The sequence below is a fragment of the Brassica napus genome, chromosome A1 (assembly GCF_020379485.1).
Source record: "Brassica napus cultivar Da-Ae chromosome A1, Da-Ae, whole genome shotgun sequence".
NCBI classification, from domain to species: Eukaryota; Viridiplantae; Streptophyta; class Magnoliopsida; order Brassicales; family Brassicaceae; genus Brassica; species Brassica napus.
In genome coordinates, this window is record NC_063434.1 from 21,663,220 (window position 1) to 21,805,130 (window position 141,911).

Consider the following 141,911-nt stretch of genomic DNA (forward strand, 5'->3'; position numbering starts at 1 on the left):
CGACAGGAGCAATGTATGTGATGGACCTGCCTCGTCAGTTCTTCATGATTCGTTTTGAGAAGGAGAGTGAGTATTTGGCGGCACTGACAGGAGGCCCATGGAGAGTGTTTGGGAGCTATCTTATGGTAAGAGCTTGGTCGCCGGAGTTTGATCCATTAAAAGATGATATTGTTACAACTCCGGTCTGGATCAGACTAACCAATATCCCAGTGAATTTTTATCATCGATCGATTCTTATGGGAATTGCGGAAGGGTTGGGCAAGCCAATACGGGTGGATCTGACTACTTTGAATTTTGAAAGAGCTAGATTTGCGAAAGTTTGTGTTGAAGTCAATCTTGCAAAGCCTTTGAAAGGGACAGTTTTAATTAATGGAGAAAGGTACTTTGTGGCCTATGAAGGTCTATCTGAAATCTGCTCAAAGTGTGGCATCTACGGACATATGGTTCATGGATGCCCAAAGACCATTGCGGAAAGAGTGGCTAATCAGATAGCCCAAACGGAGACGCCAACTTTGGCTCAATCTACTCAGCGACAAAATCCTCTAGAGCAAGGTGATGGTTTCACTCAGGCAAGAGGTCCGAGACGTGGCACGCAAACTCAACCTCGAACTGCAAATGTCACGACTCGTGATTTGACGGTGGAGGCGAGTCGCAATAACAGAGGGACCATTGCGCTTGCGAATAAATTTGGAAGCTTAGAGATGGTCACGAGTACGGGTGCATTAGGGGAGGATGCAGTTAATGGTGAAGAAAATAAGGCGAACCATGATATGAACATCCAGAATAAGAAGGGAAAGGGAGTCTTGCATGGGAAGGAAACTCTAATATTTGGCGGTAATACGAGTGCAGCAACGAGTTCGAAGGTGGGGGCCAAAGTGAAAGGTAGGGGTGGGCATTTTACCCGAAATCCGAAGTGGCACCCGAATCCGATCCGAAAAACCCGAACCGAAATCCGAACCGAAGTAGCAAAATATCCGAACGGGTATTGAATTAGGAGAGATTGGATATCCGAACCCGAACGGGTAATATCCGAACCCGAATGGATATCCGAAAATAACCGAACATATGATAATTAACCTTATATTTATAGTTTACATCTTTCATTTTATATAAAATATTTATATTGATACTACACATACTTTAAATTCATATGATATACATACAATTACGTAGAAGATGATTTGTTATTCGCTTAAAATGCATGTCAAACTTTTTATTTCAATAATTAACAAAAAGTTACATCCAAAATTTAAAAACAATAACCAAATTAATGTCTTTTTAGTTTGAAAATATTATGTCCAAATCTATTAACCATGCAATCTATTAAAAATAAAAAATAGTTAAGTGAAAAGTTATATATTTAAATACAAGAAATTTGAGAAATGAAAATTTTCATTTTTTTTTCTTCAAAATCTAAATATCCGAACCCGATCCGAAATAACCGAAACCGAACTTAAAATACCCGAACCCGACCCGAAGTACAGAAATACCCGAACGGGTTCTACACCTCTATACCGAAATACCCGAAAATCCGAAATACCCGATCCGAACCCGAACGGGTACCCGAACGCCCACCTTTCACTGAAAGGGGCGGGGAATAAAAAAGTGATGGGGGAAGGAAGAGGCAGGGAGAAAAAGCTGAACAATAGACCGGTCCGGGGTTTGGTGTTTGGGCCAACGAAGGGAGAAGTTAGTCTATCTGAGTCGGGGAAGCGTTTAAGAGTGGAGAGTACTGATGTAGGGAGATTGGGGGGTAGTTTTCGGCGATAGAGGGGAGGAAGCTCAGATCACGTCTCGATTGCAGTTGCGGGATGAAGAACTGGAGAATCCAATGGGGAGTATTATCAGTGAGACAGAGCAGCAAGAGACTGATATACTGAGTAACCCGCAGGGGGATGAGAGGGTATTGTCCCTCGCATGACAGGGTGCCCCGGTAATTCGTTTGGATCTAATCATATTAAAGATGATAAATTGCTTATTCTGGAATTGCTGGGGGGCTAATAAACCCAATTTCAGACGTTCGATTCGATACATTTTGAAGAAGTATAATACTGATTGTCTTGCGTTATTTGAGACTCACGCGGATGGTGATATGGCAATGAGAATCTGCCGAAACTTGGGGTTTGATAACTCGTTTTGTGTTGATGCTACGGTTCAGAGTGGAGGTATTTGGTTACTATGGAGAGATCAAGCTGGAGTGCTCACGATTTTGGAATCATCAGAGCAGTTTATTCACGCTAGGATGATGATGGGGACAGAGGTCATTCACCTCATTGCAGTTTATGCTGCGCCAACTGTTAGCCGGCGGAGTGGACTTTGGGGACAGTTAAAAAGGGTGCTGGAAAGTATAGATGAGCCGGTGTTGGTGGGAGGCGATTTTAATACTATTTTAAGACTTGATGAAAGAACTGGAGGTAATGGTAGACTTTCACCAGATTCGCTAGCCTTTGGAGAATGGATTAATGATCTAGCCATGGTGGATATGGGGTTCAGAGGAAACACATTCACATGGAGAAGAGGGAAGGATACGCAAAATTTTGTAGCTAAGCGCTTGGATAGGGTGCTGTGTAATGCTCAAACGAGGGTGAGATGGCAGGAGGCGGTGGTCTCTCATCTTCCTTTCTTAGAATCTGATCACGCACCAATCTATGTGCAACTTGCGCCGGAACAAAGAGGTAACCCAAGGAGAAGGCCATTTAGATTTGAAGCGGCATGGGTTAAACATGAAGGGTTCAAAGAGTTATTACTTGCCTCCTGGAATGGGGAGATGAGTACTCCGGAAGCACTGGCTCTCTTGAAAGTAAAACTCAAAAAATGGAACAAAGAGGTATTTGGGGATGTGAACAGGAGAAAAGATAGAATACTTGGGGAGATCACAACGGTTCAGGAGGAGCTAGAGAAAAATCCGAATGATAATCTACTAGTAAAGGAAGCGGCTCTACTAAAGGACTTGGAGGTGGTTCTGGAACAGGAAGAAGTTCTTTGGTATCAGAAGTCGCGTGATAAATGGATAGCCTTTGGGGATAGGAACATAAAGTATTACCATACGAGTACTATAGTGCGTCGGAAGAGGAACAGAATTGAGATGTTAAAGGATGAAAATGGACGTTGGATAGACCAGCCAGAAGAGTTGGAGATGCTAGCTATTTCCTATTATAAGAGACTGTACTCTACGGATGATATCAATCTTCATACGGATAGGCTACCGCAACAAGGTTTCACTGAGTTCACTCGAGAGGAAATGGAGCTGTTGAATAAGCCGTTCTCGGCACTGGACGTAGAGGAGTCAGCTCGCTCTATGGGCAAGTTTAAAGCCCCGGGGCCAGATGGTTTCCAACCGGGCTTCTACCAAGATTCATGGGATGTGGTGGGAGAGTCAGTAACCCGGTTTGGGTTAGAGTTCTTTCAGTCAGGGGTTCTTCCGGAAGGAATGAATGACGCAATGGTGGTACTTATACCAAAGGTTCTTAAACCTGAGAGAATTATGCTGTTCAGACCCATCAGCTTATGTAATGTACTATTCAAGATAGTAACAAAAGCGATGGTATTGAGGTTGAAGAAACTCATGCCGAAGTTGATAGGTCCATCGCAAGCCAGCTTCATACCGGGTAGACTGAGTACTGATAATATTGTCGTGGTTCAGGAAGCTGTGCACTCAATGAGGAGGAAGAAAGGGCGTAAAGGTTGGATGCTTCTCAAATTAGACCTCGAGAAAGCCTATGACCGGATCAGATGGGATTTCCTTGAGGAAACACTTTATGCGGCAAAGCTACCACAGATATGGGTTACATGGATTATGGGATGTGTCAATAACCCTGGTATGAGTTTATTGTGGAATGGAGAAAGGACAGAATCGTTTACGCCCCAGCGTGGACTCCGACAAGGCGACTCTCTGTCACCATACCTTTTTGTTCTATGCATGGAGAGACTGTGTCATCAAATTGGATTATCTGTGGCCAATAAGGAATGGAAACCGATCAGATTATCAAAGGGGTGGACCAGAGTTATCACATATATGTTTTGCGGACGATCTGATCTTGTTTGCAGAAGCTTCTATTTCACAGATTCGGATAATACGCAAAGTGCTGGAGAGATTTTGCGAGGCCTCGGGACAGAAAGTGAGTCTGGAGAAATCGCTAATATTCTTTTCTGAGAATATCCACCGAGACTTAGCTAACTCAATCAGTAATGAGAGTGGTATCAAAGGCACGAAGGAGTTGGGTAAGTATTTAGGCATGCCGGTACTGCAGAAGAGGATTAACAAGGAAACATTTGGGGAAGTAATTGAGAAGGTCTCTTCTAAACTTGCTGGATGGAAGAGGAGATTTCTAAGTCTGGCGGGGAGGATAACCCTAACGAAATCTGTTTTGTCTTCGATCCCGGTTCATACGATGAGCTTTATAGCCCTTCCAACATCGACCTTGGACCAGATTGATAAGATCGCAAGGTCCTTTATATGGGGGAGCAGTGAGGGAAATCGTAAACAACATTTGGTTTCATGGGAGAGCGTTTGCAAACCAAAGAGAGAGGGTGGGCTCGGTATACGATCAGCAAAAGAGATGATTGTTGCGTTACTAGCAAAACTTGGGTGGAGACTTTTGAATTCTCAAGATGGCTTATGGGTGAGGATTTTGCGCAATAAGTTTAGAGTGGGCGATCTATATGATCCAACATGGCTGGTAGGTAAAGGGGTATGGTCACCGTCTTGGAGGAGCTTGACCTTGGGAATTCGAGAGGTGGTTGTACCAGGTGCGAGCTGGGTTCTGGGGGATGGACGTAAGGTCCGCTTCTGGAAAGATAAGTGGCTGTTAAATGAGCCCCTATTACAGTCAAGTATGGTAGAGATTCCGGTGGAGATGGTGGAGGCAAAAGTTCGGGATTTATGGCAAAGTGGAACTAGTTGGTTAACTCAAGCTCTTGAGCCGTATATGCCATTACAGATGCGACTGAGGTTGGCTTCAATGGTGGTAGATGATATTACTGGGGCTTGTGATAGAATGTCATGGAGTGAGAACAAAGATGGAGCTTTCTCTGTAAAATCCGCGTACGCTTTCTTGACTAGGGATGTTAGCCAGCGACCGAACATGGAAGCTTTATATAAAAGAATATGGAGTGTTGGTGCACCGGAACGAGTTCGAGTATTCTTATGGTTGGTGTCTCGGCAAGTAATCATGACAAGTATGGAACGTAAACGCAGGCACTTGTGCGACAATGGAGTGTGTCAACTATGCAAAAACGGGGATGAAACGATTCTTCATGTTCTCAGAGATTGCTCGGCTGCTGCAGGGTTATGGGTGAAGATTGTACCCTTGAGTAAAAGGCAACGCTTTTTTAACCTTCCTCTTCTAGAATGGTTATATGAGAATCTCATAAAAGACACATCCAATAATGAAGACCCTTGGGCAATTCTTTTTGCACTAACTGTGTGGTGGTGTTGGAAGTGGAGATGTGGCTATGTGTTTGGTGAAACAGGGAAATGTCGAGATAGAGTGAAATTTGTGAAAGACAAGGCTCATGAAGTGGTATTGGCGAATAAGAAATTGAAACATCACTTGGCCGTGGGAGTTCGAGTGGAGAAGCGAATATCATGGATTCGACCTGCAAATAGCTGGTGCAAGATGAATACAGATGGAGCTTCCAGAGGGAACCCTGGTTTGGCGACTGCAGGAGGAGTTCTAAGGGATGAGTATGGCGAGTTGAAAGGGGGTTTTGCGGTGAACATTGGGATTTGCTCGGCATCCTTGGCAGAACTGTGGGGAGTGTATTATGGCTTGTGCATTGCGTGGGATTGCGGCATTAGAAGGTTGGAGGTGGAGGTTGATTCGGCGAGTGTGGCGGATTTTCTACGGACAGGGATACATGATTCTCATCCCCTGTCATTCCTAGTACGTTTGTGTTATGGCTTCATATCAAGAGACTGGCTAGTCAAGTTTTCTCATGTGTATAGGGAGGCTAATCATCTTGCAGATGGATTAGCGACCTATGCGTTCTCTTTACCATTTGGTTTGAACTATTTTGAGACTATTCCGGAAGTTGTTGCTCCGATTTTGTTGGAGGACTTGAGCGGGGTTTCTAGACCTCGCCATGTTTACGTGTAGTTGTTTGAGTTTGAATAAAAAGTAGGAGACTAATGTCTCCTGCAGTCTACCAAAAAAAAACAATCAGTTTGGGAATCACATTATGTCTTTTCATGGCTTTTTCTTCTTCTTTACCTCTTGCTCAGGAATTTAAATCCTCCCTGTCTTCCCTCGTACATCATCTTGATCAACATTCCTCAACTGTAGGACGAATACAGTCGTGTCTGAAATGTTAGAATTTGTACTAAAGTTTGATATCTATGAATAATAATTTTTGTTTGTTTAGAAAAAAAAAATTATTTGCGTATAACTTATAAAATTTATTAATTATTTGTGAGATATTAAAAATTAAGTTCATTATTAAAATAATATTATCTTGGAAATTTTAAATTTACTATTATTTCTATACAATTTAGAATTGAGGCAGGTTTATTTTTTAGGTTAATTGAGGATAAATATAGTGATTTTGATTTTAAATCTAATTTTTTTATAGCTATTGAATATCAAAATTTATTATTTTATTTTATGAATATAGCTTTATAAATATATGGATGTATATATACACTCCCAAAAAATATATGTATCTAATTTTGAAAAAGTTGCCTTCTATATTTCTATATAATTTTACACTGCTAATTAATCCATTTCTTATTTCACACCACTTGATTCTAATTATTTTAAAAGTAAGAATCTGAGAGATGTTAATCAAAAAGAATCTGAGAGATGTTAGATTATAGTTAAAAATAGCTATTTTATAACTTTCTACAAAGTTTACACTACAATTTTATAAAAACATATGCGCGTGTTGTCGTTGACTTCGAAATTTTATTTTTATTTAACAAAATTCGGTGTATATTTAAAATTTTGGTTAATGGAGATATACATTTCAATTTGCTTTCAAGCGACCACCGATCGTGTACAAGGGTACGGTGCATGTATTGATGGCTTCGCGGATCAACCCGCAGCGTTGATTCAAAAACTCGACCCACGTAATCTGCAAAAAACTTTTATATCCGCCAAAACCCGTGGATAAATAATAATTATTTTAATTATATAATAATTATTTTAAAAATATTTTAAAAATATATTTATACTAAAATCATACAATATTTATGCTATTTTATATATTTTTACGAAAAGTTTTTTTTTAAAATAAAAAATCTTGTTTTTTAATTTACGGGTTGGCGATTATCCACGACTCAAATTCGGCTGACTCACACCCGTCCGCTTAAAATATTTTCAATCCATACCCGCATCCATGATTCAAAATTTTCAAATTGTTTGACCCGCATCTGTCCCGCAGCGGGTCAAACGGGACGGAACCTGCGGGCAGTGATTAAAATTCCCAACTCTATGTGCATGCATATCAAAATTTGTAATAAAAATAGAGTCGTTCTTGGCGTATAGAGAGGAATTTAGCAATGTCTCAAACAACTTAATACATAAATATATAAGGGATTTTTTTTTGAACATTCATATACAAGGGATTTGAGAAGGTTTTGTTTTGGTAAAAGATTTGAGAAGATTTGTCCCAACTCCCAGTATTAGTTCATTACTAAATATTATATAATAGTAACAAAAAATGTATATTATTAAAAAAAAATTGTAAAAAAATATGTATATTAATTAATGACGAACATCTTAACTCCTTCATTGTCGTTAGGGATTAATTTTTCACTTAAAAGAATAAGTTAAACTATTTCTACGATATCGCGGGATAATATCATATAAATATTTGGTACGTAAGTTTTGTATTTATTTAAAATTTATGATAATTTTGATAAGTTAAATTTCTTGATAAAAAATCGATAGAGAACTTGTGATTGGTTGATAATGGAAGAACACCATTAAATTTTGTTACATTATATTAATCATCTTAACATATGCATTTGATAATTATAAAAAAATTAAGAAAGAAAAACTACAATATATGAGTTGTGATATATTTGTAGTATCTATGTCAAAATTCAGAAAATAATAAGTTTGAAAAGATTTTACTATATTAAAGATTGGATCAAGTAAAATATTTAGAATTCTATCCTTATCATTGTTTTTTACTTATTTAATAAAATTCAAATAATATAATAAATTTATATTGATGACTCATTAGTCAAAATGATATGAACATGACAAATAAGCAAAATTATCTAAAATCATGAAGAACATGACATATATGCAATTACTTCAATCAAAATCATATGAACATGACAAATAAACAAAATTGTCTAAATTTATGGTAGGGGTGGGCGTTCGGGTATCCGTTCGGGTTCGGGTCGGATATTTCGGTATAGAGGTGTAGAACTCGTTTGGGTATTTCTGTACTTCGGGTCGGGTTCGGATATTTTTAGTTCGGATTCAGTTATTTTGGATCGGGTTCGAATATTTAGATTTTGAAAAAACAAAATTAAATTTTCATTTTTCAAATTTCTTGTATTTAAAAAAACATAACTTTCACATAACTAATTTTCTTATTTTTAATATATTAAATGGTTAATAGATTTGGATATAACATTTTGAAACTAAAAATACATTAATTTGGTTATTTTTTAAAATTTTGGATGTAACTTTTTGTTAATTTTTGAAATAAAAAATTTAACATGCATTTTAAGTGAGTAGCAAATCATTTTCTCCGTAATTGTATGTATATCATCTGAACTTAAAATATGTGTAGTATCAATATAAATATTTTATGTAAAATGAGAAATGTAAACTAGAAATATAAGGTTAATTATACATATGTTCGGTTATTTTCGGATATCCATTCAGGTTCGAATATTATCCGTTCGGGTCCGGATATCCAATCTCACCTAATTCAATACCCGTTCGGATATTCTGCTACTTCGATTTGGATTCGGTTCGGCTTTTTCGGATCGGGTTCGGATACCACTTCGGATATCGGGTAAAGTGCCCACCCCTAATTTATGGAGAAGATGACAAAAAATCAAATTTATTTCTTAATAATAGTATAGATAACTAAGCATATCTGCTTGTTTGTGTGCACAAAATTATTTGATGAGCCTTATTCTTAAAGGATTTTCATAGAGAGTTTCTCAAAAAAGTTTTTCAATATTTTAAAATCAAAACCAATAGAAAAGGAAAAGAAGAAGAGAGAATTGGTGAAATAACCAAAACAGAAAAACAAAATTAAATTTTTAGAGAGAATGTAGAGTGAAATAGGAAGAGAAATAATGGGAATTAACTGGGGCTTCTAACTCTAGTGGCAAAGAGCTTACAACTGTGAGTACTGCCACCTGGGTTCGAATCCCGGCCACTAGAGAATTAACATTTCGGCATCGCCAAGGACAGAGGACCGACACGTGGCAACACGTGACTAGTCTGGATCACTTCTGTAGGACCAGGATACTTCTGTATAATTCAAAAAAAATAAGAAATAATGGGAATTTGGTTATTTTCTTATTTGCTTTGTTTTCTTTGTTGGTTATAGGGTGCTATTTCCCAGTGGAAAAATAAGTATCATTTGAAAAACTTAAGAAAACCATAAAACATTTATAACTCTTCTATTGGTTCAGTTTTTATTTGAAAAAAAAACAAAAAAAAACTATATATTGGAATACTAATATTTTTGAGAATATTAGAAAGTTATTTCATGGATTGATATGCTCTTGATCAGCATAACTGCATTGTTCTATATCTTTTTGCTGTTCTTTTTCGTTTGGTTTCAATGGTACAAAACATATAAAACTGAAAAAGAGTCCATAGCGGTAGGTTTAAATTATAGATAATGTATAAGCATAATGTGGAAGGTAGAGACAGCTAACTGAACAAAAGCTTAGTTAAATTCTAAACTCAAATATGGATCAGTCAATATCATTTAAAAGTTGGTAGGTAAAAAAAAAAAGAATACCAAATAATCATCATTTTAACATTTTGGGCTATTCTCCTACTCTGTTATAACTTAAAAACTAATTCTTTTTGCCTAAATGTGTAGTGATAATTACAAGAACATAAGAATATTAACCCTAAAAGTGAGGAAGGGACGTGTTCTTATCCGCCATTGTTTTTACTTCAATTATTCACAACTTTTTTTTTTGAAACTAATTATTGTACAACTTTCACGTATGAAATAAACGACAGTTAAACATCAAATATGAAGCTTTATCGAGATACGAGACAAAAATGTGTATCTTCATATCTTAATACTCTTTTCTCTAAGATTCTCTTTGCTGCAGGAAAATTAACAAAACAAAACTATCTCGATAAATATTAGCGTATAAAAAACATTCATAAGTAGAAAGAGTCCACTGGGATGAGCCCTTTAAAGAAAAAAACGACAAGTTACACTGCAAAAACATCTCATCTTCTTGACGTCGAAACTGTCGTTTGATGAAGCCCACAAGTGGTTTAGTGAGTTACTCGGACTCTTTATGCTTTTTGGAAGCAGACCCTTCTTCCTTATTCTTCTTCTTCTTCAGCTTACCCTCTCTTCGCTCTCTCTTCACTCCCTTCGATTTATCCGGCAATGGAGTTTTTCCAACCTGAAAACAAATAGATTGAAACAATCAGTTTGTGTATCTGCAATGCACATTATGTGTGTTTCATGTGCTTTCTTTCTGTTCTTTACCTCTTGCTCAGGAATAAAAATCCTCCCTCTCTTCCCTAGTACATCATCTTGATCCACATTCTTCACCTGTACAAGAAACAAAGATTGTTTCACTTGGTTGTTCATTTCTACCAAATTTTAAGGCAATATTAATTGTACCTTCTTCTTGGGCTTATCTTTAGATGATTTCATAGCTTCTTTCCTTAGGCCTTCGTTGGGAAGACGATTACGGCGGATAACCAGGTCCATGGATGGACCTACTTCAACAAGCTCTATTCTAGGCACGATGGACCCTGACTTTTTTAGCTTAATAGCGCAGTGAGTAAGGAAAACCTTAGTTGGTGATATCGCTGAGCATATGTAAGCACGGTCTAATCCAGTAAGGTTTAGATTATCGACGACCTGCAGACAAAACAATTCAACTTCTTTCAGGTTCTGTGATAAGCAAAATACACAATCAAGAAAATACAAATAATTCACCTCGCCACGGAAGAGATCAGTGAGGACTTCTTTAAGCTGCTTCAGCTCTGGTACATTCTCAAAACCTTCTCCGGTAAAGCAAATGAAAGGCTTTGATCCTTCATGAGGTGCTATCTTCTTGTCGTAGGAAAACGATAGCAGAGATTTAAAGTTGTCAATCCCAACTTCTATGAGATCATAGACATGGTGATCGTACATTCTTCCGAGCACAAGATTGTCAGGTCGTTTCTTTGTGTGAGAGCCATACTGCAACATAGCATAGCATCCACCAAACCAATGGTAAGACTCAAACTAAGTTTGCAATTCATAGATAGACAAGATGACCATCTATGATAATTACAGAATCAAAATCTAATGCAGAGACATATCATTTGCCAAAGTTAGCCAATAACAGAACAAGCTTATATTGTGCTAATTTACACCATAAGAAACGTTCATTAAGACTAACAAGACAGCAGCAGGAAGCCTTATAATGAACCAAGAACACAGGATAGAACATATTAATGTACAATAATCAAGAAACAATATGAAATGTTGAATACAATTCAATAGTTACAGCCACAAAACAAAGCTGAAACAGCTTACCGCGAAAATGCTACAATCAGTTTTTTGAGAGAAGAACTCCAAAGAGGTTTCACCACCACTCTCAAAGGGTCTAATATTCTCATTCCTCCTCGAGTACTTAATGGCTCCTCCCTTCTTCAAACGGTACAGCTCCATCAGCACAGAGCTAAGCGTAGCGCTCGTCTTCGTTCCATGAAGTATCAATGTCTTCTTCCCATTTTCTACCTGCACACAACCAATCACATACAAAGTTAATAACTTTCAAGCGATTCTTCACAAATTCTCAATAGATAGCAACACAAGAATCAAAACCCATGATTCAATTCTCTTTTGTGTAATGAGATCGAAGAAGACTTACCAGCTTCGGAGCTCGCTTCTCGAGTACACGCTTCGCTTTGTGGGTCTTGGGAGTTCGTATTTCCATCATGACTGGTAATTTTCCGGCGACTTTCCAACAAAGCGACGGCTCCGAGAAGAAAGGGGGAGGAAGAGGTTTTTCGATAAGAGCCTCTAGGGTTTTAAGTTCTAGCAACTTATATAGAATTGTAATCTAGCCCCTATGATTTTATATGTATTTTAATTTAGTCCAAGTCCTTTGTTTTATACATTTGAGACCCAAAAGTTCCAGTAGGTCGACGATGGGTTCAAATAAAGAATTGACGGCCCATGAAACTTTTAGGCAATTCATATTTGGACATAGCAAAAGTATGCATATCACGGCCCAAATTATCCGCACATGTTGCAATGCACCGCTTGGGTTAAGCCGTTAAAGGACAGATATGTAACAAAGGAAATGAATCCCTGATTGCACTGCGGCACATATAATTCACGTACTACGGACGACTTCCGTTTTTCCAACGGACCACGGACCACGGCTATAACAAAAAGCCAAACATTATGAGCTCCCAAACATTTATCCTTCTTTTATCTCTAGCTTTGTTGTACATACCCATAAGCTGTGAAATTCGTAATTATATTACTGTGTTTTAAGTAAGTTGAGATTTGTATACATTACATATCTCTGTTATACTTATGAATGAGAATGGTTGATTCTAGTGTTAAGATTTGAATTGCAGCACACATTTTCTGCTCTCCGTATGAAGCTTTGGCAAGACTATTGGGTATTGTTTTATTTTGGTTTTGTTTTCGATTTTTTTATAAAGTTTACGGTATGTTTTGACAACAATGGGGGAGATATATTTGATATTTAAAATATGAGAAATATATAAAATTGACTGAAGCTATTGCTTAAACCATTAATTATGTTAAACATCAACTCTTATATCATAACAACGTAGATTATTACTTGGCTTTCATGTCAAGAATTAAAATTAGAGACAAAAATATTATCATATATAGAAAACATTTATTTTATGACAAGAAAACATCAGATATACTGAAAAAAAAAACAACTTGGAAATTAGTCGTAGATGTATCTCATGGTAGTAGTGGCAGATGTGTACCCACCATCAATAACCAGGTTATGTCCGGTAATGAATCTTGACGATTCTTCACTTGCAAGAAACAAAGCTGCTTGAGCCACATCCTCCACAGTACCAGCCCTTCCGGTCAGTAAACTTCCTTTCTCAGCCACAGTCTTTGTGACCTCAGCCGCATCGATTCTGTCGTTGTGAAGATACGTACGATACGCGTTGACCAAGATCTCAGTAGGAACTCCATGCGGAGAGATGCTGTTCACACGGATACCGTGAGAGCCAAGTTCGCATGCCGTTGTCTTCACGAGTCCGTTAATTGCTCCTTTTGAAAGCGTATACGCGTGACCTCCTAGTCCTCCCATTACTCCTGATGAACTTGATGTGCATATTATCGACCCTCCTCCTCCTTTTGCGTTTTTAGATGCATCAAAACTAAATTTAGCTGTCTGATGATTAAAAAAATTAAGCTGCACAATATTGTTTAACCGATCGGAATGATACCGATCAAAACACATAAGTAGAAAACTATAAACAGTAATTTATAAAAGAAAAATAACAAATATAAAACTGTAACACCCGGACAGCCATGATCTCTTCCGTGCCCGGTGCGTTATCTTGGAAGGTTAGAAAATTTTGTTTACTAACCTAACCTTGTAATCACTATGTGATAGACTGATAGTTTCTCTTTATTTTAGCCTTAGGTATCAGAATTGACTTCCCTATAGGTTGTTCATTTCTAAATTGTTCTATCTCAAACACGTTTAATATTGAAGATTTTTTTGGACAAACAACTAAAATGCCACTTTACTAACATAGCAAGCAAAAAAAACATAGTAAGCAAATCAACTTAAAGGTATTTTTTAAAAAAAATTGGTCAATATTTTCTAAGAAGACAAATCCAAATCAAAACCGAAAAAAATACTTTAAAACAAAATACTCACCTTAAAACCGAAAAGATTTGTATATATTACATATCTTTGTTATACTTATTTGATTCTAGTGTTAAGATTTTAATTGCAGCACACTTAAAAATAAAATAAAATAAAAATCCGAAATGATTGATGATATTCAGTACTTAGCTCTTAAGACGTGCTAAATTGCCAAATCTGATTGGACACCAAACTCAAATACTCACCTTTGATCATGGCCTTAGCTGCATGTTTGATGCCAAGCAAGACACCATTCACATTGACTGAAACAAGTTTGTTTACCATCTTAATGTCCATCTCCATGACGCTACCCTCGTTCACAGCCATTCCAGCATTGTTGAACATCACGTCCAGCCTCCCTTTCCGTCTCATGGCTAGCTCCACTGCTGCCTCCACATCAGCCTCCTTCGATACATCGCAATGCACGTAGCACCCACCAATGGATTCTGCCATACGGACGCCTTCTTCATCCAGTATATCCGCGACTATGACATATGCGCCATTCTCTGTAAACAGCCTCGCCGTGGCAGCTCCGATCCCTCTTGCTCCTCCGGTTATTATGGCTACCTTATTGTTTAATGTTTTGTTTAAGTTTGCCATTAATTCCAGTTATTTTTGGAGAGGTTTGGTATTAGACTTTGTTCTTATACCACTTGTTTTATGTTTCTTGTTTTAGACATGCTCTTTAACTTTCCAGTCAACTACTTTTCTTTCTTTCACTTGTTAGTTCACTCATCTTCTTTGCGTTAAGGCAAGTTTGATGAATATTAAAAACAAAAACAAAGAGTGAGAAATTTCATATGGATTTTGGTTGATTATATAACACAACGTTATAACTTATAATATAATTCTCGAACTTTTGTATATCCAACTCGAATTGTACAATAAAGTTTTGTAAGATTAAGAGGTGAATATCAAGTCTCTCTCCACTTTTCTATAAATACGATCTCTTTGCTTTGACAAAATATATTACACAGCAGCACTTACTTATACATATCAGTAAATATAAATAAATATATATATATATATATATATATATATATGATAATGTATATGGTTGTGTTATCTTCTGCTTTTAGTTCATCGTATAGGCTATGGCTTTCATGAAACAGTTAAACCTTACAGAATCCTTTCCATGTTTTTTTATCAAGTTGTTAAAGGAGAAAGAAAAAAATAAACATATGATGCTTAGTTTGAGATTTACAAGTTTCCTCCAAAAGGTATGATCTTGGTGGGGTCTTCACACTTGAGGGTGGGCAAGCGATTCTTGCTTCCCTGTTTTATAGAGAGAGAGACAGAGAGGAAGATGCAAGTAAGAGTTATTAACATGAACCGGTCTTGTTCCTCCACAACACTTTACTTTTCATCCCACGAGTTCTGGTCACTCAAATATTCCTTTACTATTTGCCCCAGACAGACAAAGTAAAGAATCTCTAATTTAGATTCACCAAAGACAGCTCAAGCACAGAAGACCCCACAAGATATCATAGACATTAAGTTTACATGTGAGTTGAGAAATAGGAGAGAAGGCATATACCTTGTAAAGACTTTTCGAGGTCCTGTAATTGCCTGATGAAACCGGCGTTAGGATTTGCCACAGGTCTAATGCTCTGAACATGCTGCAATGCTTGGGTTAAAGTCATTCCGTGTTTCTTCATGAGGTAAGCAACAACTATAGTGACACTACACGGAGCAAAACATTCAGGGAACAGAGTGCCACTAAACAAAACAAGGTGCATTCCAAATATCAAAAAAAAAAAAAAATATCAGAAACCTGCGTGACTTTCCAACAAAGCAATGGACAAGAACGCTACCACCTTGCTTCTTGGCTTCATCAATGAAATGGATACACTCATCGAAGTATGCTTCCAAATTAGTGTCTTCCTTATCCACAACTATCACATATACAAAGCAAGAGATTCCATCTCAAAAGGAAGGCAAGAAAGACATATATTATGGCTTCGAATGTTTATAACCGTCTGCCCCGCACCGCAGTTAACACTAACAAAAATCTCTATATATACCATATATCTATACGTTTTTATAACTGATAAAACTGCACCGCAGTTGAACTGCTTGTCTCGCACCGCTTAAACCGCAGTCACCATTCGGAGCCTAAGTATAACAAGGTGAAACCTTTAATACCTGGAACAACCTTGTAGACAAAATCGCCAGGGTGGGCAGGTCTCAAGGAGCTAGCTACGGTTAAGATATGTGTAACGTTGCAAGACTTCAAAGCGTTCTTGTTGGAAGCTGCTGCAAAGGATCCGAGATAGAGACCCTAGAAAAAAGATTAATGAATCAATTGGTTCCACACAAAAAAAACAAAGGGATGGATGATTGTTTTGAGGTGGAACCTGTTGGATAAGGGAAGGGACATTGTCTTGTCTATAGACACGAGCAACTTTGATAAGACGAACAAGCTCTTGTATCCGATTCTTCACATAGGTTTCGTTATCCATTGCTGGCGAAGATGATGATCCTTTGTCCCTAGAACTCCTGGAAAGGGAAATGGAATTGAATCATTTAGCTCAGCGAATTGGGTACGACGTGATTCGAAATTAGAAGAATTGAATCTAAAATCAAAAAGTTGAATCTATGTGTCATGATCCCTTGAGATAAACGATTGCAACTATGGAGATCGAATCGCATTAACATGAATTCGATAACATAATTGATAAGATCTTACATTGTAGAAAGAAGGGGGTGGATTAGCCAAAGAGGAGAAGAAAACAAATCTGAGAAAAATGGTGACTCAGAGATTACTAATGGGGAAGTTTGCAACTGCATGGTGAGTTATTTTCACTCTAGGACACTTTTCATCTTTTTAATACATTCTAAGTCACTTCTTGCTACTGAGGTAGTTTTTGTGACTAAAAACCAAAACTAAGTTTACTTTTCTAACTAAATGGTCCCACAAACATAAAATCAGTTTTGAAACAACGGGAGATGCGACAGTAAAAATGAAAAAGACGAAACCGTTGCTCGACGCAAGAAGAGCTTCGGTCTCGACAAGAGCGGAACCGCTACAGTTGAGTTGAAGGTGATAATGCGTCGGCGGATGGTTTACGGCGAGCCGCGGTGGTGATTTTGAAATATTTGGAAAAAATGGATTCATCAAAATATCACTTTTTAGTTTGAAATCGATTATTTGCAAATATATTTACGAAATTGCAACCAAAACAACATGAAAACACACAAAAATTAGGTGATTTAGGAAGAAACCATGGTTGACGGCCGTCCAATACTTGCAGAAACCTAAAATCTCAGATTTGTTGTTTTTGAGGTCAAAAACGTGTATCTATAACCTGATTTAGAGTTCTATAAAAAGATGGTAGCAATGGTGGCTACGCTGGGAAAAAAATTAGGTCAATGAAGAAGAAGATCACATAATTACGATTATACCCTTTACTTTATAAAATAAATTAAAACAATGCACTAATGCGTATTGAACCTGTTACTCATGTAATATAATAAGAGATCATTAACCACTGAGCCGCTGAAACTTTTTGTTTAACTGTGCATTGTTAAATCTTTTAATTGAGAACCAGAAATTTTAATATTAGCTTAAATTTAATTGATCCCAGACTTTCCAATATGCAACTTAGCCCATGTTTTGATGGAGAACTAGCGTTTTTGAAACATGAGGTCCCTCAATTTTTGCATCATTTCATTTTTGATCATAACTTCCAAATTTGCATTTTATCCCATGTGATATGCAATACACAAACAAATGCTATGTATACACTTAAATTAATTTTAAAATGATCTAAATGAACTCAAACAAGATACTCAAATGAACTGGTGTACTTATATAAATGCACTCAAATCAAATATCATATTTGTACAATGTACAAACGAATCGGTGTACATGTAAATTTTTGTAACATAGTTGTACACGTGGACAACGAAATATATGTGTACACAATAATGAAGAATATTTTGGTTTCAGCTTTTTAGAAATTAAAAAAAAAACAGACAAAAAGGAAAACTAGAAGGAAAACTCGTTTACATATATAAATGCACTCAAATCAGATATTATATTGTGCAATGTACAAACGAATCAGTGTACATGTAAATTTTTGTAAAACAGTTGTACATGTGGACAACGAAATATATGTGTACACAATGATAAAGAATGTTTTGACCTTTTTTTTGTCAGCTTTTTTCGAAATTAAAAACAAAAACAGACAAAAAGAAAAACTAGAAGTTTGTTAGGTTAACATGAAAATGTGATTTTATGATACATTGTTTTAATAATTTAGAGTGTACACATGTAAATATATACACATGTACACATATAGTTTTTGTACACATGATAAACTTGTACACATGTTTATCTTGATTATAATGACTCTCTAATAATTTTTTAGAGTGACATAATTTATTATAATATTTAAATCATAACATTTATGATTTTTACTCGAACCGGTAGCTTCATTGCCAAAAAGTCTCAAAAAATTTTTAATTCAATTTTTTAAAAACAAAAATCTCAAATTCCTAAGCCATCTCATACTAATTACAAAATGTGATATCTTGCATCCATTTTTAGCTATGAATTAGTAGAAATCTGTGATTAATCTGAGAACACTCAGAAATTAGTTTTAAATTTTTATTGATATTTGTATGAATTGTTTCGTATATTAATAGTCCACGCTTAAGACACAATATAGTTAACCGTGGCCCAATGGTTATAGCAGGGATTAGCAACCCACCTTCGAATCCCCAGACGCCCAGTCTTGTCATTTTTTGTGTATTTTTCATTAATGGCAAAATTGTAACTAACTCATCTTCTACCCTTCGTTTTAGGTTTCTGCAAGTATTGGACGGCCGTCAACCATGGTTTCTTCCTAAATCACCTAATTTTTGTGTGTTTTCATGTTGTTTTGGTTGCAATTTCGTAAATATATTTGTAAATAATTGATTTCAAACTAAAAAGTGATATTTTGATAATCCATTTTTTCCAAATATGTCAAAATCACCTCCGCGGCTCGCCGTAAACCTTCCGCCGGCGCATTATCACCTTCAACTCAACTGTAGCGGTTCCGCTCGTGTCGAGACCGAAGCTCTTCTTGCGTCGAGCAACGATTGCGTCTTTTTCATTTTTACTGTCGCGTCTCCCGTTGTTTCAAAACTGATTTTATGTTTGTGGGGCCATTTAGTTAGAAAAGTAAACTTAGTTTTGGTTTTTAGTCACAAAAACTACCTCAGTAGCAAGAAGTGACTTAGAATGTAATAAAAAGATGAAAAGTGTCCTAGAGTGAAAATAACTCCTGCATGGTTCTCTCCAGCTTTTTGGACAAGGAGAGGGACGATGCGTCCCAAAGGGGATATAAAGTGTAAATTATTTGTTCTTCAAGGACCTAGTTATATGTAATTTGCTTTTTTTTTTTATATCAAATAATGATGTTTGAGTTGAGTTATTTTTTTGTTTACAATACTCACTTGGTTTTAATAAATGACGTTTAAATATTTTTATGTTTCAAAGTTATATGACGTTGTTAATTTTTAATGTACCATTTAATAAACAAATTATTCTACAATTTATTCCTTTATTGGTTAAATTGTATTTATATAGATATTTAGCAATGTTTTTGTTTAAAATATATAAAATTAAATATTTTTTTAATTTGTACGCAGAGAGCCACAGACTTTAAAACCAAGTAACCAACTAACACTACACGAAAACATGAAGATAATACGAAATAGGTTCCACATAAGCATAAAAATTGTGTTACTTTTGAATTAAAGTGCAGTTGTATAAATGAATTAGTAAGTATATATAATTCTTTTTATATTAATAAATAAAATATAATTGATTATTTACTTTAAAAGTAGTGTTAATATAAATTGAACTTATTATTCAAAATAATAGATTAGTTGTTTAGTTCATTAATTTTAGGTTAGGGTATATATTTAATAATAATTAAGTTAAATAAAAATAAAAATAATAAAAAATCTAGTTAAATGTAATGGTCCAACGTAAACTATTTATAAGTGGATAAAAAAATAGAACTCTAAATTAATATTAATATATTAGATATATACAATAACTGATGAACAAGTAATTTCTAAGTACAAGTATAATATTTTATAAGATTTATCTTTTATAATGTTCATCTATATCTAACATTTTTGGAAGGCTTATTCATGCTAATACAAACTTTTAAATAATTTAAAGAAATTACGAAAATAATTAATTAAAACTTATTTATTAATCCATCTGATAATTTCTTATTTCCTTTCGTCAAATGAGATTTCTTATTACGGGCGGCTAGAAAAAGACTGAGAGTCTGACTGGTTCAAACGCAGCGGTTGCAGTTGCGGCTGCGGACGTTTGCGGTTGCGGGTGGTTGCGGTTTCTAGCGGTTTTAAGAGATTTGTACGACTGGTTCTGCGGTTAGAAATTGGTGCGTTTGCGGGATACTTATGACTGGTTAACTACCAAATACAGCAGCGGTTAAATAATAAATTAACAATATTTACATTTTATATAATTATAAAAATATCAAAAATCATAATATTATAAGAAATATGTAAATTATATTTTCAAAGTTATAGTTTTAAATTTTTAAAATTATATAAAATATTTATCTTTTAAAATTTTATAATATTAATTAAAATATAATAGATATATTTTTTATATTTTTATAATTTCATTTTAAAAAATTTATTGAATATTTTTATTTTTGTATTTATATGGTTTTAAAAAAAAAAAAAAATTATCCTCCCGCAACCGCCCGCAACCGCAAACGCTAGCTGGAACCAGCTTTTGATTTTAAGAGGTTTGGAGCGATTTGAAGCGATTTGTAGTGGTTTGTATAATTGTTTCGAAACGCTGTCAACCGCTACCAACCGTAAAAACTGCGTTTGCGGGTGGTAGCGGGGAAACCAGTCAAGCTCTGAGAAGAACATAAAACCGAAGATATAAACAATAATGCCAAGACGGCCTTACATCTCAATTACATTAAAGGCTAAGCAATGACACCTTGGATAACAAAGAACACAATCCGTGATCGGTGCCACAACTAGTCCGGAAACGCTGAGCCTTTAAAGTGTACTGAGAGCAAATCATTTGTAAAGCAACACTTTTAATCCAAATAAGAGCTTCATGCGAGAGAAGGCATGATATTGTGGGAGACTGCGATAAAGAGCAAGAGACTGATCCGAACGTCAAGATAGCAGTAAAACAAAGACAAGAAAGATATCTTAAAGGAGAAGATAGACTTTTAAAAATGAAATTGACTTGTAACCAATGTTATGCGAAGACGATTTGATCAAATACTTAACCCTATAAACTGTTCAAATCATAGAGAAACTAAAAACCAGATAATCAAAAGTAATTAACTTATTCACACCCAAATCACAGAGATCAACGAGTTAGCAAGCCCAGAGTCTTCAAAACTCGTCTCAGATCCGTAATAAAGACTCCTGTACTCCCCGGGAACCGCCTCAATCAGCTTGAAAGACCTCTCCCTCCTCTCCGATTCATCCATCAACGAGTAGCAAAACGACCAGAGAAGCTGAACAGACTCTGATCTGAGGAAGTTCCTCTGCACTTTTCTCCCGTCCGGTAACCGAACGCAGAGCCTGCACAGAACGCTCCGATCCGAGTCGCTTTTCGGCTCTTCGGTCAATTCCGGGAACCCGATCACCGAGTTCGGAGATAGACATGTTGGACTCTCGCCGTCGGGGAAGTTCTTTGGGCGTTTGGGATCCACGAAGGGAGATAGGTTCTCTAGTAATGATTGGCACTCGAGCACCGCGAATAGTCTTTTCGCCATCGATCGAAATCGATCGCCAAAAAAACCTAATTTTATCTTTCTCAGGTGCTCGGGGGGAAGAAGCAGGAGCCTTCTTGTTTGCGATTGCAGCTTTATATACAGTGGCGTGGAGATAGAGAACGCCGTTACCCTTTTTTTTTCCTTGTAAATAAATTTACAGATTTTTTAGTCAACAAAATGAATTTATGGATATTCGACTCTCTTTTCTTTCTTTTTTATTTATTTTCCCTTTGTTGTGCAAGTACTTTTTTAATTCCACAAACTATAAAAATTTACTAAAATTTATATTGCTTGTAAATTGAGCTTTGGTTCTCCAAAAATGTTAACTTGTGTAGGAGTCTTTCTTAGCTCTACAACGTTTTTTTTATGATTTTTATTTATTCTGTTTGAAGTTTATTCATTATAAAATACTAGGAAGATTATAAGATAAGATTTGATGATGGAATATAAAGAGTCCGAAGATCCCTAAACATCCGAAAACAAAGTCCTAAACACAGGGAAAGCATAGCCCTAACCAAGGGTAAACTATAAGTTACAAAAAAAAAAAGATCAATCCAATTCTGAGACATTCGGCAAATGAAGAACTAATAACAAAACCCACAAAGCAAGGATAAATGGTTTGTTTATTTACTGGAGGTAAAATATAATATTAGCTTATCGGTTGTTTTCTTTTACAAATTTATAATTGCGAAAACAGCACATGTTCACGATAAATAAATAAAAAAGTAAATTTTGAAATATAAGAAACTGATAGGATTTATATAGTTTTTAAAAAAGATATTCGCTCTATAAGTAGTTGACAATCAAGCTTACTAAAACTCAGCTTGTAACTCCAATAAAAAATGGGTTTCTCTCATCTTCATTTTCTTTTGCTTTGGAGCCGGACGTCATGCTCATACCTAAAGATTCGAACTGCTCTGATTGTAATTTGACATAGATTTGGCCACAATCAGTTTATAACCAAAACCACTAAAAGTTCAAAATTAAAATCCACCTAGTAACTAACTTCTAAATGGAAGGATCAATTAAATTTTATAAGGTATTAACTACTCTCACTTGTAAGCAATGTGGGACGACCAACGGAAACGAAATATATAAATCTAAACTCTAAAGATATTATGAGGTACCATATTTTTTAGAGCATCTTTAGTGTATTAATAGATCATGATCTGAGCACGGATTTTATTTTAAATTGATTAATCAAATTTTATAAATTAATTTAATGTTATTTATTGTTAAGAGATATTTTAGTTGTAGAATATTTATTTATGTGGCTTAATTAACATTATTATAATTATTTTGTGTAATTTATCTTACCAATAATTAATTTATACTATAATCAGTTTAAATTTGTTGTTAATAATTAGTGTTAAAATTTTATCTTTAGAAAATATATATTTTGAAAATTTTCGTAATATTTGCTATTATATTTATTTTACAATGTGATTATTTTCAATGTATAATGTTTATATATATATTATGTAATAGCTATTAATGAATTATTATGTTACATATATAAATTATATGTATTTTTATTATATTGTAGATTAGTGCATACAAAATAGGGGAATTGCCACAAATAAAATACCACACTCACGGTACTATTTTTCATGTTTACACTTATCACTTTTACCCTATGTTACATGGAAACGGAAACGGATACGTGGAAGCGGAAGCGTAAAGAAACGCAGAAGCGAAATTTTTTAAAATGTTAGGAAGTGGATACGTGTTGGAAGCGTATATCCATATATAAATATATATATATAGATATGTAAATTTTAAAAAAAAATTAGGACTAAAAATTATATGATTTTAATTTGAAATAAAACATTTATTCATTTATAATAATTTTGAAATGATTTTATATTAAAACTGTAAAAATACACATTAATTAAGTTTACAAAAAATATTATATTAATTATTTTTAATACTTCATAAATAATTGATACAATATGTTTCAATATGTGCTATATCTTTAATAAAAAATCTCAATGCATAAAGATAATTTATAGTATTATTTTTGATATTTGTATATTTATAACTCAATATTCATTACTATTATTTTTTTTATATTTTATATAGATTAAAACTATGGTTTTATATTTTATTGATATACATTGTATTTTTTTTAAAACGGAAGCGTGATTCCAAAACGGAATCGTAAGCTTCCAACAGATTTTTAAAGAGAATATTTTAGAAACGTTTTGGAAGCGAGATTCCGCAAGCTTCCACAAGGTTCCGATTCCGATTCCGGTTCCGAAGCGGGAAGCGGACGTCCGATGAAGCTTCCATGCAACGTAGCAGTTTTACCATCATTTTTAATGAAGGGTAAAATACACTTATACTCTAGGATTAACTAATCTAGACTTAGGGTTTATAATTGAGGGGTATGGTATGATTTTTAGAATGTGAAATTTAGGATTCTAATAAATATATAAATAAATACTTAAAAAAAATAAAAATAAAAAAATAGTTTCAAACATAATTTTCGACTTTCAAAAAGAAATTTTGAAAAATAAATAAAATAAAAATTATATAAAAGTTCAAATTTGAAAAAGTATAATTCGAAAACATAAAAAAAATTATTTTTTTATTTATTTAAATAATGATTTATTATATATATATATAGATAACAAAGGTATAAGAGTCTTTTGCCGTTGGAGCAAACTCAAACTCTATTATAGAGTTACTCTATTATAGAGTTACTCTATTTTAGAGTAAAAAATAGAGTAAGCCATTGGAGATGGTCTTAATGAATAATGTATTTTTGAAAATGTTCATTTAGTGATGGTAAAGATAAAAAGTGGTACCATGAAAGTGGTAAACATAAAAATTTCCCTACAAAATAAGATGTTGCGGACATATAGAAATATGAATACTGTTGTGTGTTCATATATATCATATTAATTACACTTCATATAAATATTCTTATGCTCCATATATTTCAATTATAGCATAAAATTAAGATTTTTAATTGAATAAAATCTATGTAAAGTTTATTCATTTAGCTATATAATATTCTATAGCTTTTTTCTTATACATTTTAGTGAAATTCTTTTGATTTGTTTGAAAAGAATTGACCTAGCAAAAACATATATGAATATAATTAGGGATTTGTCCCAGTGAAATTTGTTAATTATCTATTTCTAAATTGAATCACATTATCTAATAGTTTTTCACCGGGAACAACAAATAAATATAAGTATAATACTTTTGTGTTTTCATATGTTTCTGTCTGACCTGCATGACCATAAGGATTATTTGTTGTTCCAATCGTATAAATGTTTCATTAGACTTCTAAAACACGGAAATATCTTTTAATAATATAATTTAAGAAATTAAAATGTTTTAAAATCTTTTTAATGTATTTTAATATAATTAGATTATTTTTATTTATTAAATATAGATTTGCATAAGATATTATTTAAATTAAATTTAGTTATTTCAGCTCTGTGCGTTATGAATTCTTAATAAAAATTTGTAATGTATTTGATTAATTGTATGGTATATTTTGATAATTTTTAATTATAAAATTTACTTGATGTCAATTTATTGCATTTTATGTATATATGGTATTTAATTTAATATGAAATTTTATTTAAATTTAAGTGAATGTAATTGCTTATATATAATAATATAAATAAAATAATCCCTTGTTTTAACTGATTTGATATTGATTGAAATTAGTTTTGTAAAATCTAAACCTGTTTTGTTTTTACTTTTTCATAAATTATTTGAATGTTTTATAATTTGAAAAAAACTGATAAAAATTATTGAAAATATGAGACCTAAAGTTTTATATTTTATTTGAGACAAGATTAATTAATTGTTTTGTTCGGAAAAATAAATAGTAGTATAGTATTGTTTCCATAATTACTTTATAATAGATAGGTCTATTTAATTTAAATTTTTACAAAAATGGTTGGATTGAAAGAATGTTTCTGTTTTAATAACATATAGTTTATTATTCTTATTATTTTATTTTTTTGTAAACTGGCTTTCATTAATACTAAGAAAAATAAAAAAGATACAAACCCAATGGGATAGTGTTTTGAAAGGCAAATGCCAGTACATCCCATACAGAGAAATAAAACCTAAAATCTCACATTGGAACTCATATATTGTTGTGAAGCCCAAGGGCCCAAGTTGAATATGCAGAGGAAAAAGATTCCCCGTCATCAGTTTGCAAAGAGGAGGATGGTGGAGCGATATTTCACGATGAAGAGGATGAAGCAGGAGTATCAATCCATCGTTGGAACATAGCAGAGGAGAGATTGGGATTTGAGACCCTGAAGCTTTGTGTTTTGTTTCTGATTTGGCGATCAATGATTGTGAAGATTGCGTCGACCGATCAAAAAACGTTGGTGTGCATGCGAGAGTTCTGCTCATTCCAAATCCAGTAAAGAGCAGCCTGCCATGAGAGAAGAGTCAAGAGGCGGTCTACTTTTCGCGATGGGAGCGCTTTCATCTGCGAGACCGTTTCATCCCAGTTCCGTCTAGGAGTGATCCTGCATCTCTGCGCTATCAATGCCCAAAGATCGAAACTATAGCAGCAATCAAAATAGAGATGGTTCCTTGATTCCGACTGCGTATTACAGAGGAGGCAAGTCGAGTCAACTTGGAGTCCCCACTGAAGCATCCTATCTTTGGTTGGACATCTATTTAAGATCATCAGCCATGAGTGGAACGAGTGTCTTGGAATGGAGCGTGAGAACCAGATAACCGGCGCCCAGTCTTGGTCTTGTACTTCTCCAATCAAGTAAGTATAAAGCTCTCCTGTACTAAACTTTGCTTTGACCTTTCCTTGTATTTCCCACTCATAATAATCATGCTCCTCAGTTAAGACTATTGTGGTAATGAATGTGTACAGCTCCAACATCGCTTCTGATCGTGCCGGAGGAAGGTGCCAATTTCCATTTCTGTTAAGAGAAGCAATGGTAGCGTGCAGAGGGATACCTAGGCGTGAGCCGGAGGGAGCCTGCAGTGAGGAGATACAGCCATCAGGGCCTAGTTATCCAGCCAAAAGCGAGCCGACTGTCCATTTCCGAGCCTCATTTTGATCAAAGGAAACACTACTGTCTTCAACTTGATGAGTTTGTTTACTAACCAAGAGTACTTCTGACTAGGCTTTATTGTCCAGTAGTTATGCAAGGAGCTATTGAGGATCACTTCCTTGAACCAAGACGCCCAAACCGAATCTTCACGGAAGAAAATTATCCATATGAGGCGCAAAGTGCAGGATCTGTTCCAAATGAGAAGGTCCTTAACGCCTAGCCCTCCCTGATCTTTGGAGAGTGTGACTTTCTCCCACGTTACCTTGGCGGAATGGTGGCTTTCTAAGTTTCCTTTCCAAAGGAAGAAACTGCACATTGAATTGATCTTTTTTTATGCAGGCTTTAGGGAGTATAAAGGCAGAACACCAGAAAGTTGTAATCCCGGCTATGACAGTTTTGATGAGAAGCAGGCGTCCAGCAAAAGATAGAGTCTTGACAGACCAAGATGAGAGGCGGTTTTTAACTTGATGAAGCAGTGGTTCACAGTTTGCCAATGAGAGCTTTTTGGAGTTTAGTGGAACTCCCAAATATCTGAAAGGAAGCGAGCCATTAACCATGCCCGTCGAAGCCTGGATGGTATTTATTTCTTGCTCTGTTAGCCCCGACGCATAGAAGCTTGTCTTTTGGAAACTGACTGCAAGACCCGATCTCAACTCAAACTCCTTTAGTACCTGTAGCACATTCTGGACAGACCTCAAAGATCCATCAATGAATATCAGTAAGTCATCTGCAAAAGATAAATGGGTAAGTTTCATTGCATCACATTTATCATGATAGTTTATCCTTTCATTTGCAGCTGCTTGATTCAACATCATCGATAGACAGTTCATAGCCATGACAAAGAGGTAAGGAGAGAGCGGATCTCCTTGTCTGAGCCCGCGCTTTCCCTTAAAATAACCATTAACCATACCATTATATCCCACCATGAAACTGGTTGTGCATATGCAGGCTTTGATCCAGGAAATGAACTTTGGCGGCAATTGAAGCCCCTGGAGACAGGACAGGAGGAAATCCCAAGAGAGAGTGTCAAACGCCTTAGCGATATCCACTTTAATGGTAATTCTCTTTTCTCCTTTATTCTTGTGATACCCGTTGACCAATTCACTAGCTAGAGTAGTATTCTCTACAAGTAATCTGTCCTTTACAAAAGCAGTTTGACTAGGAAGGATTAGATTAGGTAGGATGGGTTTGAGTCGAGCCACTAGTAGCCTTGAGATAACCTTATACACCGTATTCAAACAGGATATTGGCCGGTATTCTGTAATGTTGCTTGCACCTGGAAACTTCGGAACAAGAGAGAGGATAGTTGCATTTGCCGCTGCAGGTAGAAAAGAGGCTGCAAAGAAATGTTGAACTGAAGCAACGACCTCTTCCCCTAGAATGTCCCAGCTTGCTTTGAAGAAACTAGAGGTAAGTCCATCAGGGCCTGGTGCCTTGTTAAGATTGAGTTTAAAAAACTGTTTTTTGATCTTTGAGGCTGACGGAATGATTAACATCTGTTCTGCTTGCAGTAGAGAGACTCTGAAATCCGTTAGAAGAGCAAACCAGGAAGGGGGGGGGGGGAGTTGATCTGCTGCGAGATATTGTTCTGAGGACCTAGGACAGACTGGAAATGCATGATGGCCAGTTGACTCATCTCGATAGGATCGGTGATCAGAATTCCTGCATCTGTGATGAAGAGACGGATCGCATTGTAGCTTGGACGGACCTGACACATTTGATGGAAGTAAGTGGTATTTAGGTCTCCCTCAGCTAGCCAGTTTATTCTTGATTTTTGTCTGAAGAAACATTCTTCAATTTGCCTCAGGAAGATCCATCGATCGTGTAAGTCTCTCTCCTCCTGAAACAGTTGTGGCGTTGGACTCTGAAGGGCCTGTACCTGCGCAGTTTGCAACAAAATATAGATTCTTGAACTCTCTCTTGAATTTTGGAAAAGTTATCTCTGTTTAGGATTTTCAAATCTGTTTTTATGAGTTTGAGCTTCCAACAAAGTTGAGTGAGAGTCCAGCAGTTGCTTCCGGCCCGAGACCATGCGTCGAGAACTACCGAGGTGAACTCCGGGTGTTTGGTTAGATAATTTTGGAATTTAAAAGGATGGGTTCCTGCTTTGGGTAGTTGAACGGCTAGGTCTAGGAGGCAGGGTGCATGGTCAGAGATAGACGGAGGTAGGAAGGTAGCTACGGCATGAGGGTAGGCTGAGATTGTGTTGCAGTTAACAAGCAGCCTGTCAAGCTTCTTTGCTATTGGCATGTCTGGCCGGTTGTTTGTCCATGTATGGCCAGGACCGTTATATCTCAGATCGAAAAGACCGTTCTGCAGCAAACAGTCTTGAAATTGGTACATTTGAGTGTCTTGGGCATCCACAGAGTGTGAAGAGTGCTCTGTTGGCATAATGATTTGGTTGAAATCCCCACCAACAACCCATCGATTATGTTGTAGATCATAAGTGTCATGGAGATACATCAGTTCAGCCCAGAGATCTGATCGGTCAGCAGACAGGTTTGATGCGTACACAGCCGAGTAGTAGAGTGGCTCAGAATTTGGTAATTCTATGATGCTCGTGATGCTTTGACTACTCTGGTGGAGGACACAGAGTTTAATGGGATGTTTCCAGAGTAGTATAATCCTTCCATCCTCATCAGATTGGTGGTTGGAGTGAAAGTTCCAGCTTGGGCATAGCTTGGTCATCAATGGCAACAGGGAGAGTTCCTTTACATGAGATTCTAGAATAGCACCGAATATATGTTTATGAAATAAAAGCCAGTATACAAAAGTCCGATGTTTATCCGGATCATTTAGACCTCAGATGTTCCAAAAAAAGAGTTTTACACTCATTGGAGAAGTAAAAGAGGATCCCCAATGGAAAACTGGGAATCAGGTAACAAAAGAATAGGGTTAGAATCAGAGGGGAGGTGTTGGTTAGAAGAGGTTAATCCCAGGAAGTTTTGGGAGGCTGGTTGAGATAGAAAAGAGAGAGATAAAACAGGATCAATGTTTTTTTGGGTAAATGGGTTTGGGTTTGTGGTCAGGGAGGGTGAGAAAGTTGGGGATGATCTGGATCGCTTTAGAGATGGTCTAGGAGGGGGATCAGGAGAGACTGGTGAGCTAGTTGAGATGGAAGCTTGGGGGGGGGGGGGTCAATTAACATTTGGTCTTGGTTAGTGACAGGTGGAGCTAAAGGGCTAGAAGGGATAGGATTATTTAACAAAGGAATAGATGAGTCATTTAAGGCTTGAAACGAGTTTGACAATTCTGACTTCTTTTTTACATAAATTTGCTGCAGGTTTTTGGAGGGAAAAGGTTTAGAAGGCGAGAGGAAGGCGTCTGAAGGCTGTTTCTGATGGCCAGGGGTTCTAGCAGAGGGAGATTTTGGATTGGGGACAGTCGGGGCTGGTGTGTTATGGGAAGGGTTTGAGGTTTTGTTTTTTGAGGAAGGTTTTTTAGTAACAGGGGGTGGATTTGGAGGAGCATAGTCTGAGGGGAGTTGGAGACAGTTACGAACTATATAGCCTAGTTCATGGCAATGCGAGCAAGTTGGAGGCGTCCAAGGATAATGGACCAGAACTTCCACTACTTCACCGCTTTGTCTTTCAAACTCTACCACAGAAGGGAAGGGTTCCGTGAGGTCAACTTCTACCTTTACATGTGACAAGGTAAGGCTCACCAAGTTTCTCGTGAATTCATCTGTTTCTTTTGGTTCACCCACTAATCCAGCAACTAAGCTAAGACCTTGTTGGTGCCTCAGGTCCAGTGGAACTCCTGTTAAGTGAGCCCAAATCTTGATTGCTTTGAGTGGAGGTGTTGACATCGAATGTTCCGAGGACCATTGAGCAGTATGGAACATTGAGTCCCCAACATACCAAATACATTTGTCAAGAATTTTTTGGCGAAGGTACTCACTTCGGATCCTTACTAGGGTTGATCTGTTGCGAAGATTGTTGTGGATCTCTAGCTGTTTACCTTTACCCCACATATGGTTAAAGACACTTTGGATCTGGTTGAAAGGTGGGGGCTTGCCATTGAAGTAACAGATAATGAAATCTCTGTGGATCTCAGCGCCTTTCTCAAAGACCGAGTCAGGTATGAGAACTCTTGGACGACCTGTTTCAGAAACTGTGGTAGGGGCAAGTCTTTTTAGAGATTTGTCTTCTAGAATTCTCAATCTTTCAACAAGGGTTTTCTCTAAAGGTTTTTGGTGGTTGAGGGGAGGTGATGGGAGAATTGGAGGAGCAGGGGGAGTTAGGGTTTCGTAACTAGGGTTTTGGGTTGGGGGAAACAAGGTGGAGGATGAGGCTTTGTTAGTAATGACAGGAGAGGTTTGTTTCGGTGCAATGGTTGTGAAGGTAATTGGAGTTTGAGTCTCTTCTTCTGTCGCAGGAACAGAGACCGAAGAGAGAGCAGTTTTTTTGTGAGATCCATTTTCAAGAACAGTGGAAGGAGAAAGGGTTTGATTCTCCAGGTGGACATCAGACTCTTCTAAGCCAGCAGGAAGCAGAGCCATAGCTGGGGAAGTAGAGGCAGGGACCTTAATCTCATGTTTTAGAGGTTTAGGAACAGTAGAAGATCTAGTTTTAGAAGGGTGAGAGGAAGAGGATAATGGAGGGGATTGTTGTGGTGAAAGGGGAGAAGACGGGTCTGGAGGGTCAGGAGGGATTGGGGAGGGCGGAGGGAGTTCACCGACGGCAGACGACGGAGGGCTCGGGGTGAAAGCACGGCTTGGGAGCTTCCAAACGGACTTCATTGGGAAGCGTGTCAGAGAGGTTTTGACAATTCTACGGGCTCAATTGAATAACTCTATAATGGAGTTAAATTTCACTATAATTCTATTCTATTTTGAAGTTAAAATGAAGTAGTGGACAAAAATAAATGTGTTATTACACCACTAAAGAGTGAAAAATAAAGTAGTGAATGACCATTTTTTAACTTTAAATTTTGTTATAGAGTAAAAAGTGGAGTATGTATAGAGATATTATGAGTAAAGAATACAGTGATTTCTGAGTAAATATATACTTTCCATAGCTTTTGTTGCCATATATACAAACTTGATGAGAAAGGGTAAAGTTTTTGCAATGATAAACGAAAGGCATCACAGGCCAAATTCACTACATAGGAACAACATACTTATATTTATCCAACATACCTCAGATAAGAACAGAGAGTGGAGAGACACACACAACCCCAGAGTTTTATTATACTTATTAGTTCTCTCCTTATTTACAATTCAACAAACAGTAGCAAATGTGATCACTTAAGAGATAGCCTTCTCTCAATCATTCTTTGACGTAAGTCACAAACCAATCAAGCATCTCCTTGTGAGCTTCTTCCGCAGCTTTAACCGCCTCTGGATCATTGATATCATACCGAGTTGTCCAACCGTGTGAGACATTGGGGAAAATCTTCACATAACTACTCACCTACACATTCTCAATAAAAGTTAGTCAAAAAGGCACTGTTGAGTTGCAGAAGAAGCAGAGTCTCTACCTCGGGTTTAGAAGCAAGAATCTCCTCAAATTGCTTCACGAGTGCTGGTGGGGTCAAAAAATCATCCTCAGCTCCTAGTATAGCTATTGGAACCTTCACATCTGCATGGAACCGTGAAATCGATAAGGCATAAACCATGGAACCAGACCAGTTTACCCTTGAAAGTACAAAAAGTCACTTTACCCTTGATATCATCGACAGTGACGTAAGTAGGATGAAGCAAAACAGCTGCTTGGATCAGCTCTTCTTTAGACAATTCCACAACCACTTTTCCTGAAGATCATTATTTAACACAAGATAGAGAGAAACAGTAATATGCATCAGACATTTCCAAAAGAGAGTGTATTTAATAAAAACATAGGTGACAAATGCACAATAAATAGAGTATATCAAAAAAGACATAAAAACTCACCACCCCAGCACATCCCTGCAGCTCCAATGGCAGTTATGCCCTTGTTCTTTATGGCTTCAAGTACTGGCTTTGTGTCTTCAAACCCCTTATCCTAAAGAAAAGAGAACATGAACTGGTTCAGATGTAATCTTTGAAAAGAACTGAACAAGATGACATAAAAATCTAGTGGAACAACTGAAAAAAAAAAGGGATAAGGAACGAACAGGGCCATGGTCTTTGATCCAGATAGGGACGGATCTGTCTTGATGAGAGGGATCATAAGGATCTCCATAGAAGTAATCAGGAACCACAACATAGAATCCTGAAGCTGCAACCTTGTCCGCAAGCGCCCTTAAAAAACATAACAATTAATAATTCTAAAACATTCATTTGTACTAAAACAATAACTCAAAGCTTATAGGAAAAAATTGCGTTTGACGGAAAAAAAAAAGGAAAAAATTGCAACCAGTAACACATTCACATCTTATCTACTAATATCCTCAGCTTGTGTACAAATGCAAAACCAACCAATACTATGTCAAACACAGATGCAATTTTATAATACCTCAAGTTTGGAGCTTCATAGCCTGAAGAAGAAAACACAAAGCTGAAGTCAGAACACAGATATGAGAAATGAATCAAATCAACAAATGGGTCTAAAGAAAAAGTTTCCCTTTTTTACTCAATCATGTCTCGAAATTAAACACACGACTTTCAATTAGATCAAAGACAAAAAAAAGTAATGTTTACCATAAATATCCGAGACGAGGAGGACGCACTTGTTGGAATCTGGAGAGCCAGAGACGTATACATCGAGGCCACCCAGTTTCTCCACATGACCCGACCCGGAGAGCGGGTTAAGAACCGGCGGGTTTTCGCAGCACTGAGGTCCCAACATTATTGTTCTTCAAAGTGGTTTAGACAAAAATGGCGACCAAACTTAGCATATGCTTGCTTGTTGTGGTCTATTATTATTAAATAAGAGTTGGTTACGGTTTAAGACACTTTAACAGACTTTTATTTCACTTTATGGATATAACGGTCAAAAACTTTTATTTTATTTTACACACTTTTTTTGACACTTACGGTCAAGAAACAACTAAAACGGTCTAGAATAATGATTTTTTTTTTTGATAAAAAAACGGTCTAGAATAATGATTTTTCTCTCTCAGTCTCTAGAAAAAGAATTTCTTACAGAGACATTTATTGCAAAGATTTGCAACAGAAGCGACCAAAGTCACTTGAGTAAATAAGTTATTGCTTAGACATCTTTGTCTCTGTGGACCTATAGGGATCAATTGAGGACTGAATGTTTTAGACGGCAAGGCTGTCGCAAAAATATCTTGGCTCTCTTATCTGAGGTAGAAGGATTACTTTGAGCAGTGTCCTGTTTATGTGATTTACAGATTTTTTTTATCTTAAAAGCATTTCTTATGTAAAATTTCATTTTTAAAATGGAGTAAAAGTAGATATGAAATAAAAATGATGTAACCCTACTTCATTTATATTCTATAATAGAATAATGAACAAATAAAAAATATATTACTTCATTTGAAGTAAGTAAATTCCATTACGAAGTGAAAAATAAAGTGGATTAAGAGTATTTTTTAGAGAAAAAAACTAGAATAGCACCAAACCAAGTTTTTGTTCCCAAAGTAGCACTCAAGGCTCAAAGTTACAAAAATAAGTTTCATTAAAGAGGTAAATATACACTTATACCACTTGGGTTAATTAATCCAAACCTTAGGGTTTAGAGTTAAGGGGTGGGATTTTGGAACTAGGGTTTAAAATTTTATAAAAAATAAATACTAAAATAAAAAATAAAAATTTTAAAAACAGTTCAAAAAGTATTTTTAAATTATAAAAAGAAAATTTGAAAAAAAATAAAAAAAAATTTTGAAAAAAAATAAAAAAAAAATTATAAAAATTTCAAATCTGAAAACACATAATCTGAAAGACTGAAACTATAAAAAAATTTCTTTTTTTTTTATTTTTTTATTTTTTTTATTTTTATTTATTTATTTATTTTTGTTTGTTTATTTATTTAATTTTAAACTAAGGGTATTAGAGATATTTTACCCTTTAATGAATGTCATTTTTGTGACTTTCTCATTCTAGTGCTATTTTTGAGACATAAACTTCAAAAGGTGCTATTATTGACAATTGCCCAATTTTTTACTCCAAAAGTATACAAAATGGATAATGGGATTTACTTCATAAGTGGATTAAGAGTATTTTTTTTACTCCATACTGAGTAATCCGGTAAGGAGGAGACTGGAGGATACAAAATGTTCTTTTTCAGGTTAACTATGAAAAGAAAAGAAGAAAAGGGTTAGGTTACAAACTTATCATCTTCCTGCAAAACATAAACTCTCTCTTTCTATCTCTGAGTAAAATGTTACCGCTACATTCTAGGAACGTTTCCATTATCTTTCATGGAAATATTCCACACCTGTGTATATATATATCACAACCCCAAAACCTCCACGTCGGTTATTTCAGCAGGAACAGCTTAATTTACAATTGCCGAAACACTTAGCTTTGTGTTTTACAACTTTAACGTTGTGAGAGAATCTGCGGCTTCTAGGGGACATGTGAACTCTGTCCACCATGTTGATCTTAGGACCATCAAGAATTGCCTTTGGCAGCGTTAGCGCCCATTGCATTCCCCATATTGCCAGAGGTCTCATGTATATCAATGACCTGTAGTGCCCATCCATTGTCCAACCTTCCGGTGTCTGGAACCAATATCTATATCCAGTTCAAAACCAAGTAAGTCAAATGAAACGTGTGTTTGATACCAAATAACATTTAACAGAGTGGATAAACTTACCCAAAACCTTCTTCTGACCAGCCAGCTGTGAAAATTCCCTCAGCGGTAGTGAACCCTTGTTCCTCCATTCCAGAGAGGATCATAGTAGCTGCAGCTGCATACGTGACACCTGTCCATATCTCACGCGACTGCATGCACGTCTCATCCACTTTCCCATCAGGATGCATCCCATTCACAGCACCCATTCTCCCTCCTCTGGTCTTCATCACATTGAAATCAAATATCTTCTGCAGAGTGCTTCTGATTTTGAACTCCTCGAAAACTGGAGGCAGACCTGAGGATGCGGTATACCACTGACCCGCCAGCTGATCAGTCTGTATTGATTTGCTGTTGCTGCTCGCTCCACTGTCGTAGTTCAGGTACGTTCCGTTCCACAGTTTCGCTTCCAGTGCCGCCTTTGCATTCAAAAACTTATTCTTACACAGCTCCGCAAAGAACTTATCACCGACCTGCAGAGCCATTGCCGCTGCAGCTTGAAGAGCAGCGAGCCACAGGCAACCGCAGTAGGCGCTCACGCCGTGAACGGTCCACGTATCATACGTCTGATCCGGGAAGCCGTCGTTCTCTATTAGATCGTCATTGTCTCTGTCAAACTGTTCCATGTACTCCATAGCGGCACGAACCGCGGGCCAAACGTCTATTCCAAACTGGTGATCCCCTGTGGCTGCAAAGTCTCTGTACACCTGAAGCACAAACTTCGGGTTGAGATCCTTCCACTTGCTCGTGTCGTGTATGTTGTAGGCATTCATCTCGTTCCAGGGGTCATGCATCCCTAGATCGTGAGGAACAGCGCCTCTGACCTTGCGGATTCCCCAGTTCCCCTCTGCTAGGAACTTCACCTTCCTCGTGTCTTCTGACAACACAGCTTTAGCGAAATCACGCTGGATGTTTAGCTCGATCTTTGGGAATAGCATAAGGAGAGCGTAGGATGCGTAGAAGTGCACATCGTATGTGTTCCACATCACATACTCCACGCCTTCCAAGTATAGAAACCGACCAACATCGTCCTCATCATCTGCCTGCGACGTGTCTACAAATAAACCATTGCTCTCTATTCCGTTTCTGTCACCATTATTAAGGTTATTCTGCTGTTCTTTGCCGTCAATTCCATTAGCTTTACCATCTGAATTTCTTAAATCAGATTGTTGACGCTGACCATTCCCATTGGCATGGAGCGAAGCGGAGTCTGCAACAGAAAATGTCTGAGAAAGTAAATAAAATATTTTCAAGGTAACAAAAGAGAAGCAACGAAATTTTCAATCATAAAGATGTGTACCTATCCAGACTGTACCACCGGCTACTAAAAAGTAAAGCTCATTGAACAGAGTGAACTTGTACCTGCATATAACAAAACAATTCAGATGACAACGATAAAAGAGCTAAGTATTAAAAAACTGCTTTGAGTATAAGCAATTACCACTCAGGGAGCATGTCATCTCTAAGAATGGGATTTTGCCACGCCTCAATATCGTCCTCCCACCTCTTATAATCTGTATTTGAAAACCAAAGCTAGTCACTAATAATACATAAGAACCATTTTGTGTATGTGTAACAGTACTATCAGGTACATCCAATCGGAACAGTGGCAACTCAAGTGAAGCATAAGGCGCAAATAAATTGATACATACGTGTTAGTGCATCATGCACAAGATCCACAGCTGCTCTTCGCGAAGTTCCATAAAATTTGGTGTATCTCCTACAAATTGAAAGCAGAGAAGGCCCAAAAATAGAACTCAGAAAATTAATAATGTTTTGGCATACCACATTGAAATATTGGCTAAATATCTATCTTCTAAAAGCATGTACTTGATACACTCAATTCAACCATAAGATTTTAGCTTTCTTAACCAATTGATACCAAAAAGGGGAAATTCATCCATTCTCGTTAGCTAGCTGAACTAGAAACCTACATTTGCTAATGCACTTTTTACGTATCTCAACTAATGTTCGACACTATGCTTATCATTAGCTTGTCAACACAGTTTCCAGCTCTCAGATTCAATCTTTTGGGACATTCAAAGAAGGAAAAATAAAATAAAAATGGCTGAGCCTCCTCAAAGTCCAGTATCAATGAGAAAATGTAAACTACACAGAAAACTGACGCAATGCCAATTTCATGAAAAAAAATTATAAGTATAAGTTGATGATAGATAATCAGACAAGTAAACAACTTATTAATCTCTCAAGTTCAGGAAGAGGCCACAAGTGTTGTACTTTCACTTACCTGTCATATGTGCTTCCCTTTGAAAATTTCACTTTTGGTGATGGCCATGATAGAGCGAAAGATACAGTGCACTTGCCATGAGCCTCTACCCATGCTGAAGCGGAGACCGCTGCACAAATAGTATCTCCAGGTGATGAAGGCATGCTCGGCCCACTATTGAAGTTTTCTTGGTCAAAGTTCCCATCCTTTCAGATAAAAATATGTGAATGTCAGTTTCATTTATACAACTACTCCAGATATATAAAACAAACGTTCTCATACGACTGAAAGCCTAGAACAAAAAAAAACTAATTATACACTCAATAGCATGCTTTGGCAAAGCTATGAGATCCATATGCAAAGTTGAAGATGATGCAAAGAAAAAGTCACCTTTTCCATTGTTTCCCACATATCTTTCGCTGTGAAATAACTGTCTTCAGACAATCCAAAGCATGGTAAAACAGTCACATTCACATTCTGAGTCTCACAAGCAGAGATCGCAAATGTAACAGGAGGGTTTCCCTTGCCTGTCCTGAACAATTATCACACATTCAAAAGAAATCCAAGAGAAAAGAACGCAACTTTCTCCTGTTACAAGAACATATTCTACCACATTAGCTTCATAGATGGAGCATGTGAATAGAAGCAAACAATGCGTTAAACACCCAAAAGGCGACAACAGTGTAAAATGTTTTAGCAAGAGGATCTACTTGGAGATCTTTCCTTTATGCGTAGAGAAAGAATTGGGACAGCGTGCTTCCTCTCATTCAATAGAGGAGACGAGGGAAAAAAAAAGACAACACTATAACATTCAAGCAAGAAAATACAGAACAAAAGGAAAGGCCTCGTACAGGAACCATACTGCAATGAACACAATGATATCTGGAGAACAATTTTTCAACTACTCACACAGCTAGGGGTGGGCGTTCGGATACCCGTTCGGGTTCGGGTCGGGTATTTCGGATTTTCGGGTATTTCGGTATAGAGGTGTAGAACCCGTTCGGGTATTTCTGTACTTCGGGTCGGGTTCGGGTATTTTTAGTTCGGTTTCGGTTATTTCGGATCGGGTTCGGATATTTAGATTTTGAAAAAAAAAAATTAAAATTTTCATTTTTCAAATTTCTTGTATTTAAATATATAACTTTCACTTAACTATTTTTTGTATTTTTAATAGATTGAATGGTTAATAGATTTGGACATAACATTTTCAAACTAAAAAGACATTAATTTGGTTATTGTTTTTAAATTTTGGATGTAATTTTTTGTTAATTGTTGAAATAAAAAGTTTGACATGTATTTTAAGTGCATAGCAAATCATCTTCTACGTAATTGTATGTATATCATATGAATTTAAAGTATGTGTAGTATCAATATAAATATTTTATATAAAATGAAAGATGTAAATTAAAAATATAAGGTTAATTATACATATGTTCGGTTATCTTCGGATATCCATTCGGGTTCGGATATTACCCGTTCGGGTTCGGATATCTAATCTCTCCTAATTTAATACCCGTTCGAATATTTTGCTATTTCGGTTCGGATTTCGATTCGGGTTTTTTGGATCGGGTTCGGGTGCCACTTCGGATTTCGGGTAAAGTGCCCACCCCTACACACAGCAGTAGAATATAAATACAGCACTTGGATAGATAACACAACAAGATTAATAGTCTAAATGCAACAAATTGGTGGGCCACACATGGAGAAAAGTCTATCTAGGGAACATTTTGAAGCAAGAAAATGAATGGAAACTTCTGGTCAATTAGTTGTTTTCTCTAGGTAATGTACATTCACTATTGAACAACAAGGTGTCCTTAGTTGGCGACTTTTTACAATATTGAGTTGGTACAATCTTATTGTTTTGTTTTATTCATCAGATCAATTATTTGCACATTTGGTTGCTTTTAACAAATAAAACTTCAGGTAATGCCTTTCCTAGTTGTCCTCCATTAAACCATTAAGAAAGAATGTCAATCTAGACCAGAAGATATATGCAAACCAACAGTTTTACAGCTATTAAGGTAAAGTGACTTACTTGTGATGTAAGAGGACGCCAGAGACTCCATCTTCGCCTCTGAAAGGAAGAAGGATTCAAACAAAAAAAATTACACATCAACTTGAAGCCATAATCACTTATGGAAAAGATGTCACATATTCCTCCTTACATGAATGGCTCATTCACATGACCCCCTGACATATGCGAAGTCCCACCAATTGAGTTCTGCAGAATGCAAAGCTGGTAAACATCTGCTCTTCTGGACATAATGTAATAGAAATGAATCAGATGCCAACTCACCGCCCATGTAAAGACAAGGCTCACTTTTGCCCTTTCCTTTCCAGTGTTCACCAACTAAATCAAAATTAGTAAACTCTTAAGGTTTTCCTCAGATTCTGCTTGAAGGAGATTGATACTCTACAAGTGCTATCACTAAGGAAAAGTATCACAATAGAACAATACATGTGGAATGTGCACAGTCTAAATATTCCAAATGTAGTTTGCTAAAAATATATATCCTTCCTTATTTAACATGCTTTCAAAATTAAGGTTTTCTCTATTTACAGAGGCAGCACCAACTCGCTATAAATATTGAGTAGATGAATAGAATACTTACAGTATATACGAAAACAGCTGCTGGAAGACTACTATCTCGGTAATTGTTTGGTATAAAGGGAGATATTTGTCGACATGAAATCTTTAACTCTGGGTCAGGCTCACCTACAAAGAGAAGCAACATTACAAATCATATACTGAGAGAAACAAGATAGCCTTAAAAGACAAAGTCGGTAGGTTGGTACCATCATATATAGTCCAGGCCCGAGGAAACAGAGCATGGTAAGTAGAATGCTGGCCATTCAGATTCCAACCCCATGAAGAGATTCCCTTATCACGAGATTTTCTGAGACCATGAAACCACTCCAAGGTACGTAAATAAGAAAAAAACTTGCATCGTTGAAACAAAGGATAGTTGTAAAACAGATACTTACCCTAAACTTCCATGCTGGCCTGGAGCCAAAACTGATGCATACTTTTTGTGCACATTCTCTCGAGAAATAAAAATCTGCCAAGAATAGGCCAACGAAATGTTATTAGAAACACATGTTACAAAATTTCGAATAACAATTATAGACAAAACTTGGCACAAAATGACAATAAAAAAGAAAACATTCATTGTAAAAACAAAGTACCATCATTAGAAAAGCATACTGGTTAAATGAAAATAAAAAATGGGTAGTTCAGAACAAATACTAAATATCTAGTATTAGCATAGGCATTAAAGAATATCAACTATTGTAGATTTACCATACAGCCATCATTAAAAAAAATCCCAAGAGGAAGATTTGAAATCGAAATAATAACGACTATTAGGGAGGATTTTGGCATGAAAGGATGTTTATGCACTTGCAAAATCACTACGCTTTGAATGGTACAATTGGGAAGATATGATTCTCTGTTTCAAGATCCAGAAAGAGGGAAACAATGGAAGTATAAAAGGGTACACTTTAAAAGTATAAAACTCCATCAATGGAACTAACAACGAGTCAGCGATTCAAAGAAATATCTTTCAATTCTATTAAGGTCATAGCAAAAAAAAACTTACAGAAAATTGATTAGACATCATAGGTGATGGGTCACAGGTTCCAGGAGTAATTTGCCACTGCTTAAACTCCCCTCTGAAACCCCTAGATATGCTTCCACTTCTGCAATGACCAAGGAGCATTTGTTCAAAACCTAAGCTAACAAAATTTATGGCCAAGAGGGTTATCTAATTGTGTACCCCATTCCTCCAAGTGGAACACCTTGGGATGCAGATGGTCTACAATTGTCTTTGGTGAAAGGATCGATTGGTGCTTTCTGCAAGCAATTGACAAGTTAACTCTCATACAAATAAAGAAAGGTTAGGGTGCAATGAAATATAGTGAAGTTACCCTTCCATGAGAGGCCTCTTCTCTGACGTAAGACCATAATCGTATCCCCAAGCGTACCTGTAATAAACCATATTTAGGGGTATGAAAATGAGGAAAACAAGAAGAGAATGTGCAGGAGGATAGATACCATTTTAATGGCTTCTCTAAAGGTAATAGTGAACTCTTTTAAGATATTGGCATGGCAGTTTAATCTCCTCCTCCATGCGTGTGATGGCGGAGCAGCACTATCAAAATCAAGCTACATGATAAAACAAAAGTCAAAGTCAAAGTCCTGTTCTTCTTTTTTTTTTTTTTTCCATAATCAAAAGGGCAATAATAGAAGTTACTAATTGCAAAGTGGCTTTGGAAATGAATTCCTCAGGCGGCCATGAATGCTTTCTCCGGTGAAACAAAGTTGGTCCCACCATTTCCACTCTTAAGAGTTTCTCACACTGCTCATAAATAATATCAGAGAGACAAACTCAAACAAAATGTTCGTTTTGGAAAGAAAAAGAATAAATAGAATTACCTCATCAAAGCCCTGTCGCAACACCCTCAGACTGAGACGGAGAATCTCAAATCCAAACTGCGAAACGATGGAGAGCAACAAAAGAGGGAGAATCTCGATTCGGTGAGAGGATCTACAAGTGTGTAACTTCTAAGCGGTGGACGAAGCCATTAAAGATGAAGACTTTTTTACATGTCCACGGTGTGTACACAAATAGCTTTTTTTATTCTCGCCACTAATTTTTTTTTTTTTGATCAACTGTACTTTTATAAACAAGGAACCAGAGTTTAACAAGAAGTATCAAAAGATCAACCCAAAAGCCTCAAACAGATGAGGAGACTAAATATGGGTAACGCAGTACCCCAATATAAACCAGTTACGAGAAAGCAACATCATGTTCAAAAGTTTCTTTGAGCCAAAAAGGATAACTTCTGGCCACATAAGAATGCAACCTAGCTCCAAAAGAAGCACTTTGAGCGATGAGCTTTGCACCTTGATTAGTATCAGATACCTCAGAATGCAGACTCCAGTTATCAATATCAGCCAATGCAATTCTGATCTCCGAAGCTTGATATGCAAAAGATGGCCACGCTTTTGGACGAGTCACTGAGCCTATCAAGTCAGTGGCCTCAGAGCCAAAAACAACACGCGATAGTTTTAGACTGGCCATACTGTTAATAGCCCATAGAAAACATTGAAGTTTAGCCTCATCAATATTATCTATGTGAGCTATAGAGTGGCGACTATGCAAGAGGACAACACCTCTATGATTTTTCAGAACCCATGAAATTCCAGCAATCTTCTTTTGTTTAGCCCAAGAGTAAGCAAAATTACATTTTACCCACAAAGGAGGAGGAGGTAACCATTTTTTAGTACCAAATCTCTTTGACAAAGGTTGACATTCCTCAATCTCAACTTCTACGCTCTGAGCTAAAAACCATAGGTCTACATCTTCCTTAATTTTTTTAAGAGATTGTAAGGGACAAAAACCTTTACCTTCAAAAACTAGAGCATTTCTTCCTTTCCAGATATGCCAAAGAATCCAAGGAAACATTCGAGCAATTTCTGAAGGCAAGGATTTTGATTTGCTTGCTTTTAGAAGATGATAAAAATTTGAGAACACAGACCTTGAAGAAACTTCTGCAAGCGGTTGAGGGAAAAGCGAGAGCGCCCATATTTGACGTGCAACATCACACGAGAAGAGGACATGATTGATTGACTCTCCCTCATTACCACAAACCTGGCACCTTGAATCCACTTTCATCCCCCTGGAAATAATTTTATCAGCAACAGGGAGGGCCTCAGAGAGCATTTTCCAAATAAAAGTCTTGATTTTTGGAGAAGTTTTTAAGGACCAAACCTCTGTTTTTAGATGATTTAAAGAGGGCATCGCAGAAGCTTCAAACTTAATCCGAGAGTTGGTAATTTGATTTTGCAACCAATATCCTGATTTCACAGAATACTCTCCACTTCTGTTATGTCCCCAAACCCAGAAATCATCTTTGAAAACAACTGGTCTTGTTTGCAGAATGCACTTGATATCCGCAGGATAGAAAAGATTTTCCAGTTTTTCTCTGTTCCAATCTCTTTTTTGGAAGTCGATCAGATCACTTACCAAGAGATCAATATCAATGACTGGATTCTTTATCAACGGTGCTTTCATATTTCCATCCCTAATCCAAGGCTCAGTCCAAACTTTAATAGAAGAGCCGTTGCCAACCATTCTATACAGACCTTTTTTTAGGAGATCACGGCCGTGAAGTATACTTCGCCAAGCATAGGAAGGCTTCGAAGTGAGAGGAGCTGAGAGAAATTGATCATTTTCAAAATACTTGCTCTTCATCACCTGAGAGAATAAGCTTTGAGGGTTTTGTAGAATAATCCATGCTCGCTTGGCCAAAAGTGCCTGGTTAAAAACTTCAATGTCTCGAAACCCTAGTCCTCCCTCTTGTTTTGATAGGCACATTCTGTCCCAACCAATCCAATGTACCTTTCTTTTATCTTCTGAGGAGCTCCACCAAAAATTTGCCATAGCACTGTTCAAGGCTTCACATGTGGACTTAGGAAATCTGAAGCAAGACATCGCATAGATAGGCGATGCTAATGCTACTGATTTGATAAGAGTGTCTTTACCACCTTGTGAAAGTAGTCTAGCAAACCAACCAGAGAATCTGCTCTTAAGAGAATCATGAATATAGGAAAGCATTTTGACTTTAGAGCCTGTGAAACACTCAGGAAGTCCCAAATACGAACCCATACCACCCTCAGTATCGATGCCTAGAGATTGCTTAACCACTTCCTTATCACTATCTTTAACCTTAGTTCCAAAGAAGATGGAAGACTTACAAGGATTAACCAGTTGCCCAGTTGCACCTCCGTAGATAGACAAAATCTTCTTGAGCTCCTCACACTGATCTAAGGTTGCTTTGCAAATAAACAGGCTATCATCTGCAAACAAAATATGATGAAGAGAAGGTCCAGAAGCAGAGAATTGCATCCCTATGATTTTATGAGAAGCAGAAGATCGATTCAGAAGATGAATAAGAGCTTCAGTACAAAGTACAAAAAGAAAGGGAGATAAGGGATCTCCCTGTCTTAAGCCTCTCTGTGGGACAATGAAACCATGAGATTTGTCATTGATCAAGACCGAATATGTGACTGAAGAAACACAAGCCATAATCCAGATGATCCACTGATGATGAAATCCCATGGCTTTTAACAACGCTTCCAAAAACTTCCATTCAACCCTATCAAAAGCCTTAGACATATCCGACTTAATAGCCATATATTCTGATGATAAGGAAGGATGAGTAGATAGGCTATGCGTCACCTCATGGGCCATAATTATGTTGTCAAAGATGATTCTCTCTGACACAAAAGCAGACTGCGAAGGAGAGACAATAAGAGGCAATAGAGGTCGCAGTCTTTGAGCAATGATCTTAGCTATGATCTTGTAGAGAACAGAACATAAGCTAATAGGTCTAAGGTCAGACATGGAGCTTGAGTTAACCTTCTTGGGTATTAAGCATAATTGAGTATAATTCCAATCAGAAGGCAACGAACCGGTCTGAAAGAAGTTACAGACCTCTGCAGTTACCTGATTGCCTATCACATCCCAGAATTGTTGATAGAATAAACTTGACATGCCGTCAGCTCCTGGTGCCTTAGATGGATTGATCGAAAAGACCGCATTCTTAACTTCTGCTGCAGTTACTTCTTTTATCAACTCCATATTCATTGAATGAGAAACCTTCGGTTGAAATCCTTGAAAGATGTCCTGAAAATCTGAAGGATTTGTCGAAGTAAAAAGAGACTGAAAATATTCCGCTGCAACAGCTCCTTTAGAAGCTTCAGATCTTTGTTCTCTACCATTCTCATCCACCAGCTTTTCAATACCTTTTTTTGATTGATTTGCTTTAACTGAAGCATGAAAGAATTTGGTATTTTTATCCCCCACTTTTGCCCAGTTTTCTCTGCATTTTTGGCTCCAAAAAGACTGCTCATCGTTATAAGCTCTCATCAGTTTTGTCTTCAATTGTTGTAACCGATGGGTATCAGGAGCATCAGATGAATGTTCTGCCTCCAACTGTTTCTGTATATCCAGAATCTTGCATCTTGAGTTGAGGCAATTCTCCTTTTTTAACTTGCTTAAAGCCTTACGAGAAAGGCGAATCCGTTGAGATACTGATGCACCAGCCAAAGGGTGAGGACTGTTCCATGCCTGGGAGATAGCTTGTTTAATCATCGGTTGATGAAGAAATCTGCTATCAAATCTGAACTGACCTCTGTAGGAGTCTTGGGAAGCAGCCAAACTCACCAAAACTGGTCTATGATCAGAACCTCTTTTTTCCATAAAAGCTTGATTAGAAGCAGGAAACATTGAGTGCCAATCTTTATTTCCAAAACACCTATCAAGCTTACACTGAATCCATTTATTGTTCCTTTTTCCTCCCCAAGTGAAAGCATTTCCAGAGCTTGATAACTCGGACATTTGACAAGCTTTTATCATGTCGTTGAAGGGAACAAAGGTCGAATCATTTCTAACAGGACCACCAGTCTTTTCTCCATTGTGTAGGATATCATTAAAGTCCCCTAGCATACACCAACTCCCTTTTCTACAAACTCCAATCCTTGAAAGACGTTCCCATATCTCAGAACGATTTACACCAGAAGGATCTCCGTATACACAGGACATAAAGAACTTGAAAGCATCAAACTGTACCCAAACATCAATCAAGTTCTTATCTACAAACTTTAACTCCACAGCCACGTTTTTCTTACAAAATAACGCCAAACCACCACTTCTACCCAGAGGTTCTACTGTATATACTCTTTCATAACCCAACCATTCTTGAATATCTACCAAAACATCTCTACTGTGCATTGTCTCCATCAAAAACAAAATCTCAGGAAAATAAGTAGACCTAATTTCCCTGAGACGTGGAATCACCAAGTCTTGAGACCGTCCCAAGCCTTGGCAATTCCAACTCATTAGGCTCATAAAAAGTTAGGCAGTCCCTCCAGTGGGACCGCCGTACCAAGCTTCCGCTTAGCCAAAGAAACTCCTCCAACTTGCTCATCTGCCTTTCTTTTATTATTTGAGCCTTCTTTTGAGATGCGTTGCTGAAGCATAGAATCCTTGTCAACGATTTGTCTTTTGTTTCTGGAAGGTCTTCTTCTTGCTTTTCCAGCTCTAAAACCCACTGCAGTGCATGATGAGCCAGCTTCACCAGCCATAGCTGCATTAACTGATGAGAATTCTGAATAGGCCATCATATCATCAAAAGAGTTATTAGCTGATCCTTCAGAGCGATAATATTGAGGAACAAAGGATTCCTTCCTAATACCTCCCGCTTGAATTGCTGAAGCTAATAATTTGGTATGATAACCTGGAACTTGAGGGTAGCTATTGATGTTATCATGTTTTTCAAAGTCAAACACAGGACCCTTTCCTTTATCAACTTCACTGGTAACACTCGGAATAGCTTCCAAACTAAGAAAAGATTTCTGAGCTACAGGATCATTCCCGATATCTGCTAAAGAAGCCTTAACTCTTTGTTCTCGGATAATTTTTTCTGGACCGGAAGCAGATAGGAGATAAAGCCTCATACCATCAAGAACCTCTTTAGCTATTCTAGGTCTTCCTGTTGAAGGATTAATACCCACTTGATTTTCTTCCAGAACACCAAAGAGAGGATCAGGCTCTTTTAAAACCAACTCCTTAAGCGAGTCAGATATTTTGCTTGAAGAAGGTAGCTGATCGGAGGCTCTCTGGAGAGAACGAAGTTTTATAGGGCATACAGTTTGCTCATGAGTCAATCTTTGACAGTGGAAACATCTCTTGTGAATCCTCTCGTATTCATATAGGATTGAAGTTTGTCCACCACTTGGGAGATTGACTACCTTAGATTTGCGAAGCGGTTTGGAGACATTAAAGCGAATCTTTACTCTGACATAATCGTTTATCTGGGGTTTCGAAGGATCAAAGGCAACTTCCACCACTTCTCCAACCAAATCACCTAAGGCAGTAATAGCTTTAAGCGTATAATGGTTAACAGGAATATTGCGAAGTCGAACCCAGATAAAAACATAGTTGAGGTAGTCTTCTGGAGGTTTTTCAACCCATCTTTCCATCGCCAAGGACCAATCATTAAGACAATGAACGCCCTTTTCATACACCTCAACGAGATCGTGCTCATGCTTGAAGATGAATTGAAATCTCTCCGACGAAAGCGCAACTCCACGGACACGATCGAATTTCTGCCATTTTCGGGGCATTTCTCGTATCAAATTCGACATCTTCTGGCAGTCAGGATTTAAGAACCTTCCAATCAAACTGATCGAATTATTTTGACATGAGCTGTACTGAGGCAGATCAGGAAGATCAAAAGGTTCATCATCTTCATCTAACGTCATCGCTAGGAGAGCTCTATCCAAAGAAGAAGACATGGCCGGTTGAACCGTAGCCTATGTGTTCTTAATTTCTGGGGAAGTAAGAACAAGATAGAAGACCCAACGAGGAAGAAAGGTTTTTTTGTTTTGGATAAGAAGAAAAAAGATCTAAAAACTTTAGATCGGGAAAGAGGAAAAGTTTGTCCTAATCAAAAGCTCCAATCTTTTGAAGAGTCAAAGACTCTGGAAGAGACAGAGAGTCAGATGCTCGAAAGGGAGGATTTTAGAAAGAGAAAACTTCTCTCTAAAACTTTTTTTAGTTTCTCGCCACTAATTTATATACAAAGTTCCAATTTTTATAATAGGAAATATGGCCCACGTATATAATAGTCTGGTAAAAGTTGGATGCTATTGAAGATTTCATGATTAATTCTAACTAGATTTTGATCCGCGCATCCGCGCAGATTTTGAATTTTATTTTTGTATTTTAAAACTATTTAATGATATTCTTAAACATATAGTTTATTTACATTTACATGATTTTATGTTCCTACAAACTTTGCCGGAAAGAAGATAGTCCGATTCAAACCCCCTCTACAAATGTATAAAATCAAAATTGTATTAAATTGGACTAAGAATATATTTATCAGTTACTTTTTATTTATTTATTTCTAAATTTGAAAACATATTAGAATTTTTAATATTTAAAAATTGCTTTATATGAAATGATATTAATAAAAAAATTATTTATTGAAAGTTGTATCCTCTAAATATTTATATTTGACTAAACTAATTTAGATAATACTATATTTACTATAGATTATTTGTTTGTAATTATTGAATGTATCTATCTTAGTAAAAACTTCTTTGACTATAGATTATTTGTTTGTAATTATTGAATTTATCTATCTTAGTAAAATTTTCTTTCTAATAAGTCTTCTTAACATAGAGTGGCTTTTGTAAACTTTTTTTCTTTTCTCTTGCTTTGTTTTATACCATCTCAATTCAAAACTTTTATTTAGTTGTTAAACGAAATGATTTTAGAACTCAAATGTAGAGTACTTTTATATTGATTTTTTTTGTTTAAGCAGTTCATATAAAGTTTTTTAATATATTTATTTGAATAGAAATTATATTAAAATCTGAAATTCAGTAAACAATTTTGTAATTTTTTACATAGCAATGTAACATATTTCCCTATTATTTCAATATATACATCATAATATGAAATTTTATAAGTTTTACTAATCACTTTTGTACATGTAATGTATGAGTTAAATAAATGGGCCATAGATGCAAACATTTAAACAAAGGGTCCAACCTAAGCCCAATTTTAATTAACAAACAGATTAGTCCGGGAAAAAAAAGCTTGCAAACAAACCTAATCTTTTTTTTTCTTCTGAGTATGCTTCCTTTTTGTCGTTGAAGCAAATGGGAATTTTCATTTTTCCCGTTCATCTCTTTACCACGGTGCTGCTTTTTATCCGAGATCAAATCATGGAGCGATTTTTTATGAGGAAAGCGAGGATTCAATCTCTTTGTCTCTGCTAACCTTAAAATACTTAAGTGATTCAAAGTTAGTCTACATATATTTCCCTTTCGGTTATGAGATCTGGTTACTTAGATGTATTGATTTTTGTTTGTTTCATATTTATATATATATTAACTATGAGAGATCGTTGTAGATTGGAGACTAATATGTAGCTTGAAACATGCAACCAGTAATGAAAGCAGAGGATGATGAATCAGTGAGGATGAATGGAATTGTGTGTTCAAGATGGATCGTCTCAAATAATATACCATTCGTAATGAAACAAAAACTCGAAATTTTGAATCCAGTGAATCAGAATTGAGGATCTCTAAGGTTTTCCATGTCCTCACAGTTGGGAACTTTCATATTTGTGTGTTTGTCTAATATCTCTGTAAATACAAATAAATGTGCAGATTTAATCACCTTGCAGAGATCAACGGAGCAAAGGATGAATCTTTCTATTAGGCAGATGATACAAAAAGATAAAGTTCCCAAATTTTATTATGGTCTGTACGCATATGAGGTAACAAATACACTGTCATGTATTATTCTTCTTTCTCAATTCATTGTGTATGGTGGTTTGTAAATAATATATATGTGTTATTTGATTTGCATGATTTCAAACTTTTGGAGAACGAAGACCAGACTCCGATTCCAAGTTTAGACAACACATTTGTCGACCACACTTCAGATTACAAAACACAGTTAGTAAATTCCATTATTTATTTTAGCTATTAGGTGAATGAAGTATCAATTGGCTTTTTCATTAGATGAAAGCAACTTAGCAGTATCTAGGATTTCGATCAAGTTATTTTGTTGGTTTAACTATATCTGGTAGCTTTTAACTTGATTGATTGAAGAATATATTTGTTAATGTGAATGATTGTGTAAAAAATAGTAGAAAAATTTAACACTTAATTGTTTGAAAATAGCAGAATAAATAGAGTATGTCCTGTCTAAAACTCTAGATAATGCATACTTATTTGAATCAAGTGTTTCATAATTAGATGAAATATAGGTTGACAACAACGCCAAATCTCTTCCTCAACCATCACATGAAACCAATTATGCTGAAGTCTGAAACCTGCATTCAAAAACAGAATCAATTTATAATTTATATAGAAAAATAAACGTGTATACTGTGAGTCTATCATTCCAAGACATATCAATGTAACAAAACCATCAGGAAAATATAAAAAACCAAAGCCAAAGTCATAAAACAATAAATTAAAAATCACAGCAAAAAACTCTTTATTAGGTGGCCAAATCATCACTAATCAGTCTTTGTCTTCTCCTTCTTTATGATCTTTGTGCATAACCTCTTTGAAGTAGATGTCATGTCCATTTTATCACAGTCATCTTCCTTATGCTTGTTACTTGGAGTTGAAAAATCTTCGGATGAGTTCTCATTGATACCATCTATCCCAAGAAACTAAAAACATATGAAAAACACATTATGTTAATTTGAACATAAATATTAACATAAGCCGCATGCTTCATAAAGTAGTACAATATGATAACATAGGGAGGGTTCTATCACTTACATCTCCACCAGATAGAGTTGACGACATTGTCTCAATTAATGAAACTGGTTCTGAGATTGATTCGATTCTCTGAATATAATCTCCAGACCATACCTCAGAGACATTAAAAGTGTCAGATCCGTTTGTTACATTGTCACTGGTTATGGCTAAATCAAAACAAAAAGATTTACCAGTCAAGTCTTGAACATGCATAGGATGTATTTTTGGGTCTTCATCTGTTACACATAAAAGCAAATTTAGCTGGTTAATACATTCAACTATTAGCCAATATATTAAAATGTAAAAGTAAAATTACCTCATCAAATGAACCATCCCAGAGTTCAACAGCCTTGCTACCAATAATTGTTGTAGCTACAGTGTCGAGAAGCGTTAATTTGCATGTCTCAGTGTTATCTTTCACATACCAATGAGAAATTTGGGTCCCAGCTTTCCATTGAAAATCTCCTCCAAAACTGGTGCTTTGTTTCCAAGAATGAATCAGTTTGAGAGTTAGACGCCATTCCTCTCGGTAAGGTTTGAGATCTTTAATAAGACGCATTTTTTTTTCATTTGACATGTCTGCCGTAAGAGGTGGATAGGAAGTCTATAATTGTAGTGTCAATATATATTTGATTGGTTAGAGGGAGTCGATTTTTGGGGGATTTATCTTTTTAATTAGTTGGGCTATAGGAGATAAGAATGATAAATTTACGCCCAAAAACTTTAATTTCAGTCGATGGACTTAAAAAATACAGGTATGTATTGGCTAAATCTCTTTTTAACACTACAATCCAAGATTCCAAACAATCCTCTTTTAACATAGATATCAAAGTTTCCAAACAAACCCATTTTGTACTTGAGTTTTAATAAGATAGATGGAAAATTTCATTAAACTATCAGAGCTTGGACTTCGATTGGTGACCACTTTTTATGAAAAAAATATTGATGAATTTGTTATTCCTCAAAATTGATACCAATCAAGGTGATTTTTTTGTCAAATTGAAATTGATTGTTTGTGGTTTTTGCTTTAGTTTTTGGTTTTTGTTTTTGCAAAAACCATTTTTCATCCAATCAAGTTTTAGTTTTTAGTTTTTGTTTTTGTAGAAACCATTTGATTTGCCAATCAAGATTTCTAATAAATAGATTCCCTAAAATTTAGGGAAACTAGTTTTTGAAAAGTTTAACCAATTTGTGAAGAAAAACCAAAAACCAACTTTTGTGAGTTTTTAAAAGGAAAAACGAATTTTGATTTTTTTTGGGTAGAAACTACAACATTTAATTAATTAACAATTAATAAATAATATTTTCATAAAGATAAATAATCATACAATTTTTGGAACATTAGCTTTAATTTAAACAATAATGTGATATAATTTATTTGTGTTTAATATCTGTAAAATAAATTTATATAGTCACATTATAAATAACTAAAATTATAAAAACATAATATGTTTTAGTAATACAATATATTGTATTAGTCATGAAAAATAAAAATAGCCATTCAATTTTAAGAAAATATAAATAATTTATATGAGAAATTTTATAATTAGTTTCAAAATTTTAAGTATTTTTATTTTTATATAATTTATAATATTTAAGAAAAACTATTTCTATTTATATAAGAAAAATTTCTAAGTAGTTTCAAACTTTTAAATATTTTTATTTTTTGCAATTTATATAAATTTTATGATAAATATTTTATTATAATATATTTTTTTATAAAACTATAATAATTAAAATATGTTATTGTATTTTATTTTAAAATAATTATCACAAGATTTTGATAATTTTAATTGTAAATATAAATATTTATTTCTATTTTGTTGTATTATTTCAAAGTAACGCATTAATTAATTTTTGAAAAACAAAAAAAAATACTGCAAAACCAAAAACCAAAAACCAAAAACCAAAATCTAAATCTAGAAACCAAAAACCAAAAGCTGGAAAACAAAAACCAAAATCTAAAAACTAAAAACTAAAATCTAAAAACCGAAAACTAAAACTAAAAACTACTGAAACAATCATCACCTATATATAGACCCAACCACATTCCTCTATGTTCCTCATAAATAGATGAATTAGTGAAGAAGTATTTTCCTCTTCTAAAATTGATAAGTAACGTTTGTTCTTCAATGTTGAATTTTTTTTTTTTTCAATTCAATTCTTTGAATGAAAGTTTTTCAATTTTTTCCTGTACATGTTGTTAATTTTATTTAATTAACTCTTCAATATTCAATTTCTTTACTATGGAGCTTAATACTTTAACTAATTATTAATTTTTATCTATTTTTTGTACATTAATTTTTAAATTATATTTATTTTATTATTCAAACAATTTTTTATCTTAATAATTTTTTTAAAAAAATTTAATAATGAGAATATTTGAGAACTACTTTTGTTTTTTTTTTTATAATAATTCCCCAAGTTTTATAGATTTCGACATCAACAAGTTAACAACAATGAAAATTTGGTCTCAGAGAGTTTAAAAAAACTATGGACCCCATGCGCATGTTTCTTAGGAATGGTCCAAGACAGGCACTGGCAAGCCCTTAACAAGATTAACATACTTTTCTCTGGATGTCGTCTCGTCTGCATCACCCGGCAGGATAAGAAACTTTGCGGTTCGCCCCCTATGGCAGGCAAGTGTATCTATGAACTCTGGAAGGAATATAATAATAATCTTTTCCACAATGGTGTTTAATCAGAAACAAAATTACTGCTCTTCACAAAGCGGGCAAAAAGTGGGAATTAATCAGAGAGGGTTGGGTTTTGGTCCTCGGTTTAACTATTTACCATTAGACTTTTGTTTTTTTTTCACTATGTATACCTTTCGCCACTAGATGGCCATCCCCCTATTTCTCTGCTCCGGTGTTTTGTCACTTCTCCTTAGTTTTCTTTGTATTTTCTTTACTTTTTCTGCATTGTAATCTTTATCTTCTAATAGAAAAGTCTTTTACAAAAATACATGGTTTGATAAATCAAATGCTTTGTAGTTCTATATGACAAACCTTGATGAAAAACAATGACAAACCTTGATGGTTACACCGAAGGTCGTTATCAGGCAAGAATTTGCACCGAAAGAGACCGTGGAACCAGAGACGTTAAGGTTCTTTGATGTGGGATATTCAACGTCAAAGGTCTTTTATTTCGGATATTCAAAGAACTTCTTTCCTTTTTCGTTTTATTTGTTTCCTTTGTAAGACAAAACTAGGTGTGTTTCGGGCATAATTCTTACGAATATTTATTAGTTTATGTTATATTAAAAAGCCAATATGATAATTTTTATTTATGTTTCCAAAAAGATTAAATCAAACATTATTTAAAGTTTTTATTAATATTTAATCTTTTGACTTTTACAATAAAAATATTATTTCATGATAACAACACAATATATGAGGATTATCTTATTTTTACAAATTCTAATATTATTAATATAAAATTTGTTATAAATTAAATTATATATTATATATAAAATTTATTAAGGATTCCAAAAACTTAGTTCGCAAATAATAGTATAGATAGATAGACATACAGAAATCAATAAAATTAATAAACAAATCCACATAAAAAAAGGAAGAGTATTTGCCGTTAAGAAAAAGAAAATTTAAAGGAAACATACTTTCTTGCAAAGGTGAATACCTCTAAACCCTAATAGAGCCCTAGTAGCTTTCTTCTTCCTTGGGAGAGAAGACAATGATGATATCCGATCTTCCCCACCATCTATTAGAAGAAATACTCTCTAGGGTTCCGGCGACAACTCTGAAACGGTTGCAACCCACTTGCAAACAATGGAATGCTTTACTCAAAGACCAAATATTCACCGAGAAGCACCACCGTAAAGCTCCAAAGCAGCCTCTACTTCTCATGCTGAAGGAGTTTAGGGTTTGTCCAGTGAGCGTTGAGATCAATCTCAGCGTCACTGCTCCATCTATAGAGTTTAAGGATCCCTTTGACATAAAGGGTTCCCCCTCTAGTTCACAACAAGTCAACATAGTCGAAGTCATTCACTGCGAAGGTTTGTTATTATGCATTACCGAATACAATAAGCTCGTTGTTTGGAATCCGTTTTTAGGGGAAACTAAATGGATCCAAGCAAGTAGTCATTACAAGAAAAAATCTAGTTTTGCTCTAGGATACAAAAACAACAAATCTTGCCGTGACTACAAAATCTTGAGGTATTGGCAGAGTTGCAAGAGCGAAGACCAAGTTGTTGAGTTTGAAATATATGAACTTAGCTCTGATTCATGGAGGTTTCTTGATGGAATCTCTCTGGACTACTATATACATGCAAGTGGATGGGTATCTTTGCAAGGGAATACTTATTGGGTTGGTTCAGAGAGAAAAGACAAGGATTCTTCTATATTCTTACTCAGTTTTGATTTCACAACAGAGAGATTTAGACGTTTAAATCTTCCTCCAGTTCTACCAACTATGAAGCTATCTCTTTTTAGAGAAGAACAAATCTCAGGGTTACATATGAACTATTTTCCATTAAAGATGGATCTGTGGGTGACCACTAACTTTGGTACTGAAGCTGCCGCCTTGTCGTGGAGCAAGTCCTTTACAGTGGATTTACACGTTCTTGAAGAACGTTACCCGATGTTCACGACTTTTTTACTCGACGAGGACAAGATTCACAAGAAAGTGGTCGTGTGTCCGGGACTAGTTGGTCGGGACACAAAGAACGTGGTCTACATTATTGGAGAGGACAATGAATATCACACAGAAATCCCTTATGTAAGATCTACACAGAAACCATGGTGGCCACGTATATTTAATTATGTCCCAAGTTTGGTTCAAATCCAGCAATGAACGCAGCAGACACGAAAGAGAAGAATGAAACAAGAAAATGTGATGCTGGTTAAAACGAAACGAGATTTCATATTACCAGAAGAAAAAAAGACACAGTAGTCACACTGAGACTCTGTCAGTGTTAACTTATTTTCCTCGTTTTATCGAAACAATGTCACACTTGATACAGAAACATATCTTTTCTTTCATTATTATTGCATGTGGTAGCAAAACAGACAGAGAACTGTAGACCTAAGCATCTTTTGATAAAAGAACATTACTTCTTTACACGATTTGTCTTTTTTACCATTCACTATACATGATGCATGTTAGATTCCAAGAAGGAAGCAACGCTAAGCGAAAACTATGGAAGAGATCAAAAGTCTGAGAAGCTAAGAAGCATTCAAATGAATGATAAAATTACTGGCATGAACCATTGTTTCAATACCTCCCATGGAGATAAGTAAAATCGCCAGCTCATCTTTCCCCCACTGTCTCAGTCCGTTGCTCAGACTCTGCAACACTTCTGCATCGATCTCTATCACCCAACATGGCAAACAGCGGACCATTAGACTCACCAAACCGGTATTATAAGCCCGCCACGTTGCTGTCTCGCATCCCACTGATATTTTCCCATCCAAGGCACTCGCTAGGAACTCCAAGTAGCTTCCCATGATTCCTTGGCGGCGTTTTGATGCAGCTGATCTCGAGTCCACGCCCCAAGCGAATGCTCCATATAGGACCACAAAGTAAGCAAGGGCATGCCCTCTTAGCTCTGCCACTAGCTCTGATGGTCCTTGTTCTTGGTCTGACTTGTCAACGATAGAAACCAGGACGGGATGGTTTCTTTGATGAGTAGGGGCCCGTTTGTTTCTCCATTTGGATGGACCATCTAGATGAAGATGAGAGTTTTGTTTGTTTAGGCACTAAAAGTGCAATTCATTCAAATGGATCATCCGGATGACTTTTGGAAATTTAGGCTTAATTTTAAAGTCCATTCAGCTGAACCAATTTGGATCATTTGAATGGAGATGGTTCATTCAAAATGGTATAATATCTATTATGCCCCTAATGTAATTTACAAATTACAAACCTAAACATAATATCATTTTTCTCACAAACGAAAACTAACAAAACTACAAACACTTTTTCCCGTGCTAAAAACTAATTTTTCACGCCAAAACCCCAAAACGCATTTTCCCGCTAAAATTGCAAAAAATGTTTTCCCGTCAAAATTGCAAAAACATGTTTTCCCGCAAAAACCGAAAAACATTTTTTCATGCACAAATCACAAAAAAAAATGTTTTCACGCCAACACCCCAAAATACATTTTTTCGCCAAAACACAAAAAACATGTTTTCTCGCAAAAAGTGTTTTCCCGCCAAAATTGCAAAAACGTATTTTCCCGCCAAAACCAAAAAAACGTGTTTTCCCGCCAAAACCAAAAAACGTGTTCTCGCCAAAACCGAAAATTTGTATTTTCCCGCCAAAACCGAAAAATCTCGTTTTCCCGCGAAAACCGTAAAAATGTGTTCCCGCCAAAACCGTGTTTTCCCGCTAAAACTGCAAAAACGCGTTTTCCGCCAAAACCGCAAAAACGTGTTTTCCCGCTAAAAACTAAAAACGCGTTTTCTCGCCAAAACCGCATAAACGTGTTTTCCTGCCAAAACTGTGTTTTTCCGCCAAAACCGCAAAACCGCGTTTTCTCGCCAAAACCGCAAAAGCATGTTTTTCCGCCAAAATTGCAAAAATGCGTTTTCCCGCCGAAAACATGTTTTCCGGCCAAAACCACAAAAACGCGTTTTCCCGCCAAAACCGCAAAAATGCGTTTTCCCGCCAAAATCGCAAAAACGTGGTTCACTCCAAAACCGCAAAAACATTTTTTCTCGCCAAAAACGCGTTTTCCGGACAAAAACGCAAAAACATGTTTTCTCGCCAAAACCGAAAATTTGTATTTTCCCGCCAAAACCGAAAAATCTCGTTTTTCAGTCAGAACCGAAAAATCTTGTTTTCCGCCAAAACAGAAAAAATGTGTTTTTTCGCTAAAACCAAAAAATCTTGTTTTCCCGTCCAAACCGTAAAAAAGAAAACTCGTTAGTTTTGAAATAATTCTAATGTAAATATATTAAACTAAATAATTAAATGTAATATAGTTAAAATTAATATCAAATATATGGTTAAGTCAACACAAGGGTATTTTGGTAATTTGTTTACTAAACTCATTTGAATGGAAGTGAAAATAAAGAAACAAACATAAGATTCATTTAGATGATTCATCTAGATGGGCTATATGGATGGACAAACAAACAATCACAAAAATCTGAATGGATCATTTGAATAGATCATACAAATGAATCATTTGAATGGAGATGACAAATGGTGAAACAAACGGGCCCTAGGTGGACCACACCTAAGCCTCCGGTTAGCCATACCAATGAGGCACTAAGGGAGGCAGCAAGCTTGACTTGAGTCATTGCGGTTGCTAGTGAGCTTTGGCCGTATCTTGATCCGTCTTCGCTGTCTTCAGCCTTTCCAGATTCTCCTTAGAGAGCCTGTTCTGTGCTATATCCTCCACGGAATGTATCAGGAGAGAGAAAATCTCTTCCGTTACAGAGACGGTGTCTCTGAGAGCACGATACATTCGGAAATAGAGAATCCCCGGTGCTACAGGAGAGATCCCGCCATGGCCAAGAAGAGCTTCAACACCACCGTCGTTTGCATTTAACCCGAGAGTGGCACTGTAGCAGTTTCTGAGGAGCTGAACCACAGCGTCTGGGTTGTGAAGAAAGACGGTGCAAGATGCAGAGAAAACAAGAAAGTCAAACCAACGTTTCGCCTTTTGGGTCCATAAGGAAGCTACAATGGGGATGCAAAGCCAAGGGCAGCCTGCAGCCAAGCACTCGAGTGCTGTGCCGGCCAGGTTGAGAAAACGCTCTGAAGCTTTGTCGACTTTGTAAGTAATGGCTAGACTTACAAAAGCGGCTAGAGGTAAAGGAAGTATTAATAACAGAATCGAAGAAGATGAAGATGAAGATTCAAGCTCGTACTTCAGAGAGTAAAGTCGAAGAAACGATGAAAAGAAAGTTTGTTATTCATCTTAATTAAAATGTACATGAACCTTCTGTTTATATATAAGAGCGGTTAAGCAAAAGGAAACTTAACCAAGAATAACCAAAGTAAACCGGAGACTATACTAATACCCCCCTCTCAAGTCTTTAGTAGCTGAGCATCAGGTAGATAAAGACTTGATAATGACATCCGATGAAGAAGTGAGTTAAAAGGACCAGGATGTAGAGGTTTAGTAAGTATATCTGCCAGCTGATTCCCTGTTGACACATGAAACATCAAAAGCTTACCAGCTTTCACTTGATCCCGAACAGTGTGACAATCGATCTCTATGTGTTTAGTGCGCTCATGAAAGACAGGGTTATTAGCTATGTGAATCGCAGACTTATTGTCACAGTAGAGCTTAGCAGGACCAGTTACCGTAACCAAGAGATCCCGCAGCAACTGTTGTATCCAAATCAGTTCACATGTTGCCAAAGCAAGACTCCGATACTCTGCCTCAGTACTGCTACGACTCACAACTGCTTGCTTCTTAGACTTCCAAGACAACAAGGAAGAACCCAAGTAGACACAAAATCCTGTGATTGAGCGACGAGTTTCCTTGCACGTAGCCCAATCCGCATCAGCAAATGCATTCAAACATAACTCCGCATTTGCTGAAAACATAAATCCCTGCCCCGGATTGTTCTTCAAATATCGAAGAATTTTGTGAGCTGCTTGGAAATGTACATCAGTAGGAGAAGACAAGAATTGACTTAACTGATGTACTGCAAAAGTAATATCAGGTCTTGTAATCGTGAGATACAAGAGACGACCAATCAGTTCTCGATAAGCTGTAGGATTCTCCAAAGGTATTGAACTCGGTTTACAACCTAGTAAACCTGAATCCTCCAACAAGTTCAAAGTGTACTTCCTCTGACACACTGAAATGCCTGTTGATGATCTTGCAATTTCAAGACCAAGAAAGAACCGCGCTTGACCGAGATCCTTGATTTTAAACTCAGACCGAAGAAGAGCTTGGAGATCAGCCACTGCAGCAGTATTATTACTTGCTATCATTATATCATCAACGTATACCAGAACTGCAACAAACGAATCTCCAGAACGCTTGATGAATAGAGTGTTATCTGCAGGTGACTGAATATAATTGTCTCCCAACAAAACTGAAGAGAAACGTTTATACCATTGCCGAGATGCTTGCTTCAAACCATAAATGGATTTGCGAAGACGACATACCGGATTAGGAGGAAGAATGACACCAGTAGGAGGAGTATATCCTTGTGGTAAACGCATATATATCTCTTCATCAAGCTCTCCATGCAAAAACGCATTAGATACATCCATCTGATTCAAACTCCACCCTTTAATAGCAGCCAAAGCAAGCAACAACTTCACACTTGTCAGCTTCGCCACAGGAGAGAATGTATCTATATAGTCAATTCCTTCTTGTTGAGTAAAACCTTGAGCTACCAATCTTCCTTTATGTCGCTCAACCGTCCCATCAGCATTATATTTGATGGTAAAGACCCATCTACACCCAATCGCAGTCTTACCATCTGGAAGAGAAACAACATCCCATGTTCTGTTTTGCTCCATAGCATCAAGTTCCACATTCGCAGCCTTTTTCCACTTATCAGAAGACATTGCCTGTTTGAAAGTTTTGGGTTCTGTTTCTAAAGAATAAGCATGAACAGAAGACTGGAAAACAGGATTAAAACGAACATAAGAGATCACAGAAGAAAGTGGATATGGTGTTTTAAAAGAAGATGGAAAAGAAGGAGAGGAAATAGAAGAAAAAGGAACAAGAAAACAATGATGTTCATTAACAGAGGATGTAGAACGAGGTAAACGACAAGAAGAAGAAGGAATGGTAGAAACCAAAGAACAATGATACTGAGATAAGTAAGTTGGAGCTCTAGTCGTTCGTTTAGGCCTAGAGACATCAGACAAATGAATACCAGTATCAGTAGTAGTATGTGTACTATCAGTGTTCGAAACAGTGTCATGAGTGTGTGTACGTGTCTCAGAAGAAACAGAACGAGACAAATCATCACTCACAGGCTGGGAACTTTCACCATTAGAAGAAATAGGAGTGGATTCAACAAAATGCAAAGGCACAGGCAAAGGTAATATCGTATTAGGAAACATATCAACAGATTTAGAAAGCAATTCAGAAGTTTTAAATGGAAATACCTTTTCTTTGAAAATGACATTGCGTGAGACAATGATTGAATGTGACTCCAAATCCAACACTTTATAGCCTTTAACCCCAGAAGGATACCCCAAGAAGACACACGGAATTGCACGAGGACTAAACTTAGTCCTATCCTTAGTATTTGTGGACGCAAAACACAAACACCCAAAACTTCTAAGTAAATGATAGTCCGGAGCTTTGCCTAATAACTTCTCAAAAGGAGACTTGTTATCTAACAAAGGAGATGGCATCTTATTAATCAAAAAGACAGCAGTCCTTATACAATCACTCCAATAAACCATGGGAACATTAGATTGAAACAATAAGGCTCTAGCTACGTTTAACAAATGCTGATGTTTCCGTTCAACCACTGAATTTTGCTGTGGGGTATAAGCACAAGAGAAATAGTGAAACATACCTAATTCTTTGATAAGATCAGTAAAAGCCAACTCAGGTGCATTATCAGAACGTATAGCCTTGACTTTAGATTTGTATTGTGTTGAAATATACTTGAGAAACAATGGAAATATGGTTGAAACTTCTCCTTTATTCTTTAACATGTAAATCCATGTGACCCTTGTACAATCATCTACTAAAGTAAGAAAATATCTATAACCTTCAACAGACTCAATACTAAAAGGACCCCAAATATCAAGATGAACTAAATCAAATGGAGCAGAAGCAAGATGATTATGAGAAACATACGCAAGTCTTCGTTGCTTCGCTAAAGGACATACAGAACACGGAGAAAGCTCAGACTCGATATTTTTGTAAGCCGGTAAAGTAGATGAAATCTTTTGAAAAACACTTGAAGAAGGATGTCCCAATCTTTGATGCCAGATGCTACTATCAGTTGAAACCGAACCACAGAATGCTTTGTCATCAGATGCAATATGTTGTGAAGAATCAAGAACGTATAGATTGTTGTAAAGGCTACCCTTCCCAATCATCAAGCCCCGAGAAAGTTCCTGTATTAAGCATCCATGAGGATAGAAATGAGCAGCACAACCAAGTGATTTAATCAAACTACTCACACTAATCAGATTAAAACGAAAATCAGGAACCAGTAACACATCATATAAAATCAATGAATCAGTTATTTTCACTATTCCTGTATGTGTAATAGGTACTTTACTTCCATTAGGAAGAGTAACAGTGACTGAAGTTACTGGTACAAAACTATCAAACATCCCTAAATCTGAACAAACATGACTAGAAGCTCCACTATCTATTATCCAAGCATCAAAGGGAAGTAAAGAAGGGAGAGTGGAAAGACAGTGATGTCTGTAACAAAGAGTTTGATGTTCAAAAGTGAGATTAATAGAAGGAAATGGTATCGTACCAGAAGAAGAAAGAGAATCCACGACACCATGTTCTGTTATAGTGGCACGAGAATGTGAAGCATACGAAGGAGGAACTTGAGGCTCTGAAACTCGAACATGAGTATTGAACTGAGCAATGAGACTCTGAATCTGCTCTGGACTGAAACTCTGAAGATTAAGATTCAACCCACCACTAGTCAACTGAGGAACAGGCGTATACGATCTCGAGTCTTTATCAACACACACTGTAGCAACAGCATTAGACATCTGAGACTGTACTTGAGAAGTACTCTGCGGAGGATATTTCGTTTGAGGCTGAAATGGTTTAGACTGAGCATGATTCTTAGACTGTGAGGATCCATAAGTCTTGTAACCAGGTGGATATCCATGTAGCTTAAAACACTTCTGAACCGTGTGCCCAACCTTCCCACAATGAGAACAAAGTGGTTTCTGATAAGCCCTGCTAGCATTATATGCTGCCACATACGCGTTATCCTCCATAAGAGAAGCCGATGAGATAGAAGACTGATGACCCAAAGTCTGAAAAGCAACATTATCCACTGCAGTGACAGGTCGAAGAGAACGCTGCCTTTCATCTTGAGTCACAATGTTGAAAGCTTCCTCAATTGTTGGAATCGGCTTAAGCATCAGTATGTGTCTACGCGTCTGCTCATACGACTCATTCAAGCCCATCAAAAACTTTGTAACTCTACTACGATGCTGTAACTTCTCCCACATCGCAGCTGCATCGCACTCACATTTACCACAAGTACACACCGGTAATTCAACAAAGTTGCGATGTTCTTCCCAAAGTGTAACAAGCTCTGTATAATAAGTCGAAATATCCATAGATCCTTGCTCAAGCTTACTCAAACGCTGTTCAATATCAAAAATTCTAGGAGCATCATCTTGCTTGAACCTAGAAAGCAGATTCTTCCATATTCCTTCTGCCGTAGATATGAACAACAAGCTTTGACCTATCTTCTTGGAAACCGAATTCATCAACCAAGTCGCTACAATGTCATTACACCTAGACCAAGCACCGGAATCTCTATGCGTTAAAGAAGGCTGAGGAATAGTACCATCAATGAAGCCGAGTTTGTTACGGACGTTCAAAGCCATTCGAACTGATCTCCTCCAAGAATGAAAATCTGAAGCAGTCGTCAAACGATCAGTAACAAGAGTCAATCCAGCATGATCATTCTGACGTAGATAGTACGGATTCTCGTAATGATCGGAAGAAGAACGAACTGATTCTTGAACAATCGATGGTTGAGAAGTCGCCATGAACGCGAATCGATTCGATCAAAGAAGATACAATCAATGGAGTAACGCAAGCAAGAGACAAACGAGAACGAGAACTCCGAAAAACAAATCGCAAATCGCCAGAACAAGATGAAGAAACAATCGCGAGAGCGAGATCAACGGAAGACTCATCTGAAGCTGAAAGGAGCTGAGAAATCGAAGCGGAAAGCAATCAGATGTGCTCTGATACCATATCAATAACAGAATCGAAGAAGATGAAGATGAAGATTCAAGCTCGTACTTCAGAGAGTAAAGTCGAAGAAACGATGAAAAGAAAGTTTGTTATTCATCTTAATTAAAATGTACATGAACCTTCTGTTTATATATAAGAGCGGTTAAGCAAAAGGAAACTTAACCAAGAATAACCAAAGTAAACCGGAGACTATACTAATAGGAAGCGTTGCTGGAGAACTCCCTCCGGCTATAACACAGCAAGAACCAACCATAAGTTCAAAGACAAGTAATCATACTGTAGAGAGAGAGAGAGAGAGAGAGAGAGAGAGAGAGAGAGAGAGAGAGAGTTGACAGATGGGTAAGCCAAATAACATGTTGCATAGTTTTTTACCTGGAGCAAGGCTAGGGATATCAACGCCTGTTGTTGCGAGAATTTTCTTTATATATTCTTCAACGTTGGACAGGTTTGCAGCAGGATTTGGCCAATCAATGCCGTTCATGAAAATCTGTTAAATCTTTCAGACCTGAAAGAACAACACTTATTGTCATTGGTTGTTATTGGCACATTGACAACACGATGAAAAACTCTATTCTCTCTCTCCGGTCACATATTAACGCAAGCTGATACAATAAAACAAGAGAAAGAACGAGGCACAAACCTGTTGCTAAATCACGAGGACAAAGCCTTCCATGAGAACAAGCTGTTAAAGCAGCATCGACAACATATGGAACAGCTTTGAGGGTATCCCAAGCAGGAACCTCAGGTCTTGGAACGCTATCTTCACTTGCAGCTCCCGATGAACTGCTTGTGCCGGAGGAATTAACTGGATTTAATGTCTGACTGCCTTTAACCTTTCTGAACATCATGTTGAGAAGTGCTTCAACTGTCTGGTGGATAGGAGTTCCATGTGCAAGTCCTGATAACGTGGACGCTATGCATCTCTGGTGCTGCCTATACCAGATTTTCAGCTTGGGGAACGAGTCAACAAACACGGGTTCGCAAGATGCTGCCCTTGCAACTTCTGAAAGTCTCTTTCTGAATCGGTCTTTATTAAGTGTCTCCGGGGTAACAAGATGCGAATTACGCACCATAAGAAGATGTTTGGGTGTGAGTTGGGATCCAACTGTGGGCACATCTCCTGCACCATGCTCAATTGGAGGAAACAGAATATGCTGAGATTTCTTCTCCAGAGGGAAGAGTCCAGGATACACTTGGGGTGTAAGATCCAAACACTTCACAGATTGGCATTAGTGAGCAAGCAAGTTGCGGAACCTAAAAGAGTATTCATCAAAACCACATATTACATTTCGGTATCAATTTCACTGGTGGATATAATTGCCAACCTGAATGTTCCAACCCCGTATGAGAGATGCGCCGCAAAGCACTACAGCAGCAGATATCCTCTCGTCATCTGAGACTGCGACCTCATATAGTTTCTCCAGCTCTGATAAGCTTCCATCAAATCCATGACCTTAAATTTCAGTTGTTTTACTCTCGGTAAATTAAAAAACATCATCTGAGACTCTACCTGGCTAAGAAACAAAAATTAAAACTGAAGAAGAGGCAGACTATAACGCAACCACTCTTCTCACAGAGGCGATTTGTTTTAAGAGAATGTGTAGTAAAAATTGTGGTTCTTTTTAGGCTATGATTTTGAAACTCGGCAGCTAACAGTTTTTCATATTAGTCATGATTTGCATGGAAGACCATGAAACAAAAAGAAAAAAAAAGAACTCATTCTACCTTTAAGCAGGAACTGAAACTAATGCTTTCACCATGGCAGCATTTAGTTGGGCTCCTTTCACAAAAGACGACCAGCATGGAGCTTCACTGGACAGACTCTGAGGTATTTGGTTGATTCGGCCATTAGCATAGCCAGGCCACGAGTAGGCCGACGTATCCAGTATGTTTCTTGCTATACAAGCCTCAATTATCAAATGGCGCATGTTTCCACCTACAACATGTACATAAATTTGTTAGTTCTGAAGCACACAAAGATAAACAAATATTCATTAACTTACAGCAGTTGATAGGCATGTCCTTCATGTTCATGACATCAGAACATGACTTCCCAACATCTCCACGAGACAAAAACATGATTGCCTTTGTTGTAGCCTTGTTCGCAGCAGAAACAACGCACTGGGGAGGAGCCAGCAGCCCAGGGAATTCACCAAGAGCTTGCAAACTTGTAATAAGATGATCTCGTAGCTTTTTCATGACAAATTCAGACTCTCCCTCTTCGATAAGGGTCGCGACTACAAGAGGTACAATACATAATGACATACACAGCCTTGTGTCCAGTCGAGGAATAGGTCCTTCAATAGGATCCCTTTCCTAGCAATAAAGAAAGACAAGTAAATCAGAAGATTTGAAAACCTGAACTCAATCATGGATGGCATATTAATAACCAAATAAGCAGCTTTCAGTTTAGCCTAGTTAACTCAGGACCAAGTGAGTCTTGGGAAGCATCAGAAAACCTAACAGTGTATGTAAAATTTGGTGACCAAGTAGTGATGAAACCAAACAGTAAGAGATTAGTCTAACCCTTTGAACAAGTCGTAGAGCTGCTATCCAAATACCCAAGAAGGTGTCATGCCAATTGCTCCCATTAATTCCTTTAAGTGTTTTAGCTAGACCTGAGGAGATAGTTATTTCACCATACACATTTGTGATATATATCCTCTTGAAGTAAGATGGGAGTCTGCAAATTACCGGTAATGATTTCAATAGCACTTGTGGGGTTTACTTGATATCCATCCATAGCATCTTCAAACACCAGATCAAGAGGAAGCCAAAAAAAAAAAAGGAAGAAAGAAAGATAAAGTAACAAGAAACCAAACCATGCTAAGGTAAACAACTAGTATGCTAATAAAAGTAGTTGTTTGTTGAAGATTGCTACATTAAAAGCATATGAATAGGACTTGACTATGATTACTAACACGGGTAGTAATTAGTAAACATCTTCAACATATTAATGAAACAGAAGTAAGTAAGTATGGATCAACAAGACTCTCGCTTGTGGTAGTTGTTGGATCAAATATTTATAAGCCCATGGCTTTATATATATCTGAGGAATATGTGAATAGAATTGGGCCATTCAGTGGCCTTAAGAAGTTAAATGAATGAGAAGGGACAGAGTTCCACATCGTGTAAAAGGAGAGGAGTCGTGATGTATATATATGTGCATGTATCATCAGTGTTCAAACGACTCTAGGAGAGAGGACAGCTCCCCGCGCGCGCGCCGCCGCTGCTGCCCGGCCGGCTCGGGCGTGGGCTTGGGCTTGGGCCCGATAAAAACTATTTTTTTGGACCAAGTTAAGCTCAACGTTTTGCCATTTATTTCGGAAAAAACAGCATACAATTTTATTTAAAACGACAAGTAGTTTGTCTAAAAATTAAAAACGTCATGCATGTTATCTTCTCGAAAATTTAAAACGAGATAAGAGAGTCTTGAGGAAGAAGTTTCGGAACTCAACTTCCCTCGATCTCCGCGAGATTCTCGCCCACGTGCAGCAGCTGTTGCGGGAAGTGGGTCATTTCCGTCTCTTTAAATTTCGTCTCTCCTCTTCCTTCATTTTTTAACTTTTTCCGTATCAAAATCCAACAGCAAAAATCCCTCTGCGTAAGTCTATTTTGTGAGAGTGTTTCGTAGAGTTTATAGTTCGATAGGGCGATCACGAGTGAGGCGTGATTCGTCTGCCATTGTTTTATCATGGGACTCTATATTCGTACAGTTCCGTCTCACTAACGGAGCGAATATTTTGAGTTAAGGAAAGAGATCATATCTCGACTCCATGTCTCTTTGCGAATACGATTTCTTATCGTTCTTGTATTCGTCTTCACATTCGTATATTTCCTTAACATCGTTTCTTATTTTATCGTTTATGTCAGTCCGGTTTTCCGGTTTCTACAGTAGTGAGGCCCGGTAATATGATCTTTAATCCTGAGAACATTTCTCTTGAGTAAATTTTATAAGCCGCTGATTGTGTAGACCAGTTTGGAACAACTCTGCAAGAAACCAAAAATATGAACGAAGGGTTTCAAGTTCGCGGATAAACGGGAAGCCCAGAGACGAGCATAGACGCACTGTTCCTGAGCCATTTTCGTCAGCTCGATTACTCCTTCTCAGACGGTTCTCCGTCCGGGAATCGCCATTGTTTTCGTGCAATCTCTGTGAAGAGGAGAGAGAGAGAGGGAAGGCGGTTAAAGAAAGAGGAGAATTCCAGATTTTGATTTGGCAAAAAAAAAAAGAGAGAAACTACGCGTGCGTGCGTCCCTTGTCAATGTGAGAAAAAGAGATAACAGATGTACACTAGTGCGTGTGAACGTCCCCAGACAAAATATATTCAAGAAATCAAACAGCTGAACGAATTTTTTTTTTTTTTTTAGTATAGGAGATTATAGAGTCCCAAATTATTTGATTCTTAAAATATAGAATTAAATTTTATAATTTTATTAGGATAGATTTTTTATCAATATAAATGTTTTAAAAAGTGCTATAGTTGCCTCTAGTCGACTGTTTAGACGTTAGACCGTATAAGATTGTACCGATTATGTAGCGGCCACAAATCCGGAATGGGAGTCTTTGTTGAGGAAAATACGACGACAAAATTCCATTCCAGACGAGTCATTCGGCACACATGACGAAGCGGATGTAGAGAGGAGGAATGATGACTTTTACCGGGCGATGAACGATCCTTAGTGCTTTTTTTTCGTTGGTTGTATTATAAATTCAAAACTTATTTATGTATAAATATTTTTCGTATTTACGTTTATTTTTAAATTATATTTTTATTAATAAATTAAATAATTTTTATTATATTTTTTAATTATGGAAAATAAAAAATCGAAGTAAATTCTTAGCTAAATTACGACTACATTACGTGGAAAGTTTACGAGGAAGTTACGAGGAAAAATTTTACGTCAACGCTACGAGGTATGTTTAACGAGTATTTTACGTGGAAGAGTTTATGTGTAATTTACGAAGAATTTGTTTCGAGGTGTTTATGAGGAAATGTAGCGTCCTCCTTAATGGAAAGGTTACGTGGTTTTTACGACAAATACTTTTCTTCGTTTTTACGATGAAATGTGTTTCTTGCTAATTTACGACGAATTGGCGAGAAAACTGCGACGAACGAATAACGACGAAACTTGTTTCCTCGCTAATTCCTCGTAAAGCCTATTTTACGACGAATGTACTACAAATTTCGCTGTCGTTAATGTTGTGTTTTCTTGTAGTAAGAGGAAAGAGAGATGGGTGAAGTGAATAGAGAAGAGGAGATGGGATCACACCAGAAAGGCAAAATATAATTACAAAGATACTCATGATCACTCATAAACAACCTTTGTATATTACTCTTATGTTTTATTTTAGAAAACAATAAAAGAATTTACGCCTTCAAAGGCTGACTTTCTTTCATCCTTGTGTCATATATGACCTCTCTTTATACTGATGATAGCCTCCGACCTAGAGCTTCCTTAATTTCTGAATCCACAAGGCAGAAGCAAGAAGCTCCTCGTTGTGATCATAGTTATGCCTTAAAGATACTTGACTTAATTTACTTGAGCAACAAAGTTCTCATCTTCACAAAATATTAACTAAGAAAATGTAAATTACACATTAAAGAAGGCACAAGCAATGCTAAGAGAACATAACATCCGATGCATTTCTAACCTAAGTCGACACATATGTGATTTAAAGTATGTTTCTTCTTCTTCTCCATCTTGGAGGCTTGTTTGATATTCTCCCATTCTCTTGTCAAAGAAGTTTGTCTTCCTTCCAGGGCCAGTCCTGAAATTTAAGAGGATATAAACGACTTATTAAAGATTTCAGCTAAAATATTTGTTTGTATAAATTTTGGTGTAATTTTCTTCAAAAAATTGGGGGCTCTAAAGCCAATGTTTCATTCGGCTTTGTCCATGACCAGCCTTAAAAGTACCAAAGTCTCACTTCACCAATGAAGAGAACACTGCTCTTGATCAGGTCTATGTGTCTTACATTGAGATAAATCAATTACTTACTGGAGATATATGAACTCCATCCAGTCAAATTGATTTTCTGCTTTGTATCTCCTTTCACATCCCAAGGTAACCTACAGGAAAAAAAAAACAAGACAAATCTATGAGCTTGAAGTTCATATTTCCTTTTACCAGAAGACGGTCTGGAACAAATTGTATGTGCTGGCTCATAAGGTTTGAGTTCATTCCAATTCAATCACATGGAAGGGCCTTGCAGACAAACTCTGTCTCAATTTCTACTGCCTCATGAACAATCAGATAAACTTTCTCTACAGGAAGCTGCTTCTACAGCAAACTGCAAAGAAGTATAATAAGGAGTTAATGGATAATAAAGTCCAAAGTGGCTCTCTGTTACCATAGAGTCTCTTTCTTACCTGTGCAAGAGACAAGCAAAGTAATAGTGGCGACCCTCATCTCTTGATATAAGCTCGTATCAGAATGTCAAACCTGGCATAAGACCTCTCTTCTTAAGCCAGAAGATGGCATAGAAGCCGTCAAAGACATGCAATGCTTATACATGCAGTCTGCTTTTAAGAGCTACATATGCGCACGCAGCAACAGGAAAAAGATACCTTCCCTAGAAGAAGATTCTTTGGAGACATGCAAAAGCAAACAGCCTCACAGCAAAAGACAATGGTATTACTGTCAGACTGATGTTTCTTCAACTCTTAAAATCTGAGCACATTAACTCAGCGCCGTGTCTGAAACCTTTGAATCCATTTTAGACACCATTTTGCCTTGTTGGAAATGCAGGGGGTGGTCTCGATAGCATTGATCAATCTATCCTTCTCCTGCAAATCCTTTATAAATGTCTCCAGAAGTTGGCTGTACATCTCTTAAAATTTTCAACAAAAAAAAGCTTTGTTGACAACAACCAAGCTCCTCTTGGGTACTCGTTACAAGTCTTATGGTTCGGTCCTCAGATGTTTATGTTCATTTCACCATGACCTAACTTAGGCCTTCGTTCTTTACCATATGACTTGAAACAGAACGTAACAGTTAGGGGTGTCAAAATAAGCTATAGCTCATGAGTTAGCTCATGAACGCATGATCTCTATTTTTTAGGCTCATTTAATAAATGAGTTTAATAATCGAGTTTAAATTAGACCACAAGTTATATGAACAATCTTTAATGAACATGAGCTAACTCACGAGCTTGGTCGTTTTATACTTTATATGTATATATATATATATATATATGGATGACTTCTATTTTTTTTACGTAAAAAATAATAATTTCTATACTAATTATATTTATCTTACAAAATTAAAATATAAAACGAAAAAGTAATAAATATATACTAAAATGTAAAACTAAATATTCCTAAGACTTTCATGCGGAATATATATCTTTACGATTTGAATAGATAAAGAGTTTGAATATGAATCATCACAGGATTTTTATGTAAAATATATTTTTCAATCATTGATTTAGCTTTGATTTAATATATTATTAGGTCTTGGTTTTATTCAGTATTTAAATATTAATGCTTTGGATTTTTAAATTTAAAATTATATTATAAAAAATAGAATATTTTTTATTTTTAATTATTTTTACAATTTTTTTTTTTACGTCTGACCGCGAATTAGCTCATTTAACTCATGATATAGATGATCTGAGTTCGAATTTATATATTGAAGCTCATATAATAAATGAGCTGAGCTGAGCTAACTTAAGAAAGATCCGAGTTCACCATGAGCTGAGCTGAGTTGAGCGAGTTAGCTCATTTTGACATCCTTAGTAACAGTGTTGGCATCTCTATGAAAACATTATTTATTTTAGTTAGGCTTGTTTTCATCCTTTTCCGTAATGATATATTGAGGCTTTGCAGTGAAATCAAAACTGAAAACATTTGAGATTGTCCAAGTCCATACTTCTCTGCATACAAAACCGTACCTGAATGAATGTTCTCCATGGCAATTTGAAACCCGTAGAAAGCACGGGCCTGAAAAATCCATATAATCAACTGTCTCAAAATCAAACAGAAGGTGCAGGTTTCAAGATATGTCATCATGCCCTAAGCAACATATGTGACAACTCTCACCTCAGGAACTTGGACATCCTTCAGGAATCTAGCAGCTAAATTCTCCAAAACGATTCCATCTGATGCAGCAAAAAAGGCCAAAACGTGGCTGATAAAATAAATTTATGTCAATCATTATAATTCAGTAAATTTTCTATTATTATAAAACTGAAACTAAATTGCATAAAACTGAAACTAAATTATGTATAACGCGGGAAAGAAAATATTTATAGGGATATGTTAATGAATTATCTTATTTTCATAAAATAATATTCATGTTAATTTTTTTTTGTCAGCAATTTAAACAGATTCATATAGACTCTGCAAAACAAAACTGGAAGCTCCTCATCTATATGAACAACAAACGATGATTGCTTTCTTGCACTGCGTGCGAGACTGTATGCCCTTAAAAAATTAATTTAGTTATCTATACTTTAAAAACAATTTTTTATAAAAATACTTATGTATAAAATTTCTAATTTTCAATAAATAAAATTTTTTATAAAAATACGCGTATGGGTTCTGGGAAAGGATCCCCATATTTTTCGAAGCCCCGTAACTCTTCCTCAGTCAGGCTTGGGCAGAATAGCAGAGCAAGTACAAGTATTAGTAGCATAGAAAAAATGCGTTCCTCATCATTAAGTCATTAAATTAGTATGTTTGCGCGCGGTAATTGCAAAAAGGCCAAAACGTGGCTGATAAAATAAATTTATGTCAATCATTATAATTCAGTAAATTTTCTATTATTATAAAACTGAAACTAAATTGCATAAAACTGAAACTAAATTATGTATAACGCGGGAAAGAAAATATTTATAGGGATATGTTAATGAATTATCTTATTTTCATAAAATAATATTCATGTTAATTTTTTTTTGTCAGCAATTTAAACAGATTCATATAGACTCTGCAAAACAAAACTGGTAGCTCCTCATCTATATGAACAACAAACGACGATTGCTTTCTTGCACTGCGTGCGAGACTGTATGCCCTTAAAAAATTAATTTAGTTATCTATACTTTAAAAACAATTTTTTTATAAAAATACTTATGTATAAAATTTCTAATTTTCAGTAAATAAAATTTGGAATAAAAATTAATCATGCAGTTTTAAAGCGCGGATCAAAATTTAGTATATACTATTAAAAGAAAATTATCCTCAAAAAACTACTTAAAAGGTAGTTGCACCTAGGGATGGCAATCAAGGACCTGGACCGCGGGCCTGACCCGTAAAGACTGGCTGCAGGGCGGGATTGGGCCACCATTTGGTAAGCCCGCAAAATTCAGGCCTCGCAGGACGGGTTCAAAGCGGAACGGGCCGAAAGCGGGATGGGCTACATGTTAACCTGCGGGATTTTGAGGACCCGCAATCCTAAGTCCCCATTTCTGCTTTTACCTAAAATATTGAGATAGAGAGAGAGAGAGAGAGAGAGAGAGAGAGAGAGAGAGAGAGAGAGAGAGAGAGAGAGAAGCCGATTCGACGTTCTGGAGCTCCGATGATGGTGGTTTCACGGGCCAATGATGCTTCCGGTCTCCCAAGCGCCTTTGATCTGCACCGGTGGAGCTTCTTCGAGCCATCATAAGAAGTTTGAAAACTCAATTTCCACCGAAGAAAGATCTAGTTCCCATTGTGGGTTCTTCATAGTTTTCCCTATATCTATTTGTTCACATTATCATACATTTTGGAGTTTTAGGTTTCAATATATATTTAACTAACTTCTATTATTCTTATTTACAGAAGATGAAGTTGATAGTGAAGAAGAGAAATCTTCATCTTTGTGTCGCTTGTTGGTGATAAAGTTGAAGAACAAGAAGTGGGATTAGCATCTTTGATTTGGTATTTGGTTTTATTTAATTTTGGATTCAAAAAACTAAAGCATTTGTTATGAACTTTATGAGTTGTAATATTTGGATTTATCAACTAAAGCATTGTTTATTTTTAATATGTTTGGAGTGTAACAAATGTAACTAAACTAGTGTTCTGATCCAACTAAAATCTTCAACTAACAAGTTTATCACTTTATCCAGTTCAATCCTCGACTAGACTCACTTACTGATGCGTCATGAAACTGATAAAGCATCATTAATCATGTTTTGAATTGCCAGAAGTCATATGTCCGTTTGTAATTCTATATCCCGCGGGCCGATCCGCAAAAGCCTACATGTTTTGCGGTACGGGTTTAGTCAGCCATTTTAAGGATAGCCGCCCGCGTGGGTCTGACATGACCCACTCGAAGACGAGCCCACTGCGGTACGAGACGAGACGGAACTGATCAACTTGTTTGAAATTCCTAGTTGCACCTACTTATTAACTATTTATTAATTAACTTTAACTATTTGACCATATAATAAATTAATCTAACAATACAGTGGGGGCGACTGGTTTTCCAGCTACCACCCGCAAACGCAGCTTTTGCAGTTGATAGCGGTTGTCGGCAGTTTGCAACAATCACTCAAATCGCTCTAAGCCGCTTCAAACCGTTCCGAATCTCATAAATTCAAAAGCTGGCTCTAGCTAGCGTTTGCGGTTGCGGGAGGGTAAATTTGTTTTCTTTTTTTTTAAAACAATATATATACAAAAGTAAAAATATTTAATAAAAATTTTAAAATTGAAATTATGAAAATATTAAAATATATCTATTATATTTTAATTAATATTATAATATTTTATAATAATAACAATTCAATAAATTTTCAAAAAATTAAAATTATAACTGTCTAAATATAAATTTTATATTTATTATAATTTTATGATTTTTGATATTTTTATAGTTATATTAAATATAAATATTGTTAATTTATTATTTGACTGTTACTGCATTTGGTAGTTAGCCAGTCATAAGTCATCCACAAACGCACCAATTTTTAACCGTAGTACCAGTCGTACAAATCTCTTAAAACCGATAGAAACCGCAACCGTCCGCATCCACAAACTCCCGCAACCGCAACCATAACCGCTGAGTTTGAACCAGTCAGACCCAGTATCAATCAATGCTTCGTACCATATATTTTCTCCTACGATCAAATAGAAGTTAAAACTAAGCAAATCACATTTATTATACTTTTGTATATCACATTTATTATACTCCATATACAAAAGTTGTTCTAGACACGGGGATATTTTAAAATATACTGATTGTGACACTAGGAAATAGTGAAATACTCACTTGAACATGATCCTGAATAGGAGCTGTCTTTGATTTTCTTACATCCCATGCCATTGCCTTTTTTATGCTTAAGATAATAAATTAAACTGACCAACTAATTGTATTGCATCATTAATTGCTTTTCAGTTTATAAATCATTTACCTATGTCTTATATTTTCTCCACTCTTAAATTTTGAAATCGCTGATCCTATGTACAATATTTTTTAAAATACTAACCATATTAGTTACGAAATCCTAGACCCTATATTATAATTCTTTTGAAAAATAATATCAACAATAAAAAAAAGCTTATACCACTATGAACGATAGATATATAGGCTCCGAATGGTGACTGCGGTTTGAGCGGTGCGGCATAAGCGGTTCGACTGCAGTGCGGTTTTAACAGTTATAAAAACATATAGATATATAGTATATGTAGAGATTTTTGTTACTATTAACTGCGGTGCGGGGCGGGACAGTTATAAACATTCGAAGCCTATAAACAATACTATAAACGTGTTATGTTTCTCAACATATTATAACTTCATTTTTTAAATCTATTGTTCAAGACTGAATATGAATTTTGTTTTATTCTCTAATATTATTATTTTCATTATGAAATATTTTTATAAATATTTTCAAAAGTGGGTTTTGATTAATTCACGAGTTTCAAAATTGGGCGAGTTTTGTTAATTCAAGCGTTTCAAACTTTGGCAAAAAACAATATCTTTTAATACACGGTTTGTTAACATGATAATACTTACCAAAATCTCTAATATAAGCGAAATAAATGATTTCACTCGTATAATATAGGGAAAACACAATACAATATCACCTCTTTAAATTAATACTCTATAAATTAATATACACTAAAAATCTCTATAAAATAATACAATTTTATAGTCTCAAATTAAGTTTTTGGTTCAATTAGTATATCGATAAATTAATATCTCTCTAAATTAATAAAAAAATTATAATTTTGGTGTAATCCCAACATTATTAATTTATAGAAGTTTCACGGTATATAAACAGTATGAATATTCTGCGAGCTTTAAACTAATTATTTAGCTATTAACTTGGACAACAATCTCAATTTCATTTGAAACAAGATTGGAAAGTAGAAAAAATATCTAATATATATTTTCCAAATTTTGATCATCATAAGCTAGGATTGAGTAAAATTACTTTTTTCTGTTCATTCCATATAAAATATTTATAAAGCATAAACATGTTAAAAATAGGTTTTTCACTTCTATTATGAATGAACAAACAAAATAATAATTTTATTAACAAAAAAAATCATGCGTTTTTAAACCGCAGGTCAAAATCTAGTTTAGTTATAAAGTTACTCCGTAAAACATTTCATAGGTATTTGTTATATATACACCATGAAACATTAGTAATACTTATGTTCAATGTTTATAAAACTATTATTATTGATTGATTATAAGTTCTCAATTTTACATTACTACCTGGGTGATATATACCATGGACCATGAATAATACTTATTATCAATCTTACATAAACTTTAGTAATGTCGACCAATTATAGTGTTACCCACATTCAACATTATATATATATATATATATCCAGGGGCGAAACCAGACTTGTCTTGAGAGTTGTGGGTGCACCACAGCCAAATGAACCAATTATAATTCATCTGTCTATTGTAAAAGTTTAACTTTATAAATAATTAGAGGTGCAAGTGCACCCATAAACGCCAATGTAGCTTCGCCCCTGTATATATCATGAACCATGGTTAATAGTTATCTATACTATTAAAACATAAACATTCATATATTTTTTTTCCTTTTAATGAAAATTTCTATTTTTCCAAAACTAACCGTAAATTTACAAAGGAAATTTAATTTTAATTAATTTTCATCAATAAAATTTTCTTTCTGATTTTTGAACTTAGAACAACTTAGAACTATACCTACTCATTAATTTAATTCATTACATCTATGACCCATTGAGAAGGTCTATTTCAGCAATCATAAATTTAATTTTATTAATAGGTTTAAACACATTTTATGCTTCTAAACAAAAAAAAAATTATCTACATCAAAATTGTAACAGTATTGATTATTACAAAAATTATAAATTAAAATGCATAATAAAAATACAATGCATTTACTTTTATGACAAATCAAATAGTTTATTTAGTTTTATGTACTATTATAAAGTATATAAGAAGTTTTATCATTTTTCAAAAAAAAGGTATAAAATTTTCTGGTTTTACCGGGTCAACTCGTGTCGGTTCACTGGTTAATGGCATGATTTTGGGTTAATCATACTTTTAATTAGTAGGTTTTTATTAAATTCAAATTTTATGGAAATATATCAGTTGGCAGAAAAAAATGATAGAATACTACATGAAAAACACAAGCCATTTTTGGATTATATACGTTACTGGGTTTACCGGTATCTGACTTCAACATGAATTGTTGGAACATAAAGATGGGTATTTCCGTCCTCAAAATACTAATATTCTTGAGTATAAAAATAAGAATATCTCCAACAGCCCTTTATCTCCTTATTTTTTTGTACTCCAACAACCCTTTCATCTCTTCAAATTTTAAGGGGTGAATAGCACACACTCAAATTTGAAAGTACACTATTTACTCTTTATAACATTATTTACTTTTCACTTTAGTCTCTACAAATATGTATGTTTGACAATCGCATGCATAACTTTTTATATATCATATTTCAGTATTTATCATTATATTTTCTTAAAATTATTTTACTAATACTTTTGTACTATTTATATATTTGACTATATTATTATATTTTCAAAAATATTTTATTTTAATATATTTCAAATAGTATGTTTTAATGGGTTTTAAAAGTTTAGTGATTATAGTTAATTATTAATAATACTGAGGACTAAAGTGTAAATTTAATAACTTTTCAAAAATAATTTGTGGGTCACTCACTGTTGGAGTAACACACCCTCGTCCTTTTATTTTGAAGGTGTTCTCTTTTCAGAATGAGAGAGTTTGTTGGAGATGCCATAAAAATAAAGGGAAATGTAAGATTTTTTAAAATCCGTGTCAAAATTTGTTCAACAAGCATCCACGAACTACACAGAATAAGCTTAACTTCCCATGAAAATTAACTCGGACGGAGGTGTAGCCGCTACGCCAAAATGAGTTATAAATCATTGGAATGTCTCAAATAGGTTATGGGAAAAGATAGATAAAGCCAACCTAATTAAAGCAGATCTTTGACCAAAAAAAAAAAAAAAATTAAAGCAGATCTGTGTGATGTGATCACATATGGTTAGAAAAAAAAATCCTGAAACATGGTGGCCAATAAATAGAAGAAGTAGAGGAGAGAGGGGCCTCTTCACTACTTGCCTCTCTTTGTGCTGACGTGTACTTAACTCCCTTATTTAATTCAATTTCTTCATCTTCACAAATCAAAATTCTCTTCTAACTCTTCTATATCTTCTTCTCCCGTTCTCAAGTTCTCTCTGCAACCAAATTAAGCAAAAGTGCTTCATCAAGAAGATCCCATGGCTGATCGCATCAACACGGCCGCCCCGTTGTTAACTGATCATGAAGGTGGAGGAAATGATAGAGGAAGGAGAAGCTCATCTTGGGTTCAAAAACTGATAGACGTAGAAGAATCAAAGGCTCAGATTATGTACTCTCTTCCAATGATATTCACAAATCTTTTCATCTATTGCATCCCTTTAACCTCTGTGATGTTTGCTTCTCACCTCGGCCAACTCGAGCTCGCTGGTGCAACCCTCGCCAATTCTTGGGCCACCGTCACCGGTTTTGCCTTCATGGTACCATTCCTCCCTATCCCTCAAGCTTTGTATCCACCATTATTTCAAGGTGCATAGATTACTTAAACGGTCAAGTTAAACCCACTTATTTCATCTCAATGGTTTTAGGAGTCAACAAGTCTTTTTTTTCTAATAGTTGCGTGTAGATCTTGACCGAATCATAAGGGACGTAATGAATCAATTTCATATTATTTAAGGCCTCTATAACGAACCTATGGACGGCTTGTCTGAATTTTCTTCAAGAATATATTGCTCATTAATGATTTATACTTAATATTTGGCTCATAATTGATATTACTTGTGGCTAAGCATGTGAAAATATACTTAATACTGTACTTCTTAATAACATAGATTAATGTTTTTAAATTTATTTCAGACAGGGTTAAGTGGAGCACTTGAGACATTATGTGGTCAAGGCTTTGGTGCAAAAAGCTACAGAATGTTGGGGATTCATCTACAATCATCTTGCATAGTATCATTAGTCTTCACCATCCTCATCTCCATCTTCTGGTTCTTCACAGAACCGGTTTTCGGACTAATTGGACAAGATCCCAATATCTCAAGACAAGCTGCACTCTATATGAAATACCAAGCTCCCGGTCTACTCGCTTACGGGTTCTTACAGAGCATTGTGAGGTTTTGCCAAACACAATCCATCGTTACTCCACTAGTCATCTTCTCGTTTGTTCCCCTGGTGATTAATATTGGTATCGCATATGTTCTGGTCTATTTAGCTGGCCTTGGATTCATTGGTGCTCCAATAGCTACATCTATATCATTGTGGATCGCTTTCCTTTCTCTTGGAACTTATGTGATCTGTTCAGACAATTTTAAGGAAACGTGGACCGGATTTTCATTAGAACCATTCAGTTATGTAGTCATAAACTTGACATTGAGCCTCCCTTCTGCTGCTATGGTATGGTAAGTCACATCAATAACCATTACTAACTACTTAGCTTCGTATGCTTGTTGAAGCTTAAGAGTGGACTATGTTGTTGCAATAGTTTGGAATATTGGGCGTTCGAGATACTTGTGTTCTTGGCAGGTTTGATGCCTAATCCAGAAATCACCACCTCTTTGGTAGCTATATGGTAAGCTTTTATATCACTCTTTAGTTAACTAATGTTGTATTTCATATCAACAAGAATAGCTCATTGTTGCGTAATGTTAAAAAATAAATTCAGCGTCAACACGGAGTCCATTAGCTACATGTTAACATATGGACTTAGCGCAGCTGCAAGGTCAGCCATCTCATCAATTATTTAAAAACTCTGTTTTCCACTTGTTATAACATTATTTTGAAAAGGTAATAATGAAAACTTAACTAACACCCCATGTAGCACGCGTGTGTCCAATGAACTTGGAGCAGGAAATGTACAAGGCGCAAAGAAGGCGACTTCTGTAACCGTTAAGCTGTCTTTAGTCCTTGCTTTTGGTGTAGTGCTTGCTTTACTTGTAGGTCATGATGGTTGGGTTGGGTTATTCAGCAATAGTCCTGTCATCAAAGAAGAGTTTGCATCATTGAGATTCTTTCTTGCTGCCTCTATAACTCTTGATTCAATCCAAGGTGTTCTATCAGGTATAAGATCATTCTTCTTGTCTGGAATTGCCAAACATAGAAAAGATCATGTTTTCTATCCATCTATCTATCGTTCGACAGGAGTGGCTAGAGGATGCGGATGGCAGCATGTAGTCACGGTTATAAACTTGGGAACATTCTACTTAATTGGAATGCCTATTGCAGCCTTTTGTGGTTTCAAGTTGAAGTTATATGCCAAGGTACTCTCTTATGAAATTGGTAACAGTGAAAAAAATTATGTTTTTTTATTTGTGGTGTTGTTTCTTTATTCACTGTTTTGGTGAAAATAGGGTTTGTGGATTGGTTTGATAAGTGGAATACTTTCCCAATCTTCATCACTCTTGCTTATGACAATTTTCCGGAAGTGGACAAAGATAAATGCGTCGGTCTGAAGATTGTGTCGGAAGTGGGCAAAGCTAAATGCTTCGGTCTGAAGATCATGAGAACAAATTTAAGCAGTAATCCTATTCCTGAAGTCTACCTGTTTCCATGGCATTATATTACACAGGGCAAAGGCTTTCCTCTAGGTCTTTCAACTACCATGTAATGATTATACTGGAGAATATTTCCTCCACTGTTTTTAACCTGCCAAGGACGCATCCGAATAACACACTTAAGCTAGGAAAAGAAAAAAACAAAACAGCTAATGAAAACACTTTTTCCTTACTAATTAGGATTTAGGAGTTCACTTTTGTTATTACCATTACTAAGGAGTTTCCTTGCCTCATCCGAAGAAATAATAATCTTAAATATAATATTTTTTTTTAAACTTAGTTTACATTTGACATAAATATTTTTTATATTTAAAATTTATAAATTTGGAAAAAGATAAATCGTAAATATATTTTTTATTTTGTTTCTTTTTATTTGGTTTAACTATTTCAATGTTATTTTATTTAAATTTTAGTAGAGTTATAATTACATTTAATAAAAATAATTTTATTATATCATATTTATTGATTATTTGTTTTAAATATGTCTCTTATCCCCTAATCTTAACTTTGTCTATATTAAAATATATAAATTATAATAAATTTTAGATTTTCATTTGTTTAAGTTAAAATAATTTTAATCAACAGCAACAAATAAATTCTATAAAAGTTTTAAACATTTAATCATCAGCAAAAAATAAATGATTAGTATTGTTTTAATTATTTATTTGCTAATTAACATTTATAATTAATTTTAATATAATATATAATTATCAAATATGATAAATAAATTAATTTAAAATTTATAATGTAGTTATATTTAGTTCATTTATATTAATGTGATATATATATTTATTAATGTGATATATGAGTTTTTAGTCATTAATATATTTCAAAAGTCTTCCCAAAAAATAAATGTAAATACATAAAAATTGCATTTTTAATAATTATATAGGAATTAATAGTCATTATCATATTTAAATTCTTTTACAAAAAAATATAATTTTTTATAAAAAAAAGTTTACATGTCACTATTAGGTTGAAGACATGTCACTTTTTTGCAAGTCATGTCATCTTTTTTTGGTGAAAATAAATGTGGTGATGGCTCGTATATAAATAATTTTGCAAATAATATTTAGGAATACATACAAAATATATATAGACACAAACAACTGTGGAGACCCCAAAGTTGCAAATCACATTATTGGTGATTGGTATACATTTGAATATAATATATATATATATATATCAATACTATTAAAAGGGAAGGAGTCTAAAAAAATCTACCTATAAAAGTTGTTTAGACCCTTTCATTTAACTCATTATTTTTTGGTCTTACCTTAAATTTATACTAACAATATATTACCATATATTTCTCTAACAATAATTTAGTCAATTCTTTTATTTATTTAAATCTCACTCCTAAATCTTAATCATTACTATTACTATATTTATCATTTTGATTTTTAATCGTAAAATCATTGAAACTAATATTTTATATTATCACTTTTATCATATAATATATGATTTAAAGCAAGATAAATTACAAGACATATATGTGTACATTCTAATAATCATATCATATATAAACGTTTCCACTAAAATCTCATATCATATACTAAACTTTCAACCGTCTATAGTTTGATAATATTTTCATATTTAAAAATAATTTTTCTGAATATTCATGTTACCTTCACAAAAATAAAGAAATTCATTAGTTCTATTAAAGCTAACCTGACTTCACGATATCAATATTGATTATTCAAGATTTTGAAAATTATTTGTTTAAATATTATACTTTTATATACTTTTCACTTAAAACGAATCAAAACTATTAAAAAAGAAAGAGTTTTAAAAAATCTAATATAAAAAAGTTATTGGAGTTATGTGTAACTATTTATTATTTTTCTGATAATACATTAATCATTCTAAACATACAATATTTTAAATATTTTTAACAGATCTTAATATTATTTCTTATGATACCTTTACTCAGAAAAATATTTCATCAACCATGTTTTTGTACAATAACGTTAAAAATCTATATCAAAAGGTTGTTGGACCTGATATGTACGTAATGGGTCTACATCTGTTCGAGTATTTAAGATCCTAAAAGAATTTGAAATATATGAAAAATCTGAAAAATATCTGAAACACGAAAAGTATTTGAAACTCCAAACAAATACCAAAAAAATTCAAATACCTAAAAATTTAAAATTTTATTCAAAATCTGACACGATGAACTGAAAAATACCCAAAATTTTATCCAAATACCTTTTTTTTTTAATTTGAAAAATTTACCTGAAATCAAAACTCTAATCGTAAACCAAAAACTTAAAAACAATATCTATAATACCGGAAACATATTTGAAATATCCAAATATACCTAATAAACACATACTTATGATCGGGTCTAGGGTAGGACCCGGACTCAAACAAAGACCTGCGGGTAAAAAAAAACCCAATAGGTTATCTTCTCCGGACCTGAACTAAACCTATAATTTTGAGTCGGTTCGGTTTGTTTTTTTGATCCGGATATAATTCTCATGTCGAAAAGAAACTTACGTAAAAGTGTACATATAAAATCTCAAATAAACTAATTTGTAGATTATATAGCTGTTAAAAATTATGTTTTTCGATATAATAAAACTTTGTATTATAATATAATCCAACAACTCCGCGCTTGGAAAGCGCGGATCAAAATCTAGTATATATATTATTTTCTATAAGATTGGGTTTAATGGGTCCACTTGAGACATTATGTGAACAAGACAAGGGTTCATCTTGCATTGCCTCATTAGTCTTCAGTCTTCACCATCCTAGCATCCTCACCTCACAAATATAACACACCATCACAAACAAACAAAAGCATAAATGTTGCTGCTACTTACCTTCCATATTTAACTCTCCTTCACGTTCACAAATATTATACCTCCTATTTAACTTTTATTCTAGACTCTCTTCTTCTCATTCTCAAGTTTCCCCGGCCACTGAATTTAGAAAAAAAATGCTTCATCAAGAAGATTCAGTGACGGATCCTCCCATCACGAAGAGCCCCCAACTGTTGGATGATCATGAAGATGGAGGAGATGATGGAGAAAGGATAAGATCATCTTGGGTTCAAAAAGTGATCAACTTAGAAGAATCCAAGGCTCAAATCATTTACGCTCTGCCAGTGATATTCACAAATCTCTTCATCTATTGCATCCCTTTAACATCTGTGATGTTTGCTTCTCACCTTGGCCAACTCGAGCTCGCTGGTGCAACACTCGCCAATTCATGGGCCACCGTCACCGGTGTTACCTTCATGGTACCGTTCCTCCCTATGCTTCAAGCATTTCATACAGAATCAAACAAAATAATAATAGTATTACTCTGAGAAGTAGAGAAAGATAACTTTGACTAAAAAGAAATCATAAAGTTATCTCGAGTCTTCATGCTACACTCAACCAAAACAAAATTAAAATGAAAAGATTGAGAATAAAAGAAAGATGAAACAGGATGAAAATAGAGAAATTTTGGAGAAGATGGAAAAAAAGAAGAAAGATAGTTAAAAGCCACTTAATAATGTGTTTGATTCTAAGATTTTTTATAAATCAGAGTTATTAATTTAAAAATAATTGTTTAAATCTATTTTTTTAAAATTTTCTATTTAAAATAATTAATTTTAGGTATTAAAATTTTCTGTATCGTGAATAGATATAATATAATATAAATATTTTTTGATGTAATTCGATAAAATAATATTAAAATATTAAATGGAAAAGATAATTCAGAGAAAAAAATTAAAGAAAAAACAATACAAGATGTTGTTTATGCAAACTTTAAATAAGTTTATTAATTTAGAATTTTTTTGAGACTATATAATTATCTTTTTTTTAAAGAAAATATTTTTTATTTTTCAAACTGTGTCATATTTTATAATAGTTCAATTAAGTCTGAATTTTTTCTATCGTATCTGTTAATTTATTGATTATTAATTTGTAGAGCTTATATTGTATTTCTTCTCAATGATTTGCTCAATTTCATATCATGATTATTATCAATTTATTGATAATTTATTTGTAGAGTTTATATTGTATCATGATTTGGTTTCTGGAATCAACAAAGATTTTTAAAAGTCTTGACGAAAATATAAGAAGGGGAGTGATTAATCAGTTTTCTTGTTATTTAAAGTGTCTAGAAGACCACAACGTAACGAACGTGTAAATCCAGTTTTGTCTGAATGTTTTTTTAACATATCTACAAGAATATCTGGCTCATTAATGATGATTTAAAAGTTATGGATAACACTCAAGGAGGTGGTTATGGTATGTTAAAAGCATTTGTCTTAGGCTCCCATATAATAGAAAATTATCAAAGCTTTGTTCTATTATGTTTTAGCTAAATTCTAATATTTTTAATTTTATTTTTTAAAAATATCCAATATAGTGTTCTTAACTTTCCATGTCACGAACTTAGTTTCCAATTTACAAATTTAGATTCGTTCTAAATAGCTTTATTATGCTTTAGTGATAATTTTATTAATTCTAATTTAGTAATTATTGGTTGGGATGTAAAATCTGTATATAGTTTAATTTTTATCTACAATCTTTAAACTTTTTAATCATGCCTTATACTGATTTTATAGGTATAGCAAGAAAAAACTATCAAAACTTTATTTTCTTAAGCAATATATTATTTTTTTTAATTTTTGAGCTGTAGAAAATATGTGTGGATGACTTGTTGGGTTATAACTATAGAAAATTTGATGTATAAATTATTTCGCAAAATATTTTAATGTATGTGTATTTAATGTAGGTATAAGATTAAATAAAAAAAAAGATATTTCTACAACAATAATTTTGTTCTACAACTTGCTAAATAGTGTTTTAGAAAATAAAGTTATTACATACATTTTGTACCTTTAAAAATTAAATAAATCATGATAGATTATTTGATACAGCCCCACCAGTTAACCCTTGTGCTAAATAAAAAAATCATACTGACTAAATTTTGGAAAAATAATTCTACAGTTACTTTATTAATTACAATTCAATCAATCATCACCATTGTCGTCCCATGATCAGGGGCGGACGGAGGAGAGGAGTGGGTGTGGCACATGCCCCACACTCTTTTTTTTTTCTTTTCTTAATAGTAAATAAAACTTTTTTTTTAAACTTGGTTTAAGTTAAATTAATGAAAAAAATAAGAAAAATGCCCCACCCAATTAAAACAAAAGATTGCTCCACTCAATCAAAACAAAACAAAAATGTTTTAGTCCAATTACAAATAAAATGAATATGCTCCAGCCCATATAATTACCCTAATATTTTCTAGTTGAAGTTGAATGTTACGAGTCCTATGTCTATTTTCTTTTGTAAAAAAAAATCTACACACAAAAGAAGCTTTCTTATTTCTACTAAATTTTTTTTTGTTGTAAAAAAAAATATTTGTACTAAATAGCACAAATCTTTGTACATGGAATATGGTGTTGACATTAATTATAGTTATTAATTTAACAATTGAACATTGTTGAATCCATCAAAATTACTTCTTTAGATTATCTTCTAAGTAAGATTATCTATCATTTCTAATAGTTTACCATATATTTAATTTCAGCTAAATTATTCACTTACTTTTCACTGTTTACCGTATTTGAAATACTATTATAGTTATTTTTATTAAGTGTTTATGGAACAATATTTTAAGAAACAATGTCAATCTACATTGAAAACCAATGTCTATAGTATAATATAAGTTTCTTAATTATATATATTTTTTATGTTTTTGGTTTGTTGTATACTTTTAGTTTATTTTGAGCTTTTATATATATGACTATGTATATTTTGAAAAAATTATTATATTGGATATAATGAATATAATTATGTGCCCCAGTCTAAATCAATTTCTGGATCCGCCCCTGCCCATGATTATCTTTTGTTTTAATGAAAAGTTCAAATTTTCTTGCCATGATTTGGAAACAAATCATAAAATAACATTTATGTGATCGATTTTTTTTAATTAATTTTTTAAAGATGTTTCGTGTCATTTGAATGTAAGTTATAATCATTATTTTAAAAATCTATAAAGTGATCTCACTTTAAAATCATACCTAAAGCCTTCAAAAATTGTCATTGGTCACGTGCACTGACTATAATTAATAATTAAAAACATATAGATTAATGACCTTTAAATTTTTAGATAGGGTTAAGTGGAGCACTTGAGACATTATGTGGACAAGGCTTTGGTGCAAAAAACTACAGAATGTTGGGGCTTCATCTACAGTCATCTTGCATTGTTTCATTAGTCTTCGCTATATTCATCTCCATCTTCTGGTTCTACACAGAATCCGTTCTCCGACTTGTCGGACAAGATCCTAACATATCAAAACAAGCTGCCCTGTATATGAAATACCAAGCTCCCGGTTTACTTGCTTGCGGGTTCTTACAAAACATTCTGAGATTTTGCCAAACACAATCAATCGTTACTCCTTTAGTCATCTTCTCGATTGTTCCCTTGGTGATTAATATCGGTATCGCATACGTTCTGGTCTATATAGCTGGCCTTGGATTCATTGGTGCTTCAATAGCTACATCTATTTCAACGTGGATAGCTTTTCTTTCTCTGGGAACTTATGTGATATGTTCAGTCAAGTTTAAGGAAACATGGACAGGATTTTCGTTGGAGTCATTCCGTTATGTAATAATAAACTTGAAATTAAGCCTCCTTTCTGTTGCTATGGTATGGTACGTCAGATCATAACCATTATCAACTACATGTATGACTTCATATGTTTGTCGAAGGTTTAAGAGTGGACTATGTTGATGCAACAGTTTGGAATATTGGGCGTTCGAGATTCTTGTGTTATTGGCAGGATTGATGCCGAATCCAGAAATCACCACATCTTTGGTAGCTATATGGTAAGCTTTATAATATCACTATTACGTTAATTAGTGTTCTATTTCATATCAACACAAAGATGGCTCATTGTTGTGTAATGTTAAATAAATTTCAGTGTCAACACGGAAGCGGTTAGCTACATGTTAACATGCGGCCTTAGCGCAGCTGCAAGGTCAGACATCTCATCAATCGTTTCAAAATTCTGTAAATGTCCTCTCTATGATTAGAAAAATATAATTTTGAAAATGTACTAACGATTGTTGCAGTACGCGTGTGTCCAACGAGCTTGGAGCAGGAAATGTAAAAGGCGCAAAAAAGGCGACTTCTGTTACCGTTAAGTTGTCTTTAGTTCTTGCCCTCGGCCTAGTTGTTGCTTTACTTGTAGGTCACGATGGTTGGGTTGGGTTATTCAGCAGTAGTCATGTGATCAAAAAAGAGTTTACATCATTGAGGTTCTTTCTTGCTGCCACTATAACTCTTGATACAGTCCAAAGTGTTCTATCAGGTAAAAGATCCTTGTTGTTTCGAATTACCAAACAAAGAAAAACTCATTTTTTCTATTTATATGTTCATCGACAGGAGTGGCCAGAGGATGCGGATGGCAACGTGTAGTCACACTTATAAATCTGGGAACTTTCTACCTAATTGGAATGCCTATTGCAGCCTTTTGTGGTTTTAAGTTGAAGTTGTATGCCAAGGTACTCTCTTATGATGAGACGGTGATAAGGCAAAAAATTATATTTCTATTTTTGATTTATTGTTTTGGTGAAAACAGGGTTTGTGGATTGGTATGGTAAGTGGGATATTTTGCCAATGTTCATCACTCTTGCTTATGACAATTTTCCGGAAGTGGAAAAAGCTAGATACTCCGGTCTGAAGATTTATGTCGTTGTGGACAAGATTAACAATATTATTGTTTTTTACTATTTTTGAAGTTTCTTTTTTCAAAATTTTCTCTGTTCCGGATAATTTTTTCGGCTAGACATTTAATAAAAATGTATATTTTTTTAAAAAAAATTGGAGCATATATACCAGAATCAATGTTTTATTAGGTGTATACAAAACCTGTCCTGGTTGGAATTAAGAAAAATGGTCCTCAAATTGGGACCGTGGTCTGAATATCGCTGATCACTCGAAACTTATCTTTCAAACTCAACTTCTTCTAGAAAACCCTCAAATACTTTGGACTGGTCCTCAAATAGTAGACACATACACATAAAGAACTAAAGAAGGTTATACTGTGGGGGTTGAATGCACTTTGATCGGTAAGTAAGCGGATAAAATTGCAAAACGAAAAAAAACATTAAGGGTTCGACTCCAATTACTAATTAGCGATCATTATAATAATGGTAGGAATGAAGAGGAAAAAATGAATAGAAACAAAATAAGAAGAATGAAAAAAGAATGACGGTAAAAAAATATTATTACTCCCTCTATTTCAAAATACATAATAAAGTTTTAAGATTGTACACAATTATTAAGAAACTTATCTTTTATCTTAAAAATATTATTAAAATATAAATTAAAAATTATTTAACTAATCATAAAATAGATTACAAAATATCATTGATTACACAGTTTTTAATAAAGTGAAAAAGTGCATTGATATATGAAAACATTATATATTTTGAAACAAAAGAAACTCCCTAAAACATCATCTATTTTGAAATAGAGGACGTATTTTTTACCAATTTTATAAGAAATATTTATTGTTCTATCTATACTACTAAAACGGAAGTACAATTTGGATAAATATTTTAACATTTTAAAAATAAAATAATTTTAAGCAAATTCAAATTGATTTTTCTAATTTTTCTAAAACTGCAATTCTAATAAAATCTTACTATATCATCACAAAAATAAATATGCATTTTCAAAAAATATAAAACTTTATAAATATCTAACAATTCAATAATTTCAAATAATTAATTTACATTAATATTAATTTGACTTATATACACAATAATGTAATATATTATTATATATATTAAATGCATAAAATTATTTAAAATTAAATTAAATAACAAATATAGCTCAATAAAATATATACAATTAATTAATATCTCTATGATTTATCAGTATAGCGAAACATACTGTTGATATTTTTATGATTACATATTTGTATCGATTTATCAGCAAAGAAACATTAGCTCATTTATATTAAAAATTTATTAAAACAAAATTTAATTATTGCAGCACATATTAACAATGTATTGATCCATTTAAATTTTAAAATAAATATGAGACACACCAAATAAACAAATTATTCAATTTTTAATATTTGATTATTATGTGTTTTATTTATATTAAAAATTCATTTGAGTATCGAATATTAAAAACACAAATACAATTTTATATGAAAATATGTTGTTTTATAAAAAAATTAATTATAAATAAACATAATACATATTAAATTTACAAGATTATTTATCAAAAGAAATATTACTTTTTAAAATCATGATATTGCGTTATAAATATTTTTGTAAATTTTCTTTTAAATTAGTCTTCACAAATCTAAAAACATGAATATATAATAAACATCTCTAATTAGTGCTTTAATTGCCTTTTCACAAATTTAACACTGAAATCCAAACTTGCATCTAATAAACTAAAAATTGATATTTATATAATTTATTGTCATCTAATTTCAAAATATATAAATTAAGAAAAATTATATAGAACAGTGATTATGTTTTTTTAGAATTTAAAATAAAAATAAAAATAAATAAATAATGTGCAAAAATTCTAGTAAAATTATGTAAAACTTAAAATACATAAATTATGGATAAAATTATAATTTTAATTAAATAAAATTTGTAAAAAAATAAGCCTGCATTTTAAATGTGGGGGTCAAAGTAAACATGTCAATTAGAGCTGAAGCCCGAACCCGCCCAGCCCTAAATATTATCGGGTTTGGGTTTAGTTTTATAGGCCCAAAAAAAATTGGGCTTTTTGGACTTTGGGTATTTTGGGCTTAAGCCCGTTTGAGCTAAGGGTAGCCCGAATATCTAAAATTTTATATTTTAGCATAAATATTATCGTTTTTGCAATCAAAACCATTATTATTATCGACATATTATTTTAATATTTTTATCCGAACCCTAATGAAGCAAATATAAAAGTTGTTAATGTACTTTATTGTTTGATCATTACAAGTGTCACATTTTAAATTTTGCAAATGTACCATATTCTTTTATGTACAATATTTTTTTTTTTAAATACAAAATATGTAACGTTGAACCATGTTTATTATAACTTTTTTTCTCTTATATACTTAATTTTAGTTTATATTTGATTATTTAAATCTTAATAAATTTGGATTGTTTGTAATAAATTTTTAAAGCATACGAAAAAATAAAGCCTTTTTGATAAAGAAGAACAGTTTAAACTCACTTCATATTCAAAAACAACAAAAAATGAAACTGTTTTCTATGAAAATTCACATGTATTAAAACGATGGAAGTGATAATGACAAAAATTTTCAAAAACTCTAAAAAGTCCGAAAATCCCTCTAACCCTATAAGGCCCGGACCAAGCTTTGAATTCTAGACCTAAAATATTTATGGGCTGGACCGTGCCAAACTCAAATATTTAAGGACTTAGCAGGTTTGGACCGGGCCAGCCCGGACCAGCCCGAATTGGCACCCCTAGTCAAAATATAGTTGTTCATTAAAATTAAAAGAAGGACAATGAACTATATGTAAAAAAATAATTCTCATAAATGGTGTAAATGTTAAGAAATGAATATGAATGTATTACTCCCATTAATTCCTTGTCATTATTTAGAGCCTTCGTTTTTGCAACACTTTTTTTTACATAGCTCCAAGAATATTTTCCTTATTAATGGTGATTGTTATACATGAGAATATATATAATATTTTTTTATAAAGAGAAATGAAGTGTTAGCCCTTGAGACATTAGACCATCTTTAACGGGCGGTCCTTAGTGGAATTATACATAAAATGACTCAATTAAATAAATAAAAACAAATTAAATATGCTGTTATCGATCCTAAAGAGGAGACTTTTGTGACCGACTATATGATCGGTTATATGAGGCACGTGTCAGCAGTTAGGCTAAAGTATATGGTTCTGTATTTTTTTTTTATAATTTCTTCTCTCCTCTCTCTCCTCTCTCTCTCGTGTTCTCAGTCGTGCGAAAGAGAAGCGAACCGTTGATCGATCGAAACTCTCCGACGGAGCCTCCACCACCGATCCACGAACGAGATGGATATACTCATTTTAATGTTTCAGAGTTTCAACAAGGAAAAAACACCAGAACTTCACATGTCGATCTCGATTTTTCTTCAGAAATGCCTACAAATATCGCCAATATGATGGGTGTTCGAACTGCAATTTGTGATCCACATACCCATCAACAACTTAAAGCCGATTTGGTTGAACATTTACGGAGTCGATTTGGACGTGACTGAGACAACTACCAAGCTCGGATGTTTTTTTAAATTATTTTTGATTATTGTACTAATTTTAATTTTAATTTTTTTATTTATGTTTTAAATATTATCTTTTAATATGTTTTATTTAATAAATAAATTTTATATTGAAAAAAATATTTAATATTTTTTTTAAGAACTTTTAGTTAAGAAACTCCCAATAAACCGACTAAAATAGGAGTTTCTTAACTAAAGTTATTTGATTAGTTTTATTAATTAAAAGTTACTAAGAAACCCATTAGGGGTAATAGGGTTAAAGATGGTCTTATGTGCACGAGCCTTTGGTGCAAAAAGCTACTGAAGTTGTACAATCATCTTGCATCGTCTCACACGAGTCTTCACCATCCTCATCTCACAAACAAGCACAACGTCACAAAGAAGCAAAACATAAATTTTGCTTTAACCAGTGGATCTGACTTCAACTCTAAACTAGTGGCTCGCCACATGCTTTGTGTTGCTATTTAATAACGTGTTGCTACTTACCTTGCTTGCTTAATTCTTTATTCATGGACTAACATAGTCCACCATCACTCCAAAACTTAACTTTGAAACCAACTTATTGTCTTCAAGAAACAAGACAGAAAGCAGTACAATGCAAAAATATAATTGAATCATCATATGAAGTAAACTTAAGCAAATACTTGGAATGAACAAAGGTGCAGACCCAAGAATACAAACATTTGGATGAAAACCATAACCAAAGACAAAGAATGTTAACCTATCATGAACAAATCTTTGAAAAAGAAACCAACTATTTTTTTGGATATATATGCATTTGCATTGACTTCACCCAGTTCCAAAACCAAACTCAATAACTGGAATTATTTGCTGTTTTTGAAGAAGTTGAAATCCCATTTACTACTACTACTACTACGTTCAACTGTCACCGTGGGCTTTGCAACCGCTGACATGTCACCTGTCTCGTTTACCTTCTCGCTCGAAGAGCCAGACACAGGTAGAGAAGAAGCAGGCGTCTCACTTGGTGCACTGGACTCGGAAGAAGATGGTAATGCATCCCCGGAACCAGAATCAGTCTCTGGTTGGTTCGCTTGAGTTGAAAGGAGGGATTGTTGTGCGGTTCGAAAAGCATTGTTTCCGTAAACTCTCTTCTCTGGAGCTTCTTTATTCTCAAGACTTTGCACTTCCAAGTCCTTCAATGATTCCATCACCGCTCTCATAAGCATCTGAAATGAAGTAAATAACATTATTAAATGAATGTCAAAATAAGAACAAGAGACATATTAGTTAGAATTAATATGTCTGCTTTTTGATCGATCTCACCCTTTCTTCTTCCTCTGCATTAGATGGGATGTCCTCCAAGTGATATTCTACATCTTCATCGCCGTTTAACAAATCAAAGCTTATCATATCAGGAGATGATGAACTGTCACGACCATCATGATTCTCTTTTTCCTGTTTACAAAGAATATTAGATGGCCACTATGATACATCTGTCTCTACTTTTCTTTTGTTGATCAAAGTTAACATGGTGAGTAGTAGCAAACTAGCAACCAATAAAAAACAACACAAGAAAAGCAAATAAGAAAAAAGGAAGAGAGTGTTTCAAAGAAAAAAGAAAGAAAGAGAAACTGATCTAATACCTTAGTTTCTGATGCAGAACCGCTAGATGTAACATTCGAAGGAACCTGATGAAAGTAATATACAAACCCCATCAGAACTGTCTTAGTGGGCATTAGCAATTTTAGAAAAGCTCAGATTAGTCAGAGAATTACTGACATCTGTGCGACTCATCGGTCTTTTTGTACGGACTTCATTAATTGCGTCAGAGATGCTGCTACTCGAGGCTAAACCTGAATAGTAGACAAAAAGATGCGTTTGAGCTCAAAATATCAGAAACTCAAGAGTATGTATGACTCACTTTTCTGCATTGAGGATTCTGGAATAGTTGTGTCATGCATACTACTCCAACCGCCCTGAACATAAAAAAAAAGAATAGACATCAATATTCTGATTAGAGAAGAAAAATAAAATAAAATAAAATAAAACAGTCATAGGATGCGCCATGGTTGGTTGCATTACCTTTGCAAAGTAATCATCCAATGGGTCATATAATGTTGGCCCCACCACCTCTGGAGGTTGAAGGACGTTATGGAAAAATATATTTATCGAATCAATGAAGAACTGAGGCCTTGGTGAGTTATGGTCTCCCTCAAACTTTACTATATTTTTGTCTCCCTACAAATAATCATACAAAGCCAGAGATGTTTATGGCAAAATCACATAGAAGCTACAGCAGAAGAGAACATATAAGACGAAAGGCTATCAACTTACTACGTAGGCTTCATATATACGATCTGAATGATGAGGGCGGATAAAGTCATCATTTAAGGCATGTCCAAATAAAACTGGAACAAAACTAGATTTTGCCACCTGCAGCAATGGAAGATAAACAAACCAACCAACCAGCATCATGATCATGACAAGCAAAAAATGCTGCTTGTTACAAACATCATAGTTACACACAACCTTGATGGTGTTCAGATCCATTATATCAAACTTGGCTTTTTTCTGAATAGCTCTACGCATAAATTGTATTGCAAATTTCACCTAAATATACAGTGGAAGGAGATTAAAACCATAGAAAAAACAAAAGCAATGTGGAAGACAGAAAAAGAATCCGACAAGGAAAATTACTTACAGTGAACTTTGGTAGAGGGAATTTATAAGTATCTACAAGTTCCATCATCAGATCAACCAAATCGGAGAAGGGGCTGTCTAGAATCATTCCTGCAATGGAAGGATCCTCAGCTCCATACATCAAGCTGTAAACAGAGAGGATGATTCAATCAGAGTTTAGCATGCAGGACCACGTGATTGCAAGAGACAGAAGAAGGAACCTAGTAACAGCACCCATCGAACGCCCCCATAACCCAATCAGGGATACATTTCCATCCTGCCGCAAATACTCAACCACAGCCTTCAGATCATCCTTCTGCAACCATTCACAACAAAATATTTAACAATTATATATTAAAGATCAGAAGAGATAAACAAGGACGAATAAAGAAGCACATTACTTCGTTCCAGCCCAAGGTGACATGTTCCCCGCCAGAGAGACCAGATCCGGAAAAGTCAAGGGTGAAAACTGTGATGTTTGAAAGAAGCAACACAACTGCGGCTTCACTACCATCCGCTCTACATCCACTGAATGACAGAAAATTGCAGTACAATTAACAAATACTAAAAATGAAGTTAAAACATATTCGTGATTCACTGTGTGTGTACCTACCTGTTTCCATGGCAATATATAACACAGGGCAAAGGCTTCCCTTCAGGGAGTTCAACAGGCATGTAATGACTACACTGGAGAACATCTCCTCTGCTGTTTTTAACCTGCTATGCCATTCGATTTAATTAACAAGTAAAGAAAACAATTTTAAATAGCTAATGGAAACACTTTTGACTACTTCCATATGCTACTTATAGGTACAGAAACTATATAGAGACACCTTACTTGAATAAATGAGATTTGACTTTGCAAGAAGAACAACTATAGGGACCTACCTACCTAAATCCCATTTATTACAAGAAACAAATGAAGAAAACATTGTTTACCTCTAAATCTTTCCTGTGATACCATCTGCCTTTCATCATGAAATCCTTTTCCAAGAGATCATGTTCAGGGTCGTACTCAGCTCTGCATCACACACACACACAAAAAGGTCAAAATATAACTAAACTGACAATTTATTGATGGATTGTTTGTAATCTCTTTATCTCCAACATAGTAAACAGTGAACATGGACACGTTCTTGAATGATTATAAGAAGTTTCAGAATTAGGACCCAGTAGAATCTGAATAGTAGTAACTAACTCTTCTTAGAGAGATCACGTGTGTGACAAAAGAACAAAATAAAAAAAAATTGATTCTTGTCAATTAAAGTACTTTTGTCAGGGAATCTCAAATTCAGAAGAAACCCAATTCCTAAAACGATTGAATCTCGAAATGGAAATCGAAAGACAAAAACTTTCAAAATCAAATCGTAATTGAAGGAGAGAGGAACCTTGGAGGTCGAATGATGAAGTTGACAAACTGCTCCATCTCGAGGAATCGAATCGAATCACTCTTTTCTCATATGCGTTCTCTCGATTGGCAATTCGAAGAAACCCGAAACGAGATCAATTCGATTAATTTAAATCCACAATTTCGCCTGAAGAAACCCTAATTGAAAGAGACGAAGATGCTTTAGTACGGATTTTGTTCTTGTTATATTGTTATTGTTGAGGCTCGACTCTTGTTTGTTTTTTAATTTTCAATTTCTGTTAACATATTTTATTTTTAAAATATTTAAACTCTTTCAAATCCACTCCTTCAATAAACCCCGGAAAAAAATAATCGTTGGAAAAAAGGTAAATAAAATCTAATAAAAATTTTACATCTGTTTTTAAAATACGTTATTTATTTTTATTCCATACTAGATTTGTTACTAATTTTCTTACAGTAGATTGCTATATATTACATTTACTTTAGTCAAATGATTCAACAATATTATCTTCTGCTTAATTATTCATTTAACTATACTAATAGTACTAATATAATATGGGGAAATCATAGCAGTTGTTCAAAAAAAGAAGAAGCAGATTTGATCCAACAATCAGAGGTTTCACATCATGATCATTAAAAAAAACCTTATTTAGTCACGGTAATAACTCTAACAACCAAACAAAATTACTCATGATCTATATTTTAACAGAAAATCTCTGAACAATTCCAATGATAAATTTTCATGGATATATCATGGTATTAAAAAATTAATAATAAAAAATTGAAAAAGTGAGTGAAATGGGGTTCTTAAATGGAAGACTTTTAAGAACTTTTTTAAAACTTCATTCAACACATGTCAATTTACTGATTTAATTTTTAGTTGAAAACTTTATTTTTTATTTATAATATATTAAAATATTAATATTTTTTGTTTATAAACTCCAAAAAATATTTCATGGAGGGGGTTGTTTTAGGCCAGGTGATAGTTAGGGTATGACTGGTTTTCCCGCTACCACCCGCAAACGCAGCTTGTGCGGTTGGTAGCGGTTGTTGGCGTTTTGCAACAATCGCTCAAAACGCTCCAAACCGCTCCAAATCGCTCTGAACCTCATAAATTCAAAAGCTGGTTCCAGCTAGCGTTTGCGGTTGCGGGCGGTTGCGGAAGGATAAAAAAAATTCTTTTTTTTCGAAAACAATATAAATATAAAAAATAAAAATATTCAATAAAAAAAATAAATTAGAATTATAAAAATGCTAAAATATATATTATATTTTAATTAATATTATAAAACTTTAAAATAAAAATATTTTCTATATTTTTAAAAAATTTAAACTATAACTTTCTAATATAACTTTTATATTTATTATAATATTATTATTTTTGATATTTTTATAATTGTATAAAATGTAAATATTGTTAATTTATTATTTAACCGCTGCTACATTTGGTAGTTAACCAGTCATAAGTATCCCGCAAACGCATCAATTTCTAACCGCAAAATCAGTCGTACAAATCTCATAAAACCGCTAGAAACCGCAACCATCCGCATCCGCAAACTCCCGCAACCGCAACCGCAACCACTGCGATTGAACCAGTCAGGCTCTTAATCATTTCAATTCTGAAAAACCGGTATGACAGTTTTATGAACTAACACCTTCATAAACTATTTTAAAATACCATATTAGTTAAATAATATAAGATTTTACAATGTATAGTTTTTGATATTAAGATAGGAAAATATTTTTTTCAATAATTTTGAAAATTTTAATTTCCAAAACTTGTGAAACTCATTAATACCTTGAAAATATAAGTTAAATATGGCTTTTTGTTGTTTGTTGCTGGCAAGTTTGCAAAAACCTGTTGACTGACAATTTCGTATTTTCTAGGTGGAAATACAGTTCAATCTCGTGATCGTTTATAAATTTTTGCGTGGCAATTTTCAAGACGAATTTGATGTGTTAATCAAATCATACTTGTTTAATGTTTATGTTCTTCGTGTTTCTTATCCTTTTCGAGTTGGTTTGATTTAATAAAGTTTCGTTTTCTCTCTTTTCTCCTCTATGTTTCAAATCAAATCCCATTTGATACTCAAGATATGTTACTCTAGCTGGTTATGCTCAGTCTTTATTCTCGAGATGGAATCAATCTTTGTAGTTATCCTGACATATGCAAAGTCTCCAAATCAGTTTAAGGAATGAGCTGTTGGTTTTATTTTCATGGTTTTATATAGATTCAGCAGAATCGAAATTTTCTTTGAAAACGTTTTGATAAAATCTCTGTTATGAGCCATTGAAAATTGATCGTTATTCTTCACTACCGTCTACCGACGACCAGTGATTTGAGCTTGTTGATATCGATGGCGATAGAGAGGAGGAAGAATACATGTGGTAGCGGGTTACGGCAGCACAAAATCTTCGCTGGAAGAGTTTCGTGGAGGAGGCTGCGGAGGAGAAGCATGGCGGTGGGCCGAAGATCGAGAGTCCCGCATGTTTGGTGCGTGTTTTCAACCTCTTTAGAAACAGCACCTGGACACACATGAAGATAACTCTTTCGATTGGGCTTTAAATTTTGTTGTCTTGTTGGGCTCGAAATGTTAAACCGACTTTCACTTGTATTTATACTTCCTATTAATCAACGAAGTTGTTGGGTTGACAAAAAAAGTAAACAAGTTTTTTTTTTAACTTTAAAATAAACAAGTTGATAATGAATTCTTAGACAATGAGAATGTTTGGCATTTTGGGACCGTACAAAATTGTGCATTAGAGTGTATGGATCAGATCTATGAGGAATTTACGTCAGGTTACGTTTGCAACGGATTGTTTTCAATTGGTGAAGATGGTTTCGGAACCAGAAGAGTGGCCAGCCTTTGCAAGTTATTTGGAAAACATTAAAAGTTTGAGAGCAAGTTTTCTCCAATCAGAGATCGTCCATGTACCAAGAGCGCATAATACAAAGGCGGATAGCCTAGCACGCAGTGTTAGGATTCAGCCGTCTTTCGTCGTTCACATGGATCAATATTTTCCGGCTTGGTTTATAGAGTCTGTATGAGTCTGTAAAGTTGATGACAAAAAAAAAAGTGTATGGAACGGATCAGGCTTGGGCCAATGTTAAGCCTATGAAAATATATTTGACTTTCGGCTTGCTAAATTGAGGGGAGAAATTTCTAAAACCAGCTAAAACTAATAAAAATCTATTTTATTAAAAGAAAAGTACAAATAAGAAATAATCCTAAAAATTACAATGCAATGCCACTGAATTAATTTCTTAACCTACCTTAAATATTTATGTGTCTTTTTCTGTTCATTAATACATTTTCCTAAATCAAATTTTAACCCAAAAAATAATACGGCAACAATCAGTTAACAAAATGAAATTGACATTGATCTTATACGGATATTACTTTCCTCACTTTCAAATGTTCAGTCTACTGTTATTGATGTACATAACTTTCTTAAGTCATTGATATACGTAACTTTCAAATTGGCATAGCTTTCTTTTAATATAAACCACAACAATTTATCTTTTTTCTTCTTTACCTATAGCTGATGGAACTTGTATAGAGAGCAATGGAAGATTTAAGTTAGTTATTTTTGTATCTTTTCTAAACAAACAAAATCAATATATTCAAAATCCAAACAAACTAGACAAATTAATATATTCATACGTATATATTATTAATTTTTATATTAGATACAAACCAACATATTCATATGTATATATATATATATATATATATATATTTATTTATTTTTGTATTAAATCAATATATACATTCATACGTATATATTAATTTAGGTATTTTTACCCCAATTTTTTGCAGCCTTTCTAAAAAAAATCAATATATGAAAATCCAAACTATAATATATTTCTTAGTCCCTCCATACGTATATATCAATGAGGAATCTTTATTATAACATTAAGATTGAGAAAGTAAAACACACAAAAACAATTATAATGTTACCTATTACTAAATAACATAATTTGTTTCCAAACTCATTTTCCCCTCGACATGTATAAAATCCATCGAAAAAATCTACACCTTCTGTATATCGATAAATTAGTTCCAAAAATATCTATATCGAATAATATGAATAATTAGCATCCAAACTATTGCCTAAATTTGTGCTAACCAATAGATTTTATACTAAATTCACGTAATTTTCCTTGCAAAGCGGTTGAGGTATATTCTCTACTCTAGGGTTTCAAATCCCTAGTATATATAGTTTCACTTGATTTACACCGAAAAATAAGATAGAGAGAGAAATAGAGTATTTCAAAAAAACGTTCAACGACAGACACATTAAAAAAAGTATTTGGTTATTAACTCGATGCAAATACATGTTTTGTTATTAGGTTTTCCGGACAACAATCGGTTATAAATAGGCTTTGAACTAGTGAACCACTAACAATTTAATCTTACCAAAATTATTAAATGAAATATACACAAACTTAAACCCATTATTAATTTATTATCTGTTAAATTAAATTTATATTTCTATTTTTTTTTTCTTACAAATTATAATATTTATTTGCTTTATGTTGCAAATTTGATAGAAGTTGAATAGTCTTTTATTTTCTTACAAATGTTATAACTAACATATCAGTTTAAATAGCATACTAACTCATAGTTGTTTATTGTTGGTATTTTTAGTTCAGAAAAAAAATTGTTTTCTATATATCCTAGACAAAAGTCTAATTATATAAATTTGGCATTTTTATATGATATCCAATATATGTGATATAATTTACTGTAAAATACAAAAAAAAAATACTCGATGTAGTTCAAAAAATGTTATCTTTCGAATGTTATATTATAAAATTAATGTAATACGATTAAATTTTACAACTATAACATTTAGTACAAATAAAAATTGAAAGTGAAAAATAATACCCGCGCGGTTACGCGGATCAAAGTCTATTTATTTTATTAACTGAGAGTATTTTTTAACTGGTCTCAAATACTAAATTCTAACTTCAACAATTCTCATTGATTTTTCTTATCTGAATTTTGTTATCTCGTCGGTTTCATCATAAACTAACATTTATTTCAAATAAATTACATGAACTATCAAACTCAACCCGAAATCAACTTTGACTGAAATAATGTTGGTCAAACATGCTAAATCAAATGCCACATGTACACTTTCCGTTGATTCAAATACAAAAATTTTAATTTATGCTGAGTCAGCTACCACATATAAATTTTTCTTCAAAATTTATTCAAAAATTCAAAAATATACCAATTTTTTTAAAAAGAATCTAAAATCCGAGAAAACCAAAAACAATCCAACATAAAACCAAAACCCTAAAAATATAGTCAAAACCCTGAGCAAAAAACAATAAATACCTAAAAACTCAAAAATATACTCGAAACTCCAAGAAATCTATAGATACCCTATTTTTATATATTGATAAAAAGTTATCATTTGCGTTTAGGAATAGGCTAACAAGATATTATAACAGTATTTGGAGCATTAGAAATCCCATATATTTATCATAATCCTGTTTCTAAAAATCAGTTATCCCAATATATTGATTTCGGTTAGTACTTAACCTACAACCAAATATAAGATATGTTCAGGACTCATGTAAATCTCCAATATTATTATGTAAAAACAACAATATTTTACACTACATCTTATGATTGTTGTTTGATAAATTTTTGCAGATTGCCTTCACTCTTGAGATTTATGGTGTTAATTAAGAATTTTGTTGGGATTATTCAATACATTATTGTGATAAATTTTCAGTGTGAGATTATTTAACACTGAATCTATGTTCCTGATCTTTACCTAACCATATAATTTTTTTTTTTTTTTGAAAAAGGGCTTTATAATTTTGTTTATCTTAATTACAGAATGTGTGAAGGAGATTATGATGGACAGGAAAGGTGGCACAAAGAAGTAAAGAAGTCTAGAGTAGTAGTTCCTTATTTTACGAAGCCCCCCTCGAATGAAGATGTTCGTCCTAACAATGGAATCAAGTAATTCAAATCTTCTGTTTGCTACAACGCAAGTTTCAGATGGTTTGCATTTCTTCTTCTCAATAGGAAGTACAAACGAATGATATGAATATAAGCAAAGTGATCTATAACAGTGAATAAAAATAACCACTATAAACCTTTTTTTAATTTCCTCTTCAACATTTGTATTTTAGTTTCTTATTCATACTGAATATTGATTGAACAACTTTCTAGCAGTCTTATATTCATATCACCTAATAAAATGGGTACCTCATTAATCAAATGTTGTAAAAGGATTTTTCAGGGTCCAAGTAGAATTGATTTGTTGCTCCATCAAATCCTACTATATAAAAGGGACTAAATTCAAAGCTTTTGAGAGTATCCACCTCAGCCAAAATATTCTCATCCAAAAACAATTAGAAATAAATATCATTTAGAAGATAATTAACTAACATACAACTTTTGATATTTTTAGAAATTTCAAATTTGTAACTGCTAATTAATTTATTAATAGAATCATATATCTATATTGAATTATATTCTATTTGTAATCGTTAGAATTCAAGGGTAAATAAATTATTAATTTATAATATATATAGTTTATAACTTTAAGTTGTAGTTATAAATAAAGAGAAAATAACCGAGGAGGGTGAAGAAGCTCATGTAAAATTATGTAATTAAAATGGTAAAATGGTGAGTATGATGAGGTGAATCTAAGAAAATTTGTTGTACAAATTATGGTGCTTTCTTCGTCCACTATAATGATTTAAAATAAAATATATATTCACATAAATAAGTCAATATTTGTTATTTTTGTTTTGGTAAGATGTTAAGATTATTATTTTCTGAAAGGTTACACTGTTGTTTTTAAACAACTTATTACAGTAAGAAAACAAAAACAACCAACAACTACTCAAGGTAAAAAAAGCCTTAAGGAGGTTTTATACAAGAAAGATAAAAAGAAGTAGAGAAGAGGAGAAAGAAGAACTTGTCAGGTAAGAGAGGAGACGGTCACGCATCATACGGTCGAGAGCGGTAAGGATGACTGATGAAGGTGAGGAAACAGCTGTGAACACACGAGCTTTACGCTCTTTCCACAGCAGGTAGATGGCAGACTGAAAGTAGAGCTTGATGACTGGAGTAGCATGCACATCTGCGTTGACACGAGGTTGATTGATCCAGGCTGCAACAGAGTGTAGATCAGCCGGAGGAGAAATCCAAACTTCAGCAGCAAAAGGCTTCCATATCAAGCGAGAGAAAGAGCAATTATGGTGAGTCTCTATTTCCAGATTACAAAGGACGCACATTCCGGAGACATTTAACCCCCAACGCCTCAAGCGATCTTTGGTTGGCAGTCTTTTCCGCAAAGCCAGCCCTGATATAAACGCATTACGTTGAATATGTTCCTTGAACTAGATAGTCTTGTGTCAATATTTATTGCTGATAGTGTTTATATTCTTTTCTGACATTAGTATCCATATTTTTTAGTAAACTGATCCAAAGAGATTAGTTTGTGGAGCTAACCAAACGAGGATTATACTGTTTACTTTGGAAAAAGTAATAGGTTGAATGATAGATGGCGTGCGTGCTTTTTCACATGGAAATCTACACATATATTAAAATTGTAAGATTTGAATCATAGAGAAAATATAGTGTATATGACTGAAGTTGGTCCATTTCGAAACTAAAGATGGCTAAAATTCTTCTTTGTCAAAATGCATAGATGTGAATCTTATATGAATAGAGTTCTCCATTGCTTATAGCAGTGTACTAAACTCCGTGTGTAAAAGAGAAAAAATGTTATATAAGTGAAAACAAAAATTATGATTTTTTGTGCCTATAGGCTCTTCGCAATTTGAAGAAAAATTATGTCACATACAAAAAACCATCAATAAAAAATATAATTCTCAATCTACAACAAGAAAAATGAAAAATTATAAACATATAAATTTAAATTAAGAAAAACTAACATTGGAAAAACAAGAAGTTAATGTAAAAGAAAAAAATCGACAAATAATATTATAAATTAAATAAATTTATAAGACACAATCCGCGCGAAGCGCGGAAAAAATCTCTAGTGTTAAGTAAAAGTGTATGATATTACATTGTAGAAGTGACATTGATATATGGTCTTGAACAAGATTGTTTAATCAATGGTGAAAGTAGATCTTTCGACAATACAAATACTTTTGCAAACAAACAAGGCAAGCTGACAAGGAAATAACAAAAGCAATGATTCATCTACTCTTGTTTTTTCAGAGCAGAAGGGAAACTATGGAATGGATCTCCGAATGCAGCAATGTTCCCTGGACGTGAAAAAACTATCTGCAATGTTTCAGAAAGACAAAGTTATTTAAATGAAGTCTATGTTGAGTGACACGACACTGAGGGAAGAAGCATGCTTTTAGTTCTGAATAAGGTTTGAGTGTGTGTGTTACCTGGTAGCTTCTAAGGGTAAGAGTTTTGAAACCAGCGGCAACATAGTCGAAATAATACTCCCATGTCCTTATGAATTTATCATCGAATCCAAGCTCCATGATTTGTCTACACAAATAATAGTTAATTGTCCTGGACAAATAATACTTGTTCCAATAGGGAAAACATGGGAAAGTTTTTCAAGAATTAACTTACTTTTGGTTCTCCAAGAATCTCTTCCTCCAACATCTCAGTGTATAGTAGTAATGAATCCCAATGTTCTCGACGTCTTCAATGCTGTGTGTTTTCAGGTGTTATATGGGTAGAGAAAGCAGAGAAAGTACCTTTGAAGCTAAAACATGATAAAGTACAGAATTTACCATAGCCTAGAGGAGGAGGACATGGCTGAAGTAACTCTGGCTAAAGAAGGAAGACAGCCACCTGGAAATATGTATTCCGTTATGAAACCTGAACTTAGTCTGGTCTCATCGTAAAGCTCTTCAGGTACAGCTGTGAACTGTTAAACATTAAAACGATCAAGGGTTGTGCAACCATGAGAGAGCCGTGATGGAGAAGCAAATGTTACCTGCATGACAAAAATGCCGTCTTTTGCAAGCGCAACTTCACAGCAGCTGAAAAACGCTTCATAGAACTCGTGGCCAACCGCTTCTATCATTTCGCTGAAACATCCGAAAACATGTTTCGTCATATCACAAATTTATTTTAATAACGAGGGACAAAAAGAAGTGTTTACCAAGCTATGATTCTGTTATATTTCTGAGCATCAGACAGTTGGCGATAATCGCAAAGCTGAAATGTAATCCTATCCTGTCGTTTCAGAAGTAATATTGTTAATCATAAAGCTTGATTAATGTTTCTTGTATTAGATGGATTAGACAAAACCTCAAGTCTAGCTTCTTTAACTTTGGCTTCTGCATATTTAAGCTGTTCAATAGATAGAGTAATGCCAGTGTATTTGCATCCAGTTCTTCTGACAACTTCTATGGCCAAGGTTCCCCATCCGCATCCTAGCTCTAAAACCTCATGATTCTTTTCTATCCTTGCCTGAAATTTTCCCACCTTCGATTAGAAAATAACAAAGAAATATCGCAGTTCTTTGTTATTAAATCAAGAAAATGATCTTACCTTTTCAATCAAAAGAGTTATTTTTCTCATTTGTGCAGTTCTTAGATCCTCATTCACTGACTATAAACATGAAAATGGAGAACGGTTGACGTCAAATTCATAATCAAGTAAGACCGAAGCCTAAAAATAGAAAATCCTCTGATGTTTTTCAGTGGCCACCTTGAATACTGCAGAGGAGTAAGCCATGGTATCATCCATGAAAAGACTAAAAAGCTCGTTGCTCTGTGAATGAACAGAGAATGTGATTATAAACCCATAAGACCAAGGAATGTTTTATCAAGATTTCAAGAGCGATAGAGATTAAAGCCACTAACAAGGTCATAATGACGAGAAATGTTCCTTCGAGCTTGTGTTAGAGTGTTTTGCCTAGAGACATGCTTAAAAAAATACTTTGCAGATGCTAAACCGGCAGTTAAAAACATTGGTGTCCACCATCCCCTGTTAAAACCAAAAATAAAAATGAAAGCTTATTCCTTATCTTTGTTAATTTTGAAAAATCAATTCGGTAAAACTTTTAAATAAAAAGTTGATTCCTAAAGAAAAAGTAATTTTTTTTGTGGAGAACATCATTTAGTTGGTAAGATGGGATTCCTGAAAGGAAAAATAATACTGGGTTTCTGAAGAGTATAAACAACAAATCCAAAAACTAATATTTGTTTCAATCGAGTTTTGCTTCTAAGTTTGTTTTGCTTTCTTCCAGTTTAGTTGCAGATGTTTCAACAATCTTTTGTGTAGAGAGACCAAGTCCTTTACCTTTTCTTAGCAAAGTTTGGTTTTCTTGAGCTCAAGTCTCTATTAGCAATGAGAATCTGCAAAAAGTTTTGTCTAGTAAGCAGATAAACATTGGAAATAACTCGAGTGATTGAAGAAGTAAACATATTATGTACCATAATCAGATTCAACATTCCCAACTCTTTATCCACGAAAGAAAAATCTCCACTGATATAAGCATCTGCCAGTCCTAAATCCGCTTGTGTCATCACCTGTGAAGCAGGTTCTTTAGCTATCGATAGGCTATATTCTATTTTCTCATTGTCTTAAATATATATATATAAATGAACCTTCCAGTAAAACTGAGGACTGTGAATCTTGAGGATAGATTTCAAAAGACAATTAGAATAATTTCCTCCGAACGTGAACATTGTTCCTCCGTCTTCTAGTATCCTGTTCAATTTAAATCGGTAACTATTAGTGTAACATATTGTGCAACATTATATTATCTAACTCCTGGAGATAAGGGTGAGCCTCACGTTAAACAACCAATCGATATGAACTGTCTCAAGAATCTAGTAACGAAAAGCCGTGCCCCTGACTCGGTTACGGAAAGGGCCATATGTTGCAGGTTTTTTAGAAGAGTAATTCCTTTCCCTAACAAACTTCGTGCAGCTTCCATACCGGCCTAAAGATAACAATGCTGTGAGTATTTAACATAAGCAATATGGAGTTGAGAGATGGTGATTTAACTATATAGGATTTGATCATTGTCTTTAGTACGTCTTCATGGAAATTCAGCTAAAATTTAGACAAGACAATTTATGTTCTTAATAAAACAACAAGAAGAAACCAAGAAAACAAAACTAATTACTTTAGAAGTAGAGAAAACATTTATGGAAACATTTTTGATAATGTCCTTAGTAAAAATATTCAAAAACATGGATATGATAATACTTTTTTTAGTTTTTATTTTATTCTTATCATTTTATATTATTAGTTTAACTATGATTTTATGGATCTAAATTTGATTCATTTCCGGGTATCTACTGATATGAAAACTCATTCGGTAAAAAGAAGAGATGTAAGTAATATAAGGAATTTATGAATGTTTGAAAATATTTATGAAAATCAGTTCGAAAATCTTATATGACAACTTTTATTTAGTTTCTACCATCTATCTTATTAAAACTCAAGTACAAAATTGGAGTGTTTGGAGACTTGAATAGGACTTTTAAAAATTTGGAGTGTTTGGAAACATGGATTGCAGTCTTTTAAAAAAAAATATTTTTGTTTGAAAACAAGGATAGTAGTATTAAGAATAAAAGTAATGGGCTTATGTTTTTTTTTAAAATTGAAAGTTATCTAGGCCACTTTTAAAATATACCAAAATGGGTCAATCTAATTCCCTAAAATTTTTTTTTCTAAACTAACCATAAAACAAAATTTAAACTTTATATACATATTTCAAATCAAAATAATAATTCAAATTTGATTTATATCAAAAATTGATTCAAAAATATACATATATTCAAAAATGGATTTTTACTAAACTATTTTTCAATAACCATTATAAAAAAATATTGTCAATATATATAAAAAAAATATAATACAAAGCCCAATTTGAAATACCAACTCAAATTATGGTTTTCATATTTCATATTAAGTTTTAAAAATATAATATATGTAATTATTTATATGATGGTATGTATAAAATACTATTAATTATATGATTACTTATATGATGGTACATATAAAATACGATTAATTATATGATGATAAAATACGATATATAATAATGACTAGGGATGGGCTTTTGGATACCCATACGGGTTTAGTTCTGATCGGTTTGTATTTTGGGTTTTCGGGGTCAAAGATTTCAGCCTTATTAGAATGTTTCTAAATTTTGGTTTGAGTTCGATTTGGATCTTTGCGGGTTTGGTTTGGGTTTGGATAACTAATTTAAATTATTTTTAAAGTCTTAAATCATTATATATTTTAAATTTCTCAAAATGTATAAATAAAATAATATATTACGTATAAATTTAAATAACATATGTCATAATACTTAAGCTTAACATATCAATTGGCTTGATTTAAAATTTTGGATACGAAATCAATAATTATTTTAAGTATTTTTGGTGATTTGAGTATACTTTAACTATTTCAGATATTTACTTTTGACTATCTATATATATTTTCAAGTATTTAAACCAATTTAAAAGTATCATTTTTGATGTTTTATATACGTTAAATCTAAAAATAATTAATATATATAAGTATATAAATCTATTTTTAGATAAATTCGGATACCCAAATACTTCGGTTCGGATCAGATTCGGTTCTCTAAATAACAAAATTTTGAATAATTAGAATATTTAATCAATTTATGTTTGGGTTTGGTACTATATCTTTGGATCGGTATCGGTTATGTTCCTCGGATTCATTTTTCCAAATCCTAATAATTACATGAAAAACAAATATCAACATATTTTTCAAAATATACACCCGCGCGCCTGCGCGGGTCAAAATCTAGTTTATATTACTTAATATTATTATTTTAATTCATGGATCCAAATCCAAATTTAGATTCGGGCAGTTTCTTATACGCTACAAAAGAAATGGATCGTGAAACCTAATTTTGAAAATGTTGTTAAATACATATGTTCAAAAAAAATTGATGATATTCAGTTTGAAAACTGTAATATGACAACTCTTATTTATTTTATATTTTTATATTATTTTTAAAATTTGATACTGTTATTTTAATTTTTGTACAGATCTGAACACGAAATATAAATGGTTACAGTTTTGGAAAAGAAAAAAAAAAGTTAATAGAAAAAAGAAATGTTGTAAGCAATTTTACCTTTATATTTGGGAATCTGGGACAAAATGGATTTAGATCTCGAAATAGTAAGGAAAGTTTGGTGGACCGAGTCTAGAGAGATACCATACCAAAATACAAAATAGAAAGAAAAGTTTGGTGGACAAAATGGATTTAGATCTCGAAAAGAGATATGTTGTAAGCAATACTCCCTGTTCTGTATTTATATACCACACACATGTGTACTTTTCCTTCAAATCTTTCCTGTAATATATAATTAAAATTATTTAGAATAAAATGTCTCATCTAACGTTCTCCGATGCTTCACGCCTTCATGTGAAGGATCGTGATCGAAGAATATAATTCCGTCCAGACAAACTTAAACCAATTTCGTCCCTTTTATAAATATGATGGCCAATGAAAGTTTAACCAATTTTTTTTTTTTTAAAAAGAAGAAAAAAAGATGGCTGACAAATGTGTTAAAGATCATGATTATCTTATAATCCACCACCTCATAAAACACTTGTCTTAGTTTTGATAAAGGTCACAACATCATCAGCAAGACACACGTCTCTTTCTCCTTATTAGTCTAAAAGATCAAAACATGTTTCCACACAAACTAAGATTGGCTTAGTTTTAATGGTTTATGGCGTTAACCAATAGTAAACCAGTTGGTATCAATTGATATTGAAAACTCGACCCAAACAAAGATCCAACTACAAATTGATTAAGTTTTAATTGGTGCATAAATTACACTTGATTAAATTTGAGTTAAGAGTATAACTCAAAAATGTTAGTTACCAATCATAAATTAGCTTTAATTTTTGAATTACTGTTTAGAGTTAAAGTGTGTTATGTTTGAGTTATCCCTTTAGTAAAATTGATAATTCAATTGCTAACTCAAAATCAAACAAAATCTCATGTATTAGAAATTTGAGTTAGTATTTTTTTTGCATTTTGTTAATAACTTACTGTTAATTCTGTTTTTCTAATATCTTTAATTTTTTAAATACACTATAACATGATTGATCACGTGGCTTGTCATTAGTTGGTAAATCAGTTTCAAAAAACTGTATAGTTATTAATTACATAAAATAAAATAAAAGCCGACGAGCTATTTTCCCACAAGAAATATCGTATAACATCAAATGTCTCCCAAACTATGACCTCGTTTTATATATCTCTGAATTAAAAGTTTTAAACTTATTTTCCCACAAAATAAAAGTTAAATATATAAATAACTTAATTAGCTTTAATTATGGGGTTATCAACATTCATGTTTATTAATGTTTCTAGATAATTCTAGAAGTCTTCACGGGAAGTCTAATTGGTTTAAGTTTTTGTAAAACTTGTATTTTCAGCTTCAAGATATATTTTTCACTTTCAAAAGTATCAAGTAACTTCAAGAATATCAAGTTATATGGTTTAATGTGTCTTCTTAGATCATAAGATATACTTTTAACTTTTATAAAATTTGAAATTTTAATTTTCACTTAAAATTTGAGTTTCCCGCTTAAATTTGAATTTTCCGCTTTAAATTTAAGTCTTACGAGAAGTCTAGAAGACTTCCCAAAATACTTCTAGTAAAACTGTTATATGTTTGAACTTATGTAATGTTTGATCTTTTGTGAATCCGACTAAATTTTCTTGAAAAAAATTCTTCCTTAGTTGTAGTAAATTTGACTAATTGTTTTTGTTATTGTGTTTTGCTACTGAAGTTGTATCAATAACTTTTGGCAATATAATACTGTAGACATGAACATATTTATCAAAATGTTTTATTAATATCTCTTCAAATTTACAAAATAATTCACAACTTAATGAGTACACCTACAAATCATAAAACATGCCATAAACAAAATTATTATAGATCATTTCTCCTCAAAGACAAACTTGGACTCCACTTGATATGGTGGAAGATTCCTGGAAGTTTTCTAGTACATTAAATGTTATAAAACTTCCTAAGAAGTCTTCCAAGTCTGTCTCAGATCTGAAAAACCTACCTATCCATAAGCATTCAAATGACTTTAAAACATAGAAAATTTTCAAAAATAAGGTAAGAGCTTAGAACAACCAAAAGAGTTCTCAAAAGGTAAGAGATTTAAGCAACAAGAGGTTACCAAATGGAAAAATATGATTAAGAGTTTTACCTTTAAAGGAGTGGAAGATGAGAACCATGTAATAAAAAACTTACAAAACAAGATGAATTAGTGAGAAAGACATGAGACAAAAAAAGATAAATTGATATAAAGTTTGGTGTTTTCAAGTTCTTAGAGATTATACAAAGATTGGAGAGTTTTAGTTTGAGAAAAATATAAGAGCTTTAAGCAACCAAATGTTACTAAATAAAGAAAAATCAGACATAAAAACTTACCAAAACACACATATCTGTTATGAAAGAGAAGACATGGAAGAAAACTTTTTCTAGTGCATTAAATGTTAGAAGACTAGGGAAGTCTTCCAAGTCTTTTTCATATCTGAAAAACATGCATATCCAAAAGCATTTAAATGGCTTCAAAACATTGAAAAACTTTAAAAATAAGGTAAAAGCTTAAAACCACCAAAAGAGTTTTCAAAAGGTAAGACCATCTCCAATGGCTTACTCTATTTTACTCTAAAATAGAGTAATTCTATAATATAGTTTAAGTTTTCTCCGATTGTACTCTATTTTAGAGTAGAAAATAGAGTGATGAATTAAAAAAAAACAATTTGCTCTATATTTGGAGTAAACCTATTTTTCACTCTATTATAGATGAGGAATAGAGTACCATTGGAGTATTTTTACTCTAAACTCTATTTTAGAGTGGAAAATAGAGTGGGGTTGTAGATGCCCTAAGAGCGTTAAGCAACAAGAGTTTACCAAATGAAAAATATGATTTATAGATGTACATTTAAAGGAGTGGAAGATGAGAACCATGTAATGAAAAACATGTAAAAACAAAATAAATCAGTCTGAAAGACCTGAGATAAAAATGATAAATAAATATAAAGTTTGGTGTTTTTAAGTTCAAAGAGATTAAAGAGAGGTTGAAGTGTTTTAGAATGACAAACATTACATTTTTGTTGCAACCATTCGAGATGAAGAGAGAGAATGTGTAAATCTTCTTTATATATGGAGACAAAAATTCTAATAAAGTAAAATATTTTTGATACATACTTTCTAGAAGACTTAGTTGAAAGTCTTCTAGACCCTACATTTACTATTCGCCCACATGTCTTTCGCGAAAGTCTTCTAATGCATTATTTGTTAGAAAACTTAAGTCACATAAAATCCTAAATTCAAAATAACTAACTAACTACAGTATAACTTCTTTAAATTAATACTCTATAAATTAATATACACTAAAAATTTCTATAAAATAATATAATTTTATAGTCCCAAATTGAGTTTTTGGTTCAATTAGTATATCGATAAATTAATATCTCTATAAATTAATAAAAAAACTATAGTTTGGTATAGTCCCAACTTTATTAATTTATAGAGGTTTTACTGTAGAAACAAATAACTCATAAAACTTAAAATCAATTTTAAAAGTGTTTAATATACACAAAACTAAACACATATAAGTCAAAATTTAATTTTTCAAAAAAAAAGGTTATGTTTTCAAAATCTAACTCTAAAAATACATACAATACTACAACATATGTTACCAAACCCTTAACCAAAGAATACCATGACACACTACATTCACCCATCTATGTCAAATGTTTATAATTACATCATTTCAATTTTTTCTCCATCAAAATATTTCTTATAATATTTATAAATATTTTTAAGATCTACTATATGAGAAGACTTACAAAATCTCAGAATACTTACAAAACCTCATAAATTAATAAAAAAACTATATTTTTGGTGTAGTCCCAACATTATTAATTTATAGAGGTTTTACTGTACAAACAAATAATTCATAAAACTTAAAATCAACTTTAAAAGTGTTTAATATACATAAAACTAAACACATATAAGTCAAAATTTAACTTTTCAAAGAAAAATGTTAAGTTTCCAAAATCTAACCCTATAAATACATAAAATAGTACAACATATGTTACCAAACCCTTAACCAAAGAATACCATGACACACTACATTCACCCATCTATGTCAAATGTTTATAATTACATCATTTCAATTTTTCTTCCATCAGAATATTTCTTATAAAATTTATAAATATTTTTAAGATCTACTATATGAGAAGACTTATTGAAAGTCTTCTAGAAGACTTACAAAATCTCATAAGACTTTACGAGATTATATTCGTAAAGCTGAATTCTGGATTTTTGTTTGGTCATAAGGCGCTTGTAATTTCACTAGCTTTTTGGGTTACTTTTGCATTTGATTCAAGTTTGGGTATACTTTTGAGGTTAAAATCAAGATTTGAGTCATATTGGAAAATTCTCCTTAAATATCTGCATTTAATTTATGCCTTTAATTTATAACTTTATATTTATGCTTTTAAATTTCTGTCTTTATTATATTTTTATATTATTTTATATGAAACAATTATCATGTCGAACTTGAAAAAGCTCGAAATAACTCCCCTGATATTACTCAAAATATTATATGACCTGTACAGTAGGTGCATAATTCAAAAATAGTGTCGGATGAGAAAAAGTTAAAACCCATGATATTCTTACAACACCACATACATGATTTTCCATTATATTTAAAAAAACATAAATTAATAAAACTATTAAAATTATCATATTAAAGTTTTGTTTCAAATGGCTTAATTTGTTTTTTTATAAAAGGATACAATGATCATAAAATTTTACAAGAAGGAAGTCTTATTTAAGAGATAGCTATATTGAAAATATATTAAAATATATATATTAATATTAATTAAATTTAACTATACACCATAGAAAAAAGGTAAAATGACTGTTTTGACTTATTTATCATAAAATGATTATAAATTAAAAAAAAATATTTTTTGATTTATGTCTTTGTACCAATTTAATTATATATGTAATAGTTACAGGTTTTTCAATTATTCATAATATGTAAAAAAATAAAATAACAGTATACATAAAAGTAATTTTTTATAGAATGCTTATCCCGCGTGAAGCGCGGATCTTAACCTAATTTTAAATATCATTCTCAACTTATCATTGTTTTTGACACCAAAAAATACTTTTAAAAACAAAACAAGCTACTTACATAATAAATAAATTATAGCCATTTCCATTTCGCATATGAATATTAAATATTAAAATAAACTACTACCATTAAAAGTTTATAAAGCACAATTTTAAAAATAATTCAAAAATGTCATAATTGTGGTTAAGATTTCATGCATAATTTATTATTGTTTCTAAACCTTTAAAAGGTTGGAGTTCGTGGTGTTTAGGTTTTTTGGTAATATTAAAAAAATAATAATGTGAGAATCATCATAAAATTCAAGTTTTGATAATGTTTATATTTTATGAAATTTTTGAATTTTCAATATTTTTTTTTATATTTTGTAAACTAAAAAGCATATGAAAATAAATTATTATTTTATTATTAAATATTATTCTCTCTTTATCATAATACTCTTTTTATTTTGTTTATTTTTTAGTTTCAAAATAAATGTCATTCAACAATTTTATTGTTACTTTGTACATTAAATTTATTTTTTACTCTTTTTTTGGTAAATCCTATCGGCTGATCCAGTCGGTATTGGAAGGGAATACACTTAGTGTACAGAATGGACTGGCTACCACACTGTCTGACCCGAGTTTGAAATACCTTCTGACTAATGTTAGTGGGTGAATTGATCATTTGTTACGATTTACCATGTAAGCCACTTGAGCCGAACCCCAAGTCCATACTGGCCAAGTGATAGATTATTTAGCTCTTATGGGTTCATTTTTACCTTTTTGAATAACTAATAAGCTTTTCTCTAATTCGTTTTTATTTAATTAATCATACATTAAATAAGAATATATTAGTCTACTACATAAATTTTTTTAACCTCCGTAAAAATGTTAAAATAATACTTAATATGAAACGGATGAAGTATATGTTATAATATAATTTGCTCCCAGCTAAAAGAAATTCTAGATATGAGCCAGCATCTTTGTTCTTTGGTTGGGCTTTGTTGATCTGAATCAGAGCATGAGTGGTAGCTAAATCGAACTGTCGATTTTGAAAGGCAACCCAAAACATTTTCCAAGATTAATCACCTTTGTAGACACAAGTCATGTGTAAGCAATTAATCTCTAACACGCTTTTTCTATGTCATCTCCCTTTATCATTGATTTGATTTGATTCTCCGGAGTCCACCATCATTGAAGTAATCTCCAAAGATTTCATCGTCACCACTTTTCTTTTCACCTTGATTCATTATTAGTTTCAATAGGGAAATGACACAAGTAGCAGGAAATGGGTTGAGATTGGAGCAAGGGCATGGAAAGGCGACAGGTGACTGTGGCAACCTTTATGTTTTGCTTTGTTTATGAAATGAATAGGGCACTCTTCATGCAGTATGTATTGTACCGATGGTGTCCGTTGTTTCAAACACAAATTTATATTATGCAAGCATTTGCATTTTATATGGTATAACTTTGTACAGGCCTGATATTACCTTTTTTTTTTACTTTTGTTCTTGTAACTAATGAATTTCAGAAAATAGATATGTTGTATTAATTGATCAAACTGTTACACGTAGAGAATAAACATGATTCTTTCTCTCACATGAACATGATTGACCAACTAAATGATATCCCTCTATTCTCACGATCGTGATCTTGATATACAACCCTTCACATGCAGTGGCGGAATAGAGAGGGGGCAGCTGCCCCCAGAAACTTTCAATATTTATAAACATTGTTACTAACATAACCAAATTATCATTAGATCAGTTGGTGTTGCCCCTATTATGATAATGGTTTTTAGATGATTTTATTACAAGAGCAATGTTCACAATATATACAAGTACAGAGGAGATAATTACGGAATACAAATATATACAGAGTTATGGTGATTGATCTTAAGGAATATATGATAATGAATGAGTATCTCCTCTCTATATCCTAATACCCCCCCCCCCCCCCCCCCCCCCCCCCCCCAAGACGGACGGGCTTGGGCGAGTCCGATCTTGTTGCATAATGTCTGATGTTTGGCGCGAACTAGGGGTTTGGTCAAGGCGTCTGCTAGTTGGTCAGCTGATGTAACGTGAGAGACACGCATATGACCTGCTTGAACATGATTCCTGACAAAGTGATAATCAAGAGAAGATGTTTCATCCTAGAGTGAAAGACAGGATTTGCAGCAAGGTACGTAGCACCGATGTTGTCGCAGTAAATTGTAGGCTGAGTTGTAATCTTCAATCCCATTTCAGTGATCAGGGAAGTAAGCCAGCATACCTCAGCTGCAGTGTTAGCAATGGACCTGTATTAGCTTCGGTGGAGGAGCGCGCAACCGTCGTTTGTTTCTTTTAGGATCAGGCTATAGGGTGCTTGCCATAATAGACAATATAAGCGTCAGTGGAAGTGTAGTCGTCACGGTTCCCAGCCCAGTCAGCGTCAGTGAAGGCGTGTAAGGCTGGTGTGTTTGTAGTTGACATGAACAGGCCGGTTGTTATGCTGCCTGCTAGGTAGCGAAGGACACGTTTCACTCCATTCCAGTGTTCATCTGTGGGAACATGCATGAACTGAGATAATTTGTTGACAGCAAAGGAGATGTCGGGACGCGTCAGTGAGAGATATTGAAGGCTCCCTACAGTCGCACGGTATTGAGTGGGATCGCGCATAGGAGTGCCTGACTGAAGCGTGAGGGGTTTGTACGGACACATTGACGTAGAGACAGGATTGCAGTCCATCATCTTGGTTCTTTGTAATAAATCTGCAATATAACGTTGTTGTGTAAGAAGCAAACCATGAGAAGTGTGATGAGCTTCAATGCCTAAAAAATAAGATAAAGTGCCAAGATCTTTAAGAGAGAAACGAGAAGATAGGGCCTGGATAAACTGATCGAGTTGTTGCTGATTGTTTCCGGTGAGAATTATGTCATCCACATAAACAAGCATGTATAGCAGAGTGCCTTTGGCGTTGTAGATGAAGAGGCTCGCATCTGCAAAGGAGTTCTTGAATCCAGATGCAAGTAAGAACTGTTTGAGCTCATTGTAACATGCCCAAGGAGCCTGTTTTAAGCCATATATTGCTTTATTTAGTCTGCAAACTGCTGTGGGATGATCTTTGTTGATGAAGTCTGGTGGTTGCATCATGTAAACTGTTTCTTGTAGTTTTCCTTGTAAGAAGGCATGGTTGACATCAAACTGACGAATGGGCCATCTGTGAGAAGTGGCAACACTGAGAACTAGTCGGATTGTGGCAGGCTTAACCACTGGGCTGAAGGGTTCCTGATAATCAATACCCTGTTGTGACTGAATCCTTTTGCAACAAGACGTGCCTTGAATCTATCAACCGAGCCATCAGCTTTTCTCTTGATTGTAAATACCCATTTACAACCAACAATGTTAGCAGCATTGAGTGCTGACTCCAAATCCCAAGTGTGGTTTCGAAGCTGGGCATTTATCTCTTTACACATCGCTTTACGCCAGCGAGGGTCTTTCAAAGCTTCAGCTACGGTAGTAGGAATCTTCTCTGATAATGGAAGAACAACTGCTGAGAGGTTAAGTTTTTGAACTGGCTTGCGCGGCGTGTTGAAGCCCTTGTTGGTTGTTGGGCGATGGCTGGAGCGTGTTCCTGAGAAGCATTGGTGATCTCGGGTTGCAGGTCTGATGAAGATGGAGTCAGGTTTATTCCAGTGTCTGTGGTAGAAGCTCGTTGAACATTTGTTTCCGGAGCAGTAGGTGTAGATGTGGGTTGCGATGCCGTTGGAACAGACGAGGTTGATGGAACCGTTGCAGGAACAACAGGAGTAGTAGTTTGCAGAGGCGGAGATGATGTTGCCAATGGAGGAGATGACTGAACAGGAACTGCAGTGACTGTTGTAGTACCTGCATTTTCAGTCTCTACATCTAAATCAACAGCAGGAGCTTCAGAGATTAATGTGTTAGGCAAAGCACAAGGAAACACATATTCACGAAACACAACATGCCTAGATGTGTAGATTCTAGATGTTGTTCTATCTAAACAAAAATATGCACTTTGAGTTGTAGAGTAACCAAGAAAGGTACAGGGAATTGACCTAGAATATCAAGTTTATGAGTAGTATAAGGCCTAGTCCATGGAAAACACAGACATCCAAAGATTCTCAACTTAGAGTAATTGGGTGCTTGACCAAAGAGACACTCAAAAGGCGATTTCAACTGTAAAACATGAGTAGGCATACGATTAATTAAATACACGGCTGTAGCTAAGGCATACGACCAATATTCCTTAGGTATTGAAGCGTGGGACATGAGAGCAAGACTAGTTTCGACTATATGCTGATGCTTTCTCTCAGATATGCCATTATGCTCAGGTGTGTGGGGAGGTGAAGTACAATGGGAAATGCCATTACTAGCTAGAAAAGCTGCAAGTGCAATGTACTCACCTCCATTATCTGTATAAAAAGTTCTAATTTTAGTTTGAAACCGATTTTCAACGAGAGCTTTAAAACGTTGGAAAACTTCAGAAACTTGAGATTTTCTTTTTAAAGGATAAATCCATGTATACCTAGTGTAATGGTCAACAAAAATAACATAATTTTTGAAATTATCAATTGAAATCAGTGGAAAAAAAATTGGATCTTTAGTGCTCTAATACCATATTGTGATAATGGTTTTTAGATGATTTCATTACAAGAGCAATGCTCACAATATATACAAGTACAGAGGAGATAATTACGGAATACAAATATATACAGAGTTATGGTGATTGATCGTAAGGAATATATGATAATGAATGAGTATCTCCTCTCTATATCCTAATAGCCCCCAGGCCCCAGTAAAAAAAATTTCCCCGCCCCCAACAAACCATGGTTCGACACTAAAATCCTCTTCATTTCAGGCTTTCTTTTTCAAAATATTTATCAGTTATGGCAAATTATTGTTTCATTCCTATTTTGTTCACGTAGACAAATATCTATGACAAAATACTTAATGCATTTTTTTCTTTCCATATTTTTTGACATCTTCTATATTTTATTTAAAGAAGTTGTTTAAATTTTTTTATATATTTTCAGTTGGTTAACTAGTTTGAACTTTGAAGCTATAACTAGTATTTAAAAATTATTTCTCCATGTTTTGGTTTTTTTGGTTAATCTTAACAAATAAATAGTATATATATTTTTATAAAAAATATTAAAGTTATATGTTATAAACTATATAATAATAAAATATTTTGTTTTAAATACCAGTAGTTATCACTTTATATAATAATAAATATATATATATATATTTTTTTTATTAAAATATTAATTATTAGTAAATAATTTAATTATTTTTCCTCCGATAAAGAATATCTCTTACTCCGCCACTGTTAACATGTCACACATTTTCTCATGACCCCAACATTCCATATGCATCCAAGTCACACCTTTCTTGCATGATCCCAACAATACATGTGCAACAGATCTTTGCTAAGCCACATCTAAAAGCTTTATTCCCTCACTAGTAAAAAAAACGCTGCCATAGCCATGTGCAACAGATCTTTGTTTTCATGTTCTTTCTTCGGAGGCATAGTATTGTCAGAATCAGAACTGCTCTAATACCACTTTGTCATGATTTTGTACTTTGTTCTTGTAAACAATGAAATCAGAAAAGAGATATGTTGTATTGGTTGGTAAATCTTACACCTAGAGAATCAACATGATATCTCTCACAGATGAACATGATTGACCAACTAAGTGATACCCCTATATTCTCACGATTGTGATCTTTACTAATCATACAAAGATTACTAACTTGCTCAAAATAAACTTTAATTATGGTACTTCAAGATCACTAATTTATGATCATTTCAAAAAATTTAAAGATCTTCTAAGATAACCCAAAACATCTCTTATTATAAATGTCCAGTTTGGAATACATAACATTGTAGTCGTTTCAAGATCTTTCTTCCAAACAAACAGTTTGTTATAACTCTTCAAGAGTTTGGATTATATTCAAATTAATGATTCTATTGATTCATAATCTCTTGATAAATACAAATGAATACATTAGTTAACCTCATAATATTTTATATATCCTAGAAAATATTTTGTTTCATGGGGAACATAGTTTTCATATAATCAATCCTTCATGGATTTTATCTTTTGGAAATTATCATTTTTAGTGGATCGTATAATTCAAGTCTTGCTTTATTACCAGACTAAAAAAAAATCTTGAAAGTAGTTGCTTCTACCACATGAGACTATATCTCTTCATAATCAATTTTATTTTGAATTTTCTTTGGTGCAATGACTCATTTCTATCCTACTTATTTTACACCATTTAGTGGACTACTGGTCTAAATACTTCTCTCTTTCACAAGAGTGTATGGACTGCATGACCCCAACATTTCATATGTGTCTAAGTTACACCTTTCAAGTGTAATCCTACATTGGTTTTTGGTTTTTGTTTTTCAAAATCTACATTTTTGTCCAATCAAGATTTCTAAAAAAGTGATTCCCTACAATTTAGGGAAACTAAAACTTATATTATTGCCGATCAAGATTTTAACAAAGTAGATTTCCTAGAAAATAGGAAAACTAAATTTTAGATGTTTAACTAACTTTTCAATGAAAAACCAAAATCCTTGTTTTGTTGGCTTTTGAAGATATGCACGAGTACTACTTTTTGGCAAATATATAAATACAATATATTAACACTACTTAGATGTATATGTTTGTTAAACTCTACACTCTTTTCTTACGTATTTTATTGTATTATTTTTATATTAAAAAATTTAATCAGTAGGAAAATATTTCTTTTTTACAAAAATTCAATAATTAAAAAAAAATAATATATTTTTCAAATAACAGACATAATATTTTAATACATTTTAATAATAAAATATAAACTTTTACATAGTTTATTTATGATTTATTTTATTGCTATAAAATTCATAAAACTGAAAAATAATTCAAAAAAAAAATCAAAATCAAATTAAACATAAATATAAAAATAAAAATCTAAAAACTAATAACTAAAAATAAAAACTCTGAAAACCATTTTGTGTTGATTCTTTTTAGATTTTCTCAGTCATAGTATTTTGATATATTTTAATGATAATTTTAAAATTTTATTGATATTTTCTACATTTTAATATAAATTTCAATAATTTTATTAGTATTTTTTTTGTATTGTCTTAAAATAAATCATCTCATTTTATAAAAACAAAACAGTAATTTCGAAAAATAAATTTTAACCTAAAATACACAAATCAAAAACCAAAAACTAAAACTAAAAACCAAAAACTAAAAACGAAAATCAAAATCAAAATCTAAAAACTAAAACTAAAAACTAAAATCAAAAACTAAAATCTAAAAGCCAGAAACTAAAACCAAAAACTAGTGAAACAATCATCACCTAAGTCAGATCCCTTATTCTTCAGCTCTTCTAAAGCTTTATTGCTTTATAGTACCGACATTCATTTGGACCACATGCAGATTCCTTACTCGGTCTTTAAGCTTGCGGGCCCTTCCTCTTGTACTCGACAAGATTGGTGGGTGACACTGTTGAGATGGTTATGAACTTTTGATGTAGAATGAATTGATACATGGTCTGGACAGTACAATATTGTTGGTAAAGAGCGCATAATCAATCATGCAACGATTTTGTTTTTAAAAAAAAAAATTACATATCTACTTTCACACGCAAACTTTGAATCTTTTATTGGAAACAACACAAATAATGAGAATAGTGCATCTATATTATTAAAACTGAAGTACCTTTTGATACTGTTTGGATACAAGGATAGCAAACTTAAAAAAAAATTGATTGTTGTTTGGACACAAGGTTAGCAGGACAAAACGTTTTCTTTGCTGACTTTATTAATGTCCTTTTCGTAATTTAACAATATACACAGCTTTAATCAAATTCGAAATCAATAACATCCGTATCTCCTTAAAAGCAATCGAGATCCTCCATAATTAGTTACCTAAATCATTGCAAACAAATATAACAATATATTAATGTATTCCGTAAGAGAAAAAAGAATATACCCAAATATCTATCAATCATACAATCAAGCAATATCTTAATGGTTAGATTTTCCTTGTGATATTTAACGTGCTTACCAATTTTCGTAACCATATATATATAGATATCCCTCTACGACTCAATTTCTTCATCCTCAACCCATCACCAAAAAATAAATTTTTACAAGATATGTCGAGTAACGCGAGTTGTAACCTGCTTAAGGATGTCAAGCCTTACAAAACCGGGTGGAGAGTACGTGTGAAGATGCTTCATTCCTGGAAACAGAACTTTGGAGGAGAAACACTTGAGTGCATCCTTGCAGATGAAACAGTAGGAAAATATTTTAAACATATATATTTATATAGATTACAAAACTGAACGTACTTTCATGATTAATGTATGAACTACTCATTTTTAAATTATACTAACCTTGGTTTGTTCGCAAGGTTGGCAATTCTATTTGATATTTGTGATCCAACGGTTACTGATCTTTCTTCTCCAACATGACCAATTCTTATCAATGACACCTTCATCACCTGAAAGCATACAAAAACATAGAAAAAATAGATTGATCATTGAATCTTTAGTAGTCAAACATGACAGTTTTTTCACAGCCAATTACTAAAGGAAAGTGAAGATACACTACCTGATATGCAAGACAAGTTGTTTATGCTTTTCATTCGTTTGTTTCAGTCTTTGTTTTCCTTCACTATGTGTTTCATATCAACCGTGTAAAGGATAAGACATGCTTTTAGTAAACACATAATAATTTCAAAAGAACAAGGAAAGAGTTTTAAAAGATGTAAACCTGAACTATCACCCGCTGCTTGTGCTCTTAGTAAAATTATGAATAGAGAATAATGCTTCGTTAGGATCATCTCTGGAACACAAGTAAAAAGACAAAAACATTATCAACTATAAATAATCAAAGTTGTCTTTTTCCTTTTGTGAGTTATAGAAGTGACAGAACAACCAATGAATATTCAAAATAGAAACTAGAAGAAAAAAAAGAACCTACCAAACAGAAATCGTTTAAGAGAAATAGAAACCTAACTTTGCTTCTGTCATAATTCAATAGAAAGCGTTTAATCAAATCATCTCCTTTTTCTTCTTTACGGTACCTTGCAATGATTCCAATATCTGGCCATCATGTAATTGAGTTTCGATGTACACAAAGATTCCAAATTAACACTGACTTTATCTATTACATGTTAATCTTCAAAGACTTCGGTGATGGCCAATCTACTATTAGAGATGCCAGATCTAAAAAATATTTGAACAATTTTTATGATTAAAAACACCTAATCGTTCACACTGTCAATTGAATAAAAGAATATAAATAGTCTAACCTTTTATACAATAAATCGATGAACAATCTGATGATCATGGATTAGGATTCCTCCGATTTTGTATTTGATATTTTTTGAGTAATAATCGAGACGGAGATCAGATCAAAGAGAGAGACAGTGAAGGGGCGACGGAGAAGTTTATGAGAAAGCAAAAAAGTAGTTGAGTTTTACGCATACATTTTTTTTCCGGAGTAATTAGTTGGATTAGTTGGACCAGCCCAATTCTTTAAATAATTGATAGACTAATTTTTTATATACTCTAGCCCAGTTTTATGACCCAATTCACTTTATTATTTAGTTTAAGCCATTTGTTTAAAATAATTGACATATTAATTATTTAAATAAAATAAAGTAGATTTATGGTTGTTGTTTCTTTGTGGTGAAAATAAAAACAGAAACTATAATATATAATATATAATATAGATTCTAATCTGCTACAATACAATTTTCAAGAAAATAAAATATCATAAAACTATAATAATTCATAGAAAACTACAACAAAAAAAATTAAACGTTTTTTAAATAAATAAACTAAAAAACCCAGTAAGTTAATATATGAATCTTACACTTATATCAAATTGCATCAAGTTATAGAATTATAGATATAATATTATGTAGAGATTGAAAAAGCTCTTAATATAACATTTTTACATTATAAATCATATATATTACTCTAAATGGAATTTACAAAACATAAAAATATAAATGGACATTTTATAAAATAAATGGTTTATAAATTTACATTGAACAAAATTTAAATCCAGCACCCGCGCGGGGGCGCGGGTCAAAATCTAGTAAAGATTAAAAATGATTCATCTACTCTTGATTAACTCTGAGCAGAAGGGAAGCAATGAAATGGATCGCCGAGTGCAGCTACATTTCCCGGACGTGAAAACACTACCTGTAATGTTGTTGATACGGATCGATGATCAAGTACTCATATAAAGTCTTAATCGAGTGACACTGAGGAAAGAAACATATATGGTTCATGTTCATATGTGTTACCTGGTAGTTTCCAAGGGTAAGTGTCTTGAATCCAGCTGCACAATAGTCAAAATAATATTCCCATGTCCTTATGAACTTATCATCAAATCCAAGATCAATGATTTGTCTGCAAAGATAATAGTTGGACGTATAAGCAAGCATTTATGATTCCATAACAGTAATCCGAGGATTTGCTTTGGCTTACTTTTGTCTTTCCAAGAAAGTCTTCCTCCAGCATCTCAGTGTCTGGTAGTAATGAATCCCAATGTTCTCCACGTTTTCAACGCTGTAGTTTCTTCCGCATTAGATAGGTCAAAGGAAGAGAAAGCAGAGCAAATTTCACTTGAAGGCTTGAATTTAACATCTGATAATATAAATTTTTTTACCATAACCTAGAGGAAGATGCCATGGCTGAAGTAACTCTGCCTAAAGAAGGAAGGCATCCACCAGGGAATATGTATTCTTTAATGAAATCTGAACTTAGTCTGTACTCATCGTAACGCTCCTCCGGTATTGATATGAACTTTTATGGTCAAAACATTATAAAACTTTTATGGTTGTGATAACATGAGAGTAGAAATCATAAGTGAAAAAAAAAATTGTTACCTGCAATACAAAAATGCCGTCTTCTGCAAGTGCAGCTTCACAATGAGTGAAAAATGTCTCCATGAACTCGTGGCCAACAGCTTCTAGCATCTCGCTGAAGTATCCAACATTTTTATGCCATAAACAGAGATTAAAAAAGTTATATATAGCTGAGAAGAGAAAACCATATTACCAAGATATAATCCTGTCATATTTGTGAGCGTCAGATAGTTGGCGATAATCGCAGAGCTCAAACTTAATCCGATCCTGGTGATCCAGAAGTTTTATTGTTAGTCATAGCCTTAGACATCAGAAACAAGATCCAGAGATGGATTCAGCAAACCTCAAGTCCAGCTTCTTTCACTTTTTGCTCTGCATATTTAAGTTGTTCAATAGATAGAGTAACGCCAGTGTATTTGCATCCAGTTCTTCTCACAACTTCTATGGCCAAAGTTCCCCACCCGCACCCAATTTCTAAAACCTCATGGTTCTTCTCTATTCTTGCCTGAAATTTCCCACTCTGGCCATTAAAGAAAAGAGAAGAAAAAATCCTGGTTCTTGTTCTAAATCAAAAAATGATATTCCATATATGTTACCTTATCAATCAGAAGAGATATTTTTCTCATTTGTGCAGTTCTCAGATCCTCATCATTCGACTAGTACATGAAAATGGACAAATTTTAGTTAGATTTATGGGATAGTAACTAAAAAGCAAACAAAAAATAGTGTCACCTTGAATACCGCAGAGGAATAAGTCATGGTATCATCCAAGAACAAAGCAAAAAGCTCATTACTCTACAACAACACCCAATCCATGAAGCAAATTAATCACAAGCTTGGCGTGTGAATGTTTGTTTGAGACAGAGTCAATGTGGGCATAAGGAAAACTTACAAGGTCATAGTGACGAGAAATGTTCCTTCGAGCTTGAGTTAATGTGTTCTGCCTAGAGGCATGCTTTAGAAAATGCTTTGCAGATGCCAAACTGGCAGTCAGAAACATTGGTGTCCACCATCCCCTGTGAGACCAAACACAACTTTTTGTAAGCAAGTGAGAGCCTACTTAATAGCTTAATAAATTTAGGTCTTTCTTTACCTTCTCTTAGCATGATTTGAGTTGTTTGAGTTTAATTCTTTGTTAGCAATGAGTATCTGCAAGTTTATTGTGATCAAGAAGATAGATGTCATAAGGTTTTTTAACTCAGTCTTTATGCTTCATTAATTTGTGTTTTTACCATACCATGAGCAGATCCAAAAGTCCTCTTTCTTTATCAACAAACGAAAAATCTCCATTGATATAAGCATCAGCAAGACCTAAATCTGCTTGTGTCATAACCTGTGTGAAAAAATAATTAAGAATCAAGCTCTTGAGACAAAAAAAAAATAATAATTCACTGATTCAAAGAGCTCTTCTAGAATCTGTGTCCTAAGCGCTAACCTTCCAGTAAAACTGAGGACTGTGAATCACTAGGACAGATTTTAAGTGACATCTTGAATTCTTGCCGGCGAAAGTGTACACGGATCCTCCTTCTTCAAGTATTCTATTAAGGCCCAACTAATTAGTAAATGTAACACTGGAGAAGCTAATGACAGAAATAAAATATGAAGCTAGCCATTTCAGACAGAGGAGAGGACTCACGTTACACAACCCGTCGATATGAAATTTCTCAAGAATCTAGTAAAGAAAAACCTAGCCCCTTTCTCGGTTAGAGACAGGACCATGTGTTTCGGGTTGCTCAGGGGAGTCACCATCTGTTTCCCTAGCAAACCTTGTGCAGCCGCCATACCAGCCTGACATAATATTATCAAACTTCCAAAGTTACCGAAAAAAAACTCATCAAGAGGAACACTGAACTGTATTAATTATGTAATTGAGCAATGCCTTTAGTCCGTCTTCATGGAAACCATATCCTGCAAAAGGGTAAAATGAATATTGACAGGGATTAAACGAATGGTTAGCCATTTTATTGAAAGTTCTTGTGGATCACATGTACAAATGGGTTAGTCATTTTATGAATAAGAAACAACAAATGGGATTTTCTAGTCAAATTTTGTGTCCGTTAGGCTTTTCTAAGAGAAGGTACAATGAGTAATTTTTTTCTTAAAACAAATTTGAGTAGCAATACAAAATCAACTCGTTACCTTGATATGCACCACAGAACCATATACCACGCTTCCCTTGAATCTTGTGCAGCTCTTGAGAAGCTTTCCAAGTGGAAACAGAGGGCAGAGGGTGACCAGTGGTCCATTTGAACAATGTTTCCTTCGGGGTATGTTCAGGATTAATGGTGAGAAAGAATGGATCACGTTCTTCTCCAAGATTCTGCAACAGACACACACGCTTTCAATATCATTTTATGGTATGCTAATAGTCCAATTGAGCCAGTTTACCTGAATTATATTGAGCCAATATGTGAGGCTCGCTTTATTTTCAGAATCTCCTAGGAAATTCCAAGCGCTCCAAGCAGAAGTGTTCCGTGGCATCAGATCAGTGTCACGATGGAGATAAAGATCGCTACATATGTACGAAACTGAAACATATTAATGAATCTAGGTTAAGCTGGGTATTACAGATATGAGGTTACCTGTAAGCATACTGGAAAGCACCGAGAACCCTAGTTTCATCATGTGTAACTTGATCTCCAAGCAATTTCAGAGCATCTGGTGCATGCACAGCTAATATGCATTTATCGTATACTTCTTGAGATCCTTCTTCAGTAGTTACTATGACACAACCATCCTCAGATGTCGCAACAGATTCTACTTTGCAACTTGTTCTGAATTTACATCCTCGTTGCTCCAGTTCTGCCCTTACCTGATCCGCACGTAATATAAGTAACGAAACAAAGTATATAATATATACACACAAGTATACTGAGAAATAGAACCTTTGCCACATATGTCTGAGAACGTCCAGCAACAGTTAGCCATTGTGGCCTCCCAAATATCTGAGAAAGAAATGATAAACGAAGTTAAGAAAACACTTCATTTTGGGTAAACACTTAGAAAACAGTTTAACAAATTTATGTATTAACCTGAAGCAAATGGTGATTGCGACAAAATGAAAGAACAGAATAAGCCGAAAAGTGAAGGACACTGTCTGCTGGACATGACCATATCAAACTACATACTGGTACCTGTCCAATAACATAACTTGAGCTTTGAGTGGATTTTTATTTTAAACATTGTTTAGGATTTTATCTGTTGTCCAAGAAACTCGCAAAAACATAATAACCCACCAAGTAAGCCTTTTGAAATAAGTCAGAGTAACCATGAGACTTGAGAAACCCTCCTAGGGTTTTTGTTCGGTCCATGTCAAGGTTACGCTCCTGATCTTCTAAATATTTTAGGACGTCTTCCTTAAACTTCTTTATTTCTGTGATCATTTTCCAAAAATACGGACTGAAAATGTTTCTCTTCTGAGCAAACAAGCTGGAAAGGCTGCGGCATCCCCATTCGCAACCTCGGCCACTGTCAAGGCTTACTGAGAAAGACATGTCTGAAACCTCCATGTCTACTCCTAGGTTCTTGAAGAATTCTATCATGTTCGGATACGTAACCTAATCACATATACAACTAGTTTATTACTTATGAGTTACGACCTATCATATCATAACCTAGATCGAACCGGCTCAGGGAGAACATAAACACCATAATCAAGCTACAAGAAATTTTACACATTTAGCCCACATATACATCATTTTATTTTTATCATTGGGATTATGAAATTCGCCTATATACAGTACTATAGTTTTTTTACTTAAATGGCAGTTTTGTTAAGTTGCTATTAACAAATAGATGATAACTCGCGCGCATGCGCAGGGTGTTTGTTAATTAAATGATTTTAACATTTTGAAACACTACAGTTTTTATCGATTGTAAAATGACGAATACAAATGTTGGTCTCTTAAATTTATCATCATTGTTGGAGAGTTAATGTATTACAAATCATTTTAATTATTCTTAAGACTTCACATGTACAAAAGAAAATTAAGTTTTTCGGCTGACACAAATCACCAAAACCAAATAGGCAAACATCGATTGTATAATGACGAAATATGATTAGGTTTTTCTGCTATCGATTTGTTTATTATTGACTCTTCATAAATGATTTCATTTTCTACCTCTGTAAAATTCTGTTTTCGTTATCGCCTCTGTTTAATTGATATGAGTTTAATTTCTTTTTTAACTTATTCTATGAATTCGGTAAATTACATAAGTGTCAATTTAAAAAGATGGTCATCTGTAAAATTAGTTTCACTCCAGATACATATCTAAGAATAAAAAATTTGAAGAAAATCACCGATAAACTCTTTTAACATGTTAGTGTTCAAATCTAATATGTCAAGTTGTTATAGAATATAAGTGCATATTTGAAATATAAATGTCTGTCTAGTATATATTCACCAGCTCGGTCCTAAAATCATCTAATTCCACAATAATAAAACAAATTACTTATTTTATTAGCCTACGCTTTTGAGGTTTAGTTATTTAAGAGTATACATATAAAAAAATATATAATCCTTTATAATTCTAGTATGTGTAAAGTATGTATAAACTAATAACTATTTGATTTATTAAATGGAAAACCAGAAAACTTATACTAAATAGTACAAATCTCTCATTTTTACAATTATAATAGCTAGATAGAGTATTAGAGAGAAACAAATATTAGACGAATGATCAAATCTCTCATTCTTCAAAAAAACTCAAAAGGAGATGATTAGAATTTTGTCATGATATTTCATTAAAACTTTTTAGGAATAAAATGCAAGACTAAATTACTTAATATGAATGAAATAATATATATAGTGCTTCCAATATTAAAAATCACTTTGATTTGAGGAAGTGTGTTTTTGGGATTGTCATAATCAAATAAGATATTAAAAAATACCTATTAAAAAAATAATTTATATACATAAGAGTAACACATAAATCAAAACCAATACCTTTTGTTAATTTACAATCATGTTTTTGATAAATAAATCAAAACAATCATTTTATTTACTTTATATGTTATAAATTAGACTTTAGTAATATTGACATAGATATATAGTATATTTTAATATAAATATTTATTATTGATACTTCCTACTCATATGGTTTTTTAACATTTGTATATTTACTGTAAAAAAATTTAAACCGTTAATTACAAAACTTTTAATGTGATATTTTTCAATACAAATTTCAAAATTAATATATTAAGATCTCAATAACATTTTCATTGCAAATTTTGAAATTAACATATTTATGTACTTTTATATAGTATATAATTTATTTCAAAAGATATTAATATATAATATATATATATTATATAAATATCTATTAATGAAACTTCATATTCATATGATTTATTAGGGATGGGCATTTTATCTGATACCCAAACCTGTATCTGAATCTGATCCGAAAATCTGAACCGAAGTAGCAAAATATCCGAACGGTTATTGAATTCGGAGAGACTGGATATCCGAACCTAAACGGGTAATATTCAAACCCGAACAGATATCCGAAGATAACCAAACATAAATATACTTAACCATATATTTCTACTTTACTTCTCTCATTTTATTCAAAATAGTTATATTAATGATGCACATTGCTCAAAATTAGATAATATACATATAATTATGGACAAAATTATTTGCTACTCACTTAAAATACATATCAACCTCTTGTTTCTTGCATTAACAAAAGTTCATCTAAAATTTTAAAAAACAACTAAATTAGTTTCTGTCTATTTTTAAAGTTTTATCTTCAAACTTATTAATAGTTTAATCTTATAAACATTTTAAAATCATTTAAGTTAAAAGTACATTTTAAATACAAAAAATTAAACAATAAATCATTTATTTATTTTTTCTTCAAAATTAAAATATTCGAATCCGACCCATAATATTTGAACCCAAACCGAAGTGTAGAAATACCCGAACGCGGTCTATACCCTTATACTGAAATATCCGATACGAATCCGAACGGGTATCCGAATGTCCACCCTACGATATATGATCATTTGTATCTTGCTTGAACAAAAAAAAAAGTTAAACCATTGATCACAAAAATTTCAGTGTGAGACTTTTACCATTTTTAATAATTTGAAGTCATTTTAAAAAATTCAAAATATAACATATAAAAAATATAATTTTTTATTATATGCTTAATGTGATTGTTTAATTTCTTTAATAATATAAAATTAAACAAAAGAGAGAGAGATGATACAAAAATTGTTATCAAATATGTATTATTCATAATCATTAATTGTCATATATATGTTAATCATATTAGGTAATTCCGTAGCTTTTATTTAAGGAAAGAAAAAATATTCTTTTGTACACTATTAATTATTTGATAGTTAGTTTAATAAAAGTTATAGTATATGGTTATATGGACCCTACAAGAATATCGATCGACGAGCGTTAGTCAAGCTTTACGCACGGATTGAATAATGCTCACTAGGCTTCCTATATCAGCTTTCGCCTTACTCTAGCAATCCTAGCTCAATTAGGACAGATTCATGGTGAGATACAAGTGATAACTTGTGTTTACAACTTCTAGGTCAAGTTCTAACTAGCTAAACTAGAAACATCTACATTAATGACAATCCTATTGATGAATATCACAACTAGCAATCAATAGTTGCGGTTAATCTCTCACTACAAGAAAACACAAGTTTTACGAGGGCAGTTTTCCTCGCTAATTCGTCGTAAAAGCAGTGTTACGACGAATTAGCGAGGAAACCCGTTTCGTCGTTATATGTTTGTCGTAACACATATATCCTCGCTAATTCGTCGTAAGTTAGCGAGGAAATTATTTCATCGTAAAAGCGAAGGAGGATATTTCGTCGTAAAGACCACGTAAAGATTCCTCGTAAGGACGTCGCTAATTTTCCTCGTAAAGACCACGTAAAATTTCCTCGTAAGGACGTCGCTAACATTCCTCGTAATTACCACGAAAATCATTCCTCGTAAGACACACGTAAATAAATACTCGTAAAATTGACGTAAATACCTTGAAAGCTTTCCACGTAAAGAAAACGTAAAAACCTTGATAGATTTCCAAACGTTTCCTCGTAAAAACCACGTTAAGCTTCCACGTAAAGAAGCCGCAAAATTAGCTACGAATTTACTTCGTTTCATTATTTTATAGAAATATAAAAAATTATAATTATAAATATAATTTAAATTATTTAAATTATTAATGAAATTAAAATTCTAAAAAAATCAAAACCAAAATATTTTATATATAAATAAGTTTTGAATTCATAATACAAGAACCGAAATTAAAAAGAACTTGGGTGGTCGTTAATTAATCGCCTCGTAGAATTCATCACTCCTCGCCTGAACATCCGCCTCGGCATGGGAGTCGTCGGTCGGTGACTGGCCTGGGATAGGATTTTCTTGTCGCATGGTCCTCAACAAAGTCGCCCATTCCGGATTTGTGGCCGCTACAACGTCCAAGAAGCCCTCGAGTCCACCCATACGAGATCGCAGCTGAGTAGAATCTCTACGCAGCTGAGTAGACTCTCTACGCAGCTCTTCGGACTCCCTACGCAGCTGAGCGACTTCATCATCCCGTCGCTGAACATAAGACGATGTCGCTCTCGGAACATCGTTGACAGAACCAATCCCCAACGTCCGTCCCTTTTTTTTAGGGACAACCTTAAAAACAAAAAATAAATTTTGTTAGTAAAAATTTAAAGTTAAATTAAATGAATATTTAAAAAAATTAAAATTGTAGAAAATTTACCTCCTCGTAAAGCTTATCCACTTCAGGTGTGGATAAGGTGACGGGTAATCCATCGGTGGACTGTTGGGTCAGCTGGGTCTGGCGTTCTTCAACCCGAGCAGCCAAATCGTTGTAGATTTGTTCGGACTTGCCATCTATAAATCGGCCCGCCTTGTTCTTGTGGGTCCTCTCGTAAAGTTGCATAAGAGACGGGAATTCTCCCGTCTCTTTGGCCTAAAAAAACATTTAAGAAAGTTGTTAATTAGAATATATATATAAAAAAAATACTAAAAATTTAATATAATTAAATTTTTAATTACCATTTCCAAACGGACACCAGCGTGGGGTTTTTGGCCCGTAGTGTGAAGCATCGGCCCGTTGCCGTGCTCATCGACTGTGTTACGGGAGTTAGAGTAAGACTGGGCGATTCTAATGGAATCAGGAAGACGCCAATATCGGATGAGGCCATCCCAGACATCCGTGGTGAGCTCAGCGGGTTTGCCACGCTCATACCCCTTCACGATCCAGTCACCCTTCCAGTTGGAGACCGTGTCCAACAAGCGAACTTTCGCCTTCGCTTCAAACTTCTTCCTCACCCTCTCAGTGATCCCGAAGGCCCAATTATATTTTTGCTGTTGGAAAAAATAATTTATAATTAGTTTTTCAGAAAAAAATATATATATAAATAATTAAAAAATTTAAAGATATATATTTAATTAATAGAACTTACAGCGTAAATTTTGAACCACGTCTTTCTGACGTAGTGGGGCGTCATTTTCCAGTTCGGATGTGCCATGGAGAAGTAACCTTTTATCGTGTCGGTTACGTCCGATGCAAGACATCCGTCAATCCCCCACCTGAAAAATACAAATTTAAAATATAAATTATTTTTTAAAGTTATAAAATAATTTAAAAAGAATAAAAAAATAATGAAACATACCATAAAGTTCCGTCCGGTCGGTCGGGGTCGATGACTGGTAAACCTTCTCTGCCTGGCAGACGGAGAATGTCCTCTACGGTGTACTGCGAGTAAGGAGCACTCGGAGGCACCATCAAATCGGGATGAATCTCGGCCGCGGGCATCGGAGGTGCCGGCATCGTAGGAGGCACAGGAGGAGGAGGCATCTGGGGAGGCACGTGAAGAACCGATGGTGCACTAGAAGAAGGAGATCCAATGACTCTCTGAGTGTACTGAGTCTCGGGGACAGTCTCCTGACCCGAAGAACCGGGAGCTGAAGAAGACGACGGGTCTAAACGACTACCCGGCTCTCCGAACATCTCTCTGTAATGGGCAGTAAGTCTACCTTTTCGAACCTGAGAAAAAAATTAATTTTTTAAATTTTCGTAAACATATACTTCCCAAAATTATCCACCTAATCAACACTAAATAACATAAGATCCGTAAACCTATCTAAATTCCCTATACTAACCACCTAATCTATCCTAAACTAATCAAACTAGAGAGGAATTAGGGAGACTTACCATTGCTACGAATTAGGGAGGAAGTGGAGAGGAAGTGGAGAGGAAAGACGGAGCGAGCTCGCTCGGGATATATATAAGATTACTTGTCCTCGTAATTTCCTCGTAAACTTACGAGGAATTACAGAGGCCCGCGTTTTCAGTTACGACGAAATAGCGACGAAATACAAAGGCCCGCGTTTTCGTTAACGACGTTTTTACGACGAAAAGCGTTACGTGAAATTAACGAGTAAACCAGTTACGAGGAATTAGCGAGCCTTTATTTTCTATAAATACCCACAACTTTCCTTCTCAAACCACACACACAAGTCCCACACACACAAGTCACACTCCTCACCAAAATATTTTTCAAATTAGAAATATTTGAAAAAAAAAAGAAGAAAAGAAGATATTAGAATTTATGTGGGTGAGACTTAAGTCTCGCCACATATAATTCTAGTATCTTTCTTTTTTTCTTTTTTTTCTAGTTTTTATACTATGAGGAAGTAGCAAGTCCCGAATTTAGAAAATTTGGAAAAAAAAGAAGAGAAGAAGATATTTGGAACTCATGTGGTCGAGACTTACGTAAGTCTCGCCAAATGTGATTCAAGCATCTTTCTTCTCTTCTTTTTTTTAGTATTTTTAATATTTTCGTCGTAATATCGTCGTTAGTTTACGACTCTTTTACGACGATTCTTGCTTACGTGGAATTAGCGTGCCCCGCTTTTTTAATTTCGTCGTAAAATCCTCGTGCCCTTACGAGGTGTTTACGACGAAATCATCCTACGTGGAATTAAAGAGTGCCTCCTTCGTCATTTACTTTACGTGGTATTTACGTCAATTTACCTTACGAGGTCTTTACGACGATTCTGTCCTACGTGGAATAAACGACGATTTCGTCGTACATTCGACGTTAAATTACGAGGAATTAACGAGCCGTACGTTTAAATCCCTAAAATCCGAAACCCCAAACCCCAAAACCCCATATTCCTTATCTTCTACTTCATATATTCCAAACCCCATGTTTATTTCCATTCCAAACCACAATTCCCATTACAATATGGACAAGCTAATCTCCCATGTGTAGTCCATCCAGACAACATCCCATATGCAGGAAAGTCACTTATGGTCCACAAAAGCATAGCTCGCATCGTAAAATTCGTCTTCGTTGAACAATCATACGTCCTCACCCCTGTTGACCACAAATCCTTCAACTCTTTTATCAGTGGTTGTAGGAAAACATCCAGGGACCTTTTTGGATGGTTCGGACCAGGTATCAATATCGTCAAGAATAGCAACTCCCGTTGCATGCACATCTCCGGTGGCAGGTTGTATGGCGTAAGAAAGACTGGCCACAATGAATATTGTCTCCCTGACATTCCGAACGGACTAAATCCATCTGTGCATAATCCGAGATACACATTCCGGCTATTGCTAGCAAAATCCGGATGTACTTTGTTGAAATGTTTCCAGGCTCTTGCATCTGATGGATGAGTCATCTCACCATCCGTCTGAGTATGCTCGGCATGCCATCTCATCTTTGCAGCAGTCTGCTCTGATTGATACAATCTTTTCAATCTGTCTGTAATTGGTAGGTACCACATCCTTTGGTACGGTACCCTATTACGTCCCCGTCCTTGCGGCTTGAATCGTGGCTTCTTGCAGAATCGACATACTTCTAGCTTCTCATCATCTCCCCAATAGATCATGCAGTTGTCGATGCAGACATCTATCATCTCCGAAGGCAACCCAAGACTATAAACTAATTTCTGAATCTCATAATAAGAATCAGCAGACACATTGTCTTCCGGCAAATACTCTTTAAACAAGTCCGCCCATTCGTTCATGCAACTTTCAGGTAGATTGTGATCAGTTTTAATATTCATCATTCTAGCAGCCAACGACAATTTAGAGAGACCTTCTCTACAACCACTGTAAAGTGGTTGATTCGCCGCGTTTAACATTCCGTAAAACTTTTTTGCATCTATATTAGGTTCTTCATCTTCATCATGAGCTACGAATGCATCAGCTACCATATCATGAACCCTATCATAATCTACCATCTCCTCCTGATGGTAACTATGTTCATTATGCAAATGATGATTAACCGGTTCTTCCTGAAAATTGCTATTACTACTACTAGCTTCATTCTGATCATAATTATAACCTTCCCCATGTTGAAACCAGATATAGTAATTTGGCGTGAAACCTCTATTTATTAAATGCTTCCAAACATTTTCACGGTTTGCCAATTTCGAATTGTTGCATTTCCGACAAGGACAGAACATCTTACCACTTTCTTGGGCGAGCGGTGTTGAATCTGCTTGGTGCATAAATGTCTCCAGCCCCGCAAGGTATTCTTTCGTCACTCTCCCGTTAGCATCTCTATGCATATACATCCAATTCCGCAACTCGTAAATAGTCCCAGAGCCAGCCATTTTTTTTTCTTTCACGTTTTTTGTTGTTGGTGTGTTTAAAATGATGTTCCAACATCCATATTTATAGAAAATTTCGAATCTGGTAGTTGTAATTTTACTATGAAATTACGACGAAAATTAATTGTATGGCCAAAAAAAAAACGTGAGCCACCTACCAAGTTGGTGGATTCAAAATTTCCTCGTTAAGTACACGTAAAATATTTCGTCGTAAAGCACTCGCGAAATTTACGTGGCTTTTACGAGGAAAAACTATTTCCTCGTAAAAGCCACGTCAATTTACATCGTCTTTACGACGAATTTTTTTTGTCGTTACCTTACGACGAAATAACGATGCTTTTCTTTCTCAACGTAATTTCCTCGCAAAATCAACGTTTTTTTACGAGAATTATTTTTCCTCGTTAAACTTCCTCGGTAAAGATACGTTTTCTTGTAGTGTCTCATAACCTATTTAAACCCTAAAACTAATAATTGAACTACTCAGACATTGCTTAGTAATTCATAACATCAATGATAAGGTAAGAAAACTGTATGAATAGATAGATAGATAATAATAATTGAGTTCCTATCACAAATCTCTTTGGATATTTTCTCCAACTCTACTAAAATCCTAGAAAGCCTTTGTTGTGTAACTAAAAAAACAAGAAAACACACTATGCCTCTAACATGTTGGCAAGCTATAAATATTAGGTTAAAACTCGTCAGGGGTAATCTAAATGAATTTATATTTGTTTTTCCATCTTTGATTTTATAGTTTAATAAGTACATCTAGATGATCCATTTTAACGAAGAAACGAACAATCCCTTAAATTACAGGTTAAAATAGTAACATCATAGATATCATGCAAGTTCATATGATGGAAGTTCATTTCATGAGAAGAAAATTTCCTTGTTGGATTACGAACCTCTCATAGACAAGATTCGGAGTAGACTTCTTTCTTGGTCCCATTGGTCCAGAGTTCTATTGGAATCATGTATGTGAGTTTTACATTAAAAAAAAGTGTAAATTAAATAGTATGAACACATTTATGAATATAGTGTGAACACGTTAGCATACTTATTATCAAATCATTGTAAAACTGCCACGTGTCTATTATAGTGTGAATAGATTTATTACAATGCTTCATTGTAAGAGCACCTTCAATGGTGTTCTCGGTAGCTCGGAATCATAGGTAAACTTTTTAGAATTTTTTATTATTATTATTTTTGTCTGTTTTTTTAAAATAAAAAATAAAAATGGAACCAATCGCGGGTCGCCACGAGTCGTGGGACCCACAAATAATGTAAGGATTTACTAACAATCAGTCTTTAATTAAGGATTTTAAGTACCTAATCTTTAAAAAAAATGTGAACCCCACCAAATATTTTAATATTATGTTGCTAAGGATTCTTGTTTAAAATCCTCCATCGGAGGTGCTGACAAACATACAAACAAAAGAAAACTTTGGGTGGCCAAAATGATTTCGTTTTATAACAATTCCAAAGAGTAAGGCAGAGCTAATTATAACAAGCGTACGTACAGTATTGAAGACTATGAATCCAATGTCGATGTCAACGCCATCAAAACGCACCGTTTTAGCATGACCTCCTAAAGACTCCTCCTTTTCGAACAACACCACTTCCTCGATTCCATATTCTTTTGCAAGAACGTAAGAACTTCCCAACCCACTTATCCCACCTCCGATCACCGCCACTCTCATTTTATGCTTTTTCCTATTCTTGGACAAAACCGACTATAGAATGATTCAATGAAGAATTAATCATGTAACCAAGAAAAGTACCTTCGTGTTTCTTGCACAAAGTAATTTTAATCTAAAGATGGGGATATGTTGAAGCAACATTACATCCACTCATATCCGGCTAACTTATATAGAAATAAGCTTAGAAACTAAAGCGTGTGGGACGAAACATTTTATTTATGACTTCTACAAATCAAGTCTTTAACAAATAATTTCAGATCGATAAGTTCATTGTTGTTTAATGCAAGAAGCAAGACCACATGATCCGGTTTAAGCTTGATCGCCGCCACAGTTCATTGGTTCCTAAAACGATATTAAATTTGCTATATGGATATATTTAAGCAAGAGTAAATGACAAGTTCATTCATGTAGTATCTTAGCTGGTTATTTCTTAAATGAAAATAGTCTATATACCAATTCATAACAGCAACTGTCAAATATTTTAACGCTCTACTTGTGTTATATATATCATGGATTGATGTTAGATTGTCAGTTTTGATACTATTGAAAGTTGAAAATAATTTGATAATATTTTGAAGCAGAAAAGATAGGTAGTTCTTCGAAATATTCATTTGACCGTCACTCTTTCTTACAGCAGCAGCTTTAGTTTAAATAATGGAGGACCTTGACGGCGAGAATCACATTGATATTTCATCGAATAATTTTTTGTTCAATAATATTATAAAGATTATTATTTTTGATTTGTTCATATTTTACTCTCACTATCAAACCAAGTGTACGTGAGGCATGCATTCAATACAACGTAATGTGTTTCAGCTTAGTGATGTCCGATTCCACCACCCCCTCCACCTCCACCTCCACCTCCACCTCCGCCTCCAAAGCCTCCACCGCCAAATCCTCCGCCCTTACCAAATCCACCACCTCCACCAAAACCCCCTCCTTTCCCAAATCCACCCCCGCCACCAAATCCTCCGCCTTTGCCTATTCCACCACCGATTCCCCCGCCTTTGCCAAATCCACCTCCACCGCCAAAGCCTCCTCCACCTCCAATGCCTCCGCCTTTGCCTATGCCGCCACCAATTCCTCCTCCTTTTCCAATACCGCCACCAATGCCTCCGCCTTTGCCTATACCTCCCCCTTTCCCAAAGCCGCCATCGCCGATACCTCCACCTTTGCCATTTCCGCCTCTAATGCCTCTTCCTTTGCCAATTCCACCACCTTTTCCAATGCCACCGCCGATACCTCCCCCTTTCCCAATTCCACCGCCAACTCCTCCACCTTTGCCGAAACCACCACCAACTCCTCCACCTTTGCCGATACCACCACCAACTCCACCGCCTTTGCCGATACCACCGCCAATACCTCCGCCTTTACCAATACCACCCCCAACTTCTCCGCCTTTGCCAATACCACCTCCAACTCCTCTGCCTTTTCCGATACCACCACCAATACCTCCTCCTTTACCATAACCACCGCCAAATCCTCCACCTTTGCCTATACCGCCACCAATACCTCCACCTTTTCCAATCCCGCCACCAACTCCTCCACCTTTGCCAATTCCACCACCAAGACCACCGCCTTTGCCTATTCCACCACCAGCTCCGCCGCCAACCCCGCCACCCTTTCCGATCCCTCCGCCTTTTCCAAACCCACCACCTGCTCCAGCACCACCACCAACTCCTCCACCGTGTCCACCTCCAAAACCACCGCCAACCCCACCACCCTTACCAAAGCCACCACCGACTCCGACACCTCCCCCCTGTCCACCACCAAAACCTCCTCCACCTCCACCAGCGCCACCGCCGCCTCCAAAACCACCGCCTGCTCCTATTCCACCGCCAGATCCTCCTCCAAAACCACCGCCAAAGCCACCACCCTTGCCGCCTCCAATTAACGTTTTTTCCTCTTCATCTTTGCTAGAACTCACACCATTTCTGGCAGTAACATTCACAGCGAAAACATGAAAACATAATAAAGCCAATAGAGTAGCTCCATTAACTAGACGCCCCATGTCTTCCTGCTTTTTAGTTTGCTTGTTCTATGCAGTGTTCACTTCCCGATGACGAAAACATTTCCGCACTATGGTCGCTTATATAGCAACACTTAATCATCTACTTTAATCTTTGCAATAACTTACTCCAACCAATTGTTACAAAAAAGAACTTACTCCAACCACTAACAACTACTCCCTCCGTTTTTTTATACATGACTCTTTAGGATTGTGCACATAGATTAAGAAACATTTAATTTTCTAAACAAAAACATCATTAATTGTTTACCTAACTACAATTTAACCAATAACAAAATAGAAACTATAATATCATTGGTCATCTATCATTAATTAGTAATAAATTTTACATAGAAAATTGAAAACGTCTAATAATTTGGAACAAAAAAATTCTTCTAAAACGTCAAATATAAAAAAACGGAGGGAGTACTAACTGCATTCAATTCCTAAATCCTTTTGCGATTTCCTCTCCACATGTTTTCTCCTAGCAAACCATATAATAGATATATTATCTCCTTGATTTATACAGCGAAAATATTAAGAATACGAGTGTTTTACTCAAATCTACCAAGTAGACTTTACTTTCAAAAACCATACAATACATATATTATCTCCTTGATTTATACAGTGGAAAATATTAAGAACACGAGTATTTTACTCAAATCTACCAAGTAGACTTTACCGTTTCACCCAAGTTACCATAGACTTCCTGACATTAACGATTTCTCAATCTCGTGACAGTTAGTTAGTTCTACCTACGTCATTTTATGTCTACTTATAGTCAGAATCTTTTCATTTTGTGTTTTAAATAAAAATTCCACATAATTCTATTCAAGTGCCTCACAAAACTGTAAGTTTTATAGCTTAGTTCAAATACTAATGCTTCGTAGTTGATGAATAAGTCATGCGGATGTAATATAACTTCTCTTTTTTTTATCAACTGATGTAATATAACTTACAATTCATGGGATGATAGTTACTTCATTAACTAATATAACTAAGCCATATTTGGATATTTTACGAGGGAAACCTAACTGACTTGTGATCCATGTTTGGAAATAATAGAGTAATTAACTTATATACGAGCCAAATGTTCTGTAATAATTATCATATTTTTCGTAAGTCCCAAATTTGTTTATCACAATTCACAAATGACAGCAAAACCTGCGTACTCCTGCTTGTTCCGGCGTATAGGTGCCTTGCAGATCAAAAACGTTGT

General features: G+C 34.2%; 16 protein-coding genes and 1 pseudogene across 21 annotated transcripts; 4 read left to right on the forward strand and 13 right to left on the reverse strand.

The window, feature by feature from the left end:
• The window catches only part of LOC125576593, a 7,836-nt pseudogene extending 488 nt beyond the window's left edge, over positions 1-7,348 (forward strand).
• A 2,854-nt stretch (positions 7,349-10,202) lies between these two features.
• On the reverse strand, positions 10,203-12,223 carry LOC106352977 (ribosome production factor 2 homolog). The gene is made up of 6 exons (XM_013792638.3): positions 12,041-12,223; positions 11,704-11,907; positions 11,119-11,364; positions 10,798-11,040; positions 10,660-10,725; positions 10,203-10,573 (listed from the first exon to the last, which is right to left on the reverse strand). The coding sequence occupies exons 1-6, from the start codon at positions 12,107-12,109 to the stop codon at positions 10,448-10,450; spliced, it is 954 nt and encodes a 317-aa protein (XP_013648092.1). The 5' UTR covers positions 12,110-12,223; the 3' UTR covers positions 10,203-10,447.
• Positions 12,224-12,942: 719 nt separating this feature from the next.
• LOC106382128 (short-chain dehydrogenase reductase ATA1-like) lies at positions 12,943-14,682 on the reverse strand. Of its 2 annotated transcripts, none has more exons than XM_022689663.2 (2): positions 14,254-14,682; positions 12,943-13,521 (listed from the first exon to the last, which is right to left on the reverse strand). In XM_022689663.2, the coding sequence occupies exons 1-2, from the start codon at positions 14,645-14,647 to the stop codon at positions 13,103-13,105; spliced, it is 813 nt and encodes a 270-aa protein (XP_022545384.1). In that variant the 5' UTR covers positions 14,648-14,682; the 3' UTR covers positions 12,943-13,102. The 2 variants fall into 2 exon arrangements, with proteins under 2 accessions (XP_022545384.1, XP_013677550.1); XM_013822096.3 differs by having other exon boundaries at positions 12,943-13,524.
• Positions 14,683-15,101: 419 nt separating this feature from the next.
• LOC106352988 (dual specificity protein phosphatase 1) lies at positions 15,102-17,411 on the reverse strand. 4 transcript variants are annotated; one of them, XM_013792674.3, is made up of 6 exons: positions 17,273-17,411; positions 16,405-16,546; positions 16,193-16,328; positions 15,822-15,942; positions 15,585-15,730; positions 15,102-15,447 (listed from the first exon to the last, which is right to left on the reverse strand). In XM_013792674.3, the coding sequence occupies exons 2-6, from the start codon at positions 16,507-16,509 to the stop codon at positions 15,404-15,406; spliced, it is 552 nt and encodes a 183-aa protein (XP_013648128.1). In that variant the 5' UTR covers positions 16,510-16,546; positions 17,273-17,411; the 3' UTR covers positions 15,102-15,403. The 4 variants fall into 4 exon arrangements, with proteins under 4 accessions (XP_013648128.1, XP_022545403.1, XP_022545385.1 ...); XM_022689682.2 differs by lacking the exon at positions 17,273-17,411 and adding an exon at positions 17,027-17,261; XM_022689664.2 differs by lacking the exon at positions 17,273-17,411 and adding an exon at positions 16,737-16,998.
• A 3,546-nt stretch (positions 17,412-20,957) lies between these two features.
• On the reverse strand, positions 20,958-21,982 carry LOC106376886 (plant UBX domain-containing protein 12-like). The gene has a single exon (XM_013817014.3). It carries the CDS (start codon positions 21,829-21,831, stop codon positions 21,400-21,402), a length of 432 nt encoding a protein of 143 aa, XP_013672468.2. The 5' UTR covers positions 21,832-21,982; the 3' UTR covers positions 20,958-21,399.
• A 4,200-nt stretch (positions 21,983-26,182) lies between these two features.
• Positions 26,183-29,573, reverse strand: LOC106369365. Its single transcript, XM_013809529.2, has 4 exons — positions 28,932-29,573; positions 27,148-28,318; positions 26,908-27,029; positions 26,183-26,809 (listed from the first exon to the last, which is right to left on the reverse strand). Exons 1-4 carry the CDS (start codon positions 29,571-29,573, stop codon positions 26,183-26,185), a joined length of 2,562 nt encoding a protein of 853 aa, XP_013664983.2.
• A 2,358-nt stretch (positions 29,574-31,931) lies between these two features.
• On the reverse strand, positions 31,932-33,757 carry LOC106353012 (endo-1,3;1,4-beta-D-glucanase). The gene is made up of 7 exons (XM_013792686.3): positions 33,508-33,757; positions 33,323-33,344; positions 32,982-33,108; positions 32,779-32,869; positions 32,550-32,639; positions 32,367-32,467; positions 31,932-32,299 (listed from the first exon to the last, which is right to left on the reverse strand). Exons 1-7 carry the CDS (start codon positions 33,653-33,655, stop codon positions 32,156-32,158), a joined length of 723 nt encoding a protein of 240 aa, XP_013648140.1. The 5' UTR covers positions 33,656-33,757; the 3' UTR covers positions 31,932-32,155.
• Positions 33,758-34,944: 1,187 nt separating this feature from the next.
• LOC106353021 (non-lysosomal glucosylceramidase-like) lies at positions 34,945-42,522 on the reverse strand. Its single transcript, XM_048736821.1, has 19 exons — positions 42,229-42,522; positions 42,047-42,151; positions 41,848-41,958; positions 41,721-41,777; positions 41,570-41,646; positions 41,393-41,492; positions 40,779-40,852; positions 40,590-40,690; positions 40,406-40,509; positions 40,090-40,143; positions 39,959-40,014; positions 39,829-39,867; positions 38,184-38,325; positions 37,815-37,999; positions 37,219-37,286; positions 37,008-37,080; positions 36,867-36,928; positions 35,591-36,776; positions 34,945-35,508 (listed from the first exon to the last, which is right to left on the reverse strand). The coding sequence occupies exons 2-19, from the start codon at positions 42,125-42,127 to the stop codon at positions 35,256-35,258; spliced, it is 2,823 nt and encodes a 940-aa protein (XP_048592778.1). The 5' UTR covers positions 42,128-42,151; positions 42,229-42,522; the 3' UTR covers positions 34,945-35,255.
• Positions 42,523-46,704: 4,182 nt separating this feature from the next.
• LOC106350893 lies at positions 46,705-48,156 on the reverse strand. The gene has a single exon (XM_013790728.2). It carries the CDS (start codon positions 48,154-48,156, stop codon positions 46,705-46,707), a length of 1,452 nt encoding a protein of 483 aa, XP_013646182.2.
• A 6,492-nt stretch (positions 48,157-54,648) lies between these two features.
• On the forward strand, positions 54,649-57,223 carry LOC106369367 (putative F-box/kelch-repeat protein At3g22730). Its single transcript, XM_013809531.3, has one exon. It carries the CDS (start codon positions 54,847-54,849, stop codon positions 55,963-55,965), a length of 1,119 nt encoding a protein of 372 aa, XP_013664985.1. The 5' UTR covers positions 54,649-54,846; the 3' UTR covers positions 55,966-57,223.
• A 21,361-nt stretch (positions 57,224-78,584) lies between these two features.
• Positions 78,585-81,261, forward strand: LOC106353090 (protein DETOXIFICATION 19-like). The gene is made up of 7 exons (XM_013792770.3): positions 78,585-78,994; positions 79,371-79,915; positions 79,999-80,085; positions 80,179-80,235; positions 80,335-80,573; positions 80,655-80,773; positions 80,864-81,261. Exons 1-7 carry the CDS (start codon positions 78,716-78,718, stop codon positions 80,963-80,965), a joined length of 1,428 nt encoding a protein of 475 aa, XP_013648224.1. The 5' UTR covers positions 78,585-78,715; the 3' UTR covers positions 80,966-81,261.
• Positions 81,262-83,725: 2,464 nt separating this feature from the next.
• LOC106353080 (protein DETOXIFICATION 19-like) lies at positions 83,726-88,920 on the forward strand. The gene is made up of 7 exons (XM_013792759.3): positions 83,726-84,314; positions 87,188-87,732; positions 87,820-87,906; positions 88,002-88,058; positions 88,153-88,391; positions 88,466-88,584; positions 88,662-88,920. The coding sequence occupies exons 1-7, from the start codon at positions 84,012-84,014 to the stop codon at positions 88,761-88,763; spliced, it is 1,452 nt and encodes a 483-aa protein (XP_013648213.1). The 5' UTR covers positions 83,726-84,011; the 3' UTR covers positions 88,764-88,920.
• Positions 88,921-92,927: 4,007 nt separating this feature from the next.
• On the reverse strand, positions 92,928-96,624 carry BNAA01G23800D. 2 transcript variants are annotated; one of them, XM_013792750.3, is made up of 14 exons: positions 96,365-96,624; positions 95,916-95,997; positions 95,590-95,693; positions 95,378-95,504; positions 95,198-95,292; positions 94,999-95,122; positions 94,827-94,907; positions 94,632-94,730; positions 94,380-94,535; positions 94,219-94,273; positions 94,077-94,150; positions 93,941-93,985; positions 93,621-93,752; positions 92,928-93,523 (listed from the first exon to the last, which is right to left on the reverse strand). In XM_013792750.3, exons 1-14 carry the CDS (start codon positions 96,400-96,402, stop codon positions 93,161-93,163), a joined length of 1,575 nt encoding a protein of 524 aa, XP_013648204.1. In that variant the 5' UTR covers positions 96,403-96,624; the 3' UTR covers positions 92,928-93,160. The 2 variants fall into 2 exon arrangements, with proteins under 2 accessions (XP_013648204.1, XP_048592788.1); XM_048736831.1 differs by having other exon boundaries at positions 94,632-94,907.
• Positions 96,625-104,271: 7,647 nt separating this feature from the next.
• Positions 104,272-110,200, reverse strand: LOC125574953 (tuberculostearic acid methyltransferase UfaA1-like). The gene is made up of 15 exons (XM_048736838.1): positions 109,447-110,200; positions 107,120-107,268; positions 106,931-107,033; positions 106,757-106,852; positions 106,623-106,678; positions 106,184-106,307; positions 106,029-106,091; positions 105,870-105,929; positions 105,627-105,788; positions 105,478-105,551; positions 105,310-105,403; positions 105,104-105,240; positions 104,940-105,020; positions 104,747-104,852; positions 104,272-104,633 (listed from the first exon to the last, which is right to left on the reverse strand). Exons 2-15 carry the CDS (start codon positions 107,260-107,262, stop codon positions 104,550-104,552), a joined length of 1,383 nt encoding a protein of 460 aa, XP_048592795.1. The 5' UTR covers positions 107,263-107,268; positions 109,447-110,200; the 3' UTR covers positions 104,272-104,549.
• An 11,964-nt stretch (positions 110,201-122,164) lies between these two features.
• Positions 122,165-127,134, reverse strand: LOC106353112 (tuberculostearic acid methyltransferase UfaA1). The gene is made up of 16 exons (XM_048736840.1): positions 127,009-127,134; positions 126,808-126,910; positions 126,610-126,705; positions 126,466-126,521; positions 126,265-126,388; positions 126,105-126,167; positions 125,969-126,028; positions 125,394-125,413; positions 124,993-125,073; positions 124,809-124,914; positions 123,804-124,704; positions 123,263-123,334; positions 123,101-123,163; positions 122,884-122,990; positions 122,668-122,769; positions 122,165-122,413 (listed from the first exon to the last, which is right to left on the reverse strand). The coding sequence occupies exons 1-11, from the start codon at positions 127,119-127,121 to the stop codon at positions 124,630-124,632; spliced, it is 897 nt and encodes a 298-aa protein (XP_048592797.1). The 5' UTR covers positions 127,122-127,134; the 3' UTR covers positions 122,165-122,413; positions 122,668-122,769; positions 122,884-122,990; positions 123,101-123,163; positions 123,263-123,334; positions 123,804-124,629.
• A 72-nt stretch (positions 127,135-127,206) lies between these two features.
• Positions 127,207-128,881, reverse strand: LOC125576662. The gene is made up of 7 exons (XM_048737219.1): positions 128,609-128,881; positions 128,405-128,506; positions 128,258-128,317; positions 127,955-128,184; positions 127,761-127,884; positions 127,512-127,692; positions 127,207-127,280 (listed from the first exon to the last, which is right to left on the reverse strand). Exons 1-7 carry the CDS (start codon positions 128,879-128,881, stop codon positions 127,207-127,209), a joined length of 1,044 nt encoding a protein of 347 aa, XP_048593176.1.
• A 10,491-nt stretch (positions 128,882-139,372) lies between these two features.
• Positions 139,373-140,772, reverse strand: LOC106353118 (glycine-rich cell wall structural protein). Its single transcript, XM_013792799.3, has one exon. It carries the CDS (start codon positions 140,693-140,695, stop codon positions 139,502-139,504), a length of 1,194 nt encoding a protein of 397 aa, XP_013648253.2. The 5' UTR covers positions 140,696-140,772; the 3' UTR covers positions 139,373-139,501.
• Positions 140,773-141,911: the final 1,139 nt, after the last annotated feature.

Bases quoted from the DNA above. Each gene is read 5' to 3' on its own strand.
- LOC106352977 (XM_013792638.3), bottom strand. From the start codon at position 12,109: ATGATGGAAATACGAACTCCCAAGACCCACAAAGCGAAGCGTGTACTC. The intron at 11,365-11,703 runs GTAAGCTGTTTC...GCTATGTTGCAG, and splicing joins CTGATTGTAGCATTTTCGCG to TATGGCTCTCACACAAAGAA. The intron at 11,041-11,118 runs GTGAATTATTTG...TTTTGTCTGCAG, and splicing joins CTGATCTCTTCCGTGGCGAG to GTCGTCGATAATCTAAACCT.
- LOC106382128 (XM_013822096.3), bottom strand. From the start codon at position 14,647: ATGGCAAACTTAAACAAAACATTAAACAATAAGGTAGCCATAATAACC. The intron at 13,525-14,253 runs GTGAGTATTTGA...AAAACGCAAAAG, and splicing joins AGCTAAGGCCATGATCAAAG to GAGGAGGAGGGTCGATAATA.
- LOC106352988 (XM_022689664.2), bottom strand. From the start codon at position 16,837: ATGCAGTTGCAAACTTCCCCATTAGTAATCTCTGAGTCACCATTTTTC. The intron at 16,547-16,736 runs GTAAGATCTTAT...TTCCCTTTCCAG, and splicing joins CACCCCCTTCTTTCTACAAT to GAGTTCTAGGGACAAAGGAT. The intron at 15,943-16,192 runs GTATTAAAGGTT...TATATGTGATAG, and splicing joins TGTCTACAAGGTTGTTCCAG to TTGTGGATAAGGAAGACACT.
- LOC106376886 (XM_013817014.3), bottom strand. From the start codon at position 21,831: ATGGCGAAAAGACTATTCGCGGTGCTCGAGTGCCAATCATTACTAGAG.
- LOC106369365 (XM_013809529.2), bottom strand. From the start codon at position 29,573: ATGACCAAGCTATGCCCAAGCTGGAACTTTCACTCCAACCACCAATCT. The intron at 27,030-27,147 runs GTAACGTGGGAG...TCTTCCGTGAAG, and splicing joins AAAGCCACCATTCCGCCAAG to ATTCGGTTTGGGCGTCTTGG. The intron at 26,810-26,907 runs GTAGTGTTTCCT...TCCTCACTGCAG, and splicing joins AACTCATCAAGTTGAAGACA to GCTCCCTCCGGCTCACGCCT.
- LOC106353012 (XM_013792686.3), bottom strand. From the start codon at position 33,655: ATGTTGGGACCTCAGTGCTGCGAAAACCCGCCGGTTCTTAACCCGCTC. The intron at 32,870-32,981 runs GTTCGTTCCTTA...TCTTTTCTTTAG, and splicing joins GGATCAAAGACCATGGCCCT to GATAAGGGGTTTGAAGACAC. The intron at 32,468-32,549 runs GTAAAGTGACTT...GGTTCCATGCAG, and splicing joins CACTGTCGATGATATCAAGG to ATGTGAAGGTTCCAATAGCT.
- LOC106353021 (XM_048736821.1), bottom strand. From the start codon at position 42,127: ATGGTGGGACCAACTTTGTTTCACCGGAGAAAGCATTCATGGCCGCCT. The intron at 39,868-39,958 runs GTAAGGAGGAAT...TCTTCCTTTCAG, and splicing joins CATGTGAATGAGCCATTCAT to AGGCGAAGATGGAGTCTCTG. The intron at 36,777-36,866 runs GTACACATCTTT...TTTCTGTTGCAG, and splicing joins CGGTGGTACAGTCTGGATAG to ACTCCGCTTCGCTCCATGCC.
- LOC106350893 (XM_013790728.2), bottom strand. From the start codon at position 48,156: ATGTCTTCTTCTTTGGATAGAGCTCTCCTAGCGATGACGTTAGATGAA.
- LOC106369367 (XM_013809531.3), top strand. From the start codon at position 54,847: ATGATGATATCCGATCTTCCCCACCATCTATTAGAAGAAATACTCTCT.
- LOC106353090 (XM_013792770.3), top strand. From the start codon at position 78,716: ATGGCTGATCGCATCAACACGGCCGCCCCGTTGTTAACTGATCATGAA. The intron at 79,916-79,998 runs GTAAGTCACATC...TTGTTGCAATAG, and splicing joins CCTTCTGCTGCTATGGTATG to TTTGGAATATTGGGCGTTCG. The intron at 80,774-80,863 runs GTACTCTCTTAT...TGGTGAAAATAG, and splicing joins AGTTGAAGTTATATGCCAAG to GGTTTGTGGATTGGTTTGAT.
- LOC106353080 (XM_013792759.3), top strand. From the start codon at position 84,012: ATGCTTCATCAAGAAGATTCAGTGACGGATCCTCCCATCACGAAGAGC. The intron at 84,315-87,187 runs GTACCGTTCCTC...TTAAATTTTTAG, and splicing joins TCACCGGTGTTACCTTCATG to ATAGGGTTAAGTGGAGCACT. The intron at 88,392-88,465 runs GTAAAAGATCCT...GTTCATCGACAG, and splicing joins AGTCCAAAGTGTTCTATCAG to GAGTGGCCAGAGGATGCGGA.
- BNAA01G23800D (XM_048736831.1), bottom strand. From the start codon at position 96,402: ATGGAGCAGTTTGTCAACTTCATCATTCGACCTCCAAG. The intron at 94,908-94,998 runs GTAAGTAATTTT...CTGTATATTTAG, and splicing joins TCCCTCTACCAAAGTTCACT to GTGAAATTTGCAATACAATT. The intron at 94,151-94,218 runs GTGAGTCATACA...TCTACTATTCAG, and splicing joins AGAATCCTCAATGCAGAAAA to GTTTAGCCTCGAGTAGCAGC.
- LOC125574953 (XM_048736838.1), bottom strand. From the start codon at position 107,262: ATGGAAGCTGCACGAAGTTTGTTAGGGAAAGGAATTACTCTTCTAAAA. The intron at 105,552-105,626 runs GTTTTGTCTAAT...CTGAAACGACAG, and splicing joins TTAAAGAAGCTAGACTTGAG to GATAGGATTACATTTCAGCT. The intron at 105,241-105,309 runs GTAACATTTGCT...AATGTTTAACAG, and splicing joins ACGGCATTTTTGTCATGCAG to TTCACAGCTGTACCTGAAGA.
- LOC106353112 (XM_048736840.1), bottom strand. From the start codon at position 127,121: ATGGTGACTCCCCTGAGCAACCCGAAACACATGGTCCTGTCTCTAACC. The intron at 126,389-126,465 runs GTAAAGAAAGAC...TTGGTCTCACAG, and splicing joins TCAAATCATGCTAAGAGAAG to GGGATGGTGGACACCAATGT. The intron at 126,029-126,104 runs GTGACACTATTT...TTCATGTACTAG, and splicing joins ATTCCTCTGCGGTATTCAAG to TCGAATGATGAGGATCTGAG.
- LOC125576662 (XM_048737219.1), bottom strand. From the start codon at position 128,881: ATGGAGGTTTCAGACATGTCTTTCTCAGTAAGCCTTGACAGTGGCCGA. The intron at 128,318-128,404 runs GTTAATACATAA...TTTCTTTCTCAG, and splicing joins GCAATCACCATTTGCTTCAG to ATATTTGGGAGGCCACAATG. The intron at 127,885-127,954 runs GTAACCTCATAT...GTACATATGTAG, and splicing joins GCTTTCCAGTATGCTTACAG to CGATCTTTATCTCCATCGTG.
- LOC106353118 (XM_013792799.3), bottom strand. From the start codon at position 140,695: ATGGGGCGTCTAGTTAATGGAGCTACTCTATTGGCTTTATTATGTTTT.